The 137528-nt window shown below is 48.8% G+C and overlaps 4 protein-coding genes across 7 annotated transcripts; 1 reads left to right on the top strand and 3 right to left on the bottom strand.

The window, feature by feature from the left end:
• Positions 1 to 13465: 13465 nt before the first annotated feature.
• CA6 (carbonic anhydrase 6) lies at positions 13466 to 29684 on the top strand. Of its 2 annotated transcripts, none has more exons than XM_080921416.1 (8): positions 13466 to 13546; positions 16143 to 16322; positions 19270 to 19418; positions 20414 to 20506; positions 22456 to 22525; positions 23629 to 23786; positions 27108 to 27234; positions 29244 to 29684. In XM_080921416.1, coding segments are annotated over exons 1-8 (849 nt in total). In that variant the 5' UTR covers positions 13466 to 13476; the 3' UTR covers positions 29246 to 29684. The 2 variants fall into 2 exon arrangements, with proteins under 2 accessions (XP_080777542.1, XP_080777541.1); XM_080921415.1 differs by having other exon boundaries at positions 29241 to 29684.
• Positions 29685 to 42375: 12691 nt separating this feature from the next.
• Positions 42376 to 56805, bottom strand: SLC2A7 (solute carrier family 2 member 7; the record flags this gene model as incomplete). Of its 2 annotated transcripts, none has more annotated exons than XM_080921409.1 (12): positions 42376 to 42594; positions 43536 to 43663; positions 44844 to 44919; positions 46537 to 46638; positions 48390 to 48500; positions 50141 to 50331; positions 50536 to 50661; positions 51207 to 51359; positions 51893 to 52017; positions 54086 to 54271; positions 56195 to 56304; positions 56755 to 56805. In XM_080921409.1, the coding sequence occupies 12 exons, from the start codon at positions 56803 to 56805 to the stop codon at positions 42376 to 42378; spliced, it is 1578 nt and encodes a 525-aa protein (XP_080777535.1). The 2 variants fall into 2 exon arrangements, with proteins under 2 accessions (XP_080777535.1, XP_080777536.1); XM_080921410.1 differs by having other exon boundaries at positions 54086 to 54246; positions 56206 to 56304.
• Positions 56806 to 64877: 8072 nt separating this feature from the next.
• SLC2A5 (solute carrier family 2 member 5) lies at positions 64878 to 89575 on the bottom strand (the record flags this gene model as incomplete). The annotated part of the gene is made up of 12 exons (XM_080921289.1): positions 64878 to 65084; positions 65182 to 65309; positions 65745 to 65820; positions 66954 to 67055; positions 67750 to 67860; positions 67998 to 68185; positions 68265 to 68390; positions 71714 to 71866; positions 78900 to 79024; positions 83780 to 83940; positions 84337 to 84435; positions 89546 to 89575. The coding sequence occupies 12 exons, from the start codon at positions 89573 to 89575 to the stop codon at positions 64878 to 64880; spliced, it is 1506 nt and encodes a 501-aa protein (XP_080777415.1).
• Positions 89576 to 102951: 13376 nt separating this feature from the next.
• Positions 102952 to 118900, bottom strand: GPR157 (G protein-coupled receptor 157). Of its 2 annotated transcripts, XR_013975132.1 has the most exons (5): positions 118321 to 118900; positions 108574 to 108787; positions 106281 to 106478; positions 105331 to 105869; positions 102952 to 104498 (listed from the first exon to the last, which is right to left on the bottom strand). XR_013975132.1 is itself a non-coding variant. In XM_080921414.1 (4 exons), exons 1-4 carry the CDS (start codon positions 118701 to 118703, stop codon positions 105675 to 105677), a joined length of 990 nt encoding a protein of 329 aa, XP_080777540.1. In that variant the 5' UTR covers positions 118704 to 118900; the 3' UTR covers positions 102952 to 105674. The 2 variants fall into 2 exon arrangements, 1 of the variants encoding a protein (XP_080777540.1); XM_080921414.1 differs by having other exon boundaries at positions 102952 to 105869.
• Positions 118901 to 137528: the final 18628 nt, after the last annotated feature.

The following is a 137528-nucleotide window of genomic DNA, read 5'->3' as shown; positions in this document are numbered from 1 at the left end:
ATCTTCATGGGGTCAGTTCAAGTTTTCTGGAACGTTCATTACTACAAGTGGCCCCTGTTCTCTGCCGATGCCAAGTTGGGGACACTCTGCTGTACACAGTTTCCAATATCCCCCTCATTACACTGTCCCTTTAAAGAAAGGAAAACATGACCACTTGGTGACCCGGAAGGTCTGCATAGGCGAGTTAGAGAAGTGTTCCTTTGGAGGACATGGTCAACTTAGTTAATTCACACCGGCTGCCCAGTTTCATTTTAGGCTTGAGATGATTTTCAAGCATAGTGCTATGACAGGTCATTCCAAAGATTTGGGACAAACCGCTCTGTTCGCCAAGCTGTTGTGCAGGGTTAGCAAATGCCAACGGGAATCTTCAGGCGAATTAACTTCCTCTCAATGGACTCCTTTATCTGCCCCATCTCTGTGTTCATTTCCATAAGCTGTGCAGTCAGACACACACGCATGAAAGGAACCATTCAAATAACAGAAACAGAGAGATCGAGGTCAGCCTGGGCTACGTAGTGAGACTCTATCAAAAGCCACAAAGAAAACAAGAGTTGGGGTGCGGTTGAATTGGTGGAATGTTTGCTTCCCCTGCAAGGCCTGGCGTTTGGTCCCAGCAGCACAGAAGTCAGGTATAGCGACATAGGCCTATAATTCCAGTATTCAGGAGACAGGCAGAAAAGGGAGGGTTTCAAGGGGGATCCTTGGCTGCATATCTAGTGAAGTTTTCCTGAGGAGGGTCAAAAAGATGTCTGGTCCTCCCCCAGACAGGGCACTGACAAACCAAAGTGTTTCTCAGAAGTCCGATTTTATAAACCAATGAGGCTCTCAGAGCGGGGGTGACCTCACACAGCAACAGCACTGGGTGCTCTCACCCCAGCAGGGAGGAAAATGTCTTCCATAGCTGCACAGATGGAGCTTCCCTTCCGCTCACCCTCCATGAGCTCCTGAGACCATGTGTCCAGGTCAGATAGAGTTATGCACAGCTTCGTGGAAGCGGGGGAGGTTTATAGGTTGGACTCTCAGGCGAAGGTCTAAGACCCCACATCTTCTTCCATGAAGAAATGTCAACAGGTCCAATCTTTCTTCTTCTTCTTCTTCTTTTTTTAGATTTACTTATGTGTATGAACATTTTGCCTTTATGTATGTATTAGACTGTTTGTATGTGTGTATGTGTGTGTGTGTGTGTGTGTGTGTGTGTGTGTGGTGCTTCTGGAGGCCAGAGGTGGTGTTAGATCCCCAGGAACTGGAATTATAGATGATCGTGAGCCACCATGTTGGTTCTGGGAATCAAACCTAGGTTCTCAGCAAGAACAAACAGCAGGTGCTCTTAAGCACCGAGCCTTCTCTCCTGTGCTCCGTCCAGTCTTGACTGTGTCACGTCACGTAGTCACAGAGGATGGCAGCGTTTGTTACTTATGCTGGGACAGCATTCTACGGCAGTGAGTGTGAGACCAGCTCAGAACCCCTCCCCCACCCAAACAATTTTGTAAAAATTGCTTTCTCTCTATACGGGTATCTAACTGGCTGGAATGCAGATTTCTTACATTTCCAAACACCTTTTCCTAGATATTTGCGCACTCCTCAGATAGCCAGTCTGAGGTCACCTGGGGATTACAGAGCCACCAAGGTCAGGCCTCTCTCCTTGGGGCACCCTCATCTGCCCATCCTTCATCCTTCTAGGGACTAGCCTTCTGGTGTCACACCCTGGGTCTTGGATGAAATGGTTATTTCTTTTCTGCACCTGGGCCCTCTGACCACTGGATGTCAGGAGCGTACAAGCTATCCTTGGGACAGAGCCACTGCCCTTAAGGGAGGCGGCTTCATGCCATCTTTCGGTGGCTTTTCTTGTCTTTGCAGAGGTCACTGAGGCGTGCTGGGCCTGTCATTAGCTGTTTTCTTTGGAAGCATGACTTTGAGCAATGATCCCCTTGTGTTCCCCCAGATAGTTCAGGAGAGCGTCTTTATGTGGGAAAAAGGAAAATCTAGGATAAAGGGTTCTTCAGGTACTTCGCAGTGGTTTTCACCAAGCAAGGGAAAAGCGCACAGAGCCTTTGGTCTCAGGTCTTCATTCACCTGGAGAATTAAATAGGTGCTTAGTAGGTTGCTTACCCTGCATCCGTGAAGCCAGGACCTCACTCCGGCACCGCACAATCCAGGCAAGGCGAGCATGTCTGCAATCCCATCACTTGGAGGCCTGAGGGTTAGGAGTTCAAGGTCAGGCTGGGCTCTGTGTAACCTTGTTGCTCACAAATAACTAATTAACCACTCTGGAGAGTAATGGTATTGTTACCATCCCGAGAATAACTTCTGTCCTGCTTTTCCTTTCTATAACAACAGGACTCAGGGCCACAGCTGGATCCAGCAACTGTAAGAGTACCCCTGGCTCCCTCTTTGCCGAGGACAGTTCAGGGAGAACTAGCTGCAAGCTGCGGTTTGTGTGACGATAACATCATTTTTACTTTAGTTTGAGCTGACGCCTCACTGTGCTCTTCATGTTGGTAGCAAAGCCTTGGAGAGCTACTCTCTTGCCTCAGCCACCAAGCAGCTCAGAGGAAGGTCTTGTGTGCCAACACAGTCACCTGGCCTGGCTAGCTTTTTCTTTATTTGACTGGGGCCGGAGAGGTGGCTTAGTACTTAAAGTGACCGATTCTCTTGCCAAGGACCTGAGTTTGATTCCTTAATGTTAGGCAGCTCACCGTGCCTAGAACTCCAGCCTCTTTTGGACTCGAGGGATACTCAGTACCCCCACCATGGTATACATTTACACACACACACACACAGTCTTCTTTTAACGTATGTGTGTGTTTGTCTGTGTAGTGGGGACAACGGATTTGGAAGTGTGAGCCTCCACACCGGGCTCTGCTGGGTTTTGCTTGTTGTATATATTTTTAAGGTTTTATTTATTTATTATACATAACTATATTGTAGTGGTCTTCAGACACACCAGAAGAAGGCATCAGATCCCATTACAGATGGTGGTGAGCCACCATGTGGTTGCTGGGAATTGAACTCAGGACCTCTGGAAGAGCAGCCAGTGAATGCTCTTAACCACTGAGCCATCTCTCCAGCTCTTGTTTAATTTTGCGATTAATATAATTACAACATCCTGCTCTCTGCTCTTCAATTCATGGCCTCTTGTTTTTATTCACTGATTGTTATTTTGTGCATGAATGTGTATGTCTGTGTATGTGTATGTCTGTGTGTGTATGTCTGTGTATGTGTATGTCTGTGTGTGTATGTCTGTGTGTGTGTGTATGTCTGTGTATGTGTATGTCTGTGTGTGTGTATGTCTGTGTGTGTGTATGTCTCTGTGTGTGTATGTCTGTGTATGTGTATGTCTGTCTGTGTGTGTGTATGTCTGTGTATGTGTATGTCTGTGTGTGTGTATGTCTGTGTATGTGTATGTCTGTGTATGTGTATGTCTGTGTGTGTATGTCTGTGTATGTGTATGTCTGTGTATGTGTATGTCTGTCTGTGTGTGTGTATGTCTGTGTATGTGTATGTCTGTGTGTGTGTGTATGTCTGTGTGTGTGTATGTCTGTGTATGTGTATGTCTGTGTGTGTATGTCTGTGTGTGTGTATATGTCTGTGTATGTGTATGTCTCTCTGTGTGTGTGTATATCTGTATGTGTGTATGTCTGTGTGTGTGTATGTCTGTGTATGTGTATGTCTGTCTGTGTGTGTGTATGTCTGTGTATGTGTATGTCTCTGTGTGTGTGTATGTCTGTGTATGTGTATGTCTGTGTATGTGTATGTCTGTGTGTGTGTGTGTATGTCTGTGTATGTGTATGTCTCTGTGTGTGTATGTCTGTGTATGTGTATGTCTCTGTGTGTATGTCTGTGTATGTGTATGTCTCTGTGTGTGTATGTCTGTGTATGTGTATGTCTGTGTGTGTGTATGTCTGTATATGTGTGTGCAGGTATATGCATATATGTATATTTATGAATAGAACCTGTTCAGTCCTCATGTTATTTGTATGTGTGTTTTTAGGGCTGACCGTTTGACAGTGGACGACCCATTGGAGTGCTCCTCCCTAAGGAAGAGCCTCTCCAGCTCCCGGCTTTTCTAGAAGCCTCCACGAAGGTAGAATGCTGGAATCGGAGCACAGGGAGAATGGAGTCAGGAGGCTGAGAATAGACTATGCATGCATTTGGATAAGACCTTTTACCTTAATATTTTAAAAAGAATTTATTCTATGTGCATGTGGTTGTCTGCATGCATGTACATGCATGTATGTGCATAGCATGTGTGCAGTGACTGTGGGGGTCAGGAGAGGGCGTTGGACCCCCTGGAAGCTGAGTTGCAAATGTTTGTGAGCCACCTTGTAGGTGCTGTGAACTGAGCTCAGGTCCTCTGCAAGAGCAGTGGCTGCTCTTAACTGCTGAGAAATTTACTGTGTAGACCAGGCTAGCCCTGAATTCACAGGGATCCTCCTGCCTCTGCTTCAAAAAGTGCTAGGAGTAGGCTGGAGGGATGGCTCAGCTGTTAAGAGCACTGACTGCTCTTCAAGAGGTCCTGAGTTCAATTCCAAGCAACCACATGGTGGCTCATAACTATCTGTAACAGGACCTGATGCCCTCTTCTGGTGTGTCTCAAGACAGCTACAGTATACTTATAATAAATGAATAAAGAATTTTTTAAAAAGTTCTAAGAGTAAAGGCAGGAGTCAGCACATCTGGCTCCCAAGGTCTTAAAAAAACATTTTTGGTCCAGGTCTGGTGAAAAAAAATCTGTAATCCTAGCACTTGGGAGACTGAGGCAGAAGGATCTCAGATTCAAACAAATTTACAATTCAAATCAAACCTACATAGCAAAATCAGCATATATATGAATGTGTATGGATATGTAAATGTATATATATATATATTTGCTTATTTTTTTGTTTTTGAGACAGGGGTTTTCTGTGCAATCCTGGCTGGCCCGGAATTCACTCTGTAGACCGGGCTGGCCTCGAACTCAGAGATCTACCTGCCTCTGCCTCCCAACTGCTGGGATTAAAGGCGTGCACCACACCACTGCCTTTCATTTGTGACAGGATCTCATTATGTATCTGGAGCTGGCCTCACAGGAGACTGCCTGCCTCTGCATCCTGAGTGCTGTGTGCCGTCACACCAGGTCCAATTTTTATATTATTATTGGGATATGGTTTCATGATTCTCTAGGCTGGACATTGGCCTTAAATTTTCTATGTAGTGGAGGGATGACCTTGAACTTCTGAACCTCTAGCCTGTACCTTCTCAGTGATTACAGGCATATGCCACCGTGCACGCTTTGTTTGGCGCAGAAAATTAAAACCAGATTATACACATATTCGGTGGTTGCTCTACCAGCTGAACTACACTTCAGGCCCCTACTACTAGAAGTTGGTGAATCTCTGAGTTGCAGGCCAGCCTGGTCTACAGAGCAAGTTCCAGGCCATCCAGCGCTACAATGAGACCCTGTTTCAAAAACAGTGGCTGGGGGTTGCAGGGGTAAGAGGGAGTTGGGGAGGTGGCTCAGTGGTTAAGAGCACTGCCTGCTCTTCCCAAGGACAGGATCCTGATCCCCAACACCCACAGGGTTGTTCTCAGCTGTAACTCCAGTTCTAGCGGACCCGATCCAGTGCCCTCTTCTGGCCTCCAGGAGTATTGCACACAGAGCTGCACAAACCTATGTGCAGACAGAGCTGTGACACATGGGACATAATACAATTATAAAAGGAAAGCAAAACTCCAAGAAGTCTCTTCAGAAGATTTCCCATATGTCTAGGTGTCTAGAAAGGAGTGATGGCTCTGTCTCACTCCAGGAGGCACTGGGAGGTGACTGGGGGATCAGGCAGCTGGGTCAGGTTTATCTCTTGTGCAGTGTAGTGAATGAAGCAAGAGACTGAGTAATAAACACATTATACTTATATAAAAGAACCAACAGCTCCTAACAGGTCAAGATTGAGAATTAGAAAAGTGCCAGGAGGATTGAACAACCACTCATCTGTCTGTCCATTTGTCCAACCATCCACCCACCCATTCATCCACCCACCCACCCACCCACTTACCCACCCACCCATCCACCCAACCACCCACCCACCCACCCACCCATTCATCCATCCATCCACCCACCCATCCACACACCATCCACCCACCCATCCACACACCATCCACCCACCCATCCATCCATCCATCCATCCATTCACCCACCCACCCATCCATCCATCCATCCATCCACCCACCCACCCATCCATCTACCCACCCACCCATTCATCCATCCATCCATCATCCATGGCTTGTTTTGAATTTTTAAATATCTAAGCTCACTTATAATTACTTGCTAACAGCTTTGGGTTTTTTTTCCCCCCCTTTGATAGATTTGGACATCAACGATATACTGGCTTCATAAAACAGGTTGGTTAGCTTCTCTAGACTAGGTCATATTGGTAAACATGTGGGTTCTGAGGCTCTCTGTGACTGCCTCGGAGAAGCGCTGCTGAGCAAGCCACAGACGATACGTAAAGAACAGGCTGCCCCGGTGTGGCTGTCACGCGGTGGTTTGCCCAGCCCTGTCTAGCCTATGGTTTTGTTTTGTTTGTTTGTTTGTTTGTTTTTCAATCTTTGGAAACACCCGACACTAATCCATCCTGGGTTTGTTTTTTACTTCTGAGAATACATTTTTTTTTATTTTTTTAATTCAATTTTTCTAATATTAAAAAGTTCTGGTCATCTTTGTGTTGAATGTGAGGGAGCATGTGTCACCCAATATGTGTAGAGATCTGAGGACGGGTGAGAGTCTAGTGTGGGAGAGTGTGTTTCTCCTCCTCCATGTGAGTTCTGGGGATTAAACTCAGGACAAATATCTTTATCCACTGATCCATCTTGTCTAAGAAAGCAAGCCAATCAGCCCTCTGCCGTCCACATTCCTGTCCTGAGCTCCTGCTCTGTTTTTCCTTCACGAAGGACTGGAACCTTTAAAACCAGATTAACTCTTCTCTCTCCAAGTTTCTTTTGGTCATGGTGTTTCTCACAGCAACAGAAAGCAAATTTCTTGTTGCCTCGTGACTTTCTCAGGTCTCCAAGGCTGGCCTGGTCCAGTCAGCTGACTGTAGCTCAGTGGCTGCTGGGAGCTTAGGAGAGTCCCTACAGCTGTGTTCTGAGGTTCCCTTTGCTCCTCCACCGCCCCTTCATGCCTGGGAGCTTCAAGTCACTACAGAGCTGTCACTTTGTCCTCTGAAGTCTGGAGCCGAATTCCAGAAAACCCTGATTTAACTTAACCTTTGAACATGTGTAGGTGTACACGTGTATCTATGTATTTAGGATACATGTGGAGGTTGGAGGTCAATTTTGGGTGTCATTTCTCCGGAGCTGTGCATCTTGTTTTGAGATAAGGTCTTTCTCTAATGGCACCCAGGGCTCACTGGTAGACTAGGCTGATTGGTTAGGGAGCCTCAGGATCTGCCTTTCTCTGCTGTGTGCTAAAATTACAGGCCCACAGCACCCGTGCCCAGTTTTTTACATGGGTTCTGGTTTTTACCCTTGCGCAGCAAATACTTTACCAAATGAGCCACCTCTCCCCCCACCCCATAATTTAATCTAATGGTGGTTCCTTCCCTCACTGCGGCAGGCTAAATACTTATCTGGGTCCCCTGGAAACTGATATGTGGTTGGTTTTTGCCATGTGTTAACATCTTTTCACCCAGACAAGTATCTGTGATGGACCAAAATACGATTTCATCTGAGTTCAACTCGGTGAAACCAGTGAGTCCATTGTGTTTCCTTACAGGAGTGAAGGTGACACCCCAAAACAGTCGCAACATTGCAAAGTCCCACTCCAATCGTGGAAGCTGCATCGTGGAATCATCTATCTCTTTAACACCACTTTCTGTACAGCCTAGGTTCTTCCAAGATCACTTTCAGTGAGGGAGAGGGAAAGGAGCTTGAGCCATACCTAAATCCCAGATTAGGGACGTCCTGCCCTCCATCTATTAGTGAGTGTGGGGAACTCCCTCACTGTAAACCTGGGGAGCACTTTTTTTTTTCTAATCTAGTTGCCATGGCACCAAGCAAAGACATTTTCCACCCCAAGGTGGCAGCAGGCTGAGCCCAGAGGGAAAAGCACTAATGTACTAAGGCAAGAGACTTGGTAACAGTGGGTTGGGATCTAGGGTGAGATTACTGGGGTTCTCAGAAAAGTCAGGGTTGTAACCTTAGCAACCTTGATCAGGTCAAGGAGGGAACAGGGGTTGGGGTGAAGGAGGCAAGAGATCTGAGTGATTTGGGGGTGAGGGTACAAGTTTGGATGTAGGTGGCCACCAGAGGCTAAAGAATGCATTGTCTACTTAAGGCCTCCAAGGCAAGTCAAGCAAACACTTAGACTTGACCTCCTGACCTATTAGACAGAGAGTCTGTGTCCCTGTTTCTCACACGTGTCATATGTGATGCCCATGTCAGTGTGTGCATGTGTGCGTGTGTAGATCAGAGGACCACCTCTTGTTATCATCCAAGGAACCTTCCACCTTTTATTTGAGAGTCCCCTACTAACCTAGAACATCACCAAACAAGCTAGACTTCCAGGAATCCATTGTGCCCACTTTGCACCCTTCTCTATACGACTTTACATGGGTCTGGGAGTCATGCCTGCAAGGCAAACACTTTCCAGACTGAGCCATCGCTCCTGCCCGAGTTTGCCTCCTTTTAAGCACCGAGTTTGTGGAGATTTGTTTCAGTGGCACCAAGAAACCAACAGAGACTTCTTTCTTTCTTTTTTTTAACCCCATTATTTATTTATTTTATTTATATGAGTACACACACTGTAGCTGTCTTAAGACACACCAGAAGAGGGCATCAGATCCCATTACAGATGGTTGGGAGCCACCATGTGATTGCTGGGAATTGAACTCAGGATCTCTGGAAGAACAGTCAGTGCTCTTAACTGCTGAGCCATCTTTCCAGCCCCCCAGAGACTTCTTTCTTGCCAGGTTACAATCTCTACAGGTTTCAACTGGATTTGATCAGTCAAGGGCAGGGTGGAGAGACTCAACCTTTTCCTGAAGAAGTAACCTGATAGGGAGATAAATACACTGGGTGGATAGAGCAGGATCCAGGCTCCATCAACAAGCAGCTGGTCCAAAAAGCAGGAGAGGCCAGGGAGCAGCTAGTCCTGGCGGCTGGAACCATGCTGTGTTTGGACCAAGAAGGGTGTGGGTCAGGCAGAGATACTCATAGTTTTAGATATTTGGGTCCTGTATTACTTGTACCTAAATTAATAGTAAAGAAGGTATTTCTAACCAGCTTTTGGGATGGGAGATCTTTTTTTAATGTGGCTTACTGATAACTATAAAGAAGAATTGTGGATGAATGGGTATACACAAGTGTGTGTGTGTGTGTGTGTGTGTGTGTTGTGTGTGTGTGTGTGTGTGTGTGTGTTGTGTGTGTGCTCACGCATTCACGTGTGGTGCATGTGGACGTGTGCTTGTGGCATACACATCTGGAAGCCAGAGGGGGGTGTTTGGTGTCCTCAAGGGAATAAAGCAGAGTGACAGATGGGACATAGGACATCCTCAGGAAGGAAGCCATTCATTGCTGGGGCTGGGTTCTGAGCTCAGTTGGTCGTTCTTACCCAGCATGCGTGAGGCACTGGGCTCCATCTCAGCACTGTGGATGCACACTCATGCTTAGTTAGAATCAGCACTTGGAAGTAGAGACAAGAACATCAGATGTTCAAGGTCATTCTTAGTCACACAGAGAGTTGGAGGCTAGCCTTGGGTACATGAGACTCTATCTTTAAAAAGAAGAAAGAAAATTGTTAATTTTTCCTCTCCAGTGCCAGGTAAATTCCCTCCACTGAGGCAAAGGCAGGTAGATCTCTGAGTTGGAGGCCAGTTTGGTCTTCTATGGCAAATTCTAGGACAGCCAGGGCTGTTCAAGTGTTCCAGGACAGCCAGACCAGGTAAGACGAACCTGTCTCAAACGGAATAAGACACAACATCAAGAGGCAAGCAATCGAGGGGGCTTTGCCTGTGAAAGATAAAGTTCTGTGGTGCTTGATGGGACCAACCGATGCAGAAAGCTTGTGCGGAATGAATGGCTCAGCCTTCCCGATCCCTGGGAGCTCACAGTGCTGTAGGGAAAGGATAATGGCCCCTCTGTGTTGGGCACAGCACATTCTTGTGCAACCGCAGCCACAGCGTTAGTCCTGTGTGAACCTAAGCTCACTGGGCGGTTTTCCAGCTCACCTGTGCTCACCTTCCTTGATCTTGTCTCTGTTCCCTGGGCAGATGGATGATTCCTCCCTGCCCGTGTGGGCTGAGCACACCTGGAGGTGCCTACCTGTTTACTTGGGCTGCTGGTACTTCCTACTCACCTGGGATGACCATGCCTCCCTCTCTCCTATTTCTTTACCTCTTTGGGCCTTTCCATAAAATAGTCAGTCATAAATCCAAGAAGCACAAAGACTCCTTTCTCATTCTTAACCTTCTGCTATGATGAAGATGATAAACGTGTCAGCTCCTCTGACACAGTCAATAAAGTCATGAGTTGTGGGAAACAGGAGGGTAGAACCCACATACGCTCCCGTGAGCTGGGGGTGTGGGAGGATAAGTGCAGAAGAACGTCATCCATGCGGATGTGCACGCGCATGAGCACGCACGTGCACGCGTGCACACACAGACACAGGAATAAGACCCACAAACACAAGAAGCAAGGTATCTCCTCTTCAGAGTAGATGGATGGAAAATTTTAGGGTCAAAGAAGACAATGGATCAGAAATTAGGCAACAAAGTTGACGTTGCTTTATTCTGTGTGAGTGCATCCCTGGGAGTATGCCACCCAGAAGAGGGAGGGGACCTGCATCTAGTAATGTGCCCTTGTTAGCAGGTGGCTGTTGGATTTCAGGAGCTGATCTGATCTACTTCCCTTATTAGTTTAATTGCTCCCTTTGACACAGGTGACAGCAGTGACAACCGGGCATGGGGATGGGCAGCAGAACCTCTGGAGGTGGCAGTGAGGTCTGAAGTTAGAGACCTTAGCCATGCACAGCATGAAGGAGGCTCATGGGACATAGAAGCACACAAGAACCACAAAAATGCTCATCTCAGGGTTGCACAACCGTGTGGAAGATGGGGCTGTGAGGGTCTGGGAGTGGTGAACACTGGAGCCCCCTGCCTCAGAAAAGTTGTTCTCTCTTCTCTGCCTCCTTCCCTTTCTTGTATTTCCAAGGCCCAGCCTACTCTGAGCTCCCTCAGCTCAGCCTCCTCCCCAGACCAACTGCCTTCTGACCCTCCACTATACAGTTTTCCAGCATAGAGTCCCGAGCAAAATCTGCACGCTTTTAACCCCTAACACTCTGGAGGTGGAGGTGGGCAGGTCTCTGAGTTCAGGGCCAACCTGAGGTCAACAGTCAGACCCTGGCTCTGTTTCTGCATTGTTCACTCAGCTTGAACAAGATGCTGCCTTGTCTAGAGTTGGTGGGATATTGCTTTTCTTTTGTTTAGAGTTGATGGTGAGTTTCTCCTGTCATCCAGGTTGATCTCAAACTCAATATATAGCTAGGGATGATGTTTAACTTCTGAGTGCTGGAAATATGGTCATACTTCCACACCAAGTTTATGTGATGGTGAGGACTGAAACCAGGCTTCTGTGCATGCTGGACTATTATTATTTCTGTGTGTGCATGCGTGCATGCCTGTTTGTGTGTGTGCTTGCGCGTCTGTGTGTGTGTGTGTGTGTGTGTGTGTGTGTGTGTGTGCACGTGCACATGGGTTCCGGTGCTGATGTTCAGAGACTGGAAAAGTATCAGATCTGGACTTAGTGGTGGTTGTGATCCGCATGGTGAGGGTGCTGGGAACTGAACTCCGGTCCTTGGCAAGAACAGCATTTCATCTTAACTGCTGAGCCATCTCTCTAGTCCCCTATGCCCACCCACTCCTACGTTTATGACAAGGCTTCATTCTGTAGCTTAGGCTACCTTCAAACTCCTGGAGTCATTTGTCTTAAACCCACTACCCTTTCCTGGCCTCAGTCTCCCAATTCTGATGATATCTATTAAACGCTTCAGCAGATATGGCCCTTACTGAAGGTCCAGGGTCTCAGCAGTCTGGGCAAGACCGTCTTAGCGAGACAGTAGAGTAGGGTTTGAGTTTGGAGAAGCTCCCTGAGCTGAAGAGAAAGTGCTTTATAGTCTCTGCTTCCTCACAAATTGGGGTGACATAGGTCAGTTATCCCCTTGTCATAAAATGAGAAGTTCAAAGATAATGCCAGTCACCATGCATTAGGGCTACTCTGAGCACATAAAGCTACTGCTGAATCTCTGTATGTGTGTGTGTGTGTGTGTGTGTGTGTGTGGAGGAGGCAGGGCACTGTCTCGAGCTCCTATTGAAGACGGGGAAACTGAGGCCCAGAGTGGTTGGCTAACTGGCTCCTCTGCAATTCTTTGAGCTCTTGGGCTTTATGCATTTAGGATTTCAGTGGGACCTTCACTGCGATGGATGTTCCCCGATTAAATGGCTGCAGGGAGCCCTCTGAAATATGAGCAGCTCCCCACCTCTCATACTTGCTACAAACACAGGCGACCATTTTGCTATCCCAGCGAGCAGATCGATTCCTGTCAGAGCAGATCAGCTCTTTGCGTCTGGCCAGCAGGGTAGGTGCCCTCCTGCCTGCCTATGCCTTTGCCTCTCTGAAGGACATGGGATATGCCGGCTTGTCGGGCAGGCATAAATGTCAGTTTCTTCTGCACTGTCCACATAAATGCAGAAAGATCGGGCAACTTATTGATTCAGCCTGGGTGTTCCCAGGTGCACTGCAGCTGTCAGAACAAATCCCCAGGGGGGGGAAATGGGTACCCACACTCCTCTACCTCGGGGGGCCCCCAGGCATGTGTGTGCAGATGTAGCTCAAAAGCCCAGCTCCAAGGTCAAGGACTGGATAAATCAATCTCTGCCCCTAACCAGGTTCCTCCATTTCTTTCTTAGAACTAGGATACACGACTATCTTCCCAGTTGCCAGGGGCTGGGGGTCAACCCTTAAGCCATCAGGGATGTTCTTCTGTCCACTCTGGGACAGGCAGGAAATGCCAACTGGAATCTGGCATGGTTTTCAGACCCTGGTGACTCTACTCAGCAGCCAGGAGAAAGGGCAGAGGAAATAATGTCACTGTCCAGTAAGCCCTGCTTCCGGGTGCTCTGGGCCTCGGGCTCTTCATATCCCTCCAACCTAGTCATCACTCCAGGTCCACAATGGCTGCACTGTGTGGCGGGTGAACTGAGTTTCCAAAGATGTTGAACAACCAGACATGGGCTAATTGGCTATGGTAATGCCTTGGGAGGAGGTGAGGCGCGTGCACAAGGCACCAAGTCAGAAGTGCCATTGTGGGGAGGGTGTTATTGTTCAGAGGGTGCAGCAAGGGCGGATCAGCCAGCTGGACCTGGTAAATTGTTATTTACAGTTTCTGAGCATTTAAAAGAAGTGCAGCCCAGAACCTGTCCTGCATTCAGGGCTACAGCATCTGCCATGAGGGCTCTGGTGAGCGTGTCCCTGTTCTTCCTGGGCATCCAGGCCCTCAATGAGTGGAGCTACTCAGGTAAGCTGACACCTAGCACTTCAGGACAGAGTGACAAAGCAGCCGTCTGCACTGGATGTGGGTCCTCTGTTGGGGTCTGCCTGCTCCTTGTGGGTTCACATGCGTTTTGCTATCTCTGAATGAACAAAGAGACTTAGGATCCCTGATGAGCGAGAAGAGGAGACAGCGTTTCGCTGCCTCGGCCCGGCTTCACTTGGCTTCACGAGAACCCACTTTTGACTGTGAGGTTTTTATTGGCATCAGAATATGTGACAAAAGAGGCTTCTAGAAAGGACAACCCAGACCTTACAGAGACCCCTAGATCACAGACAGCTTCCTCCGCAGGAATGTGCCCGCTCACAAGTCATCCAGGATGCCTTGCCTCCACCAGAGCTCACCAATCTTACCTTTAGATGCCCAGTCAGACTTCTCAAAGGGAACTTGAGAAGCATCTTCCCGTTTGCATCTTCATAGAACTGGGTTGGGGGTGGGAGTGTCTGGGGGAGGCTGGACGCTGCAGGGGACCAGAGGGACACAGGATGGAGTTTGCTCTGCATGGTGCCCCCCTCACACAGGGATACACACTCAGAGCAGACTGTAAGTCCTCGATGAAGGTGACAGTCAGGGACACTGGAGTTCAGAGGGCAGTTCCACAAATTAACCTCTGGGAAGACGGAAGCTCACACTTGCCTGGGAGGATTGTGGCTTTTCAGTGTCTCCCAGCTTCCGGGCGGAGCTTCAGAGGTGACAGAAGACAGAACATTAGGATGGCAAATCCTTCTTTATGGTATCAGAGATTTCCAGGCCGAAGGTCTGGAGAACAGGGTGACGTTTTTAAGTGCCTGCTGGGCTCTCTGGGTTTTCCCCCCTAGTACTAGGATCTACCGCTGAGCTATGTGCCTCTGGCTCCTTCCCGATATCCTTAAGACCCAGACACAAAGCATTTGGATCAAGGAAGGGGCTGTACCAAGGAAAGATTTGCTCGAAACTTGAAGTGTTGAGCAGGGTGAGAAAATAGTAAACTTTTCTGTTGACTGAAAACGGAGAAGCCCTGACCCCTGTTCCTAGACCAAGCCATGTGCTCATTGAAAGCTCATCAATGGCAAAGGGGTGGGCAGAGCTGGGCATGGTGACCCTCACCTTTAACCCCAATACTCAGGAAGCAGAGGCAGGCAGATCTCTTGTGAGTTCAAGGCCAGCCCGGTTTACATCCAGAGTTTAAGGACCGCCAGGGCTACATAGAAAGACCCTGCCTCAAAAACCAAAAGTAAACCTACACAAATAGCTTAATGGCGGTGAGGGCCTCTGTCACCTGCAGTGACTGGCCATTATTTCTCTAGTTTTGGGATTGTTCACCATGTCCTACAGGATAAACTTGACACCCTTTCCTTCTTATCTTCCCCCCTCCATTCTCTCTCTCTCTCTCTCTCTCTTCCCCCCCCCCTCTATTTTTGTTGTTGTTTTTGGAGACAGGGTTCCTCTATGCAGCTGTGCTAGAATGATGCACTCTGTAGACCAGGCTAGCCTCAAACTCAGAGACCAGGTTAGCCTCAAACTCAGAGACCAGCCCGCCTCTGCCTCCCGAGTGATAGGACTGAAGGCTGCACCACCACCACCTCCAGATTGTTCTCTCTCTTACTATGTTGCCCAGGCTGGCCTTGAACCTCATTTATACCTGGTATCACAGGACTGGAATCCTAACACTCGAAAGACAAGAGGATTGCTGTAAGTTCAAGGCCAGCTAGGACTACTTAGTAAGATGTCTCGAAATAATAAACAAACAAACAAAGCTAACTCCTGGGTTCAAAAGAACCTTCTTCCTCTGAAAGGAAGAAAGATCCTCTCACTTCTGCCTCCTGAGAAGCTGGAACTCTAGATGAGTCCAAGTTTTTTGTTTTGTTTTACTTTTTTTTTTTTTTTTTTTTTTTTTTTGTTACTTTTAAAGTAGGTTCTAACCCAGCCAACGATGGCCTTGAACTTGTTTTGTAGCTGAGAATGACCTTGTGCTTGTGATCTTCCTGCCTCTACCTCCCCAGTGCTGGGGCTCCGGGCCCGTGTCACCTTTTAACATGATGCTTCTTTAATGCCCCGTATTCACGGGTTGTTATTTAGATGAGTCTTTGCTTCCCTGTGAACCTAAAGAAGCTAGAGCAAGGAGAAGAAAAATACTGCTTTGAAGGGTTGGGGAAGGGGTTCCAGCTGTCGGGGGAGCTGGGGTGGGGTTGGGACTCAGGTGCAGGGCTTGGAAAGGAACACTATACTCTGAAAATGAGGTCAGGGGTTACTGGTAGGCCCCGGGCTCGCTTCAGGAGCCTTTATCCCGTGACTCCTGCAAGGCAGAGGGCCAACTACTCTGCAGGAGACCCTTCCTTGGTCATGAATCAGCAGCTCTGGATCTTACCACCAGTAGCCGCAAAGGAAGAACACCTTCGCCACACCCAAGCGCTGGGTTTAGTTGAGCGTTTTCCTGACCCGCCTTCTGCAATTCCTGCTTGTGTTTCCAGACAGCTGTCCCATGGGTCTTCCACCCAGACACCGCTGGCCCCAGCCTCAGAGAAGCCTCAGAGAAGGCTCAGCGAAGTAGCTCTGAGTTGGGCCCCACTCTCTCCTGTTGCAGGGGAAGACGGCCTGGAACAAACTCTGTGGCCTGAGAAGTATCCTGACTGCGGCGGGAAAAGGCAGTCGCCCATTGACCTGAAGAGGAGGGATGCGCTCTTCAATAGCTCCTTGAAGGCCCTGCGCATGGTCAACTATGATGAGGAGCTGGAGCTCCCTATGACTAACAACGGACACACAGGTAGGGGGTACCGGTGGGGCTGGCAGGGTGCATAAGAAACGGAGTGCGCATGCGCACAGGAGCAGTACCGGTGGGGCTGGCAGGGTGCATAAAGAAACAGAGTGTGCATGCGCACCAGGAGCTGCTTGCTCAGAGACCCAGTTTTCTGGGGCTGACGTAGGACCTATATAGCCTTGCACATGCTAGGCAAACTCGGGGGAGGACTAGTCAATGTTCCTCCTGTTAAAGACAACCCAGGTTGGCTTCAGTAAAGGATGACCCTGAGCTCCTGACCTCCCCACTTCAAGCTTCCTGAGTGCTGCGATTATGGAGTTTATACTACCGAGAACAGTTTGGGTAGAGCTGGGGATCAAACACAGGGCCCAGTGCATGCTGGTCAAGCACTCTAGCTCAGCCCCGGTGGTGGTCACCTGAGGACAGCAAAGTCTGGCGAGACACTGGTTAGGCTGTCAGTCCTTACAAAGGGAGCAAATGCTTTCAGAAGGTGAATCCATTTTCAGAATCTGGAAACATTCGTGAAGTGGGACTGGGGACAAGAGATTCGGGCCTGTGCTTTTCAACAGCACAGCCACAGACAAAACCAAAATATCCCCCTAAATCAAAAACCAGCCAAACAAACAAAAAGAGCTACGCGACAGCTCCTTTCTAAGCTGCCTGAGTAGGCCTTTTAATGGAACGCCCGGATAGGGACAGCCTGTCTCCTAGAAGCTGCAGTCTGGGAACAGGTCTTCGCCAGGATCTCTTGTTGCTCCTGTGGGGGCAGAACCCACGATTCTCAGCAGATCTCACTCAGCCACTCCTTCCTTTAAGGTCTCTTCCGTTCTTGAGAACGTAGATTTTTGAGGCTCTAAATAGTAACTGTGTGTTCTCCAAAGGGGCTGTTCCCATCTCTAAGTCTGGATTCGTATGCTATGCTCATCCAATCACAGACTCCCAACTCCTTCTACACTTTAGGGAGAAAAAGCATTTCAAATAAGAAAACATACGCATCCACAGTAACTGTGTAAACGCTTAAATGAGAGGGGGAGGGGAAGAGGATGGTAACATGGTAACATGGTCCTCTCCTGGAGATCAAGGGTTAATTTCACGACTAATATTCCCAAGTCCCATGAGGTAGGACATGGGAAGGAACTCCCACCAGTCTCGAAGCTCTGCTTACAAGTCAGCTCAGGGGCCCTGTAGGTTTGGCTGACTTCTTTTCCTCTTTTAATAATCTTTTATGTACATTGGTGTTTTGTCTGCATGTGTATCAGTGTGAGGGTGTCAGAAGCCCCAGAACTGGAGTTACAGACAGTTGTGAGCTGCCGCGTGGGTGCTGGGATTTGAACTCAGGACTTCTGGAAGAGTAGTCAAAGCTCTTAACCACTGAGCCATCTCCCCAGTCCCGTGGATGACTTTTAATAAGAAGACCTTGGGCTGGACAGCACCGACTGCTCTTCCAGAGGTCCTGAGTTCAATTCCCAGCAACCACATGGTGGCTCCCAACCATCTGTAATGGGATCTGATGCCCTCTTCTGGTGTGTCTGAAGACAACTATGGTGTACTCATAGTCCCAAATCAGATCCTTTTAAAAAGTGCTTTGGACTCACTGTTACTGCATGTGTGTGATCTGTGTGTACGGGCGTACATCACGGAGGTCAGAGGGCCGAAGTTAAAATGCCAGGTTTAATAATCAGGTTCTTTTATGTGCCAATCCATCCAGATGATTCCATTGTTGTTGTTGTTGTTGTTTCCTGGAGACATGGTCTCACTTTGTAGCCAAGGCTAGCCCAGAACTCATGATCCTCCTGCCTTAGTATCCTGAGGCTGCAGAGGTATATCAAAGATTCCTTCTCATCCTACACTGGAGACCTAGGCCTTGAGCATGTGTGGCAGACACTCAGCAACGGAGTAGTCTCAGCTCCTAAATTACACATTTTTTTTTTGGTCTGTTTTAAAATAGGGTCTCATGGAGCCAAGGCTAGCCTCCAAATGCAGATGCAGCGGGATTAGCCTGAAATCCTGATCATTCCATCTGTTTCCCAAGTGCTGAGATTACAAGCATGCGCCACCGTGCCCAACGGGAGCCTTCACATCCTCGTCAGTCTCTGGTGTTACTACCCAGTTTTACCCTTGGATAGCCCATTCCAAGAGACAAATGTTTTTAAAGGTCTAAGCCAGTGAGATAAATATCTGCAGTCATTTGACCCAAGTAATGTCCCTATAGGATGTCTGAGGGACATGTGGCAGGAGAGCTCATTTGTTTTTCTCCAGCAGAAGCCTCACATTTCAGGGTTAGGATCTTAGTCAGATTAAGTCCTAAGCTAAGCAAGAGACAGGGTCTCACTTTGCACCCAAGGCTAGCTGTGTAGCTTGTTTTTGTCTTCTGTGGACAAGTTGAGCCACATCATGATGGTGTGTGGTTAGAGATGCAGATGTCGGCTTCTCAGCCCGGCTCTGCCCCTGCCCAAGGCACAGTATGATACCCAGTCTTCCCATCCCCAGGGTCGGCTTCCTTGTCCAATTGCCGGAGCCCAGCACGATGCTGCCTCTGGCCCCAGCTTGCACTTCTGTGGGCTAGCTAAAAGGCTGCAAGGCTAAAAGCCATGAAGCCATGCCTCAAACTAGCAATCCTCCGGCCTCAGCTTCCAAGTGCTGGGACCATAGGTATATACTTTGGTCAGTATTTTTTTTTTTTTTCCTGAGAGTTTCCATCTTATTAGACCAACAAGCTGGATCTGCTGCAGCTCAGTCCTGCCCCTGACCGGTTGGTTCTGGACAGAGAGGTATCCTGACACCCATCTTGGCCTGCTCTGTGCACCACAGGTGCCCCAGAGCCACCTTCCCTCAGGGAAATCGTTCTGGTCCATCAGTAACACCTTGGGCTGCCTCCGGTAGGAGGTGGGAGATGACCAGGGAGCTACTTACAGAAAACCTGAGTCTCCCTGTGCCATGTTCTCTCCCACAGTACAGATCACCCTGCCGCACACCATGGAAATGACAGACTCCGATGGCACCGTGTTCGTCTCTAAGCAGATGCACCTTCACTGGGGCGGTAAGAACTCAGAAGTCAGTGGCTCTGAACACACCATTGATGGGATGAGGACTATGATGGAGGTATGTCACAACCCCAACAGGGTCCCCTTCCTCTCGAGCTCCAGAGTCACCTTTCTTTGTGTCAGTGTCTGCAAGCTTGTGTTATCTGGGTGTCATGTATGTGCACATGCATGTGAGTGTGCATACACATATGTATGCGTACACGTGGAAGCGGGGGGGGGGTTTGATGCTGTCTTCCTTTATCGCACACTCTCTCTCACTCAGTCTGGATCTCATCAACCAGGTAGACCGGCTGGCCGTCGCCAGGGTGCTATTGCCACTGTCTTGGAGATTACAGATATGCAGTACCGTGCCCAGCTTTCCTTTGTGGGTGCTGGGAATTGAACTCAGTCCCTCATGCCTGACAGCAAATGCTTTACTGAGCCCTCTCCCCAGCTCTACCTTTCTTACTAAAATAGCCAATATGATTCTGTGCAGTGGTGATGGTTCAGTCACCCCGTGGTCCCGTGGTCGAATTTATTTTTTGGCTCGTTTGGAAATGACTCTGTGTCATTTGTGGGGGAACCTCAACAGGGTAAATGGAGTCTCTCGTCTGTAAGGCTGCAGGCCCTCCCGTTTCAGCTGAGTTTGTGTGTTAGTATTTTAGGGCACCTCTTTGGCTTGTATCCATCCTTGGGCTGAATTCTGGCTTACTGCTTATTCCAGTGGCTTCCCTGGGTGGGTAGCGATGGGGAGACCATTGCTCACCCTCTCCTTAAACTCCTTAGAGACCCAAGGAGGGCATCGAGGCCTCACATAAACCAGCTTCTGTCATCGGGAGTTTGGGGTTAAGGCAAACCAGAGCTAGAACCTTCCAGAATCCCATTTATTCTCTTTTTATTCTCAGAAAAGTTTCTGGGCTTGGCAGCTGGGACTTGTAGCCTGCGTGGAAGGGGATAGCAGAGGCGTTTGTGTGGTTTAGACTGAGTGTCTCATATCTTCTCCCCTCTCTTTAGATTCCTTAAGTGTTTGAAGTCCAGATGAACCACCCTTGACTTGCTTTTTCTCACTCACAGATTCACGTTGTTCACTTCAATAAGAAATACGAGACCTATGAGAATGCCCAGAACCAAGAAGATGGCTTGGCTGTGCTAGCAGCCTTGGTTAAGGTAGGCTGGAACTACGCATGCGTGTCTGCTCTCAGGCTATGCCCTTAAGTTCAAAAGAGGTATGTGGTACAAATGACACGTCATCATTTTCTCTCTCCATCCCTTCCTGAGCTCATCATTCCTGGGAAAGCTTTCCAGTGGGAGGTTGACTGTTTCTCCAGCCCTTGGACACTCTTGTGTTATGAACCATGGGGCCCTTGAGTAATAAGATGACTTTAAAAGACCAAATCCCAGAAGGCTTGACTAGACACAGGCTGGTCTAACCGGACCAGTGAAACCAGCCAGACGTAATCCTAGTATTCAGGGGGCTGAGGCACAGATTCGAAGGTTCAAAGTCAGCCTGGGCTAGACAGTGAGATCTTGTCTCAAGCAAAACATAGCAAAGCAAGATTAGAACAAACAAACAAAAACGAAAGCAAAATAAAAAACCATGCAACCCTCCTCCCATGGGCCAGAGGCAAACAATTCAAGACATTTATTCATGAAATCAGGTAAAATTTCTGCTAAGCATGAGTTCCAGAGAACATTCCCCCAGGGTTCTTCTGGTCCCTACCCCTACTGTGGTCAGCCAAGAAGTTTCTTCAGGTAGAGGCTGGCCTGGGAAACAGAGCAGACTGGGCGTAGGGTACAAGTTGAAGCCCAGGACCACTGTCAGTAAAATAAAATGTGATCAAGTGGTTGGGTAACACAGAGAACTCACAGACAGAACACAGGTGGGGCACAGTCCAGGGCCAGTGATATCAGCTAATCAGACCTTTACTGGGGAGACACTCAGGGGAGGCGGGGGACAAAGGCTACAGGAACTAAATGGGTGTGGGCTAAACTCACAGAGAGGATCAGTAGAAAGGCATGTCACAGGAACTTGAGGGGTTTGAGCATGACCTCCATCCAGTTCGTTGTGACCTCACAACTACAACTGTCCCTAGAAATTCCAGCCAAACAAGAAAAGTGACATTTAACAGCCAACTGTGGCCAGGCAATGGTGGTACAGGGCTGAAGAGAAAGACCCTGTCTCGAAAAACCAAAAGAAGAGCAAAAGGTATGCTGGTACAGGCCTTTAGTCCCAGCTTAAAGCCAGCCTTGTCTACTTAGAGAGTTCTAAGCTATCCGGGGCAACACAGTAAGACCCTGTCTTAAATATTAATTAATTGGGGATCTGGAGAGATGGCTCAGCAGTTAAGAGCACTGACTGCTCTTACAGAGGTCCTGAGTTCAATTCCCAGCACCCACATGGGACACCTTTAGTCCCAGCACTTAGGAGGCAAAGGAAGGCAGGTCTTTCAAGTTGGAGGTCAGCCTGGTCAACACAGTGAGTTCCGGGACAGCAAGGGCTACACAAAGAAACCCTGAATCAAAAACCAAAACAAACCAAAACAAATTCAAACCTAAACCAACCTAATCATCAGGGAAAACAACAAAATATGCCTTTTACACCGGAAGCAACTTTTTCTTCTTTAAAAAAAAAAAAAACGGAAAAATAAAATAGGGCTGAAGAGATGGCTGGGTGGTTAAATGCCCTTGCTGCTCTTTCTGAGAACAACATCCATTCAATACCTCACAACCTACTGTGACTCTAGTTCCAATGGTCTGGTGCCCTCTTCTGGTTTCCCTGGGCACTGCAGTCAGATGGTATGCATACAGGACACAGGCAAACTCTGATACACATTAAACTAAGTCAGTGAAATCAACATTCACACAACAGAGTGTTCTAGCAACAGAGATATAGGAGCAGCTTCTGCTGAGACATCGTGTCTGTCAGGACCCCTGAGGATGGATGGAGATGGGGGCAGTTGGTAGCCGGGACATTCAGCTTGTCTCTCACTAGGACAGCTGAGCAATGCTACCTCCACGGTTTATTTGTCACTCAGCCTCCCAGCTGGGAGGTCAAATGGCTGGTATGGGGTGGGCCAAGTTTTCCCCTGTGCTGAGTTCTCTGTGCTTCTCCCCAGGTTGACAATTACGAAGAAAACACTTACTTCGGCAGCTTGATTTCTGAGTTGGAAAATGTCAAGTATCCAGGTAAGGGATGCCCACAGAACGAAAGAGGTGTGAGTAGGGAAGCCACAGCCTCCCCCACCCCCTTCAGAGGGAAGCCAGGTCTCTTTGACTGACAGCCTTGTCCTGGCTCTTTCCGCTGTAGGTTTAGGAGGGTAGCGTGCCTCTGAGGAACCACGCACAAGTTTTTGCCCACTGTCCTTTCTCAAGCTCCTAAGCACGGATTTTAAGTTACTAATGTGTACGGGTGTTTGTCATTGTGTTCAGACGCCATCCCGGAGGCCAGAGCTTTTAGGCTCAGTTGTTGAGAGAACTTGCTGCTCTCCCAGAAGACCTAGATTTGATTTCCAGCACCTAGACAGCAGCTCACCACTGTCTGTAACTCCTGTTTCGGGGGTCTGAAGTCAGTTTCTGACCCCTTTGGGAACCAGGCATGCGCGTGGTATACAGACAGACAGACGGACATGCAGACAAAATACACACACACAGATAGAAATAAACTTTAAAACGTATTCTGTGTGGAGAGTAAAGCGATAACTCAGCAGTTATGGGTGTTGCTTCCGAGTTATCAGGTCTAGAGTTCCTAGAGTTCGGACCCCAGCAGCCATCTAACAATCCGAGGGTCCCATAAATGTCTGGGATTTTAGCTCTGATCCCCTGGAACAGGAGTCACAGGCAGCCATAGATCACCTGACGTGGGTGCCAAGAGCCACACAAGAGAGCTTCTGGGAGAGTACTGTACGCTCTTAACCGCCGAAGTCACTTTGTTTGTTTATTTTAAATATTTACTCATACAGGTAAATCTGCACACTGGAAGATAGCATCAGACAATTGGGAACTGCCCCGTGGGTGCAGGGAAAAGTCACTTTAAAGCCCAGGCTGGCCTTGAATTCGGGGACAGGTTTGGGTTTCACTCTCCCAAGTGCTGGGATTACAGTGTGCCACCAGGCCCAGTTCTCTGCTGCTCAACCATCAAGGGGTGAGAAGGTGGGGGTAAATCAGGGGACAATTTTTCAGCCATCTTTGTTCTGAGGTCAGTGGACTTGAACGTTCCTGAGGCAGAGCCCGAGCTGTCCTTGCTAGGGCAGCAGAGTTCCTTTCTCCTCCATCCTGTCTTTTTCTCTTAGGACAAACCACAACTCTGAAAAAGGTGAATATCCGGAACATGTTACCTGCGGACATCATCCACTATTACACCTACCCAGGCTCGCTCACCACTCCCCCCTGCACCCAGAATGTCAAGTGGTTTGTGTTCCGTGATTCCCCCACCCTCTCCAAGGCCCAGGTAACAGCTCCACTCCTCAAAGCCTCCTCTTAACTGCCCAGAAGTCCACAGGACTCCTTGATATAAGCCACACACAGGCTTTGGTACTACCTTGGTCAGGGTTTCCACTGCTGTGACCAAACACTATGACCAAAGAAATGGGCGAGGAAAGGGTTGATTTGGCACATACTTCCATAGCACTGTTTGTCACCAAAGGAAGTCAGGACAGGAATCCAAACAAGGGAGGATCCTGGAGGCTGGAGGCGATGAAGAAGCCATGGAGGGTGCTGCTTACTGGCTTGCTCCTTTTTCTTTTCTTTCTTTTTTAAGACTGTTTTCTTTTTTTCTGGGTTTATTTATTTATTTATTTATTTCATGTATGTGAGTACACTGTCGCTGTCTTCAGACACACCAGAAGAGGGCATCAGATCCCATTACAGATGGTTGTGAGCCACCATGTGGTTGCTGGGATTTGAACTCAGGACCTCTGGAAGAGCAGTCAGTGCTCTTAACCTCTGAGCCATCTCTCTAGCTCCCTGGCTTGCTCCTTGTTGCTTCCCCAGCCTGCTTTCTTAAAGCTCCCGGCATCATCATCATCATCACCCACTGTGGGCTGGGCCCTCCCTCCCCTATCACTAATTAAGAAAATACTATACAGCTGGATCTTATGGAGGCATTTTCTCAGTCGAGGTTCCCTCATTTAAATGGCTCTAGCTTGTGGCAAGTTGATATAAAACTAGCCAAGACTAACATCAACCCCACCTCCCTTGGAACTGGGTGACCTTCAGCCACCGAGGCAGGGATGGCGTTAGAGGCACCAGCTGATCCAAGGACTTTGATCTGATGTGAAAACACTGGAGTCAGAGCCATGGGAAAGGGGAGGCACATGCTCAGAACAGATGTTCTTAAGCAGACCTGCTAACTCCTTGTTGTCTGTCCTGTGTGGCTTACATTCTGGCATCCTAGGCCAAGGACTGCTTCTGCTCTTTGTGGTGTTAAAGCAGGGCTTTATATTCAGTCTTAAACATACACACACACACACACACACACACACACACACACTAGTTTTGTTTGTGTGTGCACCTGAGTGTATGTTTGTGTGCACGGAGTACACATAGGAGCACATGGAAGCCAGAAGAGGTCATCCTTTTTTTCTTTTTTTTTAAAGGTTTATTTATTTTGTATAGTGTTCCGCCTGCACCTGTGCCTGTCGGCCAGAAGAGGGCACCAGATCCCATTACAAATGGTTGTGAGCCACCTGGTGGTTGCTGGGAATTGAGCTGGGGAGTTCTGGAAGAGCAGTCAGTGCTCTTAACCTCTGAACCATCTCTCCAGCCCATCTGATTTCTTAGAATTAGAATTAAACTGCTGTGTGGGTGCTGGGAACCAACTTTCCTCCCTTCCTCCCTTCCCTGCCACCTTCTCTTTCTCCTGATAGGATCTTACTCTGTAACCCAATCATGGCAATCCTCCTGCTTCAGCTTCCGGAGTGTTAAGATTACGCCTTGACTGAAGAGACAGCAGCACACATAACACACATGTGTTGACTTGGCTGTACTGTACCCTGATGATGCTTTAAGGAGCGTCTAATATTTCCTCAGACTGATATTTTCCCCCAGGAAACCAAACATTTTTTTTTTCTCTTAAACTCCATTTCTCTTCTCTAAGAGAATATGGAAAAGGCTTCTATTAGGCAATGACCCTTCCATGAAAATGTTATTCTGTGGGCTGGAAGTGGCCTCACATAAGAGACATAGCACGTGTCAATTATCTCTGGAAGGATACGCCTTAAATCTGCACCTGGAAGGACCTAACGCTGGCGTGATTAGAAAGGGCAAAGCTCAGACTCATTCACCTGCAACCTCAGCAGAGGCTGAGGCAGGAGGTTTGAGAGCTCTCGGCCAGCCTTGGACACAGTAAGGTCTAGGTTGGCCTGGGCTACCAAAGAAGAGAGTTGTTTTTTTTAAAAACAAACAAACAAACAAACAAAAAAACAAACAAGGCTCAGATTATAGCTTGGTTTTTAAGAACACTTGCTTCGAATAACAAGGCCTTAGATTCGATTCCTATCCCTGTGGGGGGGAAAAATCTCAGAACAAGGATTTGTTTGTACAAGGAAAAAGAGAGTGTGAAAGAGATTATCAGAGTCAGAGTTACAAAGACTTCAGACAGGGGAATTACCAGACAAAAATGTAACAATGTGTCTTGTGTATACATACATATACACACATATATGCACATGTTTATATAACTATATATATATCACACATTAATATATATGTATACATATTACATTTCTATTTTTATATACATGTACATATGTGTATATGTGTACATGTATGTATACATGAGTTTCTCCGTGTAGTCCTGGCTGTCCTGGAACTCACTCTATAGACTAGGCTGGCCTCGAACTCACAGCAATTCTTCTGCCTCTGCCTCCTGAACACTGGGATTAAAAGCATTGCCCACCCCCACCCCTCGGGATGAAACTGTGTCAAGCACAATTGTTGACTGAATGACCGGGTTGAACAGCATTACATTACATTTGGTTCAAGAGGGCACTAATGAACTGGAAAACGGAGGTGGGAAGACAGTCTAACCATGGTGGGAAGACGAACTCGGGTGATGTGCAGAGTGCCTAAGAGAGGTGAAAGGTGGAGCAGAAAGTCCTAGCTGACGTTTCATTTAAGGAGGGATTCAGCCCGGTGTGGGGTGCACAGCTTTGGTTGTAGTGCCTGGGAAGCAGAGGCAGGCAGAACTTGGGGAGTTAGAGGTTACCCTGGTCTACATAGTGAGTTCTAGACTAGCCAGGGCTATGTAGTGAGACACTGTCTAATATATATATATATATATATATAATGTGTTATATAATTATTATTATATAACATATAATATATAATAATAATTGTTATCACCATCACCATCATCATATTAGATCAAGAGTTAGCCACAGAGAGAGGGCGGGGACTCAAATCTTGGAGGAAAATGAATGGAGAATCCAGACTTTCTCCTGCAGCAAAAGCACTTCTCAAGGAGGTAGACAGAATATATTTTAGAAAAACAAACTCTGAGCTGACCGAGATATATTTCTGTGACTGATTGCTTTTGTTCCATCAACCAAATACTAATACAGAAAGAGGAGGTGAGACTGTGTGGAGATGCCTGCTGGGAAGGTGGATGGACGGATGGATGGGCCGAGGGATGGACAGAGGGATGGCGAGGTAAAGGCTGGCCGACCGCTCAGAACAGATCGACTTGACGTTTTCTTACACGGCCACTGCTAGATGCTTTCGCATCCTCCAGGACGTCCTGCCTCATAAACTCACTTTGTATTGTCTGCAGGCTGAGAAAATAGAAAACGCTCTTATGGATTACAACAACAAGACCATGGGAAATATTTACCGCAGCACTCAGTCCCTCCACGGCAGGGTAGTGGAAACCAATTCCCCAGACCAGTTCCCGGATGAATGTGAGTGCGTCCGCTCCTAAGTCCTTTGTTAGGCTTGTGGAGCCCGGTGCTCTTCCCGCTTCTGCCTGGTCCCTTACTGATAGAGAGGATTTCAAGGCAGCCGACGTGGGCAGGGCAGGAGAAGACGGGAACACCGGGTTCTCCCATCTCACTGAGAGCCTTAGAGGAGGTACCACGTGGTTTTAGCCTCCCTGGTCTTGAGAGTTGGTGGGAGAAACTGGCAGAGATCATCTCAAAACTCTCATCTGTGTGTAGGCCCGAGTGGGGTGATTTCCCAAGAGTCTGCACCTCCCTTCTTCAGTATCACAAATGACTCTCAGACAGCTTTACAAACCACACCTCTACCCACGCCCATTTAACCCCTCCCACTTTGCTTCCGGGTTCATTTATTATTTCCTCTTGTGCTGTTTCCCAATACATTTTTAACGGAAGAGTGACAGTGGATGTGACCAGTGCCTGCCATGCCCTGCTCACAGCACCGGCTGTGGCGAGTCCCATTCCTACAGTGACGTCTGTCACGTGACTCACGCAGCCGCAGGCTGAACCAGGAGGGTGTGTGTTTTACTATTCTTGCAATACTATTTGGAGTTTTGTATCTCAAAAGCTCTTTCCATGGAAAGTTCTGCAGCTCACCCTCAGACAGGGATGGATGCTCCCTGGTGTGTCAGTACTAGCGCACAGGTTAGAGGACTTTGGATGTGACATCACTAGTACATGCATAAGACTCCCATTTGCTTCTCTCAGCAGCACGCACATGCACACACACACATATGCACATATGGGGAGGAACTATGGCTGACCGTTCTATATTCTCTGTTTCCTAGGGTACTTCCAAGTTTGATCTTTTAAAACCAAACTTTCCTTTAAAATGTGTGTGTGTATATGTGTGTGTGTGTGTGTGTGGTTTATGCACACATGGGATGTGGTTTTGGAGACCTCAGGGTCAACACTAAATGTCTTCTTCACTTGCTCGTCATATTCATTCATTCATTCATTCATTCATTCATTCATTGTGATAGGATCTTACTATGTAGCTCAGTCTGGACTAGAACTTGCTGTGTGGACCAGGCTGGCCTCAGACTCACAGAGATCCATGTGCCTCTGTCTCCCGAGTGCTGGGACAAAGCGTATGTCACCACCATGCCTCGTTCTCCAATTTCTTTGTTTTGTTTTGAGACTCTGTTTCTCTCGGAAGCTGGAACTCACTGGTCTGGCTAGGCTGCCTGTCTCCATCCCACTAGGGCCAGGGTGACAGCGGCATGCCACCGTGCCCCGTGTTTCTGTGAGTCCTGAGTGTCTGGTCTCTCAGACACGAACGTTTGTAAGACAGTCACTTCATTTAGGAGAGCTGGGGAATCCTGGGGTGACTGGCTAAAGAATGGCTGAAGTCCCAAGTGGATGTGTGTTGTTTGACCTGGGCACAGCCATGCCAGAGTCCCAAAGCCTTCCTGGGGTCTGAGTGTGAATGTTGGCAGTGTGTGCAAGGGTGTGCGTGTATGAACACTTGTGTATGCGGAAGCTTCTTCCTCCCAGCCTGACTGTGCTCCTGACTGAGAAGTCCTCCCACTGAGACTAGCTAGCTCCTCCTCCTCTGCTGTGCCTACTAAGTGCGCACTCTATCAGAGTGAGCACTTAGTAGGCACAGAGATACCTGACCCCGGTATTCCTGTATGTGTGTCTTTGTCCCCTTGTTGCTGCGGTCAGGTTTCCAGAATCAAGCCATGTAGGACACACACTTTGTCAGCTCAGCCATCTCTGGAAATCTGTAATTACTTCCTTCCACCCTTCCTCTCTCTCTTTGTCTCTGTCTGTCTGTGCGTCTCTCTGTCTCTCTCTCTGTCTCTGTCTCTCACACATGACAGTGCTTCTCCATGTACCTCTGGCTGTCCCAGAACTCCTCTGTAGCTCAAGCTGGCCTTAAATTCAGAGGCCCGCCTGCCCACTGGGATCAGGGTCATGGGTCTCTGCGCCCATCCTAATTCTTCTTTTTATTCAATGTCTTGTAGCAGAAAAGTACCACTTTCACACAAGTCACTCCCACAAGTGGATTCCGCCCGGTTTGAAATGGAAGAAATCGAAGAGAAAAAACCACAGTTACCTGAGCTGGAAATGAGACGTTGGCCCTGGGGGCTCACCCTGCACCTTTTCTAAGGAATCTGGAATGTGGGTCTCCTTGCTGCCTGCAGAGTCTCTGATTAGCCCAGCGGGAGGAAGTGCAGCCAGAAGAGAAGGGATGTGGGTGAGAGCGAACAGACTTGGACAGACGGACATGCAAAGGAATCAAGCCTTCCATAATTCTCTGTCAATCATTCACCTAAATTGGGGTCTGTGGATGCAGCTCATGGTAGAGAACATATCATGACCTTGGGTTTGATTCCCAGCACCGGGGGAAAAAAAAAGAAAAAAAAATCATTCACTTTGATCTACCTTATAAATCAGCCCGAACTTCCCTTTAGCATCTAAATGTAATAAAGTGATTTTGGAAATTTTCATTTTTAAATCCTGTGTTACTATTCCTTTGTACCATTTTATTTTATTTTTAATTGAGATTTATTTATTTACTTTAAAAATATTTATTTATTTATTTTATGTGAGTACACTGTAGCTGTCTTCAGACACACCAGAAGAGGGCATCAGATCCCATTACAGATGGTTGTGAGCCACCATGTGGTTGCTGGGATTTGAACTCAGGACCTCTGGAAGAGCAGTCAGTGCTTAACTACTGAGCCATCTCTCCAGCTCAAACCATTTATTTGGGTATGGACAGGTGTGCATGCATGTACATATCACACCATGTGTGTAGAGGTCAGAGGGCACCTTATGGGAGTCAGTTTTCTTTCTACCATGTGAGCACACACACACACACACACACACTATGGAAAAATGCTGAATTCTGTGCACCCGTAATGGTCTCAGATTATTAAATTATTAAATTAAATGCTAGTAAGGGATCTGGGGAGAAGGAGGTGTTGTAACTTTAGATTTTCTCCTCCCTAACTTTAATAATGCTTCTTAAATGCTTTGGCTTTTCTTCTAGCCCACCACCCACCAGAGGTAGTGGGAAAGAAAGGTGATTAGGATACAGGAGGAAGTGGACCTGTTTAGAAATGGCTGTTTGGAGCAAATCCCATCTGCGTTGTCAGGAAACCTGCAGTTCAGTTCCCAGGTCAGCAGCGGCAGCTCCATCCACTCGCAAACACTTCACGGATGCACCAGCAGCCCAGCTCAGTGGAGGTGGGACAGCAGCAGCTGTGGACCACTTAGCAGAGACAAGCCTGGCCTCAATGGCTCCTTAGTTGAGGAGGTGACTCCATAACCCCTTGGCTTGTGTCCTTGACATTAAAGCCAGAACCATGTGGCCACAATTGCCAAGTCCTGCTGCTTGCTGGGGTGGACCATGGGCCCCTCGTTCAAATACGTTTTCACCACTTTTCTGTTTTCAGTGGTTTCCTTCACTGCTTAAGTTTGGCTGTCCTGGAACTCACTCTATAGACAAGGCCTGGAATATTCTAGTACCCACTTTGAGTGGCTAACAGTTCTCTGTAGCTCCAGTTACAGAAGACCTCGTGCCCTCTGTGGCCCCTGAAGGCGTCTGTGTGCATGTGGAGCACACACACACATACACACCTAGGCATAATCATGTACTCAAAATAAAATAAAATAAATCTGAACAAATCACCTTTTGAATAAGGCCATATTCACAGGTTCTGGGTGGACCTGGTTTTTGGTGTATGGTTGACAATCTGCAGTTGGTGAGGGCATTTTTTTCTGGGAGCAACTCCATCTGGTGAGTTCCAAAGGCATACTTTGAGAAACTCTGTGAAAGAAGAAACTCAGGTTATGGTTGCCACTAACGGAAGGAAGACCCATAGGGTCATAATATTATATAATGATATGATAGGGTAAAATATGATTAAGTTATATGTAACTATATAATGCATGGCTATTGATATTGATTATAAACAATTAGCAATTTTCTTAAACATTAAAGTACATTATATAACATACCATAATCTTACCTCATGGTATATGGGATGGATCAGGGTGACCAGTTTTAGAAAAAAGAGTACTATTCACATCAGTTAACATGAGACAAGTTGGTATTGATTTCAGAAAATGCAGGCCATAATATGTCCCAAAGACGGAAGCACCACATGTGGTGGTGCACGCCTGTGCTCCCAGGACAGATGTGCGCATACCTGCCCTCTCAGTGTTCAGGAGGCAGAAGCAGGGTGGGTCCTGAGTAAGAGACCATCCAGGGCTACACAGAGAGGCCTGTCTCAAAACAAGATACCAATGGTTGGAGCATAGCTCTATAACAGAACACTTAACATGTCCAGAGATCTCAGATCAATCCCCAGAACTGATAAGAATAAAAATCTTGGGGACTGGAGAGATGGCTCAGTGGTTAAGAGCACCGACTGCTCTTCCAGAGGTCCTGAGTTCAAGCCCCACCAACCACATGGTGGTTCACAATAATCTGTAATGGGATCTGGTGCCCTCTTCTGGTGTGTCTGAAGACAGCAACAGTGTACTCATATACTTAATAAATAAACAAATAAATAAATCTTTAAAAATATATAAAAACCCAGGCAATGTAGTGCATGACTGTGCTTCCAGTAATCACCAGTGAATACAGTATTGTAGATTGCCCGGTAGAGGCAAGCGAACCAGATGTTGGAAGCCACCCTTAGCTACATATTGAGTTCCAAGCTAGTTTGAGCCTGGTGAGCACCGCTGTGCTTGCCAGTTTTAAGTTGTAAGTCAACTTGACTCAAGCTCGAGTCATGGAGGAGGTGGGGGCCTCAGTTGAGAAAATGTTTCCATAAGATCAGCTATTGTTAAGCTTGTAGAACATTTCTTAATTGGTGATTGACAGAGGAGGGCCCAGCCCATTGTGGGTGGGGCTACCCCTGGGGCTGTTTGTCCTGGGTTCTATAACAAAAGCAGGCTGAGCAAGCGATGGGGAGCAAGGCAGTCAGCAGCATCCCTCCATGACCTCTGCATCAGTTCCTGCCCTTCTGGCATTCCTGCTCTCACCACTTCTGAGGATGAGCTGTTATAAATGGAAGTGTGAATGGAACAGACCCTTTCCTCCCAATTTGCTCTTGGCCATAGTGTTTCAGGCCGCCTGCTTCATAAGGGCGCTGGGAAGATGGTTCAGTCAGGAAGGTGTTGGTTACACAGCATGAGGAGCTCTCTGTCCCCAACACCTACATAAAAAGGAAAAGCCAAGCTGAATGGCCCAGTCTGTAATGATAGTTCTGGGGAGGCAGGGACAGGAGGCTCCATGGGGTTCAGCATCCAGCTGAGAGAGTGGAGCAGCCTCAGAAAGTTAAATGCAGAGTGCCTGAGGCAAGCATCCAGCACAGACCTCTGACTCTACACTTATGTGCACATGGGCACACAAGGTTAAGCCCCCCTCGGGTCTCGGAAGGCTCCACCTTGAGGGTGGAGAGATCGCTCAGCAGATAAGAGTGCTGGCCACTCCTCCAGAGGACCAGGGTTTGGTTCCCAGCATCCACATGGCAGCTCTTGGCATCTTAACTCCACCTTCAGGGGACATAGCTCCCTCTTCTGGCCTCTGCTGTCATTGCAAGCACATGGTGCACATAAAGCCGTATAGGCAAACAAACAAACAAAAACACTCATAAACAAACAAAAGGACCCCACCTCACTCACCCACAGAATGGAATGGAAAGTCAAGGAGGAGACTTTTCACACCTTCAGACAAATGTAGGAGGGACTGATGTCACCACACCTTTCTGAGACAGTGGAACCAGCTCTGCCCAGGACCAATGAGCTCAGGGGATTTACCAGGCTCCTCTCCCTTCCTCCAGTGAAGAGATGCGTACACAGATACGTGCACAGATGTGCACACTCACAGATGTACACACACACAGAGATGCGCATTGCCTCTATACCAGCTTTTCTGTGGGTGATGGAAATCCACATTTAAGGTCTCACTGCTGTGTAACACTTTACCAGTCTCCCCAGCCCCACAATGCAGTCCTCTACCCCGTGTATGTGGTGTGTGTGTGTGTACATACATGAAGTGTGTGTACACATGCATGTGGAGAGGCCAGAGGACTCCTAGGGTGTCCTTCCTTGGGAGCTGTCTCTATTTTATCTTATGTGCATGTGCCTGTGTGTGCACTACATGAGAGTAGACGCCCTGGAAAGAGGGCATCAGACCTCCTGCAGCTAGAATTATAGCTCTTTGTGATCTGACACACGGAAGATGGGAACCTCAAACCCAGGTCCCTCTGCAAGAGTAGTAAGTGACACTCACCACTGAGCCGTCTCTTCAGGCCATGACCTTGGTTTTTGAGACAAGGTTTCTCACTGATCTGAGACTCGATGGTTAGGTTGTGCTGGCCAGCCAGGGAGTGCCAGGGGCACACCTAGTTCTGCATTTCCAGTGCTGGAGTCTAAGTGTGCTTCCATACTTGGCTTTTCATGTGGTGCTAGGGCTCCAAGTTAACCCTTCAAGCTTGAGCGAGCATTTTACCAGCTGAGCCAGCCCTCCTGCCCTCGCGATGCTTATAGTTGAGTATTAATGGGGAAAACCTAATGTTTGTCAAGAGACTGATATAAAATAATGATGGTTTATCGATCACAGCAGTGAAGGGTGGGAGAATGGAATCAGACACATTAACAGGGTTCAAAGCTCACAAACGATGTTTAACCACAGACCCATGTAGCAAAAAAACAAACAAAAAAAAAACAAAACAAAAAACAAACAAACAAACAAAAAAACAAAACAAAACCAAAAAAAACCCCAGCATAGTATTATTTCTAAAACCTTCAACAGTACGGTATGATCTATACATAATTTTAAGACGGCGAAATACATAACAAGATAATAAAAGGAATACCCAAGGCAGAACAGTGGTTATATCCATTAACGGGAGGGGTGGTTGGAGAAAACGCAGGATTCTCGTAATGACCTATGGCTGAGAACAGCTGAGGGAGTGCAGCGGAGGGCATTCATTACCCTCATTGCTGTTTATTTCCTTGGAATACGGACTTAATCATGTCATTTTCCCACTGAAATCCCTCCAGCGGTTTTCTATTACATGGAATTAATTCCAAAGCCTCAATCGTGGGCTGTGTCCTTTGGCCTCTGGTTAGTTCTAGACTGTCAACTTTTACTGAGTCCCTTTAGATCACTGAACTGTGGGCCATGATGTTCCAATCTCAGGGCCTTGGAATACGTGTGAGTGTGTGTGTGTGTGTGAGTGTGAGTGTGAGTGTGTATGAGCATGTGTGAGTGTATATGAGTGTGTTAGTGTGTGTGAGTGTGAATGTGTGAGAGTGTTAGTGTGTGAGTGTTAATGTGTGTGTGTGAGTGTGTGAGTATGACTATGTATGAGAGTATATGTGTGAGAGTGTTAGTGTGTCTGAATGTGTGTGAGTGAATGTGTATGCTAGTGTGTATGAATGTATGACTGTGTGTGAGTGTGTATGAATGTGAGTGAGTATGAGAGTGTGTTAATGTGTATGTATGAGAGTGTGTGAGAGTGTGTTTGTGTGAGAATATGTGTGAGTGTGTGTGTGTGTGTGAGAATGTGTGTGTGTGTGAGAGTGTGTATGTGTGAGAATATGTGGGAGTGTGTGTGTGAGAGAATATGTGTGTGTATGAGTGTGTGTGAATACAGGTGTGTGCGTTCGTGTGTGAGTGCATGAGGGCCTGTGCCATAGCTCGTGCAGGGGTCAGAGGGCAGTCTCAGGCATTGACCCCACCTTCCACCTTGTTTGAGACAGGCTCTCTTGTCATTGCTAGCTGGCCTGTGAGCTTCTGCCGAATTCTCCTGCCTCCACCTCACCCAGCACAGCACTGGGCTTAGAGACACACAGCTGTGCGGGGCTTTGAGTAGGGTCTGGAGATTTGAACTCAACCCCTCAGTTTGCATTCTTTTATGGTACATCCACTGAGCCATTGCCCCAGCCTGAAAAATATTCCTTCCCAAGGTGCCTGTCAGCCACAGCCAAATAAAAACAGTCAGGAAATCTAACTACCCCCAGACACAAACATGGCTCACTCCAGCAACACCTCGGTGGGCAACTTCATCTTAAGAGGCAGAAGCGGGGAGACGTTGGTAGGGAAGAATGTGAACGGTCCAGACTAGGCTGCCCCGGCTGCCACCCCGCCTGCCCCTGCTGCTTGGACGTCTAGCTTCTGTCCTTCGGAGGAGCTGGGCCTGGGCAGCCGCTGAGGCCCTTGAGGCTCATTAGGGCCAGTGAAGTAACCAGAAGGGTCCCCTCCAGGGACATAGTACTTGAGAGCACAGAGTTCTATGTTCAGAAGTTTTAAGAACATTTGCTTTAAGTCTGTATTACTTTTTTCTTAATTTAAAGACAGAGTCTCACACTATAACTCTAGTTGGCCTGGAGCTCACGATGTAGACCTGGTTGGCCTTGAACTCACAGAGATCCGCATGCCTCTGCTTCTTGAGTGTTGGGATTTAAGGAATACGCCACTCTGCCCACGAGGCACACATGCTGTGACACACAAGTAGAGGGCAACGGACAACGTCTGGAGTCAGCCAAGAAACAGAATCCAGGCACTGTACTTGGTGGTGAGTGTGTTTACCGGCTAAGCCATCTCTCCATCCTTAGGAAACTTTCAGTACATTTTGGCCAATAAGGCTAGCCTGGGGTCTGAAGTGGCCGCCTTCTGTTTTATTTCTTTGGGAATCAGGACAGGCTTGATACTCTGTGTATGTGTATGTACATATAAAGAGATCTAGAACATTCTACGAAAGCCCTTAAATCACAGAGCCTTCCTCCTGCTTGACTTGGGTGATAATGTCCCTTTTGCAAGTAGCACTAATTCTATACTAATAAGAAAACAAGTAATAAACTCAAATTAAAAAAAAAAAACAGCTAGAACTTTTCAATATTTAAAATGTCTGGGTTGCTGAGATGGCGCAGTGGGGAGGGCTAAACCTGGTGGCCTAAATTCAGTCCCCAGCACCCACATGGTAGGGGGCAAGAACCTTACTCCGAAAAAGCTGTCCTCCGACCTCTACACTCGTGTCCGGTGGCCTGAGACCCACACTGTCTGGCACACACCAAAAGACAGGTTAAACTTTTAAAGATGGAGAGATGACACAGCAACTTCATCAATAATGCTTTTGTTATTTCTAGGCAAACTGACTGCGGCCATAACTGTGTCATTACGGCTGATTTTCTGAGTCCAGCTTTCCCCATTACAGACTAGAAATTGTTTCACAACAACCCAAACACCAGCCGGGAGGTGGGGGGGGGGTGGGGGGCGGTGTGGGGAGGAAATCTTCCGCTGATAATTTGAGGGTAAACACTCTTTAAGCCAAATTTCTGAGGTCAACCTTTGTTTTCTGAAAAAATGTCCTGGAGGGGGGGTCACCTGGGAGTCAGGTTCTTTAGTGTCAGAGAACCAGTTTCAGTCAGAGAGGAGGAAGAAGTCATCAGGCGGACTCCTCCAGGAGGAAGCGTGGACCGGATCCAGGAGGCCCGAGGGCAGCCCTGAGGTTTCAGTGTTCAGAGCCAGCCGCTGGAAGCTCAGGGCGAGCCTTAGAACCCTTGAGAAACTGGCCGTCCTTCGGAAACAGCGAGGCCTCACCAGGGCACGGCCCGTGCGTGTTCCCGTCACTCCACTCGTGCCAGAATGTTCTGAAAAGGGAAAAACAAGAAAATTGAAGGTGCTGCCTGGGGTTGGGGGGTGGGGGTGGGGGCAGCAGGGCCGGCGGCCTTTGCGGAGAGTGTGCTGCCCTCTCGTGGCCACCGTGAGGAGTGCCTGGTGTGTGCGCGCAGGACTTTTGAGACCTAGGGAGCCCCCCCCCCCCCCCCCCCCGCTGAGCCATCTCTCCAGGCCTCAGCTCATGGACCAGTGTGACCCCATCATGAATGTGGGTTCACATGTTAACCCAAATTAGAATTTCTCTCAGGCATACCTCCCTCCATGAAGGTCTATCCATCTTTGTCACAGACTGAGACAGGATTCAGACCCCAGGAGGAACAAGATGGCCCACAAGCATTCATAAGTAACAACTGACCCTCCTCTCTTCCTCCACGGGGTTCAAACTCATGCAGCAATCGCCTCTTCCCTTTCCCTAGGTAAAGAAAAATTTAGCTCAATGGCACCCTCTGGTTTCTGACAGGAGCAATCACAACAGTATTTGGGGAGCCACTGGACAGCCAAATACAGGCAGATAAATATTAGAAATAACGATAAATTAAGACATTAAATAAGATACTATTTGGGCTGGAAAGGTGGCTCAGTGGTTAAGAGCACTGACACTGACTGCTTTTCCAGAGGTCCTGAGTTCAAATCCCAGCAACCGCTCACAACCATCTGTAATGGGATCTGGTGTCCTCTTCTGGTGTGTCTGAAGACAGCTACAGTGTACTTATGTATAATAAATAAATAAAATTTTAATAAGATACTATTTAGACATAAAAACGTTTTTATTTCAAAAGATAAGGCATGAAAAATCGTGATGTCTGTTGCTTAAAATTCTTCAGTAAATCCTCGGTGTGGATCTCTCACTGAGAACAGCATCTCTCTCTCTCTCTCTCTCTCTCTCACACACACACACACACACACACACACACACACAAACCTGTGCACATGGAGACCTTAGGTCAACACTGGATGTTTTCCTCAGCCTCTCTCCACCTTAATCTTTGAGACAGGGTCTCTCACTGAACCTTGAGGTCACCAATTAGGCCAAGCTTCCTGGCCAGTGAGTCCCAGGAATCCTTGTGTCTGCCTCCTCAGCAGATTTCAGATGTCCTACCAGTTCTGGCTTCTGTTTATTGTCTGCGTGTATGCGTGCATGTGTGGGTGAGCATGGACTGCAGCATGACTGTGGAGGTCAAAGGTTAACTTTTGGGAATCACTTCTCTTACTGAGGAGATGGTGGGGGTGCGTGCGTGTGGAGTGGGGTGGCCTGAAGGAAGGCTGTCAGGCTTGGTAGCTTTACCCACTGAGCCACATTTCCAGCCTGTGCCTTTTTTGTTTTTGTTCTTTTTGTTTTTTTTTTTTTTTTTTTTTTTTTTTTTTTTTTTTTTTAATGTAAGTACTGGGGCCAGAACTCAGCTTTTCATGCCAAACACTTTATTGGCTGAGCTGTGATCCCCAGACCCCTGAAAGTGGGCTTTGTTAAGGGGAAGTTTGTGAGAAGGACCATGTCCCTCAAAAGGGAACAAGACAAGGGTCTGGGACTCCCATCTACCCTGTTGTTTCCATGTGGACATTCCCCGTTGAGGCTGATGGAAGGGCCACGGCCTCCCGTATGCAGAGTCCCGAATCAGCCCACAGTCACCAGTGCACAGGGGTAACATCCACAGTGCCCACAAGAAGGATTCCAGGCAAACATCAAAGAATGAGGTTGACTGTGAAGACATCGTTGATCAACAGGTCCCTGATGTCATCATCACTAGGCAACAGTGGGGGATAATGTCCCAGAGATTTCTAGAGAAGGGAAGGGTGCAAAGTGAGGGTCTAAGATCTGCCGGGACAAGACAGTGCCGAGGCCCCATCGTCTTGTGTTCTTGCTGAGGCCATTTCAGGTTTAAAGACCCCAGTGATTACCTGGTTGGAATTAGAATCATCTGGGAGAAAGGCCTCTGAAAGCGCATCCTCAGGAGACCATCTAGACTGGTTGACTGAGGTGGGAAGACACCCTGACTGTCCCACTAATGGCACAGGACAGCCATCATTCAGTTTTCTGACTACGCTTGCTGCATGACTAGCTGCCCTGGGTCTTGCCATTGTCACTCCCCCAATAGTGTGGACTGTACCCTCAAACTGAGATCAAACAAACACACAGAACCCCTCTCCCTGAAGTCGCTTTTGTTAGGATGCTTTATCAAAGCCCAGGAAAGGACACTCAGATAAGCAGTTTGGGTACCACCGCAAAGAGCATCTTATCACGTGCAATGATCCTAAGGTGCGGGAACACACTGAAGACTCCCTAGGCAGCAGACTGGCTTTGGGAGTAGCCAGTCACCAGCTCTTCAGTGAGATCCTTCCTGGGGGACACTGGTCTCACAGAGTCCCAGGGGTTAGCATGCATCCTGAGCAGATGTGATTAGACCCCAGACCTTCCTAACAGTGCAGCCGGCCAGCCCTGAAGCCCAGCCTCTCACCCTTCTTGACCCCAGGATATCTGCAGGCCTTAGGGTGGCGTGGGTATTGGTCCCCTGATCTGTCTCCTTACCTATAGTCACATCTCTGTAGCCAGAGTCTGAGTCTCCAAGCAAAGTGCAAAGATCTGAGTTTCACTTCCAAAGGAGACTCAAGAGTCTCAACGGCAACCCAGCATAGCCCCCAATTTCAGGACAGCTTACTGGTGTAGCCACGTGAGAGGGTGCAGCTGTCAGAACGTGAAACCCTTCCTGGCCCGAGAAGGAAGTCCCTAGAGGGACACCTGCTAGAAGTACTTACAAGACATCGAGCTAAGTACTTTGACCTCAGAGATGGTGGGAGGAACTGAGGAGGCGCTTGTCTCCCCCCACCTTAATGTGGGGTCTAGGAACCAAACTCAGATTGTCAGGCTTGTGTGACAAGTGCCATTAGCAGCTGAGCTATATTGTGGCTTCAGTAATGTCACCACAAGGTCCCCTGGGAACTACAGACCGTTTTTTTTTTCTTGTCAGCACAGAACTTTATATAATTGAAATAGTATAGTACTTAGATTTGTTTTATTTTAATTTCTTAAAAAGAATGATTTATTTTATGTATATGATTGCATTGTAGCTGTCCTCAGACACACCAGAAGAGGGCACTGGATCCCATTACAGATGGTTGTGAGCCACCATGTGGGTGCTGGGATTTGAACTCTGGACATCTGGAAGAGCAGTCAGTGTTCTTAACCACTGAGCCACCTCTCCAGCCCTTTTTTTGCCATTTATAAATCTCAAAATCCAGTTGATTATGTATGTGTGGGCTTGCCTTGTTCTTAAGGGGGACATCAGCCGACTCACCACGGGAAGAGCATCCCCTCAGATTAATGGTTTTCGTGAAATTGCCTGTGCTTCTGTGTGTGTGTGTGTGTGTGTGTGTGTGTGTGTGTGTGTGTGTGCATGTGTATGAGTATATGTGTAAGTGTATGTGTGTTTATGTGTGGTGTGTGTATTTGTGTGTGTATGTGTGTATGTGTGTGTGTTGTCAGTGTTGGGGGAAGGATGCTGGCTATAGGTCTTGCTCCATTGTCAAGCTGTGATCTATAGAACACAGTTGGAAACACTGGCTGGGAAAGTCACATGACCTCCCAGCACAGATGGGAGAGAGGGACCCACCCCCATAGGGAGGGTAGTGACATCTGTAATCTTGATTTTAGATCTTTTCTTTTGTTAACCAAAACACTGACTAGAATTCAGATTCCCACATCAACTGTGTACTTTTTAAACTTTTTAAACGTGTGTGTGTGTGTGTGTGTGTGTGTGTGTGTTTCATGTGAGGGCAAGGACGTGTACATTTATGCTTGTACACGTGTGGAAGCCAGAAGCCAGAGATGACCTTAGATGTTGCTTTCCCTCAGACCCAACCCACTGCGACCTTGGGCTAGGCTGACTAGCCAGTGAGGTTCTGGAATCCTACGGTCTCTGCTCCCCCTGTGCTGAGATTACAAGCATGTTCCACACCTGGCCCTTTTTGGAGGTAATCAGCATCAGACTTGGTTCCCCTGCTGGAATGGCAGGCACGTAGCTGATGGAGCCATCCCTTATCCCTTATAGCCACCATTGAATATTATGGTTTGGATGTGTGTCCCGAAAGTTTCATATGTGCAAAGCTTGGTCTTCATCCTGTGGGAATGACTGCTGGTGAAGGACCCTCGAGGCTTTGGCCAGCCTTACCCCACCCGCCTCAGGTCAAGGCGAGGCCAAGTTCCATTCTCCACACACCAGTTCTCAGGAGGAGCAGGAACATTCTTGAAAAACCACAGAATGTACTGACTGGTAGTCACCTTACCCCCTGGTCCCAGACAGAGTTTGAATTCATGTCATAATTTGCCTGTGCTTGTTAGCCAATAGATTCAATGGTCAATATGCTTATTAATAAGTTTAAACTGTAATCTTGCTGACATAATATGTGCCCCTAAAAAGTATAAAAACCGCTTGTTACAGCCATTTGGGTCTATTGCCTTCTAGTCACTTGCCAGGAGGGGCTGATTGAGGGTCAACCCGATGCGCTAGCAAATAAATCTCTTTTTCCTTTCTTTCTTTTTTTTAATAAATATTTTATGTATGTGAGTACACTGCAGCTGTCCTCAGACACACCAGAAGAAGACATCAGATCCCATTATAGATGGTTGTGAGCCATGTGGTTGGTGGGATTTGAACTCAGGACCTCTGGAAGAGCTGTCAGTGCTCTTAACTGCTGAGCCATCTCTCCAGTCCCCAAAACAAACCTCTTGCATTTACATGGAACTCTGTTCTCTTGTGTCACTTGGGGGGGGAATCTCCTGGTAGTTAAGACTCACTTTGAGTCTTATACTGGGAAGTGGCAGACCCTCTCCCCAATAGGTGGAGTTTAGTAGGAGGTCTTTAGATTAGTTCAGAGCACTATTACATTTGCCAGAGGTCTAAAATCATGGGGTCCACCCAATCTTGGGCTGGAACCCAAGGAACAGAAGCCCAAATAATCTTTCATTTTTGTTTGTTTGTTTGTTCGTTTATTTATTTTGAGACAAGGTTTCCCTGTGTGGCCCCAGCTGTCCTGGAACTCACTCTGCAGAACAGGCTAGCCTTGAACTCAGAGATCTGCTTGCCTCTTTTTTTGTTTTTAATCAGTTAATTGCCCTAATTATTTTGTTATAGTAACATGAAGCAAAGACCCTGAACTTGTAAAGCTTCAGCCTTGAAAAAAAAAAAAAAAAGAATCTATACCTCAGGTAAGTTTGGGAATGAATATAGAGTCAGAGAAGCAGCTCCTGTCAATCAAAGCTCATATAAGTCCTCATTACCCCAGTCAGCCCTCTCATGGTCAGCCTTGAAGCCAACCACCCTGCCAAGTAAATCCAGGCTGTGTTTTCCCAAGTCTTCCAGTTGCTATGGGAGCACCAAAGTATCAGAGCTGTTACCCTCCCTGAAGGCCTGGTCCCCAGAGCCCTTCTCAGAGAAGGAACTATGTATGGGTCCTTAGAGCCATCAAAAGGGTGTTTCCTTGGTAGGCAGAGAAGGTGTGTGAGGCTTGGCCGAGGTTACTTCTTTCTCTTCTAGAAGCTCCACTCCATTTCTCTTGGCAAAAATACGGTTTATTTCTACGAACGTCCTGCCCTTGGTCTCAGGGATTACCACGTAGATGTAAGCAGCCGTGAGGAGACAGACGCCAGCAAAGACGAGAAAGCTGTAGGCTCCGATGGCCACCTAGAGAGGGGACAGGCAGAGGGGGACCCTTCGGACAATGCACTTGGTGCCTTTGTGAGTCGCAGGGACTTTTAAAAACTATTTATTTATTTTATATATGTGAGCACACTGTTACTCTTTTCAGACACACCAGAAATGCTCTATCTGCATGTACACCTGAATTACAGAAGAGGGCATCAGATCCCATTACAGATGGTTGTGAGCCACCATGTGGTTGCTGGGATTTGAACTCAGGACCTCTGGAAGAGCAGTCAGTGCTCTTAACCACCGAGCCAGCTCTCCGGCTCCAGGGACTTTCTTCATGGCCAAATTTATTCTACCCCCCGGGGGGGGGGACATCAGGAAAACTGTGCTCCTCCCTAACCTCCAAAGGAATCTTTAGCGCTTGGCTCTCGGGTCCTTCCTGAACTGAAAGCCTGGAGTCTGGCGGACTCCGGAGAGGGTGGCAGCAGGGTTGCTTCTCTTGTGTGCTGTCCCTTCTGTGGTATGTAAAACCATGCCAGGAGTTTGGTAAAGCAGAGCATGTTGAGACTTGGTGTAAGACTAAGGACAATCATCCGGGCCAGGACAAGCCACTCCCCCTTTCCCCTCCCCCTACCCCGCCCCTGGGCTAGATGCAGTCCCCAGCCTGCAGCCCCGTTCTCCCCTCATCTTTGACTCCTAGTGGTGCCTGGATGTCCAAGAGTCTGAGAACCCCATGACCCCGACCTCCACGCAGGCCCAGGGAACCCCTAACCAGCTCTGGCTTTTCCCACATCTTAGACTGTCCGAGCACTGAGCTGCGCTTACGCTTAAGTGCTACCCTACCTACAGCCTAGCACCTGCCCCTGCCTCAGCGTGGTGTAAACGCAGTCAAACTCCCTGCTTTCTGCCTCCCTAAGAGTCCCTGTGTCAGAGTGATTGCCGGCCAACAGCCAAGGATGGCGTGAAGGTCCACTCACCTGAATGGACGGAAACGTCAAGCCCACAATGAAGTTGGTGAGCCAGTGTACAGCCCCGTCCACTGTGAATGCGGCTGTCCGAGAGGATTGCAAGACAATCTCTGTCCTCACCACTGAGGGGACAGGACCTGGGGGGAAGGAAGATTCAAAGGGTCCTGAAGGCTGCTAGGCCCTGACATGACCTCACTTTGAAAACCTCACACCGTTAGAGCACCTCATCTCCCTGTGTGGGCCACCCCTGCCGGGACTGGGGACTAAGACACAAAACAAAAACCGTTTTTACCCCCAAACTATGACAGAGGTTAGGAAAGCCAGGGGTGGCTGCCAGTGCTGTCTCCCAACTGGATGCTACGGAAGGTTTGTAGAAACCCAGCAGATGCTTCTCGGGATCCTCGCACTGTAACCCTCTCCGGCCTTGCTCTCTGTCCACCTAGTTCTGAAATTCTTGCTTGTCAGGAGTCGCCGTGCCCTGTGAACACCTGGCTTGGACATTGCTGCCCCCTATAGTGTGTACAGAGATGAAAATGACACTCCTTCTTTTCCCTGATTCCAAATCTTTCTCTGCTGCCTCATGGTTGTTTCCAGAGAGGGTCTTGTCTCAAACATCTATAGCTATGTTTCTTCCTGATTGCTACCTCCATGGGGGGGGGGGGAAAGTATCTTTTAGGGGCCAGTAAGATGGCTCAGTGGGTAAAGGTGTTTGCTGCCAAGCCTGAGGAACTGAGTCTCCCCAAGACCCACACAATGGGAGAAGAGAACTATCTCCCACAAGTTGTCTCTGACCTCCACATATGCACTGTAAAGTATGCAAGCATCCAGGCATGTAAATGAATAAATAAAATGTAAAAAAAATAACTTTATGTTTTAGACAAGGGCTTATCTCAAGCTGGTTTTCAATTCACCTACTAGCAGAGGAGTGGGTAGCCCAGGCTAGCCCAGAGTGGATAGCCCAGGCTAGCCCGGAACTCATTATGTATGCATGAATGAGACTGATAATACATTTAAAAAGATCGAGTGGGTCCAGAGCTGGGCAGGGTAATACATAATTGTAATCCTTGCACTTGGGGACTGAGGCAGGAGGATTGTGAGCTTGAAGGTAGCCTAGCAAGTAAGATTTTTATATGGTGAGATTGTGACTCCAAAACTCTCAGATGAAAAAAAGAATGCTGGAAGCCAGAAGGCGAGCTGTTTGAGGTAGTTGTGTGGGGGAGATGAATGGGCAGCCACGCACTCAACAATTTATTGAGCACCTTACTCGTGCCGAGCTCTAGAGCCTGGGAGAGGTGGAGGAGCGCAGCAAAAACTTACTGGGCCCTATGGAATGTCCCACGATGTAGGCGAAGACACAGATGATGCCAAGGTAAGACAGCTCAGGGACCTTGCTCTGTGGAAGAAGCAGCCCTGTGCGTCAGAGGGCGTGGCCTGGGACCTCCCGGGGGGCCTCAAGACAAGAGCCTCATGGAGAGCTGAAGCCACTCCGTAATTTCACTATCCTGCTGCAAGCATTCTGAGTCCCACAGAGGCCACGAGGGCTCTGAGCCAGGAGAAGAGGCAGGTGGGAATAAGGATGTAAGGATGAGGCAGAGGCTCTCTCACAAAAGCTGCCGCAACCATACCTGAGAGTTGCGGAGTTAAACAGAGACCTGCTTATCACTCAGGTTTGGTTCAGGCTGCTCCGAATTCCCAGATATGACTGCATTTTAATTTTATGTCACCTTCTCTGGGTGTGGATAATATTGTTTTTATCCCACAAATGTGGACCCCAGCCCACAGATTCCTGAACACAGACCTCAGTCTCTCATGGACAGGACAACAATTGTCACACACTGAGGTGACTTGGTGGGGCTTTCAACTTATTTGACAATTGTCTGCTGAGAGTCCTTCTAGTGGGTGGTTTGACTATGCTTGATCCGCGGGAAGTGGCACATTAGGGAGTGTGGCCTTGTTGGAGGAAGTGTGTCAGTGTGTAGGCGGGCTTTGAGTCTTCCTGGGCTCCAGCTCTGCCCAGTGCAGGAGAGACCCTGCAGAAGACAGTCTCCTACTGGGTGCCTTTAGATCAAGATGTAGAACCTTCAGCTCCTTCTTCAGCACCATGTCTACCTGCATGCCGCCATGCTTCCTGCCGTGATGATGATGGACTGAACCTCTGAAACTGTAGGCCAGCCCCAATTAAATGTTTTCCTTTAGAAGAGTTGTTTGGGTCATGGTGTCTTTTCACAGTAGTAAAACCCTAATACAATGCCCTAGGAGCAAGGGAACCGCTGACTACCTCCTAACCCATGAGGTTTTGCTCCTAACAGCCAACACAATGGCAGATAAAGGACCCAGGTTAACAGACTTAATTATACTGAATGGCAAAGGAGACACTGATGGCAGGGTGGGGAACCCTGAGGGAACTCTGAAGGGTCACCAGGGCTTCTGACAGAAGGACAAGATCTCTTCTCTTTCTTTTCCTTCTTGTATCTCCTCCCGGATTACGTAATGAGTTCCTGGTCAGCTGGGGATACATGGTCCCCACGGATTTTACAGCACCTGTTGTAACTGTTTCCTGCCTAGGTTCAGTCAGACCTGGATTTGGATCGGGCTGATGAACACTGGGACTTAGCTCTCTCAACATCTGGCATGATTCCAAGAGGGGATCTGGGCCCAGCTGTCCCTGTTACAGAGGATTGCCTCAAGTCTGAGTTTATAAATCAGAGTCCAGGGGGCCAGAGCGAAGGTGGGCACTTGAAAGCATATGCTCTTCTTATAGAGGACCCGAGTTCAATTCCCAGCATCTGCATCAAGTCGATCACAGCTTGCTCAGGGGTACACTGAGATTCATGCCTTCATGTGTGGGCACAGGGGAGCAGAATTACTCACGAGCTTCACCCTGGGAATGGGTTTTCTGGAGCAGTTGTCCATGATTGGCCACTAGAGAAGACTGAGACCCACCCATGCAGTCTGGAGCTCAGACCCTCATGCCGGCCTCCCACCCACAGGGCAGGGTCTGAGCACAGACCTGAAGGAGGAGTGCCACCGTCAGCACCAGGCAGGCAGAGCTGCAGATGCCATAGCCAGACAGCAGGAGGATCCGCCGCCCCAGACGCTCTATGATGAAGGCCTGCAGAGGGGTGGATGGTGATGAGTCTCTCGTACTAAGGATTGACCTCGGAGCTCCACCCTCTCTTGCTTGGCTCTCCTTAGGTGCCCCTCCCTCACCGCACTACGTCAGGTGGCCTATTTGGTGTAAGTTACACCTTTGGATTTTGCTGTCCTTGTCATTTACAGACCCTTGGATATGTACTCCCTGCAGCCCCCTTTCCCTGTAGTAACCACATTAAATTCTTTTATGTATATGTGCGCACCCGCTTGACTTAATGTACACTATGTGCATGCAGTACCGTGGGAGGACAGTAGGGGGAGCTGGGTATCCTGGATCTAGAGCTACAGTGGGTTGTGAACTTCCCAGTGTGGGTGCTGACAACCAAACTCAGGTCCTGCGCAAGAGCACTGAGCACTCTTAACTGCTAATCCCTCTCTCTGCCCTGAGAACTGTGTTTTCTAGTCTCTGCATGCAATGCTTCAGCACCTTTGGGCCTTTCTCATCTCACTCGGAAGGACTGCTCTTCTTGCAGGTAACGAGTGCCCAGAGGAGGCCAACAAACCCTATTGTCTGAGAGTGCATTTCCTATCCTCAAGGAGAGAAAAAGAGAAAGGACCCTACCATCAACGTGTAAGCTGGTGGACCCTTTGTCCCTCCCCTCTAGCCTTCTGGGTAAGACCTATCCATCATCCTAAACACAGACTAACATCACCAGCCCTTCCTCCCCACCCCCTGCTGGGAGAAATCCCAGACAGAAAAGTAGTTCTGTCTGTCCCTAGAGACAGAGTCTGAGAGGGCCACTGTGCTCTAGTGAGGGCAGGCATAAGATAAGGCAAGGCCTGTGATTGGGCAGTGAAAAAGAAAGGCAGGCGTAGAGTTTCTGAGAGGAGGGAGAGATAGGAGAGAAGATGGAGGAGGAGAAGAATGACCCAGCTCCATGTGGCTTTACATAGCCACAGGTAGCTATGAATATCTTATAAGGAATGGACCAGTACAGGACAATTTGTCTTATCTAGATGGTCGGTTTATGTTAATATCCATCCGCTCTGAGTTTATTATGTGGACGTTTTGTAGGGTGAGAAATTTACTGATATAAGTTTGATTGATAAATTACAAGCCTCTAGAGTTTTAATTTTGCCGGTTACAGAGATTTGTGAAAGCTAACCGAGAGACGGGCAGTCGTTGCATGGGGTTGGAGTGGCCATAACCCTCATAGGAACAGCCGTTGATGGGGCTCGCCATGGAGTAGCCGGTGCTAGCGTGGCACGGTGTTCCTCTTATTCTTTTTAATATTTACCTCTACATCCCCCACCCAAAATCCCCTCCACGTGTGCCCAGCTGCTTGGGTTTTAGTTAATTCCAGATGTGGTCAAATAGACAATGAATGGATTACATCACAGCTGGGTTTGCAGTGCTTGCTTGTTTCTGAGTCTCACATTGTCCGGGCAGATCAGGAAGTCACTATATCATCAACGATGACTTTGAACTTCTGATCCTCCTGCCTTTGCCTCCGAAGTGCTGAGATTGTAAGTGTGACCCATCATGTATAGTTCGATACCACTACTGGGGACCGAACCCAGGAACTTGTGCATGCTAGGCAAGCACTCTACCCAATGAACTGTGTCCCAGACCTTGACCAAGGTTACTACGGTGCCTCCTAGACTAGGGTCACACACACTCTCTGGCCTGAGGGGCTTCTGTCTTCCAGTCAGTGGGCTGTTCAGGGACTCTGACATAACCCACACGACCCCCCACCCCTAATAACTCACCGAGATGAGAGTCATCACCAAGTTGATGACACCAGAGCCCAGGGTCACATACTGGGACTGAGTGGGGTCCACACCAGCGGAAGTGTAGATGATATCTGCGTAGTAGTTGACCTACAGCACAAACAGGGTTGTGAGCAGAGGCCCTGACACATGTCACTGGATTCCCTTTCTCACTGTGAGCAATGGACAGTCTTGGGAGCCTGGGTTGGGGACCCTGGATAGGATGGAGTTAGTAGGGAGTGGTAAAGTTAGACACGTGGTAGATCTGACTCTGCCCTGGTATCTTTGAGTTTTGGCTTCTGTGCTTATAAAATGGGAGCCAGGTGACAGTGCCACTAGGTAGCTTTCCCTGCATAACTTTACTATTCTGCACACACAGGCTCTTGATTGTGGCCAGCTCTGGCCCAGTCCCAGGATAGTCACAGAAAGCTGCATAAACTGGTCCCCATTGGGTGGCTCCCAAGATCACTTTGCACTTGAAGACATATGTCACCTCTTCCTGTTTCTTCACCTAGACATCAACAGGGTCACCTGTCCTCTCTCTAATGGTTCCAGAATGGGCATTTGAGATTTTCTTTTTCTTAAAGATTTATTTATTATATATAAGAACAGTGTTGCTGTCTTCAGACACACCAGAAGAAAGCATTAGATTTCATTACAGATGGTTGTGAGTCACCATGTGGTTGCTGGGATTTGAACTCAGGACCTCTGGAAGAGAGAAGTCAAGTGCTCTTAACTGCTGAGCCATCTCTCCAGCCCCTGATTTGAGATTTTCTGTTTGCCCTTCCACAGATAGATCAAAACAGCTACCAGAGAACATGACATTTTTCATGGCAAATGAGTCTACTAGGGCCTCCTGACCCAGAATGAATCAAGCAATGGCCCTTCTCTGGAGCCTGTGATTGGGACCAGTGGTCAGGAACTTCTCTGACGGTCTCATATGGGAGGGCAAAAAAACCTACAGGTGCTAGATTTTTCTTTTGGAGATTAAGAAGCACCCCCCCCCCCAGCATATAGCAAGAGAAGAGCAAAGGGTAGAGAGAAATGGTACCAATGGAGTCCAGAAATGTTGTAGATGGTTGTGAGATCATTTGAATGTTGGGAAAGGAACCTGGATCCCAGGCAGGAGTAACAGTGGTCATAACTGATGAGCTATGTCCACCCGTCCTTCCATCCATCTATCCATTTTTCCATCCATCCATCTTTTTCTTCCTTTCTCTCTCCCCCTCTCTTCCTCCCTCCCTTCTCCCTCTCTCTCTGACTCTCTGTCTCTCTCTGTCCCTCTGTCTCTCTCTGTCTCTCTGTCTGTCTCTCTGTCTCTGTCTCTCCCTTTATCACTAATGAGCCTCCTACATTTATTTATTTACTCATCTTTCTTATTTTTATTGCATGGATTTATTCTGTGACATTCTGTGGCACTTGAGTGGAAGTCTGAAGAGGTAGATCTCTCATTCCTGGCACGGGTCCCAGGGATCAAACTGAGGTTGTCAGGCTTGGCCTAAGCTTGCCTTCATACTGAACCATCCTGCCGACCAAGGTCCCATTTGTTGCAAAGGGAACAACCAGAGTGATAAAATGCACCACCCTCCCAGAAATCTCCTCCCAGCACCAGATTGGCGGCTCGTCCCTCCTGGAGGTCAGACTGAGCCTTACAGGAGTCAAAATGCAGGATGCTACTCCTGAGCCTTCTACGAATTCATCCAAAAAGACCCAAGGGGCCCAAAAATCTGGGGCGAGGTGGCACCGCGCACCGCGTTGATCCCGGACAGCTGTTGGCCCGCCATCAATACAACGATAGAGATCAGCTGCCAGCGCAGGGGCCGGAAGGTGAAGAGGTTGAGCACGGACAGGCGACCCTCGGCTTGCTCGGTGCGCTCCTCTGTGCGCATTTCTTCCATTTCAGCCTCCACATTGTAGTTGTGACCTCGCAGCCTCCTTAGAGCTGCAGAGCAGACAGGCGGTACACCACACTCGCCCTCTGCCCTACTGCACCTCAGCCAGGCCCAGAGCCTCGCCCCAGTCGCCTCTGATCCCCCTGCACCAGCTCTCAATCTCTGTCCGCTGTGACCCTGATCAGGACCGTACCTGCCCTTTCCACGCCCCATTGCGCACTGGCAGCCTGGGTGAGCAGCCTGAGTCCCAGTACCTCGTCTTGTGGTCTCCTCGTCTCCTTTCTCAATCAGGGTGTAGCGGGGACTCTCAGGGAAGAAGGGCAGAGAGAGGAGCTGAATCAGTGCGGGGACCCCTGTGAGAGCCAGGAGGATTGGCCAGCCTGGACGGAACACAAAAGGCGGCTCGAGACTCGAATCTGCTGCAGGGAACCTACAGATGCACAGGTGCTTCCCCTCCGGCTCCCCCCGCCCCCGTGCCCAATAGATGATAAGCCAGGGTGGTGGCCACCTAGTCCTTGCCAAGATGTTGCTGCCCACAAAGAACATCCGTATTAAAAATATAGGAAGGGACCTGGTGGGTAACGAGACTTGCATGAAGACCTCAGCTGACTAGCAAGTTTCTACCTAAAAAGCTGTGTTTGTGCAAACCCGGGACCCCGCCCAGGGTGGGCGGGTTGGGGAAGCAGATCCAGGGAGCTCATTGGCTGGCTAGCCTAGCTTAGCTTATTTCCAGGTATTCTCCCATTTCCAGGAGTTAGTAACCCTCCCTTGGCACGGTTCTCTATATAAGCTGACCTAAAGGTCACCAAAACACCTTCCTGTTTGGATTACGGGTAACTTTTGGTTCAGCAGAGCCAGGGGCTGCACCATGCATGCCCACAGTTTATTAGCTCTCCACGCCTCAAGCCCACACGTTGCTGATTACCGGTGGCATTGCCCAGGATGACCTGCAGGCTGAAGATCTGAGCCAAGAGGACTCCGATGATGACGAATACCTCCGTCATTGTCCCTAATGTGCCTCTGAGGTTCTGGGGGGCCAGTTCTCCCAGGTACATGGGCAGAGCACTGTAGGCGATGCCTAGTTCAGAGGAAACAAGAAAACCAGACATTTTTGGTTATACGGGTTTTTCTACTTTCTCCCTCCTGGTCTCAGGACTCTCTCCTCTTCCCTGTCATTACGTGGACCAGCTCAGGGTCATGGTCACTCTGGACCCTTCCAGATACCACGCCTATGCTGTCCCTCATATCTACAATAAACCTCCTGCACCTAGGAGCAGGCATGTCCTCCTATTTATTTATTTATAGTCCTGGCTGGCCTGAGCTCACTATATGGACTTAGACTTGAATCTACAGCAATTCATTTGCCTTTGCCTTCTGAGTGCGGGGACTACAGCACGGTGGAAGACTTCATTACGTAAGGGGGGGGAGCTAGTATGGGGTCTTCGAGGGCCTAGGACTGGAAACTGGAGGAAATCTAGGGAGGACAAAGGCAGATAGCCGGACACCCCGTGTCCGGTGTCGGCTCCTGGTGCTGGGCACCCAGTGTCTCAGAGCTGTCCTTTGCCAGTGCACACCAGAACACCCTGGGTCTTCAGTGGCCGCCCTAGGTACCTGCGCAGACTCCCACCATCACTCGAGACAAGATGATCAGCTCAAAAGCCCGGGCCACTTTGCTGACTCCCATCAGGATGGCAGAGGTTATAGCGAAGACATTGTTGATCAACAGTGTTCCCTTTCTGCAAGACAGCAGGTCCCGGAGGGCAGGGGCGCCCAATAGATGCGTTGCCACCCCAAACCCGGTATTCCAGGCTGTTCCCTACAGAGGAGCTAGACCATTCCTGAGAAGAACTGGAAGATAGACGTGCCCTGGAGTATCCCCATTTATGTATGTGTCGCAATCCCTGCCCCCAGTGTGAGGAAGGGTGACTGGGTCTCCTCGTGTTGGACTAGGGCTCTTATAATATGCAACACTCTCTCCATGTTATTCAAAAGAAGGCCCACAGTGAGCAAGAACGGGAAAAGCTGTGGGGAAATTGGAAGTGTGTTAATGTTCTAGCAAGGAAGCTGTGGGGCTGGCAGGCGTGGGGGAGGGGAGGTGTGTTTCAAACACTGCAGCCGTTTCACAAGTGGGAGCTTCCTGTGACTGGTGGGGAGTCAAGCCCTGGGTGATAGACCAGACCTGATGTTTGTCAGGGATGCTGACCAGATGGGGTGCAGAATGGGGCTACAACCCCTGTGACCCACAAGGCTGAAACCCAATGGTCTGTGGAGGGCAGGGCTGAGAAGCATCACTGAGCTTGTTTTGGTTTTTTGAAAGAGGGTCTCTGTATCCTAGGCTGACTTTAGATTTGCTCTGTAGTCAGTTCTCCTGTTCCCAGAGGGCTAGGAATGGCTGCGTTCTACACTCAACCTGGGGGTTGCTAAATGCTCGCCTCCCCCTCCCTGTCAGTTGCAGAATGCCCAGCCCCTGACTGTTACGGGTAAAGCAGGGGAGAGGGGCCTTATTAAAAAAATCCTCTGCTAGTCAACACCCCAGGATGTGCCAAGATCCACAGATGTGCACTCTGGAGTTTTCTGGTCACTTTTCTCTCCCTAGGGCTGCCACAGCCTCAGAGTGAGCCCTGAAGACCCGGAAGGATAAATAGCACACAGCAGTCCTACATTCCTATATCTGACTCTCTCCGGTCCCTAAGAAGCCTGCTGGCCTCACAGAGGCTCAGGCTGTTGGGCCTCCACTGGGCGGGCTGCCTGTGCCTTACCCCTGGTCTTCATTTGTAATACAAGACGAGGGAAAATTGTCTTTGAGAGGCCGAGAGAGGTGGTGCACACCTTTAATCCTAGCACTTGGGAGGCAGAGGTAGATGGATCTCTGTGAGTGACAGGTCATCCTGATCCACACAGCGAGACAATATCTCAAAATCCACCAATCAATCAATCAATCAATCAATCAATAAAAGGTCTACAGAAGAAGGATGTGGGTCTTTAGCACAGTCCAGTCAATGTTTACAGGTGATATCTGTATATACCCTGACCTGCAGCAAAATTAGAATCTATCAAATTCTTTCTACACTTAAGTGCACAATACACAAGAGGGGACAAGTGCGTTGCTCGCCAAGTGTTTTGCAAGGAGAGGCTTCTGGGTCCAGCTTTCATAAATAGACATTTTCCAACTGGTAATATTTTTTTAAATGCACGACAAGGAGCCTGGCTGCTGTTTTTGGAGTTATTTGTCCCGAGGGGTTCTTTACTGCCCATCCTTACACAGCCTAACTTAGCCTGACGACTTGGTGGCAGAGCAAGCCTGCTCATGCCGAATGCAGCTGTGCCCCACCCAGTGACTTTAACTCCCCATTCACCTTCCTGGGGACCTTGAACTGCACAAACCTCCTTATCTTTAACCGTGCCTCTGCAGTGTGGAGCTCTGAGTACTCAAGCAAAGTGCACAGAACTGGGCTTCACCTCCCCTGCAGATACGAGACCAAGGCACGTGTAGTGACTCGGCCCATCTCCTAGCCTCAGTACTGCTGAGCCAATACGTAGGGTGCTGTTGGATCCCAAAGCCACGTGACCCCAGAACAAACCCCTCGAATGGCATTTCTGAATACCTGCCGCAGTGCTTACAAGACACTGAGCTAAGCACCAGCAGAAGCTGTTCCTACAGTAGCTGTCAGGGAATGAGATTCCAAAGGGTCTGTGGCAACTTGGAAGGTCGCATTTAGATCTGATATTCGGGGTGGTTTCAGACATAGAGAGACCCTGTGGCTGAGATGAATCTCGAGTTTGGGAATGCCATCTTCCTTTTACCTGCCCCACTTGTTGACCATCAAGCCAACCATCAGCGACCCCAACAGCCCTCCCAGAGGGAACATGGAGACCGTGCAAGACCACAGGAGCAGCAGGGTATTCTCATCCATGAACGTTCCGTGTCGCTCAAAGTACGTGTCATTGTAAAACGACTTCAAGACCTGAAAGACAGGACCCCATCCGCTGCTCAAGATACTGTATAACTCACAGAGACGGCGATGTACGTTCTCAGCTGTCCCCTTGTCATCTTTCGGAGCTGACACCTCCTTGCCAATACCCACAGGACACAATTGAACCTACTGGTTTCTGTTGGTACCTGAGGAGCAAAATAATATTCCAAGGAGAAGAGATGGAAAGGCAGCCTGAAGAAAAGTTGTTTAACAATTCACTTTCATGGTCTGGAGAGATGGCTCAGTGGTCAAGAGCACTGACTGCTCTTCCAGGGTTCCTGAGTTCAAATCCCAGCAACCACATGGTGGCTCACAACCATCTATAATAAGATCTTATTCTGCCAGAGGAAATGCAGGAAAGATTCACACTTGCCGTGTGACATTGGGCTGTGGAATGCTGGGCGGTGGGTCAACCTTCATAGGCTTATTTTCTCAGCGGTTATAGAAAGCACCTATGTCTGTAATAAAATACCTGAAGTCTCTGGTCACACTCCATCACTGAGAAAAGTCACGGCAAGAACTCAGCAGGGACCTGGAGGCAGGAATGAAGCAGAGACCTTGGAGGGACGCTGCTCACTGACTTGCTCCTCATGGCCTGCTTTGCCTGCTTTTGTGTACAACTCAGGACTGCCTGCCCTAGATGGTACCACCCAAGGTGACATGGGTTCATCTCAACCATCAATCAAAAAAAAAAAAAAAAAAAAAAAAAAAAAAAAAAAAAAGAAAGAAAGAAAGAAAGAAAAAAGAAAAAATACACCACGGTCCTACCTGTAGGCTAGTCTAGTGGGAATATTTTCTCAATTTAGGCTCTCTCCAAAACCACTCTAATGTGTGTCAAGTCGACATAAAACTGGCTGCGTGTTAATTATAATAGTGACATAGCACATTGCCTGTGTCATACTTAGAAGAAATTACTCAGGGCTGCACATTCAGTTCAGACGACTCAGTGCCCGCCCTCTATGCATGAAGCCCTGGGTTCCATCCCCAGCTCTAAATACGATTCATAGGTGCACACCTGTAACCTCAGTACTTGGGGAGTGGTAGAGGTGGTGGGGGAGATCAGAAATTCAAGGTGAGCTTCAGCTATATATAAAATGTGAGGCCAGACTCTGCCTTTACAAAGTGCAGTGGGGAGGGGGCCGGAGAGATGGCTCAGCAGTTAAGGGCATTTAATGCTCATGCAGCGACTAGAGTTCAGTCCCCAGTATCCATATCAGATGGCTCACAATCATGCCTGGTGTGATATTTTTAAAAAATCATCTGGGGGCTGGAGAGATGGCTCAGTGGTCAAGAGCACTGGTTGCTCTTCCAGAGGACCTGTTCAAATTCCAGCAACCACATGGTGGTTCACAACCATCTGTAATGGGGTCTGAAGCCCTCTTCTGGTGTGCCTGAAGTACAGCTACAGTGTACTTATATGTAATAAATAAATAAATCTTTTTAAAAAATCATCTTGGCTGCGGATGCTGTTCTGTGGTAGAACGCTTTCTTGGCGTGCATGAGGCACTGGGTTTGCTTTTCAGTATTGCAAGATGTACCACCAGGAAAAGCTTCATAAGATCGAAGATGCTCCATTAGCGATAATGAGTAATGAATATATGTGTCGATAATACACACGTGTGTCCAGACTGCTGCTGCACACCTGTCTCCTCTGGAGCTCGCCCTAGCCAACCTTCTTCTAAGCTGTTTCTCCTTGCCCCAAACACGATCCCTAGATGTTAACAGAGCTCATTCTTGATATATCTGTCATCCACAAATGGCCCTCCCAGGAGAGCAAGGCAAGGTGCCCTCCATACTGATGTCCCCAGAAAAGATGATATTGCTGCAGGAAATGGCTCTAGCTACCCCTGGTCCTCAGACGTATGTATCTAGGGGATTCCTAGAAGATGGAAGCTTCCAGAAGCAGGATAGCAGCTGACTTCTACCCGTTGAGACCCACCTTGTGCCCACCTTGTGAGGTGTGTTGATCACGGCGATGTTGTATCCATACTGGAAGGCTGAGCCAAAGGCTGCACTTAGGGTAGTCAGGACCAGTGTGGGCTGGAGGTGCTGAACCAGAGAGTTCCAAGGTCAGAGACTCTGTAGGGTTGGCTCCTGTGACTTCAAGGATTGGGGTGGGATAAGAGTGGCCAAACCTCCACTTCCTCCTTAGGTGGAGAGGGAGATCTCTCTGGGAACAGGCTATAATCCTGGAAGGAGGAGGGGGCTATCTGGGAAGGGGTCCCAAGCAGGCATCGTCTTGTTTCTAGGTTCACATTTTTCCTGCCTTTGACCTTGAAGGTGGAGGGACAGATAGGGTTGTGAAGTGGTGCTATCTGGTTTCCCCAGGCTTCACAGGAGCATGCTTATGTCTGAGCCATGGGACTTGGGGGGTGGCAGTCCCTCTGCAACCATCTGGATAGGTGCTCCCCCAAGCCTTCCTGGATAGATTGATTCCAGGGCCCTCATCTGCATACAAAAGTCTCCAGCTCGGTGGCAGTTTCCAAAGTTGTCACTTACCGCCTCCATGTGTGGTGAGGGCAGAGGTGTCCTTGTCTCCTTGCCCTCCATCCTCATTCAGGTAGGAGCACAGGTGTGCTGTGCCTGTCTGATGCTACCGGGCCCCGCTCTGCGGCTGCCCTGCTGGGTCTGCTGGTTGCCTGAAGCTGGCCTCCCATATGATCCTCTTGCCCTCTGGACCTTGATGTCTTTCTTCACAAGACCATTCATTCTCCTTGGCAGCTGATAAGATATATGTTGGTGCTTTGCCAGTGGCATCCATGAGCAGGGTGGGTACCTCTTTGTACCCTACAATTCCTAACCAGCAGCCTCCCTGTTGCCACAAGGAGGGGAGAGGGCACTAGTTGGTCCCCTGAAGTGGGTTCTGAAAAACAAGGCAAGCCCTTGGGCTTTTCCTCCAGATGTGCCTCCTTTGTGCCTTGGTTAGTTGTCTATGTGGGAAAAGCACTTCAGTTGTTTTCTAGGGCAACTTCGCTGGTCATGGGGACAAATAATGACCTAACACCTATGATCTCAGCACTCGGGGCTTGGGGACAAGAGGACCATGGGTTTGGAATTAGTTCAGGAAACACAGTAAGACCTCATTAAAAAAATAACCAAAAACCAAACCAAGGGTTGAGGAGGGGGCTCTGTGGCAATTAGCTACTTAATGAGAAGGCTCAAAATTCCATTCTTGTAAGACAGGACAAAAAGGGAACCTTGATAAATGTATATTTATAATTAATTTATTATAATGATTGCATTATTGTTGCTGTGTATGTGTGTGGGGCATGCACATGTCACAGTGCTCATCTGGAGGTCAGAGGTCAGCTTGCAGGAGTCAGTTCCTTCCTTTTACGACGTGAGTTACTGGGATTGAACTCTGATCATCAGGACTGGTAGCAACCATCATTACCAGCTGAGCCATCTCATGGGCCTTCTGTGTTTTGTTACCTCTCTGTGTGCATAGGTTACTTTCCTGTTGCTATGCTACACCAGAGGCAACATAAAGATGAGAGTTTATTTTGGCTGATGGTTCCAGAGAGGTTGAGTCCATCAGTGCCGGGAGGCAGCGAGGGTCAGGCAGCTGGAGCAGGAAGTCTAGGGCTCAGATATTTAACAGCAAGCGCAGAGCAGAAGGAGCTACTAGAAGAAGGGTTAGGATATATAATGTCCCAGGCCGCTCATGTGACAGCTGCTCACATGACAACAGCCGCACCACCTGGGTCTTCCCAAACTGCTTCACCAACTGGGAATCAAGTGTTCAAATACCAGATCCATGGGCCTTTCTCATTTAAAGCACCATGGTGTGTGTGTGTGTGTGTGTGTGTGTGTGTGTGTGTGTGTAGTGTGTGACTGTAGACATGCATGAGGAGGTCACAGGACAACTTCAGGCATCTGTTATCGGCTTCTATTGTTATCTTGTTTGAAACAGGGTCCATTGCTGTTTAATGCTGCATGTGCTAGGTTGGGGGCAGCTAGCATCTGGGAATTCTGTCTCCATCTCCTGACTTTACACATGATCGGTGGTATTCAGACCTGTGTTGCCATGTCCAGCTTTCACATGGGTTATAAGAAGTCAAACTCAGGCCCTCATTCTGCTGTGGTAAACATTTCAGCCAATTAACCCTGTCCTTAGCCCGTGAACTTATTATTTCTAATTATACATTTAAGTATTAGGAAAAATGACTAGAGGTAATTAGTAGATAATTATAATTGTCGTGACACCCCAAAACCTGTGTGTTTGGGCCCGTTTGGTAGAAACCTTCAGAAGTCAGGCTTCTCAGGAAGCTTTGAGATGTTGCGGTGTGCTCTTGAAGAGGATTGTGGGATACCCATGTCTTCCTTCCCCTTCACTTCCTGGCTATGAGGTGAATGACCTTTATCTGCTCTGTGTTCCCAACATGACGGGATGACTCAAGACACAAAAGCAAAAGCACAGGGACGGCTCCCAGACAGACGTAAGTACAGTCCTGCATTAATGGTGATGATGGGGCGGCAGACGGCTCAGAATAAGAGTGTGTGCTGCAGTGTCTGATGGCCTGAGCTCCATCCTAGGAACCCATGCGATGGAGGAGAGGACGAATTCCCTTTGTCGGAAGAAGATACAGATGACACAAGTGTTTAATAAGTCAATAAAATATTGAATAACAGAATGATAATTGTGTCAGGATTATTTGCTAGGAAAGGAAGGAAGGAAGGGGGAGAGAAAAGTAAGGAGGAGAGGGAAAAAAGGAAAAGAGGGGAAGAAAGAAAAGGGAAGAAAGCAAGAAAGGAGAAGGAAGGAAGAAAGGAGGAGAGGGAAGGAAGGAGGAGAGGGAAGGAAGGAGGAGAGGGAAGGAAGGAGGAGAGGGAAGGAAGGAGGAGAGGGAAGGAAGGAGGAGAGGGAAGGAAGGAGGAGAGGGAAGGAAGGAGGAGAGGGAAGGAAGGAGGAGAGGGAAGGAAGGAGGAGAGGGAAGGAAGGAGGAGAGGGAAGGAAGGAGGAGAGGGAAGGAAGGAGGAGAGGGAAGGAAGGAGGAGAGGGAAGGAAGGAGGAGAGGGAAGGAAGGAGGAGAGGGAAGAAGAGTGAGAGGGAGGGGAGGGGGAGGGAGAGAGGGAGGGAGGAAAGAAGGGAGGGAACAGAAGGAGGGAGTTGGTTCTGCAAACCTGCTCAAGAGCCCACTGCTAGGAAGGTTGTCTTAGTCATTGCTCTATTACAGGAAAGAGATACCATGACCAAGGCAGCTCATATAAAAGACACTTAATTAGGGCTGACTTACATTTTCAGAGCTTTAGTCCATTATCATCCTGGCAGGACTCATGGCTGTGCTCTGGAGCAGTAGCTAAGACCTACAGTCTGATCTGTAGGCAGAGAGAAACGTTGGGCCTGGCTCTGGTTCTTAAAACTTCAAAGCCCACTCCCAGTGACACACTTCCTCTGACAAGGCCGCATTTCCTGTTCCTTCTAATCTTTTCAAACAGACCTGGTGACTGATCATTCAAATATTTGGGTCTGTGAGGCCATTCTTATTCAAACTACCACAGACGTCATAGGCCTAGGGGGAAACCTATTGTTTTGCTCAAAGGTCATATTGTCAAACAGCCCTCTAAATGAGAGAGAGAGAGGAGAGAGAGAGAGAGAGAGAGAGAGAGAGAGAGAGAGAGAGAGAGAGAGAGAGAGATCATGCTAATTTATTAGTGCTGCTTTCTATCTTGGTTGAACCTTTTCTTGCAGTGAGCAGAGAGGTCAAGGCAGAGACTCATATTATTGGGGCTTTATATTATTGGGGTTCAGGGATCACCACACAGACCACTCAGACACTCAGATATGATGAAAGTTTATTGAATGCCTAATTTAGACTGATCCGTTCGGGTCATGAGGAGGATTTGGGAGCCAGACTGTGATGCTGGTTTGTTCTTAGGGCAGATTTTTTGTTTTGTTTTGTTTTGTTTTTATAATAGGAAAACCAAGTGCAGAAGGCAAGGGGGAAGACATTTTGGCTGACTAGACAAAGTGTCATCAGCTGACCTTTAAGCTGATTGGTCCTCGGTAAGTGAGTGAGGTAGAGGTTAGGGGTTTTCCAGAGTATTGGGATAACAGAACACGAGTCATAAAACCATAGCATTGTGACCTTTTTGGAGAAGTTTTAGTGTCAGCTACAAATAATGACTTCGAAAACCTTAACTTAATTTCACCCTTTGTGCAAAATGGAGACTGAATACAAAATGGCTACAGTTATGTTAAAAAAGAGCAGCCTTAACGATTAGTCGGGGCTGGAGAGATGGCTCAGTGGTTAGAGCACTGACTGCTCTGCCAGAGGTCCTGAGTTCAAATCCCAGCAACCACATGGTGGCTCACAACCATCTGTAATGGGATCCAATGCTCTCCTCTATACGTTAAAAAAACCAACATAATTGGTCAAATAATTTATATAATCACATGACTGAGAATAGCATGAATGCTCCATCTTAAAAGAGACACCACTATCATCACCCCCAAAGTTCAGGGAACATCATGGAAAGAGGGCAGGAGGCATGTAGGAGCTGGAGAATGGTGGTGATGGTAAGTGCTATGCATATGTGAACGAGTGCTATGTCTGTGTGAGTGTGTGTGAGAGTGTGTGTGTGTGAGTGTGTGTGAGTGTGTGGGTACTGTATGTGTCTGTGTGTGTGCTGTGACCGCTGTGAGCATGAGTGTGTGAGTTCTGTGTGTGTGAGTGCTGTGAGTGTGTGTGTGTATGTATGTGTGTGGCTGCTGTGTGTGAATTCTGTGTGTGAGAGTGCTGTGAGTGTGTGTGTGTGAGTGTGTGGCTGCTGTGAGTGTATTAATTCTGTGTGTGAGTGTGTGAGTACTGAGTGTGTACTGTATTTGTGTGTGTAAGTGCTGTGACTGTTGTGAGCATGTGAGTGTGAGTGCTGTATGTGTGTAAGTTCTGTGTGTGTGAGTGCTGTATGTGTGTGTGAGTGCTATAAGTGTGAGTTCTGTGAGTGTTATAAGTGTGTGAGTTCTGTGAGTATGTGTGAGTGCTATAAGTGTGTGAGTTCTGTGAGTGTTATAAGTGTGTGAGTTCTGTGAGTGTGAGTACTGTATTTGTGTGTCTGAGTGTTCTGATTGCTGTGAGCATGTGAGAAGAACCTTTGCACAGTCCTGTCCTTTCTGTCTCTGCTCTCACAGCTTAAAACCTCCCCCCTGAGACTCACCTGCCCTGACACATTTCCATCTGGATTCAGCAAAGTGTCATTTCTAGGGGGGAGATTGGTTTTGGATTTTGGAGGTGGGTTCTTAAGTGTCCCAGGCTAGTCTGGAATCCACTATGAAGCCAAGGATGACCTTGAACCTCTAATCTCCTTCCTTCACTTTCCAAATCCTAGGATTACAGGGATGTGTGACCCCGCCTGGCTTAGCCTTTGGAACATCCCGACTTTAAACCTCGGGAATCGGTATCTGTCGTTAACTCTGACCACACAGGTGTGATGCTGATGAGAACGCACTCAGACTGAAGGGCAGGGAGAGAGAACTGTTCAGATCATTCCTGTCTCTGGAGTCATCCTTAGCCTATATACCTACCTTCTGCCCTGCCCCCACCGAACTGTGCCCCTTGGGGTCACTGGCCACCAAATCCAATGAGCCTCTTCCTCTGGGTTTTTCTTCGCGATTCCTGTGCAACCCCCAATTTCTGTAAACACCGAGGTTCTCTCACATAAATGAAGTCTGAACCCAGTTTCAAGAAAGCTCTGGGGGCCTATGTTCCTCCAGGGCTCCCCCAACTCTTTTGTGAGACAGTGTGATTCTCTAGACTGTGTGTCTCTGCTCTGCTAGCCTATGGACCACCCACCACACTCAGCCCCTTCCTGTGGCCTCAGTGTTTCTCCACATCGCTTCCTGTCCCCTTTCTGGCTTTCTCATTTCCCTTCTCTTTCTTTGAGCCCTGTGTTTACCAGCTGGGTTTCTCCATTCTCCAGTCCCTCCCAGACCTGTTAGGGACTCAGTGTCCTAACACCAGGCTTACTGTGATTGTTTTCCAGGGCTGGAGATTGAACAGAGGGCCTTGTATCTGCTGGGCTCTGCCACTGAGCTACACACTCAGCCTCCAGGACTACCACAATAACCAAGTTCAGACGCAGTGTGCTTCTCAAGACTTAGAGGGTCACCGAGTATGGTAGAGCACCCATTTAATCCCAACACCCAGGAGGCCGAGGCAGGCAGATCTGAGTTCAATGTCATCCTGGTCTACAAAGCAAGTTCCAGGCCAGCCAGGAATTTCTAAGGAGACCCTGTATCTGCCCTGCCCCAAAGACTTATAGGCTCTCTTATAGCCCTGCAACTTCCTGTGTTTCCTTCCAGACCGAAATATATCAGGTTCCCCTGAGCAGAATGCCCTACTACTGAATCTCACTAACTGGAGAACCCTTCACATTTTCTACGTCTTCATCACCCTACTCCCATGCCACATACCTCTTGCTATATACCTCACTCGCACAAGCAAAACTCTAGACGTTTCTATGCATAACTATCCGTGTGAGTCTTAAGTTGGATGTGAGTTCATGCCAAGGTTTCCAACTCTAATCGATTGCCACACGGTGTATTCCAGGATCCATACCATCGGCACTCTCCCACAGTCTGCCGTCCATCCATACCATCGGCACTCTCCCACAGTCTGCCGTCCATCCATACCATCCGCACTCTCCCACAGTCTGCCGTCCATCCATACCATCGGCACTCTCCCACGGTCTGCCGTCCATCCATACCATCGGCACTCTCCCACAGTCTGCCGTCCATCCAAACCATCGGCACTCTCCCACAGTCTGCCGTCCATCCATACCATCGGCACTCTCCCACAGTCTGCCGTCCATCCATACCATCGGCACTCTCCCACGGTCCGCCGTCCACTCACCCGTGTCCTTTCCCCTGTGTTTCACTCGTGTGTTTACATGAGTGCTTATCCCCAAGCATGTCAACACAGCAGAGTACCAAACACGCTCATCAAAGAGCTAGACGCTACGAGGAAGTCATTTGGACCCTGCAGCAGCCACATGGGACATGATCTGTTTGTGACACTTTTAGTTGAGGTTCAGAAAAGCTAAGTGACATGGCATTTTACATAGTTAATGGCAGAGCCAAGATTTGAACTAGGGAGTAGATTTGTGTAGTGTGTAGCTTTTGCTACCCCTCCTTAATGCTCTGGGAATGGGCTGCCTTACCAGTCCCCGCCCAGAGAATATTGGATTCATGGATGAAACACACACGCACACGCGCAAACACACACACACACACACACACACACACACACACACGTTCAGTTTCAATCTGCCTTTTCGACTCAACTCTTGGGCGCCTCCGATCTATCCTGGCTAGCGTGCCCAGTACTCCCGGCTCAGGGTTCTATCTTCTGTCAACTTCAGTTGCTCAACACCCCAGCTTCCCGCCTGGAAAAGTAGCCTGTGGCCACTCTGCCCGAACTCTCTCGCGTGGATGATGGGCTCCTGAGCTCGGTGAGAACTCCTTTCCACTCTCAGGTCTGGACTCAGAAGTCCTGCCTACTCTACCCAGCTCATTGGCTGCTAGCATCTTTATTGACGGATCAAGAACCAATTGGGAAGCAGGAACTTAGCATCAGAACCACCCCCTTACAGATTTGGTGCTCGCCTGGTTGCAGGTGTTCCTGTTCCTGTGAGCTGAATCCACAGTGGTCCCACAGTCCCTAGCTCCTGATTCTGACAGCGCCCCTCCTCAGAGGGTCAGTCCTTTAGTGTTCTCTGTCCCTCAAGTGGCAAGCCAAGGATGGCTCAATCACAGCGTGAGCTTCCGGTGCGTCAGACTGCTCTTGCCAGTTGCAAGACTCCCTGTCAGAAGAGTCTTTATTCTATATCTGTACCAACCTCTCCAGACTTCCAGAGCTTTCCCTGTTATCCTGACAGCTGCCGTTCTAACCACAGAAGATACTACATCCCGTAGCCCACTTAGGACTTCAATTCTTTCTCTATACTTTTGTAATCTCTCTTCCATTTCCCTTCCTGTGGCTTCCTCTTCAGGCCCCCTCCGTCTTCAACATGCAACTGCAGACATGCAGCGTCTCCCCCGACTTTACCCACAACACATTACAGCTTTGCAGCTCTCTCTCAGCTTTTCCTTCAGCAGGGAGTCTCTGTGTGTCTCTCCATGCAGATCCTGCTCTGGCAGCAGGGTCACCCCTACAGCCTTCCTCTGCTCGCAGACAACGGGTATGTCTTGGTGGGATGTGATCAAATCTGTTTTATTGGCTATACGGAATATTATCATTTGCAGTTAATAATTCATGTTCAGTGTGTCTTCCAGAATGGTCTGTTCCCCAGCTTTGTGACAAGGCTGGGTCAGTGAAGAAGATGGCATCAATCCCGGGCAGATGTCAGTGAGTCTCTACAGGCCCATGGGAGCCTATGATAGTCACATCTGGTCTTGCAGGAAGTGTTTTTGTTAGAAAAGCAATGTTACAAAACCCTCAACAGAGTCAACCCAGCAAAGGTGAGGGATGGCTTTACATGCGACCAAGAGCCCGCGACTGGCCTCTATGGTGGAGGCTGGTGATGGGGCTCCTTTCCAGTGTCACAGACACTACGGATCCAGGACCAACGTCTAGACAGGAGGTCCATGCAGACTGGCCATACTGGCTTGCAGCCTGGCTCTGCTACTGCACCGACGCAGCAGCAGGGAGGTCATTAAGCTCCTCCTCCTTCTCCGGATATACATCTGATACCTTATTCTTCTTGGCAAAAATCTGGTTGATCTCAACGAAGGTCCTGCCCTTGGTCTCTGGGACGATCAGGAAGATGTAGATGGTGGTGAGGAGACATATGGTCGCAAAGATGATGAAGCTGTAGGGACCAAGGCCCACCTGTGGGGAGAGGGACCGGCGTGTTAGGATGTGCTGCAGGGTTCTGGCTTGGTGGCTTGGGGATGTGGGTGATGCTGGGGCCTCGGGTCCCACTCACTTGAATGAATGGGAAGATGAGCCCCACGGTGAAGTTAGAGAGCCAGTGGACACTGCCTCCGATCATGTAGGCGGCTGGCCGGGAGGACTGCAGGAAGATCTCAGTGATCAACAGGGCAGGGATGGGACCTGAGAGAGGGAGGGAGGACAGAGGGATGAGGGAGAGGCGTGAGAGGGAAGGGGTGCGGAGAAGAAGATGACGGGAAGACATGTAGGTTAGGGAGAGACTCTTTCCCGGATGGCACAGTGGCACACAGGGGTCCTTTAACCCATGGATGTTTTGGCACTCTAGCTACCTGGCCACGGGGTAGTGAGCATCTGCAAGACACAGATTTTTCGAGATGGCCCAGTGAGGGTGTATGTGCCGTTCATAAGGATGCCAGTCAAACGTGGCAGCACTGCCAACCCATAGTGCTAATCACAGCCCCTCCCATCCTGTGCTAAAAGGAGCAAGGCAGATGCCACTTGGGGTCACACCCACCCTCCCTGGGGATTCTCAGAGAGTATCATGAAGGATCAGGATGTGGGTCACCGAAACCATGAAACTAGCCAAGGGATACATACTGGGCCCCAGGGCATGTCCTATGACGTAGACAATGACACAGACAATGCTGACATAGGGCATCCAGGAGATGGTGCTCTGTAGGGGTGGAGAAACAGATAGTTAGTATGTAGCAATGCAAAGGCAGGAGAAACAGATAGTTAGTATGTAGCAATGCAAAGGCAGGAGAAACAGATAGTTAGTAATGTAGCAATGCAAAGGCAGGAGAAACAGATAGTTAGTATGTAGCAATGCAAAGGCAGGAGAAACAGATAGTATGTAGCAATGCAAAGGGGCTGGGGGGGGGGGCTCAGGGGAAGGAGCCAGCCACGACTCTGCTGCACAACTTGATGAGATCTTAGAAGTCACCTGAGGAGGAGCTGGATTCGCTGGGGGGAAGGACACCTAGTCCCTTGACATCTGACAATGACTATGCTTGCTAGAACAGACTCAGGCTGGTGCCTAGTCCCTTCACTATGGTGAAAACCTAGGCCGGGAACAGCATGTGTGTCGCTTCTGAGTGGGGTCACCAGCTCAGCTGGCATCTGCTGTGTTAATCTTTTCCTGAAAATACCTCTGGCGTATTTTCAAAGGGGTGGAACTTTTGCTGGACCTTGTAGATAAAGCTGCTAACATGCTTTGAGATCATGGACAGCCATGCACTTAACCTGCCCTCCTACTGTGTACACAGCCTGTATAAATATATTCTCTTACTAAGGCAGCAATGGAACCAACCTGATTTCCTATGTAGTCAGCTCTTAACACCTAATTTAAATGTGTAGCTTTATTCTTCCACTTGTACATGCATGCATGTGTGCGTGCATGCATGTTCCTGTGTGTGTGTGTGTGTGTGTTCCCTTGTAAAACTGTTAAAAATTTTTCTGTAAAAATAGTTTGAGGCCAGCATGGTCTACATAGTGAGTTCCAGGACAGCCAGGACTATATAGAAAAATAAGCTCCCCTTATTCTGTTTCTGCCTTACAGTATTTACTATGCCGTCTAATAAATACAATAAATACAGAACAAAGCCCTTCGCTAGAGACAGGCATCAGAAACATACAACACAGGCCACAAACTGCAGACAGGTGGGAGACACAGGTGAGAGAAAGACCCCAACTCGGCCTCACTCTGGGTTTAAAGAACCCCGGGGGGGGTCTCTCCCCCCATCTCTTGATGTGATACCACCTTTGCTAAGGTTCCTTTAAATGGGTCATTAGCACAGCGTTCCTTACCTGCAGCGCCAGTGCCACCGTCAGCACGCAGCAGGCTGTGAGGCATGTGAAGAAGCCGATGAGGAGAAGAAATCGCCGTCCCCAAAGCTCTACCACAAAGATCTGGAGGTGTGGGAAACAAGACTGTGAGCTTCGAGACCCAGCGCCCTATGTTCTCCTGGGACAGGGCACCCCCAGCAGAGGCTGCCCTCACAGGAATAACCTTCACTGTCCCTCAACCAAGTTTTGATGGGTCAGGAGGAATATGTGCCCAGCCACTGGTGTGTAAATGATTTTACATGCACAGAAGCATGTGTCAGTAGGTGGCCAGTTTGGAGGTCCAGCTGTGTTACTAGGCCCCAGATGTTCACTCTTAAATGAGAGTTCACATTAAGAACCTCAGTCCTGTGGTTCAAAGCTTCTGGTCTCCTGCAAAGAGGAAGCCGGGCACTGGAGTAAAAGTTGAGAGATTCTGTCTACATGGAGGCCTGGCTGGCTCCTCTGCCCAGGGGCCAAGTCTCACTCAGGAGTCTAAGCAGTGCATCGTAAGCCATTGTGCTCTGCAGGGCCTTCTGCCATGCTCGGCAGCCCCAGATAGAAGAGGTGAGGGCACACTGTGAAAGCTCTGTGTTCGGGGTCCATGGCTGCCCCCCACAGAGTCAGGGATATGCTTACAGCAAAGGCTGGGGGTGTCGGAGCCCAGGGGGCATGCTGCAATCCGAAGGCCCAGCTCCATTCAAGGCTGGGAGCTTTTATACTCCTCAGATAGCACTCCACCCTTGGTGGCTTAAGGGACCATCGCCTCACGGCCACTCACCGTGACAATGGTCATGAACACATTGACCGCCCCTGTCCCAGCCGTCACATACTGGACGTCGCTGCTCTTCACACCTGCGCTGAGGTAGATCTGGTCGGCGTAGTAGTAGATCTGGGGGAGAGCCAAGGGGTTTGGCAGAGGGCCTAGAGCGTAGGGATGCCCAGTGGCCCCCTACACCCCAACCCCTCAGAGATACAGAACCTGGTCGCGCACTGCCTTCTGCGCCCAAGCCCACGCGATGCCCGTACCGCGTTCACTCCTGACAGCTGCTGGCCAGCCATAAGGACGATCATGGAGATGAGCTGCCAGCGGAGGGACTGCATACTGAACAACTTCCACACGGAGATGAAGCCCGCGGCCTTCTCAGCCTCATCCTCCTTCCGGATTTCCTCCATCTCCAGGTTCACGTCATTCCAGCCTCGAAGGGTCTGTAGAGCTGAGGGAGAGACGAACAGAGGGCGTGAGCTCGAGAGCCCGGGAACCCGGGGTCGGGAGGGAACCACCACGACCCTCACCTTTCTCAGCAGCCACTTCATTTTTCTTCTGGATCAGCAGGTAGCGGGGGCTCTCGGGAAAGAAGGGCAGGATGAGGAGCTGCAGGCCTGCGGGGACTCCAGTCAGACCCAGGAGGATTGGCCAACCTGCAAGCAAGGGTCTGCTGTCACACAGGCATGGAAGAAGTGGCTTTTCCCTCCACCCTCGGAACTGTGCCAGGCACTCTGAACCATCACCCTGAGAGAGGGCGAGGGCTCTTTGGGGACTAAGTCTAACTTTTTTAGTGGAGGTCTGGTGGCTATTTACACAGTGGCTGAGGCACGACTGACCACAGCGCACCGAGGAGCTGGGCAAACAGAAACGTCACGTAATGCCAAATGTGGGGGGCAAGTGGGAAGTCTCTGTGTGTCATCATACAGACCCACGCTGTCCTTTAGAGACCAGCTGGCTAAAGTGTACTGAGACCGACCCTGCCATCCCACAGAGTGGACACAGGAGCCATCCAGTGATCCTAGGTCATAACCGAATGCCGAGGAAAACGTCGATGGCCTGGATAGATCTGCCCAGAGTTACATGGAGCGTAAAGTCTCAATGTCTGGTGATTGTCCTTACATCAAGTTCAAATCCACCCTACCATCTCCAAAGGGGATGAGCCTGGACCCAAAGAAAGGAGACAACGGGGGTTTAGTTTAGGTCAGCACTGTGATTGCCTTCAGGGAAGACTGGGGTGCCACCGAGAAGCTCACGGCGGTCTTGGGATATGGTACAGCTCTCTCTTGACCTGGGGAGCAGTCTCACGGCATTCTGTTTGTCTTTCTTCTTTTTTAACAAGAGATTTATTGACTTATATATTTTATGTATATGAGTACACTGTTCCTGTCTTCAGACACATCAGAAGAGGGCATCAGATCCCATGACAGATGGTGGTGAGCCACCATGTGGTTGCTGGGAATTGAACTCGGGACAGAGTTGACAGAATTGAAGTAGTCAGTGATCTAACCACTGGGACACCTATCCAGCCCTTCTTTGTCTTTCTTTACTGGGAATTCTATGCATGTTTTGTTCACAATAGAAACAGCTTTATAACAGGTTGGTCGGATGGCTCAGTGGTTAAGAGCTCTTGCTGCTCTTGCATCGGATCTGGATTCGGTTTCTAGCGCCTAGACAGTGGCTCACAGCCACCTGTGAGGGGACCTCATGGCCTCTTCTGGCCTCCACAGGCACCAGGCATGCACATGGTGCACAGACAGACAGACAGACAGACATGTAGGCAAAATATCCATTTGCATAAAAATGTAGAATAAATGGCTACCAAGACAAGCAAGCAGTTCTGTGCCCTTGGGTCTCTGGCTCTCTCACCTTTTCTTCTGAGCTCCACGCCAGTGATGTCATAGTCATGTGTGTGTTAGCCACCACCCTGCCAGTCACAAAGTAGCTCACGCCCTCCTTGTAGCACCCTTAGGGGGTGGGAACCCCAGGTTACACACGCAGAGCAGAGCCTGGGCCCCTTGCCGAGAGCTCAGTTACTGGGGAGCAGAGCTGCATGCACACAGGCCAAATCTGGGTGCTTGGGATTACATGGCTGACCCTGCTCATCCAATTTAGGGAGTTTATAATCACCTGACAGCTGGATAACCAATCGTGCGTTGCCTTCTGATATATGTGTGTGTAGAAGAGGGAGGAAGAGAAAACGAGAGGGCTTGTGACATCACAATCACTTTCCTCTCTGTACTGTGTGGGTTCTCGGGTCATCTGATTTAGCAACAAGTGCCTTTACATACTGAACCATCCTGTTTTCTTGTTCTTCTTTTCTTCTTCCCCTCCTCCTCCTCTTAAATAGAATGTAACTCAGGCTGGCCTCAGACCCACTGTGTGTCTCCGGCTGACTTTAATTCCCCAGTCTCTTTCCTTCACCTTCTGAGCCCTAGGATTACAGCCATTCACCACTTTGTCTAACTTCCCTGGTCTTTCCTAGTTGATTCTATAAAAGAGAAACAGGCCATGAATACCCCCATTAAGCTCATGAATACCTTAAGACACATGTGAACCTCTGAACCTTCACCCCATCTCATAATCCATTACTCCTGGTCAAGAAGTTGGCTGATTCTACCTAGAATATGGATGCCATCCAACATCAAGTTCGGCTCCTGGCTGAACCGCCACTTTCTAGGCTGGAGCCATGTCCTCCCACCTCCTTCTGTCCCTTGATTAGAATTGGCCCCAGATCATTATGTACCTACCTCCTCCTGCCCAAGCGCTGTGGTCTCGCCTCCCATGTGAGCCATATTCACCAGCCCCTGGGCCCCTCCTCCTAGTCCCCTACACTGCAACTCTCCTCAGCAAGACACCAGGCATCGCCAGACACTAGCCTAGACTCAACTTCTCAGCCTTGACCACTAGGCAGCCCTCTTCCTGCGCCACCTGCTGGCTAGCCCTGTTTGAGCAGAGCAGTTGTCCTAAGCCAGGGGTCACACTGAGGGGTCTAGAGCGGGCCTTGCATGGCAGGAAGTCACAGACACAGATGGAGAGCTAACACGCCACCCTTCTGCAGTTCCCTAAAAGCACGAGGATTTCCACATTCTTGTTTCCTCTGCCCGGGCCTAGAATGTTTTCTTCTGGACAGTGCAGTGCAGCGGAGGGTCTGTCATCTGGGGCTCCCTGAGACTCAGCGATAGTCCATTCATTTTAGGTCCCAGCTCCTAAGGATGACGTGGCACCTCGATGGAGGAGCCCTGGACAGGTGGGGGAATGACAGGATGGCAGGGGAACATGGCAAAGCGACACAGGCTCAGGCTGCAGGGTCTGAATTCTAACAGGACTTTGCACATGTTTCCAGTCTGCCAAGTCTCGGGTTCTATATCTGTAAAATGGGTGTGTTTAAAGTACACGGTCTCATGAGACTGATGGGAGGAACGGATGAACATTACAGAAGACACGGCTCCGAGGCCACGGCAGGCATGAGCGTTAAGACCGGTCTCCCTCTCAGAAGCTTAAGGCTCAGAAGGAAAGACAGGAAGGAAGGAAAAAACGAGAAGAGATGGGGTAGGGCTGGGTCCAGTAGACAGCGTGCTTGCCTAGCTTTTGCACAGATCTCTGGGTGTGGTCTTGCCCATTTGTAATCTCAGGACTTGTTGGGTGGAGGCAAGAGGACCGGGAGTTCAAGGTCACTCTGACTACCAAGTGAGCTTGAGGCCAGCCTGGTTTACATTTTGTCTCAAAAATGAAAAGAAGTGTCTGAAGACTCGAGACAGACGTGTGCCTTCTGAGAGTGTGGACTGTCACTTAGCAGTTCGAGGGAAATAGGCCCTTCCTGTTCAGTTGAGACACCTTACTGTCTTCTACAAGGAACTTGTCACTGTGAACTTGCTTAGCTAAGACCTGCACTGTGAGCTCTGGAACAGCCTGTGGACAATGGTAATGGCCGTAGGGGCTTTGGGGAGACGGGGTTGGGGCTGAGGCCTCTTCTCACCTTCCTCGCTTGCCAAGAGACTCCGGAGGCCAAGCAGCTGGGCCACCAGGATGCCGACCGTGATGAAGAGCTGGGGAACCACACCAAGAGCCCCTCGCAGGTTTTTAGGGGCTAGCTCCCCTAAGTACATAGGGACCACATTGGAAGATATACCTGGAAAGAGAGTAGAGTCAAGAACCGGGAAGGCTGGTGAGCTGGCTCAGAGTCTTCCAGAGGACCCAAGGTGGCTCATGGCAACTATAGTGAGCTCTGGCGCCCTCTTGTGGCGTGCAGGCATACATGCTGGCTGGACACTATGCATAATAAATAAATCTTTAAAACACACACACACACACACACACACACACACACACAAAGCCAGGAAAATATCTGGTAGAAACCGACTGTGCCTAAATGTACCTTGCCAGGTGTGCTATCTAGTCCGGCTCCTCTTAAAACGGGGACAATTCAGTTGGTACGTGCTTACTGTGTAGTTAAGAGGACCTGAGTTCAATTCCCAGAACCCATATAAAGCTGGATGTGAGAGTCGGTGCTGGCAATCCCCATGCAGGGGCTCTGGGAGCCAGGCAGATCCCTGGAGCTTGAAGGCCAGCCAGCCTGGCCTGATCAATGAACTCCAGGTTCAGTGAGAGACTCTGTCTCAAAAATACGGAGAGCTCCTAAGAAAACAACCCCCAGAGGCAGACCTCTGGCCTCCACATATATGTGCACATCTGTATACCTTGTCCCCCACACGCTCTCCCATAACACAGTGAATGAGTGAATGGATAGATGGATGGATGAATGAATGAATGACTAAAAGATTGGCCCTTGCAAGCACCTCTTCTAATTCTTAACCCCTTAAACATCAAGGAAAGAAATCACACAGGTGAAGCTCCTGACAGTATTCCCTTCTTGACTACGTTCCCTGGGGGTGCAGCCCAGCCAGACCCTACACCCTTGCTCCTGACCGGCCCAGGGTGCAGAGGGAAGAGGGTACACACATTCCTCTCCTTTGCCTCCGGGAGAAAGTATCAGTCTAGGAAAGGTACAACAGCAGCCCTGCACACTGGCTCACTTTCTGGGGACAGCACATGACAATAAACCCCTGCCTTAAGGGACTAACGCACAAAGCAGGCAGAGGGTTAGATCCAGGCCAAACTGGGATAGGAAGGGATGCCACGCCTTGGGAAATCTTAGATCAGAAGAAAAGCTTAAAATGTAAAACAAAACAAAACAAAAATAAAAACACCAAAACAAATTTCAGTATATATTGTTGGAAATCTGCATTTCTGGGATTCATGTATGCCGAGGCTACTTTGAATATGTAATATTTTTGAAAGGTTTATTATTACTTTTAGTAATGTGATTTGGCGTGTGTGTTTTGTGGGTGTTTACAGACATATCAGATCCCCTGGGAGCTGGTGGCTGTGAACCGCCCGTCCTGGATACTTGGAGATGACCTGAGCCATCTCTCTGTCCCCTACTATGTAATCTTGTAAGATTTCCCATCAAGTCAAAATATGACCCTTTTAGGAATAGATGAATCTGGGGGCTGGTGGGATGGCTCAGTGGGTAAAGGCACCAGCTGCCAACCCTCATAATCTGAGTTCAATCTGCAGGATACACATGGTGGAAAGAAAGAGGAACATGCCCGTTTCCCCCCAGGAAATAAACAACTAAATATTAAAAAAAAAAACAAAAAACAAAAAACGGAGGAAAAAATGCAAGAGCCAGAGAGGTGGCTCAGCAGTTAAGTGAAATGGCTGCCCTTGCGGAGGTCCTGAGTTCGGTTCCTAGTGCTCTCTCATTAGGAGGCTTACAACCAACATAACCCCAGTTCCGTTGGATCCGATCTCTGCTGACCTCCGCAGACACCTGTACTAAGAACACATACTTCCCCCACCCCCCCAGCTCAATAATAAAATAAATATAAAACCGTATGGGTGGGGTGCAGAGAGATGAGTAGTGTGTGTGTCTAGTGTGCACAAGGCTTGGGGTTCCAACCCCAGTACAAAAGAAAGAAGGTAAGGAAGCTTGTGACTTAGCCTAACGCTGTGGTGTGCACCTCTGACTTCAGCACTGGACAGCAGACATGGTGACTGCAAGCTCGACACCAGAATGGCCTACATACATGTTACAGGCCAGCCAGGACTATATAGCAAACCCTGTCACAACTAAGAGAGAGAGACAGAGAGACAGAGAGACAGAGAGACAGAGAGACAGAGAGACAGAGAGACAGAGAGAGAGAGCCAGGCAAGGTGGTCCACAGGTAAAGACTCTTGATGCAAATCACAACAACCTGACTTTCATCCCATGGACCCACACGGTGGGAGGAGAGAGCTGACTCCTGTCAGTTACCCCTGACCTCCGAAGCGGGGAGTGGCATGTGTGTGCCCCTCACACAAACACACTCAATAAATAAACGTAAAAAATAATGGCAAAATGGGAACAAGAACAAAAGCCTGGTAGGCATGTCTGGACTAAGTACGTTTACATGTCCAAAAGCAATTTCTACTTTGTATATTTTTGGGGAGGAGAGGTCTGGTTATGTAGCCCATTCTAACCTCAAACTTGAGGTCCGCCTGTCTTTGGCTCCCAGGGCTAAAATTACAGGGATGTCAGATGGCTAGCTCTACTGGGATGGACTCTGCAGATCAAGGTGGGAAGACCCTGGAGTTGGATTGGAGCAGGACAGGGCGGGGCATGGAGGGGTGTGGATGGGCAGGGAGTGGAGGAGTGTGGAGGGGCGGGGCGTGGAGGGGTGTGGAGGGGCGGGGCATGGAGGGTTGTGGAGGGGCGGGGAGTGGAGAGGTGTGGAGGGGAGGGGCATAAAGGGGTGTGGAGGGGCGGGGAGTGGAGAGGTGTGGAGGGGAGGGGCATAAAGGGTTGTGGAGGGGCGGGGCATGGAGGGGTGTGGGGCGGGTGCAGGGGTTGCTGGAGGTGGGGTAGGAAAACAGTTGTAAGGTCTGAGTTCCTTCTGGCCAGGGAAAGCCTTCAACCTTCTTGCCAAGGAGTTGATCAACAACAAACCCATGGACTGTGAGCCTCCAGAAAGCAAAGCTCAGCTACCTTTGCTCCCCAGTCACGGCTGGGCTGTTCATTTCGTTCTCCCGTGAGCCATGTGGCTGGTGCCTGCGGTCTAAGGAGCGTTCCGGAAGCTGCTTGTCATCTACCTCCACGGCTAACTGAACACGGGCAGCTCTGAAAATCCAGCTAGGCAGCCATTCCTCCGGTTGCAGTCTCACCCCAGTAGCTACTGGGCTCCTCCCTCCCGTGGGCCGTCCAGCGGTGCTGATAATGAATGAAGCCACTGGACGCTACCATGTGCGATGGCCATGTGTGATGCACACGTGCCACCATGCCCTTCCTGGGAAACACCCTGGAGGAGGTCACTCAGATGTTTCTCAGTCCCGAGGCTGGTGGGTGGTTTTGTAATTTTGTGGTCTGTTTATACTTATTTCCTGTGTAACTGTAATTTAATCTTTTGTATCATGAAAACAACAACCAAACGTCTGCTGTTAGGACAGACATTAAGGTGATTTGTAAAGATGTGGAATAATGTCGCCCTTCTTATGAAACTTTTGGTAAAAGTCTTTTTCCCCCCCTGAGGCAGCGTCTTAGGAAAAACACCCTGGTCTTGAACTTAGCATACCTGGTGTTTGTATTGTTTTGCTTTCTGGCTGATTATCTTTCATGAAAACTGTGTGTGTGTGTGTGTGCGCGCGCGCGCACGCGCACGCGCGCGTGCGCTCACGCCAGGGCACAGGAATATCACACTCCCAAATAAATATGCAAATGGAAGAAAATGAGACCAACATTGACTAAGAAGTCTGCTTTTTCTGACCCAACAAAGGTCTAGGCCAGGAGTGCTAATGCACACCTGTAATTCTAGCATTTGAGCAGCCGAGGCAGGAGGATTGTTAAAAGTTTGAGATCAGTGTGAGCTGCAGAATGAGACCTTGCCTCAAAAGCAAATATAAACAAATAAAAACAAAGCAATCAAGGTCTTGCTACATATAAACATGATGTCAGGCTAGCCTCAAACTGGTAATCCTCCTGCCTCAGCATGGCAAGTGTTAGAGCCCCTGTAGCCACAGGTTAGGATTTATTTCTCTGTGTGTGCTGTGAATGGAGCCACTTGTTGAGCAAGTGTCCTGCCACTAAGCTATGGTCCCCACTCTCTTTACCTTTGTTTTGCTTTGACACAGGGCTCTCCAACAGAGAGCGCTTTCTGTAGTCCAAGCTGACCTTGAACTTCCAATCTTGCCTTTGCTTATCAAGTAACTGATATCATAGGCGTATGCCACCAGGGCCAGCGTCTGTCAGGATTTTAAAGTTACATTTATTCTCTCTTCTCTTCTCTCCACTCCTCTCTCTCTCTTTCTTTCTCCTGTGTGTGTGTGTGTGTGTGTGTGTGTGTGTGTGTGTGCATGTGCACGCATGCATGCACTTTTGGGGAGCTGTGCTTCTATTATGTGGACTCCTGGGAGAGAACTCAGGTTGTCAGGCTTAGTGGCAAGTATTGGCATTTTGTCTAGGCTCCACCCTACAGTGACCTGGCCATAGCCAGATGTGCCTGATTCACTATAAAGGGGCTGCTTGTCCCCTCCTCATTCTCTCGTTTTCTTGCTCCTGCTCCCTTACCCTCTTCCCACTTCCCCTCCCTCCTCCTCTCTTTCCACATGGCTATTGCTGGTCTTTCCTCCTCCTCCTCCTCCTCCTCTTCCTCCTCCTCCTCTTCCTCCTTCTCTCTCTTCTTTTCTCTGTCTCTACTATTCTTTCAACTCCCCTCTCCATGAATAAACTCTATACTATACTATACTGTACTATTCTATACTGTGCTATAGTATACTATCTATATCTATTCTATACTTTACTGTACTATTCTATACTATACTATTCTGTACTATACCATACTATACTATCTAGGGTAAACTATACTATGCTATGCTTTACTGTACTATTCTATACTGTACTATACTATTTTATACTGTACAATACTATATTATTCTATACTATACTATTCTATACTATACTATACTATTTCATACTATACTATACTATTTCATACTATACTGTTCTATACTATATTATACTATACTATTCTATACTGTATTATACTATACTATTGTATACTGTGCTATACTATTGTATACTGTGCTATACTATTCTATATTGTACTATACTATTTTATACTGTACTATAAACTATTCTATACTATACTAAACTATTTTATACTGTACTATACACTATTCTATACTATACTATTCTATACTATATTATACTATACTATTCTATACTGTGCTATACTATTCTATACTGTACTATACTATACTGTGATATACTATTCTATACTGTGATATACTATTCTATTCTTTACTGTACTATACTATTTCATACTATACTATACACTATTCCATACTATACCATTCTATACTGTACTATGCTATTCTATACTATATTATACTATTTTATGCTATGACATAGTATACTATACTCAGCACAGGCCTGCAGAGGCACCTCCTTCTCCCACACCATAACACGCCTCCACTAAACATATTCCTGGTTTCCTCTTTCTTTTTATAAAACACTACAGCAAGTACTTTTACTTGATGAGCCATCTTACCAGCCCAAATTGTGGAATTTTAGCTGTGATTAATTGGTGAGTGTTTTTTATTATTATTGTTATTGTTATTATTATTAGAAACCTATCCTGAATGCTCATGATCAATGGAAAAGAGACTGTATCAGCTCCCAGCTGAACATTTCTGGGAGTTTTCTATTTTTTGAAAAGCTTTTGCAGGGAAAAACAAAGGCAGAGACAAGCCAGATGAAGACACGGTCGATGACTGCCCAGGCGTTGTCAGGGATGGGGTGGGGAACGTGACTCAGTACTGAGTGGAGTCTGCCCAAGAGCTATAGGTTTCCCCTGATATGGTTACTCCCCCCCACACACACTCCCACCCTGCAGATCTTCACTTTGACTGACCTGAGCTAACTATTGTAGGTCAGGCTGGCCTCGGACTCAGAAATCTCTCTCTATCTCCTGAGTGCTGGACCAAAGGTGTGCACCACCTCTGGTAACACCAGCTTCCAGACTTCTCTGCCTGCTAGTGAACTCCAGGAATTGGCTGACATCCAGCCAAGTCATCCCTCCACTCCTGCCCCACATGTGGAAGGATAGAGGGTCACTCTGACATCAACTAGAAGGAGATGCCGGAGGACATTTAGGAGGTGCCCGCCTTGCTTCTGAAGGGCCCTGAGAACCGCCAAGGACCAGAACTGCACCTGACTCGGCACTGGGAGAGGCTGTCTGTTGGGAAGCTACACATGGAGCTTTGAAAGTGTCTCTTTTCCTAACCAAGTTCTAAACTAATGCAGCACTTCCCTGCAGCCTACGATAAGAAAGCTGCAGGTGAGGTTTACAAACCAGCTTCTCAATCTTTTTAAGACCACAAATCACAGTTTAAAAATACAGAAATTAGGCTTCCAGAGGACCTGGGTTCAATTCTCAGCAATTCCCACACGGCAGCTCCCAACTGCCATAAATGCAGTTCCAGAGGATCTGATGCCCTCACACAGACATGCAGGCAGGCAAAATACCAAGGCACATTAAAAAAAAAAAAAAAAGAAGAAGAAGAAGAAGAAAAAAGAAAAAAGAAAAAAAGAAAGTAACTTTAAAAGGAAAAACCACAACAACCCAGAAATCTATTGTTCAACTTGGTTCTCTTATACATGCAGACAAACAACTGAAGTAGAATTTCACAAGACTGTTTTGTTCTCATGATGTAGGACAGTCTATCAAACGAAGGCGCTGCTCACTCAACAACACTACCCTCCGATGGGCCATTATCTTAGTCACTGCTGAGATACTGAGAAGAAAGACCAGGCTGGGAGAATCCTTCTAAACTCAGGGTTTGTGGTTTACCCATACAGAGAACAGCTTCTCTGGGCTAGGAATTGTGGCACAGAGATAAAATGACTGTCTAGCTCTCACGGGGTCCTGCGTTCAATCCCAGCCTTTTGGGAAAACAAAGCAAAAGACATCTTCCCCTTCGGGAAGCATCTTTGTGAAGGTCTGCCTGCTGCCCACCCACGAGGACGAGGAACAAACTCAGGCACCATGTAGGGTGAGCTTCAGTCTCTGCTTCTGAGACTCCACACTGCCCCAGATCCTGGGGAGCCACCGGGAAGGGTTCCTTACCTGCACATATTCCAACCAGAAGTCTGGAAGCAATAATTAGCTCAAATGAACGGGCAATTTTGCTGCACCCCATCAAGATGGCCGGCAGGATGGAGAAGATGTTGTTGAACAGTAAGGCGCCTTTTCTGTGGAGGGTGAAAGTCGAGTTAGTGTAAGGGTCCTTTCATTCATCCATTTCATTGTTCATTTGGCAGTGATTCATTCAGTCAACAAACACTCCTTAATGGCTGCTCTCTTACAGCCGTGAGCTTCGCTGGGCCCTGGAACTGACAGAGGTCAGGTGCATATCGTGCTGTGGGGGCAAAGGTCAAAGGGCACTGGTGACGGGGACAGAGGAACATGGACTGAGATACAAGGCCTGAGCTTGTCCCTTGCTGTAGTCCTAGCACTCAGAAGACTGAGGTATGTGGGTTGCTGGACCCGGCGGCTCAGGCCTAACCTAGCAGCACAAGGTAGAGACTGTCTCAAAAATAGACTTGGCGTGCGGCTTGGGGGTAGAATGGTTGCCTAGCGCCGGTCAAGGCCTGGATCCAGTTCCAGTACAACAATCAAAAACAAGCAACAACAACAAGAAAAAAATGTAAGAACATAGACTGTCAAGACCACTCTCTGCTCTTGCAGAGGACCTGGGTTCAAGTCCCAATATCCACATGGCAGCTTGCAACCATCTATAACTCCGGGAGCTGGGGATGGGGGGGACTGATGCCCTCTTCTGGTCTCCCGGGCCTCAGACACACATGCAGGCAAAACGCCCATAGACATAAAATAAAACGGAGGATTAAAAGATAAAAGTTAAAAAACCCAGAACAAACAAATAAAAATGAGTCTAGATGCAGGTTTTGTACCCTTCATAAAGAGTAATTCAATCAGGTAATAGGCAAAAATGGAAAACTAGAAGATTCTAGAAGTATAAACTCTAGATGGCTTAGAGATGAGTCTTTAGATATATTGCTAAAGTATAATGCATGAAAGAAAAAACAGATGCTTAAGATGAAGGGAAAAAAGTTAGAAAAGCATAAGAATTAAGACTGCAAAAAGCTGGGGGCTGGAGAGATGGCTCAGCAGTTAAAAGCACTGACTGCTCTTCCAGAGGTTCCGAGTTCAATTCCCAGCAACCACATGGTGGCTCACAACCATCTGTAATGGGATCTGATGCCGTCCTCTGGTGTGTCTGAAGAGCTACAGTGTACTCACATGCATTAAATAAATAAATAAATGCATTATTTATTTTAAAAAATTGCAAAAAGCTAATCTGGACCAAGATCAAAACCAAACAATAGCCTTAAGAAATGCCAAAATATAAACATGTAAAAATAAAAAATTTCACAGAAAGAGGCCAGCAGAGCCAGGCATAGTGGCCCATGTCCTAAACTCATATCATAGGATGCTGAGGCAGGAGGATTACCTTCTAAAACCCTGCCTCAAAGAGAAACAAACCACTCTGGGCAGTGGTGACTCCCAGCACTCAGGAGCCAGAGGCAGACAGATCTCTGTGAATTCGAGGCCAGCCTGGTCTACAGAGTAAGTTGTAAGGCACAGAGAAATCCTGTCTTGGTGAGAAAAAAAGAAAAGCAAAGGGGGTTAAAGAGGTGGCTCAATGATTAACAGCACTGGCTGCTCTTCTGTGGGACCCAGGTTCGATTCTTGGCACCTACATGATGGCTCACAGCTGTCTGCAACTTTGTAGGCAACAGGATTGCACACAGGACATATACATACATGTAGACAAAACTATATATATATATATATATATATATATATATATATATATATATACACACACACATATATATACATTTTGAAAATACTGTTTAAAAAGGCAAAACATAGCAAACCAAAACAAAATGAAACAAACCCAAACCCAAGACTAAACAAAGAAGACAGAACCACCCATCCACAGAGGTTCCAACACAGCTTCAAAACACACAGACACATTCAAACTACCACTGATGCCCAAGGCCTGGGGTTCCACTACCACAGCCTCAGACAAAATAAAATAAACAAGCAAGCAATGCCAACTAACCCCCACCTCCACACACACACATTTAAGACAATTTTGAGTAACATAATCTCACTACGCCATGTATGATGGCCTAAAACCTTAGACCCTGCTGCCTCTGAAGAGCTGGGGTCATTGGGGTGCTCCCTCTGCTCAGTTATAAACCTACTTCCAGAAGCTCTCTCAGTAGTGTTTGGCACATAGAAATCATCCATAAACCGAGTCACTGTTGCTGTTTGTAAAAGATTTCTGCAAATATTTAAGGCATCTGCAAACAAGTGAATCCATGCCGAATGAATTCCAAGTGGTCATCTCAGTGGGCAAGGCTCGGCCCCACCTGGGTAACAGTTCACCAGTGTTGACCTGTGTCCTGCAGATATGACTCATGCTGGGGGCCCACAGAGGAAGCTATGGGTTCACACTAGCCTCACAGGCAATTTCAAGGTCTCAGATCCCCAACCAGAGGCCGTATATACTTAAGGGGAAAAGTGTAAAGGTTTATTTATACATTTAATTTTAAGTGTATGAGTTATTTGGCCTGAATGTATGTTTGTGCACTATGTACATGCGTGTGCCTGTGGAAGTCAGAAGAGGGCATCAGATCCCCTGCAACTGGAGTTACAGATGGTTAAGAGAGGCCATGCAGATGCTGGAAACCAAAACCTGGGTCCTCTGCAAAAGCAACAAGTGCTCTTAACCACGGAGCCATCTCTCCAGCCCCAAGACTCTTTCCAAAGGAACTGAAGTTTTAAAGCAAGGTTCCAGACTCTGGTCTTAATTCAAGATCATGCCTGGGTCTCGATTTGTAGACCAGGCTGGCACTGAACTCAAGAGCCTCTGCATCCACCCACTGAGTCCTGAGATTATGGTATAGCCTACTACATATGGGTAATTAACTCTTCCAAAGGTGAAAAACACTAAAGGGAAAATGTTTTTTTTTTTTTTTTTTAAGATTATTTATTTATTTTATGTGAGTACACTGTAGTTGTTTTCAGACACACCAGAAGAGGGCATCACCAGAAGAGAGGCACACCAGAAGAGCCACCATGTGGTTGCTGGGATTTGAACTCAGGACCTTTGGAAGAGCAGTCAGTGCTCTAACTACTTAGCCAACTCTCCAGCCTGGGAAGTGTTTTTTTGTTTGAGTGAGGCAAAGGACATGGAATCCCGTGTCTTCTCTGGCATATAGTGTTCATTCTAGGGGATGTCGGGATGTCTCCAGCCACCCCTGACATCTAGGTTCCTAAACATTAGTGCGTACCCAGCTTCTTTGAATGACCACAATAGAAAGGAAAATTGGCCATGCTAGGTCTACCCTCATCTTACGATAAGGACTTCGGTTTTAGGTCCTTGTTTAAAAGCTGATAATGGGTATTTATGAGTTTCCGGTAATAAAAAAATTATCTACCCTAAGAGGGCATGTGGACACATAATCTCACCAGTTGGTAAGAAGAAGCAAAAAAAAAAAAAAAAAAAAAAAAAAAAAAAAAAAAAAAAAAAATCACAAGTCTAATATCACACTTGACTACACAGTGAGTGTGAGGCCAGCCTGGGCTATGTGAGACACTGTTTTGGAAACAGGAACAAAGGCTGAGGAGATGGCCCAGCCGGTAAAATATCTAGTGTGCAAATTTGGGGACCTAAGTTCTGATCCCCAGAATACATCTTAAAAGCTAGGCACAGTGGCATGTGTGACTGGAGTCCCAACAAGAGAGGGAGAAGCTTTGTGGATGGCAGGGAAGAGGAGGCGTGAAGCCTGGCAGCCTTCTGACATTGACTAGTCGGCCCAGCCGGCAGCCTCAGGGGGCCACGTTGATGGGATGGTGTGTGCAACCACCTGAGATCATGTTGAGGCCCATTCACTGCTGCAGAGGGCCATGAGCGAATGGCTTGGTGCTCCTTGATAAGGTGGGCCCTGTGAAGTTCCCTAAGATTCAGTAAAAATATGTTGGAAAAAAATGATGAAGAAGGGGGATGAAGAGATGGCCTGGTAGCTAAGAATCTTTGCTGTTCTTTCAGAAGACCAGGGTTCACCTCCCGGTGTTCTCGGTGCAGCTTACAGCGGTCCTGAATCCCAGTCCCAGGGGATCTAGCATCCTCTTCTGACCTAACCAGGTACTAGCCACACGGGCAGTGCACATACATGGGGGCAGAACACTCATACACATAAAAGAAGGAGGAGGAGGAGGAGGAGGAGGAGGAGGAGGAGGAGGAGAAAGAGGAGAAGGAGGAGGAAGAAGAGGAGAAGGAGGAAGAGGAGGAGGAGGAGGAGGAGGAGGAGGAGAAAGAGGAGAAGGAGGAGGAGGAGGAGGAGGAAGAGGAGGAAGAGGAGGAAGAGGAGGAGGAAGAGGAGGAAGAGGAGGAGGAAGAGGAGGAAGAGGAGGAGGAAGAGGAGGAGGAGGAGGAGGAGGAGAAAGAAGAGAAGGAGGAGGAAGAAGAGGAGGAGGAGGAGGAGGAGAAAGAAGAGAAGGAGGAGGAAGAAGAGGAGGAGGAGGAAGAGGAGGAGGAGGAGGAGGAGGAGGAGGAGGAGAAAGAGGAGAAGGAGGAGGAGGAGGAGGAGGAAGAGGAGGAAGAGGAGGAGAAAGAGGAGGAGGAGGAGGAGGAGGAGGAGGAGGAAGAGGAGGAAGAGGAGGAGAAAGAGGAGGAGGAGGAGGAGGAGGAGGAAGAGGAGAAGAAGAAGAAGGAGGAGGAGGAGGAGGAGGAGGAGGAGGAGGAGGAGGAGGAGAAAGTTTTAAAAGAATGAAAAGAGCAATAGAGGAAAGACAGTGTTTACCCCAGCTTCTGTGTGCACACATAAAGAACTGCCCTAACACCAGTAAGTGTAAACACACACACACACACACACACACACACACCAGACGCTGACATACTCTTCTCTTACCTGCCCAGTTTATTCACCAAGTATCCAACCATGAGAGACCCTATAAAGCCTCCAAAGGGGAACATGGACACCGTCAGGGACCACAGCAGCGTCAAGGTGAAGGACTCAATGTTTTCCTCCTTTCTGTCATAGTAGGTGTTATTGTAAAACTGCTGCATGAACTGAGGGACAGAGGACACAGACCGACAGAATCAGTTTGTTTTGCAGAAAGAATTAATAGGTGTTCAGCTGCTGGATGGGACAGCCCTACGAGAGTTGGGGACGGGGCTGCTTGGGTGGTGCATTGTTTGCGTTATGGGAAGAATTCTGGCAGGCCAACCCCCGTGGTGTTTCTCACACCCTGGAATGGCTGTAGCCTGGTGGATGCTGTGGCCACTGCCCTCCAGATGACTCCACACATGGCCAGGCCACAGAAAGGTATGTTGGTGAGAATCTGAGGTCTGAGGACTGAGTCCTGAAGAGACTTCCCTCTCCTTTCTCTTCAGGGGGGTAGGTGTGTTTTCTCCTTAGGGACAATGAGCAATTCCAAGCCCCTCCGACTCACCACAGTGACCTACCTCTGAGGGAGAGTTGACAGCAGCCACGTTGTACCCATATTGGAAGGACGAGCCAAAGGCAGCTATGAGCGTTGCTAGGGCAAGGACTAAAGTCAGCTTCTGTGAGAGACAGGGCGGATGGCAGTGAGGGACCAAGAGAGGTCCTTGCTGTACTTCAGTGTGCACACACTAGTCTATATATCCGAAGACTGACCCGCTGAGGTTAAAGCAGACTCTCAGCCAGGTACCCCCTGTGCGACTGTTCTCCACCTCCTCAGCTCAAACAACCCTCCTGCCTAAACAACCAGGGTACCTGGGACTTCCAGCAAGTGCCTCTGCAGCTGCCTCACTGCAGCTGGCCCTCTGGTGCTTTTCCACATGTTCCTCACCTACCAGGATCCCGTGTGTAGGGCTCTCTGTGGGCTACTTGTGGATAGCTTTTGAAGTGTAGGTTCTCTTGTTCTGTCTTTGCATGGCTTTCAGACATCAGTCCAGGCCAAAAGGTTTGCCTGCTAGGTGCCTTCTCTTATCTAGACAGCTTGGGCCCTTCCTTCTTTACGGACAAAATCAACGGCACAGGTAGGGACCTCTGTCATGTTTGCTCACCATGGTATCACCAGCACTGAGACGGATGCCTGGCTCAGTTGGCAGTGGGATGGATGGGTAGATGGATGAGTGGGTGGATGGGAATTAGGTACCAGACACTGTAGGTTGTCCCGAAGCTGTTAGTATTTTAATGTTAATTCCACTTCCCCAAGAAGGGCTGCCTAGCCACATGACTCCAACCAAGCCTTCCGATTTTTAGTAAAATAAATGAAAACCAGTGACTGGGCGGGTTGAGGGAAGTAGAGAGGGTGGAGAGGTCAGAGGAGGTCAGAGGACGGAGGGGGAAGATCGTGGCAACACGGAGGTTCTCAAGGACCAGCTAGACCCAGGTGATATTAATTGGTGTTAAAAAGCTATGAACATTAAGAATTTTATAGGTCTAATATCTCATACAGAAGGGCAGTTTTTATCTTTGTCTATTTGATGCAATCTTGTTGTGTAGAAGGTTTGTGGATTGAGAGTAGAATATATAAACCTGTATGAAAAGCTATCGGGCTGTAGAGTTGTGTTTGTGGGATTTTGGGGTACAGAAACACCCCAGGATAGAGGCGGAGAACAGGCAGTAGTGAACCGCCAAGGGAAGGGAGTTGCGCGGACAAGTTGGTCTGTGTTAGTGGCTCGGACCAGGCACCAGAGATGTGTACAGCTCCAAACTAAAGTTGGGCCTGAGGAGTGAGACACTGGGGCCGATAGAGAGATAAAGGCTTTTTTATTTTTTAATATTTAATGCAACAGGACACCAACTGGGTCTTGTATAGGCAAATCAAGCTTCCCACCACTTAGGGTGGTGGTGGTGGTGGTAGTGTTGGTGGTGATTGATGGTGGTGGTGGTAATGGTGGCGGTGATGGTGATGGTGGTGGTGGTGGTGGTGGTGGTGGTGGTGTTGGTGGTGATGGTAATGGTGGTGGTGATGGTTTTAAGACAGGTCTTGTTAAGTTGCTCAAGCTGGCCTTGAACATTTAATCCTCCTGCCTCAGCCTCCCTGAGTTCTTGCATTATAGATGTGAGCTACCATGGCTGAATGGTTAGCTTCTTTCCTTCCTTCCTTCCTTCCTTCCTTCCTTTTTTCCTTCTTTCCTTCCTTCCTTCCTTCGTTTTTGAGACAGAGTCTCTCTATATAGATTTAGCTGTCCTGGAACTTGCTATGTAGACCAGGCTTCAAACTCACAGAGATCTGCCCCTGCCTCTCTTCTTCTACCCCTCTGCCCCTCTGCCCCTCTGCCCCTCTGCCTCTGCCGTGAGCCACCACACCTAGCCCATGCTTGACTTCAAGAACAGGTTGTGATGAGTCCTAGGCTTTCAAATCTCTGTCTCCAGCTCCAAAGAAGTGAGCTGGCTAGGCTGGGGCCCTCAACAAAGAGGCCTCTCTTACTTTCTCAGACGTAGGTTCTCCAGTGGTCCCTGACTTCTTAGATAACTGCTTTACAATGGATGCCATTATCCACAAGAAACTGTCAGCATATCAACGCTGTGAGCATCCCTTCACTGCTGACAACTTTTTAAACCTGAGATTTATTGTAACTATGTGTAAGTGTGTGTGTGTGTGTGTGTGTGTGTGTGTGTGTGTGTGTGCATACATGCACATGAATGTCAGTGCCCAGGGAAGCCAGAAGTGTCATATCCCCTGGAACTAGAGTTATAATTGTAAAGTTGCTCAATGCAGGTGTTGGGGGTTGGATTTGGAGCCCCTGGAAGGGAGTCAGCACTCTTGATGCTGAGCCCTTGCTCTAGCCCCTTGCCAGATATTTTATTCTCTGATGGAAAATGTACCTCCTGAGGCCACATCCCACCTGTAGTACAAAAACTTACCATTTTGCCCCCAAGCTGTGTCCTTTCCCCTTTGCTCTCCTGGAACTACAGGACTAAGCACCAACTAGCAATGAAAGAGATGTTTAATTCTCAGTCAAAAACAGAAGTTGGGGGGGGGGAGAAGTTTTACAAATTAACCTGTCATTTTCTGGGGGTGTTTGTTATTAAGTTGCTTGGGGCTGACCTTGAACTCTTTGTAGCCCAGGCTTCAGGTGAATTTGTGTTCCTTGTGCCCCAGCCTTCATATTAGTACGTAGGCTGGCTTTTCTTCCTGGTGTGTATAATGTGGTGTACTAACACATATGTATTTGTGAACTGATTAGCACAGGTTAGCTCATCAACATGTTCCCCACCTCGCACAGAGGTGAACACAGGTGTGATATGATGATTTGGATAAGCTTAGCCCAGGGAGTGCCACGATTAGGAAGTGTGACCTTGTTGGAGTAGGTGTGTCACTGTGGGTGTGGGCTTTAAGACCTAGCTGCCTGGAAGTCAGTCTTCCACTAGCAGTCTTCAGATAAAATGTGGAACTCTCGGCTCTGCCTGCACCATGCCTGCCTTGGATGCTGCCATGCTCCTGCCTAGATGAAACTGGACTGACCCTCTGAACCTGTGAGCCAGCTCCAGTTAAATGTGGTCCTTTAAAGACTTGCCTCGGTCATGGTGTCTGCTCACAGCAGTAAAGCCCTAAGACAACAGGTAAAATGCACTCAGCAAACTTCAAGCACCCATGGCAGGCGTAGCTACAATGAGGATGTTCACAGTAGATGATACTGGACTGACCCTCTGAACCTGTAAGCCGGCCCCAGTTAAATGTGGTCCTCTAAAGACTTGTCTCGGTCATGGTGTCTGCTCACAGCAGTAAAGCCTTAACTAAGACAACAGGTAAAATGCACTCAGCAAACTCCAAGCACCCATGGCAGGCGTAGCTACAATCAGGATGTTCACAGTCCTGCACATGGCTGCACCATTAGCTGCACCACCAGGCCCTGAAGTGCAGGCTTGCTTGTCCCTAGTAACAGAAACCGTTCACTCTGACTGGCATTGACCATGACCCTCTTCCCCTGGCCCCTGGCAACCGCTCTTCTAGTCTGCAGTCCGGTCTGATAATGCAGCTCATGTCCCTCTGTGCCTGACCATCTGCTTCCAAAACCATTGAAGCCACAAAGCCACAGGACTCCCTTCATCTCCTGGGAGCAGTGGACTGTACCTTTACGTGGTTGAATCGTGTGGCACATGAGTGACAGTCTCACCATTCTTTAAAGGAGAAGGAGGCGAATTTGGGGATAGGATGTAGCTCAGTTACAGAGCCCTTGTGGAGCATGGACAAGGCCCTGTCTGGGTTGTTTCCTTCCATGGCGCTCATCTGCAGAGTGGACCCTGTGGGGACTTCTCTGTTCCTTTTATGTCCCATTGGGCAGCAGGCACGGGAACTCTTGTGACCCCTAGCGTCCAAGTCTTTAGCCCCAGATGCCTTCCTATCAAGTACAGGTGATAACACTAGACCTGTCGAACCCTTTCTCAGCCAAAATGACAGTCTCAGTCAGGTAGGCTGGTAGCCACCTGGGTGACGGAGGGAGGAGGATCTCCAAGGGAGAAAATGGCTGGGGGCTGGGGGAGTTTAGTGGTGGAACATGCTTGAGGCTCGGGCTTCAGTCCCCAGCACTGGTGGATTCTGCCCTCTAGTGGTGATGGATTCCTCACCACTCTAGAGCTCCAGAGATACCCCATGCCCAGCGTCAGCAGTGAGGTCATCTGCTCCACAGGTCAAACCAAGCGGCATTACTGGCAAGAGGATTCAGTCCTGGCCAGACTCCTGTTCACTGCCTCCTGTGCTCTGTCTAAGCGTTCCAGCGCCCAGGGGAGGGCGTGGTGGTTATCCGTCCATTTTACAGATAAGTCACCAAAAGGGTTAAGCACCTAGGTGTGATGGCACGCACCTACAACCCTGGTGCTTGGGAGGTGGAGGCAGGAGGGTCAGGAGTTCGAGGCCAGCCTCAGATGCTCAAATTGTCTTGACAACTAAATTATTGAAAGAAAGCATCTTGCCAAGGTCTAAGCCACAGCTAAAATGGGAAGGAGCCGGGACCAATCACAGGCGTTTTCCCCTCCCAAACCCACGCCCACTCTGCATGGTGGCCATGCTTCCAGTCCATGCGTTATGGACCTTGATAAATAATGTTTAGCACAGATGCCTGCTCCTCCCCACCCACTTATGAGCAAACGCCATCGGAAGGATTAAAGTGTAAATTTTAAATGTGTTCATCGATTCATGTTACCTTCTTGGCACTGGAAAAATTTTTTTCTTAATCAAAGAAATTAACACCTAGTCTCCAGTAACACTGTGAGTTTGGAACAGAAAAAAGAATTTTTTTTTTTTTTTTTTTTTTTTTTTTTTTGGAGACAGGGTCTTTAGCGTAGGCTGGCTTTGAATTCCCTTTGTGGCTGAGATTAACCTCAAACTCCTAATGCTCCTCCCTCTACCTCCAAAGTGTCAAGACACAAGTGTGAGCCATACCTGCTTCACCTTGGACTTTATGGACCCTTGGCAAATACTCTGGAAGCTGAACCAGACTCCCTAGCCCCGTTCCGGGTACTTTTCCAACAGCTGTTTCAGAGGCAGGATTCCTAATGGGCATCTGTCTACAAACACCGCCCGGACTCCTCTAAAACCCCACTGTTTGTCGGGCTTCTGAGCAAGCTGCCCTCTTCCCGACAGAGCATCAAGCTGAGGGCAGGCTCTGCAATACCAGGGCGCTGGGGAGTCCCGCAGGAGCTGAGCAGGCGCCCGGCTGCTGCCAGCCACACACTTACCCCTGTCTTCTCTTGATCCTCTTTCTCCATCGTTGCAAGAGCAGCCAGTGGCTCAGCTCCTCACAATGTCAGCTGTGCTGTTCGGGGAGGGAAGATATTTAGGCTGCACTTTGGCCGAGCCAACTCTCAGCCAATTGTGTGTTTATTGCCGGTCTAAATCAGAATAACCCTTTCAGGCACACTGCCCCTTCTTTCACTTCTGCTTTAAAAGTTAAACATCTAGAGTTTGGCCAAGCCAGTGGGGTCCCCTGAAACTGCCAGCTCAGCGAGGTACCCAGGGGAAACAGTTCCCGCTGCTCAAGTCTTAAGAGTGGCTACAGGGTTATTTCTGTCTGGAACACATGGGCACCAACAGCTATTACTGGCCCCGTGACACATTAAATAGTGGCCAACGGATGGGACCGTAAAGGCTTAGCCTAGTGGTGCCTACCATGAGGTTTACAGCCAAGTGTCCCTAGTGGAGAGTCAGTTCTTGCCCAAGCAACCATGCTGAGACTATTATTATTATTACTATTATTATTATTATTAATTATTATTATTGTTGGTGAAGACTGATGATGAATACCTGTGCTCTAGTCCTGAGCTATACCCTGGCCTTTAGTAACACAGTTTGAGGAGAAAACGTTGTCTTTTTAAGGAACCCCAAGTGGCCCCGAGAGACATACTTTTCAGGATTGGGAAAGCAGTAAATACTTCGTACTCTTTCTTTGCAGGGCGGGGTAAGTCACCAGAGGCTGGTCTGGGTCCAGCAATCTGCCCACAGGTTGGCCACCACGGGCTCCTGCGCTCAGCACGTGTTCAGCTGCTACGGGGCTGACCACACCAAGTGGCCAAATCCAGAGCAAAGTCCTACTAGGTCCGCAGAATTTCATCCTCGTGAGCCATGCTCCCTTGATTTATTCGCGGTAGCTCGGGTTCAGTCAGTGGATGTCTTTCTTCCTCTCCTTCACCCTTCAGCCATTTATTAGGAGCCCACTGAGTCCAGAAATGTAGATCCGCTCAGGTGGCAATGGGCAGGCTGTCTCCTTCCAGAAAAATGTCGTTGTTTTTTTTCCTCCTCCAACATGCGTGTCTCCAACTAAGGCATGACAGAGCCAGGGCTTTCAATATGTTCCAAATAGTTTGAAGATGAAGAAGAAGAAAAAAAAAAAAACACTCCAAAAAAAAATGCACGTGAATTGAGGGGTGGTGTCACTTACTTCCGGGGTGGTATGGAGAGGTGGGGTACAGAAAGAAAGAACGACTTTGCAGTCTTGGGAGTGCAGCGACCAGAGACCAGCTTCTTGGCCCCCAACTTTTTCTCTTCTCTCTGCCTGTTTTGCGGTAAAATGAGATCTGAAAGCTGAGGGTTCGATCCCTTCCTCAACTTCGTCAACCGGGAGGATGGGTGCAGGTCTGTGATCAGACCCTGAGAAAAGTATCCAATGGGATCTGGTTCCTGCGCAGTCGCAGTTCAGCGTGACCAACGCTCATCCTCAGTCCCAAGAACACTTGCGGTTGAGCTGAGCTGGGGAGGGATGCGGGCTGGGGGGATCAGGGGCGGGTGCGGGGCAGGGGCAAGGACATAGTTGCATGGGACCCTGTGTCCCCTGGAGGGAGCTGGCAACTGCAGCCTGCCACCCAGAATCATGGACACCTCCAGGCCTCTCTTAGAGGTTATTCTATAGACGTGTCTTCTGTGTCCCCCGAAGAGCCCCAGTTTCAGGACCCAGCCAAGCCACAGCCAACAGACTGGAAGATGGGTGCTGAGCACTCTTAGGGACACAGTACCCTGGGTGCTTCTGGTTTGGAAGTGTGTGGATGTATCTTCGTGGTTTTCTGACAGCCGAGATGGATTTGGCCTTCTGAGCCTTCCCTGGCCGTCCTGCCCTTGCTTCTGTGGCTTCTGGATGAGGAATGAAATCTGCCACTATATCTTAGCTTTAGGATTCATTTTTATGCTTGCGTTGGTTAGTGTTTTAAGACAGGGTCCCATTTTGTAGCCCAGGCTATCCTGGAATCTACTGTATAGTCTAGGCTGGCCTTGAACTCGAGATGGCCCTGCCTTGGCTTCCCACATGTTAGGGTTACAGATCTGAGCCTCCCACTCAATGGGGCGGTTTAAAAGGCCTTTAAGGGGACTGGAGAGATGGCTCAGCAGTTAAGGACCTCTGCTTTTCCAGAGGTCCTGAGTTCAATTCCTGGCAACCACATGGTGGCTCACAACCATCTGTAATGGGATCCAATGCTCTCTTCTGGCATGCAGGTGTGCTCAGACATAAAAATAAATACATAAAATAAAAATAAACAAATCTTTTAAAGAGGGCTTTAATAAGCACCAATGAACCCACGGACACTTTGGTGAGTTACAGAGCCCAGAATGAGGAGGGTGGAAGGAACACATATCAGGTGCAGTTCTTGGGGCTGGACTCTAGGGGGTCTTCTATACCCTTCTTTTTAGGGAAAGTAAAAAGGATATGAGACCCACAGAGCCCACCAAGCATCCTCCAGACCTTTTGCATTAAGTTGCTTCTAAAATATTCTAAGATACCTATTTATGTCATTTTATCTGAATGCTTTGCCCTCATGTATATGTGTACACCACGTGGCAACCAGTGCCCACTTAGATCAGAAGAGGGTGACAGATCCCCTAGAACTAGACTTTATCTGTATGGTTTCCAGCAACCTTGTGAGGTGCTGGGAGCCAAACCCGAGTCCTCTGTAAGAACAAGTGGTCTTAACTGCTGAATCATCTCTCTAGCCCTTAAGTCTCCTCTAAGTGGGGAAATAACTTTGCCAAAAAATTCTGGGATGAAGGTTTGGGGCTCCAATCTCAATTCCAAAAACATTAGTAACAGCACAGAAACTTTGTCAGTACACGGTTCAGAATAAGTGTCTTGCTCAGTGTGTGGTGGCACAGCCTACAGTCCCAGCACTTGGGAGGTAGAGGCAGCTGTCAGTTGATCCAGGTCATACTTCAATAGACAGGCTGGACTATTGGAGACCATATCTAAAACCAAAATATTAGGAAGAAAAGGGGGAGCGTGTAGAGAAGGAACACTGAGTTTGGAAGCTGCCTTTTCTGGGATGTGAGTTTATGTATGATTTTTTTTTTCCTGCTAGTCTGTGTTTTTATTTACTTCCTCTATAGAAGGAAGAAAATGGTTACAAAAATAGCCTTGGTCACTTGGGGCTCAGACTCTTGTCGGGGAAACAGAATGTCCTAGTTTGCTGTGGTAAAGATGACAACCAAAAGCAGCTCAGAAGGAGCGGGTTTGTTTTCCCTTACAACTCCCGATCACAGAACATCCTTGAGAGAAACCGCGGCAGAAACTCAAGCTAGGTGAGGAGCTGAAGGGGAGACCGTGGAGGAGCACTGTTTTCTGGCTTGTCTCTATGGCTTGCTGTTTTGGTACATCCTAGGACCACCTGCCCAGACATTTCAACATACATAATGGATTGGGCCCTGAAGCCATTTTCTCAACTGAGGTCCCTCTCCTCAAGTCGACTGATAAAAAAAATTAAGCAGGGAATGCAGTTTAGTCAAATGAATACACTGAGCAACTCAGGACGATTGGAGGCTCCTGGCGGGCCAGGGGAGTTGAGGTGAAAGCTGAGCAGGAAGGGGGGCGGTGGTGAAGAGGGCTCTGGTCATGGGGAGCTCCAGACAGGGGACCTTGTGTGCTGAAAGCCTGTGCTTTGCAGTGAGGGAGTTACAAAATGAGATTGAAGAGCCTAAAGGAAAGGGGCGGGGAACTGAAAGGAGAAATGGACAGACAGGCAGTGGAAAGAACCTTTTGTTTCTTTCTTTTTGTTTGACTTTTAAGACAGTGTCTCTTTACATAGCCCTAGCTATCCAGAACCTCACTTTATAGATGAGGCTGGCCTTAAATTCATAGGGATCTGACTGCCTCTGCCCCCTGAGTTCAGGAGCTTGCTTTTTTGTTTTTTGTTTTGTTTTGTTTTTGTCTTGAACATAGAGAAGGTATTGAGAATTTGGGACAAGCCAGGTGTCCTGGTTTCCTTTCTATCACTGTGATAAAATATTCTGACCAAAAGCAACTTAGGGAAGAAAGAATTTAGTTTAGTTTTTTGTTTGTTTGTTTGTTTGTTTTTTAAATAGTCTCATGTTACTACTGTCCGTCACTGAGGGAGAATCAAAGGAACTCAGTCAGTAATCAGTCACATCATAGTCACAGTTAAGAGCAGAAAGAAACAAAAACACCCCAAGCTGCTCTTGTGTAGTTTTTACTTATTCTGAGTCATGTGGGATCTCCTGCCTAGGGAATGTGCTGCCCACAGTGGACTGGAACTTCCCATGTCAATCGACAATCAAGACAGTCCCCTAAAGACATATCCACAGGCCCGATCTCAGCATTTCTTCAGCTAAGGCTCTTGTCTTAGATGACTCTAGGTTGTCACAAATTGACAACACACTGGACATGGGTGGTACATTCCAACACCAGGAAAGTTGAGATGAGAAGAATTTGAGTAGCTGCCAGTCTGGACTATACACTGAGACTTTGGCTCCAAGAAAAATATTTGGGAGGGGAACTGGGAGTACATTCAGATAGATGCCCAGTGTGAATAGGCCCTGGGTTCATCTGCTGTGCTGTAAATGGATGGAATGGTACAATAGGTGATTTTTTTGCGGGTGGAGTGTTTTAAATACTAATTTTAATTTATATTGTCTATGAGTGTTTTCCTGCATGTGTGTATGTGTGCCCTGTGTATGCTTGATGCCCAAGAAAGCTAAGAAGAGGACATCAGGCCCCTTAAAACAAAAGTTTCTATAATACTGAGCCATATATATTCCCGGTCTCTTGGTGGTTGTCACATGTAACCCAAACTCCATACAGAGTGAAGGCGACCTGAAACTCCTGATTCTCCGCGTGCTGGGATTGCATATCTCAACTGGTGGAGGAATGGAGCGGTGCGGGGACACTTCCATTTGTTCTGACTCTGCCCTAACTGGGTGTCGTTTTGTGTCTCACACTGATGTAGGTAGCGCTCACAGCCTTTACCACTGGGCAACACTGCCACCCCTTTAGTTTTTAAAGCCAGGAAAACAGTATTCTCCTGGCTTCTGTTGGCATTCAAATTACACAGCGTTCCATTATGGAGCACCGCCCGGCCTCTCTGTAGGTCGTTATCATTCTATGCCAAGGGGCAGCGTGTCAGGTTATTCAGCAATGTGGAAGCGCTGCGGTACTGGAAAGCCCCAATGCCCTCTGGGGTCACTGCGTGAGGCGAGCGTGTTTGCGGGTAAGATCTGTCTGACACCCGTCATTTGTATCCCAGGCTTCGATAAGGAAAGGGTCGTCACAAGGTCCGAGCACGCCAGCTCGCCACGCCGCCGTTTTGCACCTTGTCTTGAGAGGGAGGTTGACACAGGCTGTCTAAAGTCCAGTGCTCACCCAACATTTCTTCTGGCACCTGTGCCCTGTTATTAGCTATACTGCTCGGGGGTGTGTCCCCCGGCTGGGAGAACCCAAGTCCAAAACAATGAGTAATGGATGAGAGGAGGAGGCAAGAGCAAGAGTTTGTGCCTGGTCATCACTTCAGCAGCTGTCCACGCCGCTAGCCAGCGTCTCTGAAGCCGGGAGCCTACCGTCCGCACCCGGGGTGAATGTCTCAGAGGCACGACCAGCTTGCTCTGTGCTTTTCCTTGGCCTTGTCTATCACAGGGTACAGTGGGCAAGCAGGGTGAGTTCCTCAGAATCACGGGCCCACCGCATGAGAGCCGGGTTGTTACAGTTCTCAGCAACTTTTCATGGTTTTCGATGATCAACCGTGGCCTCTTTGGGTTTTTTTTTTTTGTTTGTTTGTTTTTTGTTTTGCTTTTTTAGAATTTTTTTAAAGGATGTATTGTTTTTAGTTTAAAAAATTTATCTTATGTTTATGAGTACACTGTAGCTGTCTTTAGATACACCAGGCATCAGATCCCATAACAGATGGTTGTGAGCCACCATGTGGTTGCTGGGAATTGAACTCAGGTCCCCTGGAAGAGCTGTCAGTGCTCTTAACCGCTGAGCCATCTCTTCAGCCCTTGTTTTTAGTTTTATTTATACGTTTATGCACATATGTCAGTGTGTGTGTAGGTGCCCTTGGAGGCTGGCCAGAGATGTCAGCATCCCTTGGAAATAGAGTTTCAAGTGGCTGTGAGGTGCCCGACATGGTGTCAGGAACTCAGTCCTCTGGAAGGGCAAGAAATACTTGACCCATGGAGCTATCACCCTAGCTGCCCCTCCCCCCAGGACTGCATCACTTTTAAATTTGTGGTTAAAAACATATATAAAAGCTAGATCTTACTTTATTTGTCTTTTAAAAAATTCAAGTACTTGTGTGTGGTATACATGTATGTGTGTGCGCACACACTTGTGGAGGCCAGAAGATAACCTCAGTAACACTGCCTTTGAAATAAAGGATCTCATTGGCCCAGAGCTCACAACTTAGACTAGACTGTAGCTAGTGAGCTCCAGCAGGCCCCTGTCTCTGTCTCCGTGTTTATAGCTGCTCTGCGGATCAAACCCGGGTAATAGTGCTACAAGACAAGTACTTAATGACCGAGTGATCGCTCCAGCCTTTTTACCTTCTTATGGTTATTTTGGGGATTAGAACCCAGGACTGCCTTGGACATGGATAGAGCTGGAACTCATATAACCCTCCTGCCTCAGCTTCTTCCATATTGGGTTACAGGTGTGTATCACCTGGGCCATCTTAAGCACTTTATACAATTTTTTGGGTGTGTAAGGATGTTTTGCCTTCATGTATGTGTGTGTACCATGTGCCTGAAGAGGCAAGAAGAAGGGACTAGATCCCCTGGAACTAAAGCCGTCATATGCTAGGAATTCACTGAACCAGGGTCTTTATAAGAGTAACAGGGCTTTTAACCTCTGAACTATTGCTCCAGCCCCACCTTACCCATTTACCGGGTGTGTTTCAGGGAATGGACGTCACCTATGTGCATAAGGCTGGGGTTTGACCCCAGCATTGCAAAGCAAACAAATCTTTTTGCTATTGGAGGGAGAGCATTTGGGGGAGGGAGAAAAGGGAAGGGGAAAAAGTAATATAATGCTACTTCAATGAAAACATATTTCAGAAGAACATAGTGCTAAATTTAAAAAAAAATCCACACAGAAGACCTCACATGATTCCATTTAAACAGAAACTTTGGGACCTTAGGAGATGGAGGTGACACGGTTTCCATCTCCTCAGGGAAAGAAAGATTCTTTAGAGTGTTGTGAGAGTCTCAAGTGTTATGAGAGTGTGGCGCTGTGCGCTTCAAGGCCACCAGAGGGCAGACCAGGCAATGAACAGTAGTTTGATATCTTCAAATCAGCAGATGGATTGGTGAACAGAGCAGTACGACTCCACCCCTGGCTCCACCCCCGGCTCCACCCCCAGGCTCCACCCCATGGCTGTGCCGTCAACCACTCCGCAGTACAGGAAAGAACCGAGTCCAGACAACCTATCTTCCATTTCCGACCTTCACGGCCCGAGGAGCATCATGGGGGCCACACAGCTTCCCCCTCGCGTCCAAAGCTGCAAGCAACAGCCCCCAGCCTTAGGGCTCCTGGAGGTGGAAGTTCCTCCAGGCGATGAGTCTGTAGGCCATATCGCCCGGGAGCTTGTTGGAAAGGCAATCTTGGGGATGAGCGCAGCGGTACACACCTTTAATCCTTTAGGAGGATCACGAAAATTCGGGTCTTGGCTGGGTGGGCTATAGAGGGAATTCTGGAAAAGCCTGGGTAACTTAGTGAGACCCTGTCCCAGGTTTGAGCTATGATAGCAGATGACTTAGCGTTGCTTGTATGAGCCCACCACATATTTACAGTAGCCCTGGATGTAGACACCCAAGCATACTTCACAATGACCACAAGAATCATCGCAGTCCAAACGGAACCGAAGGTCACTAGCTGACTTGCTGCCCTCCAGTTCAAAGACCGCCGAGACTGGCGCTCAGCACAGGGCACTTGCCTCGCACGTGTGAGACTCTAGGTTCACCCGCCCCCAATACTACAAATACTCCTGTAAGCCCAGACCTAGGCAAGCTGAAGTGAATTCGAGGTTAGCCTTGAGCTGGGGGCAACCGGGTGGGGCTGTGGCTTACGGGATCCAGGTTTGACCCTCCAATATCAGAAATCTCAGCTACGAGATACGTACAAGAGACCTACGGCATCTGCATTCCAGAGACATCCCGTCACCTAAGACCAACACAAGTATCTGGGAAGCACCCTGCTCTGCTTGTCCTGAATGTCACCCGTCAATACTTCCGAATTGGCAGTGGGAGCTGATAATTCCAGCACTAGGAGGCCCAGACAGGAAGATGACAGGAGTTCCAGCCCTCACCCCCCACCCCTGCCCCGAACTAGTCAGAATGAGACCCAAACTCCAAAACTATTTCTCCCAGATGTGTGCCCAGACTCACCCTCAAGACTCTCCTGGATGCTTCCCCAGCAGATCATGCAAGGACTCTCTTGCCTGTCTGTGCTTCCTTCTGGGATGGTGGCCAAGGGGGTGATGAAGGGAAGAGGCAGGGTTGTTCCCCTAGGGCCGGTGAGTGGTTCTCTCTGGTATCTTATCTGCATAAAGGCAGACCTGAACAAGAAACTGCCTTGTGCCTCTACCCTGCACTCTAATGATCCACTCCAAGAAAAACTGCCAGAGGCTGGGATGCAATGGAACACACATGCCTGTAACCCCAGCAACAGGGGCAGGAGGGTACTTGATTCTGGAGCTTGATTAAAGTCCAAACAACACAATGGGGAAAAAAGTCATCTGGGTAATAGTGGTTCCTGCCTGTAATATCTGCTCTGAGGAGGTAGAGGTAGAGGGATCATGAGTTCAGTGCCAACCTTAGCTATGGAGTGAGGCCAGCCTGGGCTACATAAGAGCCTGTCTCAATATCCCTGTCTTAGTTTGCTTTTCTGTTGCTGTGAGAAAACACTGACCAAAAACAACTCGGGGAAGAAAGGGTTAATTTTTTTTTTTTTTTCGTTCCTTCGTCATGTGGGACATCAGAACATGAAGACAGGGACTCAAGGCAGGAGACCGAGGCGCTCATTTACTGATTTGTTTGTCTTTCTTACAATGTCTACAACCCAGGACCACCTGCCTGGGAATGGCACCGCCCACAGTTGAGATGGGCCTTCCCACATTCATCATTAATCAGGAAAACGCTCCACAGACTGGCCTGTGGGCCAGTCTGATGGAGGTCTTTTCTCAACTGAGGTTTCCCCTCCTCAGATGACTGTAGCTTGTTTCAAGCTGGGAAAACAAACAAAACTCAGAAAACAACTCATCAGGACAGTTGCTGTGGTCAGGTATCTGCCAGGGAAGAGTGTGGTTTGTGGGCGTGGGTGAGGGCCAATGGAAAGCTGTTATTAGCCATCTGGCGGCCACACTGGGTGTTTGGGGTCTCAGTGTAGCCTTAAGTCATTTTCAGAATAAGCTTCAAAGCACACACACACACAGACACACACACACACACACACACACACACCAACCATATTCTGGGTTGACATACTTCAGTTAACAAGAACAGTTAGCCAGAAGCAGAGCTACAAAGGCAAAGTACATTCAGAAACTTGTCCGGAACTATCGACTTTGATAGGTTAGGTTTTGTTTTGGCTGACATAGGTTAGGTTTTGTTTCCCCTAACACCAGTCCTGGATACCCTAAATACAATATGTTCACATGCTAGTTCCTGTCTCCAGGGGACACTCTCCCCACAAACATCTCAGTCCTGAAATCTGCCTACATTCCTTCCCCCCTCTATAAAAAAGAAATATACAAGTTGCAACTGATGCTGGCCTAGTGGGTAATTCCACTGGTTGCCTTTTGGATTTAGTAAGTCTATATATTTTGTAACTAATTTTTATATATTTTGTAATTAATCTTTGTCAGTTTGTTCTAGGGAACCATGGAATCTTTGGTGACTATAAACACCGGCACATTGAGCCCAGGCAAGTTCTTGGCTCTGCTATCTGCCAGGAAGAAATGGTGTAGGGAAGACCAGACGGTGGGAGCTCTTTCTCAGGCAGCATGGGTATAAGAAATTGCCAGGGATACTTGCGTACATAGAGCACCAACAGGAGTCATTACGAGGCTGGAGAGACGGCTCAGTGGTTAAGAGCTCTGGCTGTTCTTTTCAGAGGACCCTGGTTCAATTCCTAGTACCCACGTGATGACTCATAGCCATCAGTAACTCCAGTCCCTGATCTGATGCCTTATTCTGGCCAATGAGGGCACCAGACATGCAATGGTGCACAGACATACATGTAGACAACACACCTGTATGTGTAAAAGTAAATTAATTAAATTAAAAATGTTGGGGCTGGGGAGTTGGCTCGGTTAGAGCACTAGCTGCTCTTCCAGGGGACCCAGGTTCAGTTCTGAGCATCTGCCTGGTGGCTCACAACTTCCCGTAACTCAGAAAACACGACCTACAGAGAGAGCACGTGTGATGGCTGTTTCCAGTTGTCAACTTGATCACATCTGGAAAGAACTACACTCCAGAAATGGAGGGCACACCCGTGATCCAGATCTTGACATGGGATGATACCAGGAGACAGAAGCAAGCAGATCTCTGAGTTCAAGGCCAGCCTGGGACAGTTATGGGAAGTTGTAATTATGAGGACCAGAGTTCAAGTCCCAACACCCACTGAAGAAGTGAAGTATGAGAGTGTGTGTCTAGAACCCCTAGGGAGGCAAAGACAGGAGGACCCCTGGGTCTTACAGGATAGCAGTCTGACCAGCAAGCCCCAGGTCCCAGTGAGAGACTCATTCTCAAAAGATGGCACCAGAGGAGTGACACCTGATGTTGTCCTCTGCCTACACACACACATGCACACACACATGCACACATACACACACACACACACACACACACACACACACACACACACACACACACACACACGGAACTGGTGGAAGTGAGAAGCAGGCAAGGGTAGGAGGGTCCTGGCAGAGAACTCGCCTTGAGGGAACAGCCCCAGGGCCCTAGTCAGTCAGCATTTCCTGCTACCACAGTGGTTCTCAGCCTTCCTCACGCTAAGACTCTGTGCACAGTTCCCCATGTGGCAGTGACCTCAAACCATAAGGTTCTTTTTGTTAATACTCGTAACTAATTTTGGCACTGTGCTGAATCAGAACATAAATATCTGTGTTTTCTGATGGCCCGAGACAACCCGTGAAAGGGTCACTCGACTCCCAAAGAAGCCATGTCTCGAAGGTTGAAAACTGCTGTACTGCCAGGTCTGGAAGTCACAGGCTCTGGAGAGAGACAAAATTCCAGCCTCAGCCTCTCCCATTAATAATTATATCGCTAGGCAATATCGCAGACCTCCCAAGCTCCGTTCTGTGTTAGCTAGATAATCATGAGCCCAAGATGACCTCAGAGCATCACACAAAGGCAAGTCCCAGGCGTGGTGGCACAAACCTTTAATCAGCACATACCTTCTGCTGGAGGCCCACATGAGTACAATGGAAGAAGGAAGGCTTCTTCCTCGCCTGCTTTTGCTTAGGTACATCACATCTGTTGGCGCCTACTTCTTCACGATGGAAGAGCAGCTGAAACCTACCCAGCCCTGTGGGACTGAGCAACTACTAGAGTCTTGGACTTCACCTATTTATTTTTGGGTGAGTCCGAACTGCAGACTGTAAGTCATCCCAATAAATTCCCTTAATATCGAGACATAAGTTCTGTGACTATAGAGACTCATGACTAATACGGCAGTATTATTTCCTATATTATATAGGAAATAAATAAATAATTTCTTCCCTGAAAGATGTAGGAAGACCCAGACCGAGAGCAAGCAGTGCAGGTCTCTGGTTTGGGCCCTGGATGGTCTAAGATTACTAAATGTGCATGCATTCATTGTGTGGATGTGAAGTGACCAACTGCTTTGAGGTCTTGCAACTGCAAGTCTCTTAAAATGATGAACTATATGTAACCTCCATTGCTAAGTTAAAGCAAACCTTTTTCCTAAGTTGCTTTTTGTTGGTGGTGGTGGTTTTGTTTTTGGTTTTTTTTTTTTTTTTGGTTTTTTTTGTTTTGTTTTGTTTTTTTGAGACACCATATAGACCTGGCTTGCCTGAAACTCTATGAAGGCTGGTCTTGAACCCTCAGAGATCTGCCTGCCCCTACCACCACGGGGATGAAAGGTATGAGCCATTAAGCTCAGCCTCTAATTGCTTTTTGTCAGGATATTTTATTACAGCAACAGAGATGAAACTAGGCCACAGGTGCATGCTGAGCTGGTCCCTGGAACGGGAGGTCCCAGAAGAAAATGTACAGCTTAGAGCTCTGCTGGGAAATCTGTGGGCACAAGATGTCACCCTGCTGGCTGTCCATTGGGTAAGGGCTGAAAGAGGCCACCGAGCACGGGGACATCGTGGAGCAGTGAGGAGCAGCAAGCTGCTTTTTCTGCAGGGAGAAGGTTAGAGACAGTCAGCTTGGGAGACAGAGAAAGCACCAGGTAAGGGGGGCCTGGCACGCCACATCCAGGGACTGGGTACATGGACCCTACATGACTGTGCAGCCCTGTGATCCCTGCAGTGAGAAGCTGAGGTTCAGATTCATGCTCTAATGAAGCTGGGGTGCTGCAAAAACAGGAGCTGGCGTTCAGAATGAGGTCGGCAGTCAGGCCAGGCAGGAGGGAGGGAGGGAAAGGGAGAGTGGCATGGCTGTCTTGAGGATGGAGGGCCGTGGAGGGTCAGGGAGGGTGGGTCTGGGAGGGTGGGAAACACAGAGTATGAGAACCAACTGCCCGAGGCATAAGCTCTGATGGAAAAGAACTGTGACCCCAGGGTTACAACTGTAACGCTACCAGGGACTTAGGACAGAAGGTAGACAAGGTAGTGGTGGTAGGGGTGGGGGTGGGAGGGTTGCTGCAGCCAATCAAAGCAGGTACCTGCACCTTCTTAAGTATCTGTTGGTGTAGCCTAAACATGTAGCCAGTGACTGTATCCTTAAAAGAAGGTTCACCAGGTCTCGGCCAGCCTGATTGTCCTCACCCCCTTCCACATTAGGGTGGAGTCAGTTTAGCAAACACAGAGGGAAAATTCATTTCCTTTAAAACAGCAAGAGTCTGGGCTTTTACGGAGAGGTAGCATCACACTTCCAGACAATCTCATGCTAGGCCTAATTACAACGCAACCCTGAGTTCGTGAGTTCACAGAAACATTTGAAGAGGAGGCTGGAGAGTTGGCTCACCAGTTGTGAGCACTGGCTGTTCCTGCAAAGGACCCAGGTTGAGTTCCCTTTACCCAGAGCTCACAACTATCTGAAACTCCAATTTCAGGGGATCAGACTCCCTCTGGCCTCTAAGGGCACCACACACACACTAAGGCACACCAACATGTGCAGAACACTCATCCACATAAAATATGGTCTCATTTGTACAGTGAACTTCAGACACATAGTAATTTTTATTTTTATTTTTCAGAGAGATATTGAGAGGGTTTGGGAACGAGAGATTGGGGAGGCCCAAACTAAAATGCTTTTAAAAGCGAGAGACTGGGGGGTGGCATAAACCTGTAATCCCAGGAACAGTAAAACCGGTTAAGTCCTGACTGGACAGCTAGTGAGAACCCTTTGTTTCAAAACTTAAAAAACAAACAAAATGGAAAGGGATGGGGAAAAATCACTAAATTCTAGAGCATAATCACACACATACACACACACACACACACACACACACACACACAAGCAGCGATTAGCAGAACAAGATTCACAAAGTGCTTAAGAAGGGGAATGGGGGATGACAAGGGCTGTAGCACCCATTAAGGCTGAGGTCACAGTTAGGTGACTGAGGGACAGACAAATACTAAGAACACTACCCGGTAGAGGTAGGAACCCACCAGGCTGAGCACAGGAAAGCTGGCGACCTCACAGGCGCTAAGGCCCCCCTCCCCCTGTCCCTGAGGGTTCTTTCTTTCCTCTTCAGTTATGAACCTTTGGCGCTCAGAAGACCCACCTGGTCACTGGCTGAGCCAAGGTTGATGTCTGTGAGATCACAGGTCGGGTCACCACCAGCCACCTGCAATGACGGGGCAGCACAGGGAATGGATGGAAAGAGCCAAGTGTAGACTTTGTAAAGGGTTTTACAGGCAGCAATCCTGGCCAGTGACATCAACCATCAACCAGAAAGCTTGGGTAAGCTCCAGGCTCCAGGACCAGGGCTTTCTGACGCTCCTTTGCAAGCCTTTCCTTGAGCAAGGTCCCCAACAGCCAGGACTCCACGGTGCCCTGTCCGGCTGGGTTTATCCCAACATCATTTCCCCTGTGGTATTTTATAGATTATTTCCTCCTCCACAGGAAACAAATTCCTAGAATTTCCGTTCCATTTTAGAAGCCAGGGAGATTGTTACCGCTGCACACTGAGAGTGTACAAATTGGCTGTAATACCTTCACAGGGCTTCAGGACGCCCTACACGGACTGGCTTTGTGAGCAGACAGACTGCTGCTAAGGAGCATTCTTTGACTCCCAAAAGGGAACCCACTTCTTGTAGATTTTCCTAAACAAATGCTCTAGGAAACCAGAAAAGGAGCATACAGACAGAGCCCTCTGAACGGTTGTTTCTTTCCTGCTAGAGACTGGGATTGACGGCCCGGTGTGGCTCTTTCTTCATCTTGAGCCATTTCACCAGGCTCTGAGCATCCTCTCAGCTTTCTGGGGGTACTGACAGGGCCCAAGGGCGCTGCCTCACCTTGGCTGCAAGGCAGCGGGCACACTTCCCGCACCGAGAGTCAGCACATACTGCTTTCTGCAATGAAGGGTGTGTGGATAGAAGAGTCATTACTGATTGGAAAGACATGCAGGTCTCAGCTACGCCCCTCTCTGGCCAGGCTTGCTAGCCCGAGGCTACCATTCTAGCTTCCTGGGAAGCTGAGGTAGGAAAATCTCAAGTTCAAGACCAGCCTGGTCGACAGAGAGTTCAAGGCCAGTCTAGGCAACTTAGTGAGGTTCTGGAGAGAGAGAGAGAGAGAGAGAGAGAGGAGGAGGGGTGTGGGATACTACTCAGTGGCAGAGCCCCTGACCTAACAGGCACAATACAAAAGAAAACATTTTAACGTAATTATCAGGAGGCTAAAGCAGCTGGATCTCTGTGAGTTAGAGGCCAGTCTGATCCTACACAGCAAGTTTCAGGCCAGCATGTCCACATGGAACCCTGTCTCAAAATATAAAATAAAATAAAATGCAATCATCTCAGAATCCTATTTCTATACCCCTCCCATAACTACAAAACAAAAAAGGCCCTTTAAGTATTTTGGGCGCTAGGACCAACCTGGAAATTACACTGAGCTACAGGGCCAGCCTAAGGCTGAATCTTAAAACACTGACCTTCGGGGTGGATCGGGTCTTCACTAACTCTGATCACCTTTCCTAAGTAAAGTGCAGAGCCAGACCCCCCTTCCCACTCACCCCTGTATGAGTGTGGTGAGAACAGGGCTCTGTGAGAACAGCAGGTGAACTAGTTAGTAATTGTCCATAGGGACTAGAGTTGATCTGCCTTCTGCCCTGGTACTGGGAGGGGACGTGGATGTTAAGTGATCGACTGAGTGACAGGACTCTGGACTCTGGCCTGTGCAGAAATTCAGATGTAATAAACGCCGAGGGGTGATGACCCACGCAGGGACTCCGTCAGGTGCCCATGCGTGTGTGCCTGGGTAGTTTTGATCAATGATGTCTCTTGTGACTTTGGTGGACTTGGGACCTAGTTTAAGAATATTACCCTCTGCTGACCAGCATTGCTAATTATCCCTAGGGTCTCTAGGGATTCTCAGCACCCTGGCAAACCTGGACTCCATACTGTGATGTCTGGGATCCAAGAGGATGTTCAGTCGTCCCTGGGATGGGTCCCTCCGAGTGTAAACAGCGCTGGTGGCCCGGGACACTGAGAACCAGTACCCGGGCAGTTCCTGCATCGTGAATCTCACACAAACAAACCACGGAACCGCGACGTGAGTGTGCAGGCTAAGCACTGCCGGCCTGTGGTTCTGGGAGGTAGAAGAGTCCACACGGAGGGCTATCCCTGCACTCGGCTCTGAGCTTCACTAGGTGAGGCTTCCAGTGTACTTGGTCCCCCAATCCTGAAGCAGGAGCCAGGAAAGGCAGCGAGAACAGCGAGGAAAGCCAACTGCTCAAGCACTGGGCACTTCTGGGGTCCGTCTGGATTCCTGAGATTCTCCCATCTTGGTAGGGGTAGGAGCCCCAGGAGGGCTCCGGGTAGAGGGCCGAGGACAGCAGCAGAGAGAGAAGAGCCTTGTGCGGACCGCCCGGGTGCAGAGTACGAACATGATACAGTTGGCCCCTCCCTGGAAGGTGTTTCCAATGCCCTGTGGGGGATGAGGAAGAGGCGTAAACACAGGGCTGGGGGTGTGTTAGAAACGCTATCATGGGAGTCGGCGGGCTGTAATGAAATGAATCCTTTCCTGCCTCTAAACTGCTGAGCTCAGACCTGTAACCTCAACCAGAGTTCTGAACAGGTCTCAACCGGTCACCTATCCCGGACCTGCATTTAGGCCTTCTGCATCAAGAAGAACCCAGGATCAGTCAACTCTGCCAGGGCTTCTGTAGAACAAGGGGACACCCCGAGTCATGCCTTTGGGACAGGGAAAGGACAGTGAGCTACCCTGCTTCCCATAAGCCCCATCCTGGCTAACACACTGGGACCTAAGATGCATCTGTAGGGAGGGAATCTGGCTAAGCCACCGGACGGGTAGCGGGGCCCACGGGAACAGACGTACATGCAGAACAACCAGCCCCGGGGCCTGCACAGCCGGGGAGCCACAGAGGGTCAGGACGAAGCGCACGGTGCTCCAGACCCGGAGGCAGATGAATATGAGAGGAATGAGGATCAGCTTCTTATCGGCCATGGAGGCGGAGGACCCTCGCTGCAGCTGGCGCCCCTCACAGATGGGCCGGTATTCCGAGAGCGCCTGGTGCTGTGTGGGGAACAGGGAGCAAAAACATGACCGAGCCAGACAGGCCTCTTAACCAGATCACCCGTGCCCGCCCGGTGCCCACGCCCAGCCAGGGAAGGCAAGAGGCTGGCACTGTTGTCTTTTCCATTAGGACACTGAGGAGGATTGGAGCCTTTCGGACCAGGAGGGTTCTTCTCCCCATCGGCCAGCTCCGGGATCGCACGCCCTGCCTGCTCTCACATCCTCAGTGACTCGGAGACGGCATAGACCTCCGTGCGGGATGAACAAACTACTCTCGGGCCCACTGCACATTCATCTCAGTGAGCGCGCCTCATCCTTCCTGTCACCCATGTGACCTGGGGATCATGTTTTAGTCCTTTCTTTCCCAGTCGCACCTCACCTATAGGACAGAATCTGGATACTCTGACCCATCACCAAGGCATGGGCCAGGCATGATCACCAGGTCTGATTCGGCTCAGTCCTGACCTCCGTCCCATTCTCTGCCTTGCTCATTCTTCCAACCAAGTCGCTCTCCTCCGACCCAGGTCTCAGCCGGTCCTTGAACATCTGTTCAGCCCCCCCCCCCATCATCTCCGGGAAGAAAATGATCGATGTCCCCACCTCCCTGGCCACTTCATTCCGCTTTTCTGAAAACTTGCCAAAGTGCAAGAGGACAATTGTCACATGCAGAGACCTGGCCAACATGGGGCCCCTGCCCTGCTCTAGAAAGGTCGAGAGGCACACACCAAGAGGATGAAGCCTGGTAGAGCTGGGGGTGGGGCATCGTTGGCCACGCGTCTGTGTGAGACCCACTGCGTGCGGGACCCACTGCCGGCCTCACCTCCAGCCAGGACTCCGGTGGAGCCAAGCAAGGACAAGTCGCAGGTGAGGATCAGCTAAACGGAGAACCAGGGTCTCAGAAGAAAGATGTTAATGCTGTGCGGGGATGTGGTGTCCCAAGAACACACACAGTACGTACGTACAAGAAGTATCTGTCAGTCAGAAGTGGCTGCTCAGGGTCAGGCAGGATAGTCTTTAATCCCAGCACTGGGGAGGCAGAGGCAGGTGGATTCTGTGAGTTCAAGGCCAGCCAGGGCTACAGTGACACTTTGTAAAAATAAATAAATAAATAAAAAGAAAGAAAGAAAGGAGAATAAAGAAAGGAAGAAAGAAGAACAGATAGACAAATGAACTGTTGGGTCAGAAGAATCTACAGCCATGGGTGTGCCTCGGCGATAGAGTATTTAAGCAAGCGGAGGCCCTGGGTTCGATCTCAAGCACGGAAAGACAAAACAACCCAGTAAGACACATCCTCCTAGAGTTTCTGCCTTGAAAACCCAGGGGGTAAAAAGCTTATTGTTTCATTACTTGAGAGGCAAAGGCAGGGGAAGCAAGAATTTAAGGTTGTCCTCCACTACATAGCTCAACGCCAATCTGAGCTGCGTCAGACTCTGTCTCCAGGGCTACGGGATACAGGACATCTGATGGAGAACTCACTTAGCCCATATGAAGCCCTGGGTTCCAGCCCCAGCACCGTCGAACTAATGCATGCCTGTAATCCTAACAAGGTGGAAGCAGGAGCAGAAATGTAAGGCCATCCTTGACTATGTCACAAGTTCAAGGCCAGCCTGAACTCCATCTCAATAAAACAAGACCCCACGTCCCCCCAAAAGTACATAAATACAGAGAAGGAAATGGGGTTCTCACTGGCTGGAGTCTGAACTCAGCGCACCTCTTTGGTGCGCTGCTTGCTTTAGCTACTGATCGGCTTATCAGTTTTTGGGCTCCCAACTCTCCGAGGACAAGCCTTTTCTGGATATTCATTCTGGATAGCCTTGCAGATTTGTGGTTTCCAGAATTCTGATTGCCAAAGGTAACTAGGTGGCCACCTCTACTTAGTGGCATCTTAGCATCTTAACTCCTTAGTGTAATACTGGCTCTTGCCACACGGGGGCAGTGTAGGACCATGTGGAAATGCAGCTCTGCAGTCCAGCTACAGCCCCTAAGTCACGCCTACACTAGGATCAGCCCAGGCACATATTCCCTCTGGTTTAGGACTAGTTTGGTTCTTCAGAGATACAGCCTGTCCCCTGAGGGCTAGTGCAGTGGCACCTACCGCCCTGTTGATGTGCTTCCTGACCAAAAGGTACAGCAGAGGTAGCAAGACATAAGCCAGCATCTCCCACAGCTTCCCGGTCAGCAGCATCCACAGGACACGGTCCTCAGCCTCCAGGTTGATCCAGCACCAGCCCACGGACACATCCGAGGCATCGTAACCTATCTTCTTTAGAGACACGGCTGCCACTGTGATGACCAAGGGGACACCCCAGCTGAAGAAAAATGAGAAAAGAGAAGTGCCAAGGTTAGCTCATAACACCTTACAGTGTCGGCAAGGATAAAAATGACTGGAGTCCTCTCTGAAGAGGGTAGTGCTCCCCAAACCAGTATCAGTGCTCCTGCAAAACAAGGGAGGGCAGGAAGGGCAGGGAAGCCTGCTCTAATTTAGAATTCCAGAACTTTGGGGCTGGGGATGTGGCTGGGTCAGGAGTGGCCATCCCTAGCCTCACCTAAACTGGGCATGCTGGTAATTACCTGTCTCTCAGCACTTGAAAGATGGAGACAGATAGACCACTGTGAAATCCAGGCTAACCTGGACTACACAGTGATGCTAGCCTGGGCTACAGAGTGGGAGTCTCTCAAAACAACCTGCCAAATGACAGGAGCTCAGTGGTCACTGGCTGCCCTTCCGGGATTCTAAGCACCATATGGTAACTCACAACCATCGGGGGCCAAAGGGATTTACTGCCTACTGGTGCCCTACAATCCCCAGCCCAGACCCTGGGTTCTCCCAAGCTCCCCCAGGCTTCCAGGGGACTAAAGGAAGGTTTACACTTTAACACAAAGACTGGCGTTTGCAGACTGGTACAAACTGGTGAGCAGTGGTTAAGAGCACTGCCTGCTCTTCCAGAGGTCCCGAGTTCAAATCCCAACAACTACATGGTGGCTCACAACCATCCGATTGATGCCCACCATTTGGAGAATACTCCCACAGCAATACAAATGTAATCAGGCCCAAGTCCCAAGTCTTATTCCCCGAATCCCTATCCAGTTTCCTTCCAGAGGGACACCTCTTATGGAGGTTGTTGGGATTCTGTAAACCCCATCCCTCAGTTACCTGGCAACTATAAAAGAGGCTGCTTGCACCCTCCTCTCTCTCTTGCTCTTTTGCTCCCTTGCCCCTCCGTTTCCCCTTCCCTTTCCCCCTCTCCCTCCATGTGCTCATAGCCGGCCTCTACTCCTCTGTTCCTCTCTCTCTCTGCCTCTACCACCCTCTTAACTCTCCCATGACCTGAATAAACTCTATTCTGTACTATACCGTATGGCTGGTCCGTCAGGGGGAAGGGATTCCCAACATGGGCCCCCAGAGGCATCTCCCTTGCCCTCAGGCCTCGCCACATCTCCGTGGGCCATATCCAACCCCCAGTCTCTTCCTCCTTTTCCTAACAGAGGTGACACATGGATTTGACTCTGGTGCAGTGGGTTAGGTCCAAATTATCATCCTGGGCAAGCCGCTTAGCTTCAGCACGCCAGGGCAGCGTTCCCACGGGGTGGGGATGGTGACTACAGTGCCTGAGAGATTCACGTGGCTCACACAAGCCCAGGCAACCCCGTGCATGCTGATGGCCATCAAGGCTGTCATTAGAGCCAAGGCACGGCAGTGTGCGCCTGTAACCCCAGCACTTAGAAGCCAGCCTGGGCTACGTGGCTGTACTGCTGTCATGTCACCATGCTCATCAGAAGAGGGTGTAGATGGTGTGTATAGTGTATGATGCATGTATACATACAGGCATCATACATGCCACTGATGGAAGACTGTTCGTGTCCTTGGGCACATGAGCAATGTCTAGCCCTTCTCCTAAGGTCCCCAACTGAGACAGGATTCTGCCAAGTTCACTATTGAGAACCAGTGAATTTATGGGGTTTCCTTACAGATCATAGGTGAGGGGTTACTCACAGGGGTGTGGGTGTTCCTCCCCCTGAAAGGTTGCATCTATAAAGTCTTTTCTTTAGCCAGTAGGAATGAGGACTTCTTCATGGCCACCTAGACGGATCCCACCCCACCCCCAGTCTTTCTGGGCTTATGCACTCTAAAGGTCAGGTACATGTAAGGCAGAGGTCCATACAAAAGGAGGCGGAAGTTACTGGACACTCAGATGAGAGTCTTGTGACCTCATGAGGGAATGTTAACAGTCAACAGGTCTGGCTGGGATAACCCTCCGTAAACAGGCTGAGAGGGGCAGTCACGACAGCCTATGCTAATGTAGAAGGACAGACTGTGTGTGCCGTGGACACCCATGCCTTTCCTCACAAATCAATAAACATAGTTTAAAAAACACACATGCACATATACACTTACACTTCTATACAAAGTACTCTCTCGGATCACACCCACACAGCCAGTAGACTTTTCAGGGATGAGCCCCGCCCTCCTGGGCCAGCCATGATCAGGAATCGAAAGCGATCTCAGTCACACGAAGCAGCCTCATAACTTTCATTTTTTGTAACGTCCAAGATGAAAGTGAGAGGCAGGCCCCTAACCCCAGCACTGGGGAGACTGAAGCAGGGGGATTGCCGGGAATCTGAAACCAGCCTGGGCTACATACTGAGACCCTGTCTGAAGCAATTGAGAACTCGGAGAGCACAGCCTGTCACTTCCCCAGCAGTGACTAAGGGGCCTCTCTGCTGGATGAAGGCACAGCTTTCTGTGCTGCACAGTTGCTTCCTCGTTCTTTCTACTCCGTTCTTCTCGTCAACTCCACACAGAATGCTCAGCTTCCTGTCTGCCCGTCTCTTCCTCTGTTCACCTTAAGCTTTATGTTGTAAGGGTTTACTTACTTCATGTGTGTTTTGCCTGCATGTATACATGCATATCACAGGGAAGCCAGAAGAGAATGTCAGATCCCCCAGAACTGGAATTCAGGCAGCGGTGAGCCACCATGTGGCTGCTAGGAACCAAACCCAGGTCCTCTGCAAGAGCAGCAGATGCTCTTAGCTGTTGAGCCGACTCTCCACCCCACTTCCACCCCACTGTCCTCTGTATCACTAAATCTCCATCATTTAAATGTTCTCAGACAGAATCTCATGTAGACGCATTTCAGGCTGATGAGACTGGATGGGGCCTGTCTTCTCCAAAGCTCTGATTCTGAAGCAGGAGGGTCTCCTCTCAAAGCCCTAACTTTCAGAGCCCAAGGCTATGACTGCACGCGGAGACAAGGCTGTTTCAGGAGTTAACTCAACTCCAGTGATGTGGCTGCCAGAGCAGGTCCGTGTCCAAGAGCGTTGCGCTTCGTAGGAACAGATTTGACACTGACAAACACAAAGGGCATCCTTATAAGTATCCGGGGAGACGATGCTGTCTACAAGCCAAGAAGAGAGGACCCAAGAGAAACCTCCTCACCCACACCTTGAACATCTATCTAGCTCCAGACCCATGAGGGAAGAACTGTGCAGGCTGTCCGTTGTTGGCACACCATTCTCAACAAGGACTTGAGTTCTGGGGGGAGCACTGCCCCAAGCCCTGGGGAGCACAGCCCCCAAGTCTCAGGGATGAACTAGATGAGAAACCAAAAACTATGACGCTTGGCTTTCCCCCAGTTAAGCCTTTCTGGGACCCCTCTATTCATTATAGTTTTAAATTTCCAGGGACATGAAACAAATTGTGCACAGGAAAGAGGTAAACCACCCTCATACTAGGAATTCCTATGATGGTCACAGGCAGGTGGCTATCCTCAGAATACCAATGTGCAGGATGTCCAATAGAACCAGGCCTCTTGGGCATTCCAGCTCTACCCGTCTGGGGAACTTCTGTTACAGAGTAGCGCACTTTTCTGTAATGGCATCCCTCCCCCCAATTTACAGAACTCACTGCTTTCCAAAAAGCACCTGAAGCCCCTGTCCAGGCCCCAGCCCACCCCAACTGGGGGCCCAGGCTGTAAGCGGGCTTCAGGGATCATTTGTCCGGCCTGCTCCTCCCACAACCAGATCAGTTCCTCCTGATCTCTGGAGGTTGGTAACTCCTGGGTAGAAAACAAATAGGGGGTGGGGGGATTTTTCCTTCACCCCTCTGAGGTAATTTCTCCTTTAAGGACCCAGGGGCTGTAGAAAACCTTAAATGTTACCAGAATTGGGGTCTGGAAAATAGAGGAAACCCTAAGGCAACAATGTTTCAGCTTACAAAAGCTCTGGAGGAGGAGCCAGCGGGAAACCGGGATGAACTGAGGAGAGGCTGCAAAGAGGCGGCTTCCCCAGGACAATGGCCTCCCATTGTCCCTCTCCTGGGGCAGAGCTAGGACGTGGGAGAGGTTCACCGGGTCAGTCTCTAGAAAGGCTGACTTGCGGTCATCCTGTGGCTTCAGCTGTGAGAGGGGGAGGGGTGTCCTGTGCAATGCACAGCACACCTGGTGACACTCTAGTCCCCAGCAGACGGCCCTGAACATCTAGGTCCTGGCCATACTGGCCTGAGGAAAGAAAATCTGCTCTACACGGAAGTATCAAAGGTGGCCTCTGGGGCCCGCCCCTGGTGCCCTTGCTCTGGGTTTCCCACTGCTAAGACCTTGCCTTGTTATCTTGGAAAACAAACAAACAAACAAAAAACAAACGCCAGCTCCAGTTTGGGAGCACAGAAGCCCTGGAGTATTGCTCAAGAGGCTGCTGTTCAGAGGCTGCCCCTGTAGAGATCATAGATGCCTTACTTCAATCCAGTACCTTCCCTAAGCAGATAAACTCGCAACACGCAACAGCCCAAAGTAGGGTGGGGCCACAGGATTGGCTTCCTGCCTTACATCCTCTCCCCGGCTTTCACTTAACGGCTAAACTGAGGCTGCTCCGTTCTACTGGAGACTTCCCCACTCTCAAGTCTAAAGTTAGGAATTTCCTTTTGTGCTCCTATCTCATCCCCTCCCCCCAACCTCCTGCCGCCCGCTGTGAACTAGGGTACTAAAGGATGTTTTGCCTGCAATCCACTTTAACATATACCCACCCTCAAACCTAACAGCTACCATGTGCTTATATGTAATAAATAAATCTTTAAAAGAAAAGAAAATGAGGAGACATTTTTCCTTTTGCAGAGCCTTACCAGCGCTCTCAGAACAGCTCTAAAAGCCCCCCAGTCTATAGACCCCAACAGCAGCAGCTGAACAAGAGTCAGACATGACTCCCGGGAGATGAAGGAGGAAAACCTGACCTTAATTCAAAGCCAGTCTCCTGGGCCACACAGTGAGTTCTAGGCCAGCCTGGGCTACAGGACCAGACCTTGGCTAGAACAAAAACCAAACTGTGCACGAATGTAATCCTTGCACTTGGGAGGTGGAGGCAGAAAGATCAAGAGTTTGACCTCTCACAGGACCACATAGCAAGTCTGAGGCCAGGCTTAGCTGAGAACCTGTCTCAGAAACACAAAACAGATTCTCTCTTCCCATCCGCCCCACTGCACTAGCACAAGTCTTGGAGAAGACACTGGGACACCGGAGGAAAAACCTCCAAATCCAGCTCTGCCTTTGAGCTCGTGGAAATCCCCTTGCTTCAGCCTCCTAAATGCTGGGATTACAGGTCTGTGCTACAATGCTTCGGGGACCCTCCCTTTGTGTTTCTTTTCATTATGTTCAGACTTCCAACCCCCAGCAGAGTTTTTATGGTCAACTTGAGACACAAGACTCTATCACCCAAGGGAGCGCCAGAGGTAGGTGAAAAGAGAAGGCAATGAATGCAGCTGTGGTCACATTCACTCACAGGCTGCCTGAGGCCAGCTCAGTCGGGACCCTTACTTTTGACCCTGGGAGATAACGCCCACACCCCACCCCCATCCACAGACCCTAGATCTGGCTGAATAAGAGTAGGGGTGGGGGTGGCTAGCCAGCTTGTGCTCACTCTAGAGCCCTTGCCATCAGTTGCCATAAAGGGTGAGTTCAAGGCATACACACACACACACACACACACACACACACACACACACACACACACACAAATGCACGTGCAACTCCAGCTCTGGCCACAGGTGGGCGCTATAACCCATGCCCACAGAAGCACAGTCTTACCAATGTACAACAGGAATGATCAAAGCTGAAGCAGGAGCTGGAGAGGTAGCCCGGTTAAGAGCAATGGCTACTACTTCAGAGGACCTGGGTTCAATACCCGGCTCCCACATAATAACTCACAGCCATCTGTAACTCCAGTCCCTGGGGACCCAACATCCTCTAGCCTCCCTGGGCTATCACACGTGTGATACAGGCATACTTGTCGACCAAACACCCATACAGAAAGGAGAGGGGAGGAGGGAGGGGGAAGAGAGGGAGGAAGAGAGAGACAAAGCAATAACCACACAATGCCTGGCAGATGTCACTTTGCCACATCAAGTCTAAAGCGCTTCTGAAACCTGCCAGAGTGCAGAACTTGAAACCCTTTGAGGAAGCGCCAGACACATATCACACGGAGGGACAAATCACCATGCCAAACTCCTCATTACGCCGGCGTTACAAAGCCGGTACTGTGACCCATTCGGTAGTCTCAGAACCCCAGAGCTGGGCAAAGGATTTGCCCTGAGTCTGAAGCTAGCCTGGGCTACATTTGGAATTCCAGGCCAGCCTAGACTACAGACCAAGGCTCTGTCTGAACAAAGTGTGAACAGAAGCTTGGGATACAGCTCCTTTGGAAAAGCACTTGCCTGGGTCTCATCCTGACCCCCAGCCGTGCACAGGTCCCTTAGTGGCCACACACCTGCCATCTCAACACTCCGGAAGTAGAAGCAGGGTCGGACTCAAACAAAAACAAAAGTACATGAACAACAAGACGGCTCAGGGGGTACAGGTGCTTACTGCCCACGCCTGCTGATCGATCCCTGGGACCCACGAAAAGGTGGAAGCAGAGAACTGACTCCACGAAGCTGTCTCCTGAACTCCACTCACGGGTGCCATGACACACATACTCCATAAACGATAATAATGATAAAGTCAGCATTAGGAACTAAGATGGCTGTGGAAAATGAAAGAATGGAAGGGCTAAAAAGACATGAAAACCAGGTTAGTGCATCAACCGGAACTTCACTCAGAGTCATTCCGAGGGTCCTCAGAGAGACAACGGCTTGAGAAAGTCTACCTATCAGGTGACAGTGTCATCATGGAGATTGTAGTTATCTATAGATCTGTGTACTTCTGTTGGAGGGCCACACACATAAGCATGTAGAAAAGAGAAGCATTTGTGTCCATTCAAGAAAAATAACAGAAGGTGATAAGGTGCTAGCTAACATTTGGGAAATATGCAAAGCTAAAAATCAGTTTGTTCAAGTTGATGTTATTGCATCTGGGAAGACTCAGAAAGGGCCCAGACTCTAGAGAGTGTCGGAGCCAGTGTCTGCCCCGAGACCCCATTTCCCAGCTCCGAGGTCTTGGGCCATGTGTCTTCTGTGAGTGGCAGGTGACTGTCCCGTCCACCTCTGGGATTCTGGGTTTCATGCCTGTAATTGGTTTTGGAAATGGGATTTCTCAGGGTGGGGATGTAGCTCTAGCTCCAGACTCCAGCGCTTCCAGAAAACAAGCAGGAAAGGCCTCCCTTTGGTGCCGTGGTTTGCTATACCAGTAAAAGTCGACCCAGAGCACTGGCAACCCGCCAGTCAGATACTGGACATTTTGGATGGGAAAGAAGTGTCCTAACTCACCGTTCTTCTACAGTTGGACGTTGAAATCTGTTCTAACTCTCGCTATATCTGCGCCTCAGCACGTCCTGAGAACGCCGATGCTGTGTGAACTTTGTGTTATCTTCTTAGGCTAGGCTCTGGTCAATAGGATTACAGGAGCCGGAGGTATGAACCAGAGCTTCCTACAGGGATTACCCCAGTTTACAAAGCCAATAAAGCAGGCAGGTCAGCACAGCCTGTTTCATATTCTCATTTGTTTCCTTCGGATTCAATGGGAAAATGGTACTCTGTTATTCTGTCAAACCCCAGTAACTTCTGGGGGGAGGGAGCCAGGCTATAGAGCTGACGCTGACCTTGAACTCCTGATCCCCCTGCTTCTAGCTCCCCTGGGATTCCAGGGATGTGCCATCAGCCCTGGTCTTTCTTAAGAATCCTTCACAGAGATCTCCATTTGTGCTGTTAGTACTTTAAAGTCCTTTGCAAGGCTGTAAAGTTTGAAGAACCCATAAATGGGCTTGGTAGCACAGACACGCCTTTAATCTCAGCAGTCACCGGAGCCCAAGGTGGAGTTCCAGGCCAGCCAAGGCTACACAGGGAGACCTTGTCTAATAAGTAAATACACAGGCACACAGTGAGGATTCAGGTAGGTTGTGTCCAGGAATGAGAATTCTCTCATGGACAGATTCTTCAGCAACAATAATCTAATACTCCAAGACTATACAGTGGGTAGCAACAGCGTGGGAGGATCTGGGTCAAAAATGAACCTGTTGGGCAGGTTCTAGCAAGTCTCTTGAACACAGCCTGCCCTAGGAAGACTTCTCCAAGCACCACAGAGAACCCTCCTAGAGGGCTGCAGACCGAGCAGAGCACGCCCAACTCAGATGGGTTAGGGAATTCATCTTCTGTAGGGTGATGTTTCTTTGCTTAAAAATACCGTCTTCATCAGGTTTCAAAGGGATACAGCGGAAGAGAGGTCTCCTTTTCGAGTGCCAGTGACCACCCGAGTTCACACTTCAACCCTGCCGAGGATGACTTCTGGTGTCTGACACAGTTTGTGTCTAGCGCATGCTGGAGGGGAGAGAAACCCGGGACTCCTTTTACACAGTAACGAGGTGACGTGTACAAAGATTGTTTTTGCTTGGTCAGTGGAGAAGAGGGTTCTTTCTTTTGGGACCCACTGGTCTCCTTCCAACAGCTACAAGAACAGGAGGTCAAGTGATTCTTCCCAGCTTGTTGCCTCTGCGTGTGACACCCAGGTGACCTGTCTCTACCAAAGTGCTGACTACCCTCTCAGCCCTTGGAAAGCATTCAAGTTTTTAATAGAAAAGGACCTATAATTAGGGCAGACTCTGGTGCCTCAAGCTGAGGCAAGAGACTGGAAACAAGACTTAGGATTCCTGCCTTAAACTCTGCACAGGCCGCTGAGAACATCAAACTCTGAAACAACAGGGGACGGGGAGGCTGGCCCCTGGGCACAGCTTTCTTGCTCAGAAGTATAAAAGCAAGGGTGGACCAGCGCAGCACAGGGCTGTGGGTTTCCCTACCCCGGGACTCCAGGTGTCTGAGAGCCTGACCCTGACCAGCCTTCTGCCACCGATCTGAATTCCTGACAATCAACTACACAGAACGGGCCGGTCCTGCTCCTGTAGAGGACCTGAGTTCAATTCCCAGCACCCACATGATGGTTCACAACCCGTCTGTAACTCCAGTTCTGGGGGATCTGATGCTCTCCTCTGACCTATAAGGGCACCAAGTACACATACACGTGATACACATACATGCGTGATACAGATTCACACATAAAATAAAATGAATAAATCCTTTTTTAACAAAAATATAAGAAAAATGCAGGTAATGAGGGCCTGAAGTCTATAAATGTCAGAAAAGGCTTTAAAAAGCAAAGCTCTGTGCGTTTTATAGTTGGGACACTATCGTCTAAGAGTGGCTGCCACCCTCTTTAGAGATGCTCAGATAGGTTTGGCTCCAATTTCTTGGACAAGTAGGGCATCCTTCGATAGTTCGGGGATGCAGTGAGGACATGACTACCAGTAGGATACAGCACCTTGCCACCTAGATAGGGGACACACAAATGCCATAGCACAGCAGGCAAGGCCAGGGGTCCATACGCCTGCGTCTGGGGCCTGGAAGCAAAGCAGTTTCTCCTCTACTACTCACCTGATGAGGTGAAAAGCCCAGATTAGATGGTCCGTGCAGGGCCCGCGCGCAGCTCGCACGATGCTGAGGTATAGGTAGAGGGCGATGGCCACTGTCCAGAAGAAGGAACTGGTGTTGGCGAAAGTAGAGAGCGCGCCCTGAAGGACGCAATCCCACGAAGTGCCCGCAAAGTCCTGCAGCACTCCGTAGAAGTACGAGGCAGCCGAGAGCAGGTCCGCTAGCGACAGGAAGAGTAGCAGGCGCCGCGCCCGGCTACGCAGGTCAGGCCACAGGGCGTGCGTGACCACCAGGAGGCCCGAGCCCAGAGCTGACAGCGCACAAGACAGCAGCACCACCGCGCGCTCCCACGGCAGCAGCTCTGTGGGAGGCGCAGGTGAGGGCATGGCCGGCTGGGGACCAAGGGCAGACGGCCAGGGTGCACAGGCCCAAGGGTGCCGAGAGGTCGTGGCCAAGCCGAGCCCGCGGTCGCTTCTGTCTGGGCATCTAGGCGCCCCGGCTCGCGTCCCCACGGGTCCCGCCTGCGTCCCACCCCCGCCCAGTCTATCAAGTACTCAACTGCGGTCTCAACGCTGCACCCTCCACCCCCTGCCCCTGAGCTCTACAATCCTACCCTGAGTCCTCCAGGTCCCTCCCCTGAGCTCCCTAATCCCCGCCCCTGGGTTCTCCAGCCCCGCCTCCGAGCACTCTAATCCCCGCCCCGGATCTCCTTAGTCCCCGCCCCTGATCTCCTTAGTCCACGCCCTTGCTGTCTCCAAGCTGGGTAGCCCCTTCGTGGCACTCCACGCCCTGCCTCTGCAACCCTTCGCGCTCTCCTTTTGCTCCGCCCCTGCGTCCCTGCGCCCCGCCACTGCGCAGGAACACACCGGGATCTGAAGCTCCAACGCTTGGTTCCTGAGCTCTCCACATCCCGCCCTTGTAGCCCTAGAGCCCCGCCCAGCCCCCATCAAGCTCCTCCCCTGCCCCCACTTGCGCATTGCTCCGCCCAGATGCTCCTTCTGCCCCAAGCTCAAACGCTTCCCTAAATTTCCCCACGTCTCTGCGCTTCTACACTTCCCTCCTACCCGGTACCTCACAGTCCTGTCCCAATCGTTGCCTTCCGCCCCCCAGAGCTAGGAGGTTAGCAAATAGCTAGAACATCCCGTTCTGGGGTGGGGAGGGGAGAATGACATTTTTAGGGCTAATGTTACTTTCCCTTGGTCAGCTTGCTTACAAGTGTGTTGGGGAGGGGAGGGGCGGTTGTTGGAGACATTCTTTCCGATGGTGGCAAAAACAGGTCCAGAGCATGACCTACATTCCTGAAGCCTGGGTACTCGAAGTCTTCACAAGGTCTGTGGTGGTGCTTTGGGGAAGTTTCTAACTTTTGTTACAATGAACGTATTGTTTTTGTGGAGCTGGGAGTGGAACTTACGACCGTACACATCCTAATGAAGTGTTCACCTACACACACACACACACACACACACATTGGTTCCTTCTGCATACCTTATATTAGGTGCTATTTTAAAAATTCATTTTATTATTTTACGTGCATAGATATTGTGTCTGCATGGATATTCCTGTACCATGTGCATGCAGTGCCCACAGAGGCTAGGAAAGGTTATCAGACTTCCCCCCTCCCTCCCCCAATCTTGTGGTAGCTGGAATAGAATCTGACCCTCTGGAAGAGCAGCAAGTGCTCTTAACCGCTGAGCCATCTCTCCAGCGCCAGGTGTGATTTTAACGGATGAAACATTAGTGCCTAATGGAATGGCCTTGAGTAATAGCCCTGTCGGAACAACACTGACAATCTGAATTTGATTCTTAGGGCTCATCTATAGAAAGATTTAAGTTATCATCTAATTTCCACACCTGTGGGTGGCACCCCCCATATGCATAAAATTTAAAAAATGTAATTTTAAATATGTAACATGGAAAGAAAAAAAAATAAGGAAACTAATATTAGTTCCCAGTTTACAGAGTCTTTTTCTTGTCTGAACGTTCTGTATTTTTTAGGGATGGAGATACTTTTGCCAAAGACCTAGTTTTCATTAGCAGCTTGCATATTTGGTGACTCACAACCACTTATGACTCCAGCTGCAGTGCACGCCATGGCCCTGACCTCTGAGGGTACTGCACTTCCATGCACATAAGGCACATAGGCCAGTATGGACACACACACATAATTAACAGCAATAAGAATAATTTTAAAAATGTTTATATTTTTTAATTGTTATAGCATTGGTCCTTTTAGCCCTACAAGCCACTGGGTTTTAGTACATCTGCAAGTTTGTGCAACCATAATAATTATTGATTCTACAGTATTTTCCCTCCCTCAAGTACTTGGGCCGGAAAGATGGGTCAGCAATGAAGAACAGTTGGCTTAAGTTCAGGAGCAGCACCTCCAAGGGCTAATGGTCATCCAGTTCTGTAAGCTCTTCCAGAACCACACACGAGAGGCACTCAGGCGAGTATACCCCGCCCCCCACAGAAAACACAAGTAAGTAAATCTCAGTCTTTTAAAAGGAGAGGCAGAAAGGGAGTGGATCCAGATAGAAGGGGAGGTTGGCAGAACAGGGAGGAGGAGAGGGAGGGAAAACTGTAGTTGGGATGTAGTGTGTGAAGAAAATCTGTTTTCAACATAAAGGGGGAATGAAGAATTTCATACTAAATATTCGGAAAGCCAAGAAATGTTTCTATGCTAATGTTGAAGACCCAAAATGGTCATTTAAAACTTATGAAATTGCAGTGTGAAATCCAAGTACTGTATAAATATATCCAGCTGTATAAATATATTTTTTTAAAAGTGTTCCTTAGTTGTTACCCCCAGATTCTACCCCTAACCTGGCAACCACTAATTTTTTTTCTTTTTTTTTTTTTTAACCACTAATTTTCTTAATGTGTCTATGGATGTGTTTTCTGCATACTTCTTATGAATGGGGTTATATAGTGCACAGGCTTTCTTTCACTTGGCGTATTTTCAAGATTCCCTCGCTGTAAAGTACCTGTATTCCGTTTCTTCCCGTGAGCAACCTTATCCTATTGTGTGAATCCCCTCATCAACAACGGAAACACCTTCTGGCTATAATGAGTAATGCTGCTGTAAAAACTCAGGTAGAAATGCTATGTGGACTTGTTTTCAGTTCTCTGGGGCGGGAGCCTGGGGGTGGAATTGCTGGGTCAAATGTCCGTCTCTGTGAGGAATGTTTGGCCTCTGTCTGAAGTGTCTGCGTGGTCTTCATCAGTAGGGGGGATGTTTTTGATTTCTCTATACACACACACATTTTGGGGGGCGGACAGATGGCTTCTTATGCAGCTCTGGCTGGCCTTGAAGACAACATGACCTTGAGTTTCTAGTCCTTTTCCCAGGTGCTAGGATTACACATTTGCATCTTTCTTAAAAAAAAAAAAACAACAACAACAACATCAAAAAAACCCAAACTTTTATTTATTTATTTATTTAGCTACCATGCTGGCTAATTTTACTTTAGCCTGACACAGGCTAGAGTCATGGGAGAGAAGGGAGTCCCCAAAGACAAAAATCCCTCCATAAGACTGGGCAGTAGGGTTGGAGAGATGGCTCAGTGGTTAAGAGCATTGACTGTTCTTCCAGAGGTCCCATGTTCAAATTCCAGCAACCACATGGTGGCTCACAACCACCTGTAATGAGATCTGATGCCCTCTTCTGGTGTGTCTGAAGATAGCTACAATGTACTCATACTTACATAAATAAATAAATCTTAAGGAAAAAAAAAAGAAGCTGTCTTAAAAAAAAAAAAAAAAAAAAAAAAAAAAAAGACTGGGCTGTAGGTGAGCCTGTAAGGCATTTTCTTAATTAGTGATTGATTGATAGGAGAATTGTGGGTAGAGCCCTCCTTGACTGGTGTTTCTGGATTCTATAACAAAGCTGGCTGAGCAAACCATGGGGAGCAAGCCAGTAAGCAACACCCTTCCATTGGCCTCTGCATCAGCTGCTGTCTCCAGGTTCCTGCCCTGCCTGAGTTCCTGTCCTGACTTCCTTCAGTGATGGATTACTTACCTGGAAGTATAAACTGAAATAGATCCTTTCCTCTCCAAGTTGCTTTGGTCACAATGTTTTGTTACAGAAGAAGCAACCCTAACTAGGACAGAAATTAGTACCAGGGTAGTAGGCACTGCTGTGACACACCAGACCCTGCTTTGGAGAGGACGGTGGAAGGACTTTGGAACCTCGAGCTAGAAAAGCCATTGAGTGTTGAGAGCTCAGTGAGATGTCCTGTAGTTTTGGAAAATAAGAATGTTGGGCACATGTTGAGAAGATGGACGCCTGGCTTGTGAGGGAAGCAGACTCTGCAGGCCGTTTGTGTAAAGGATCTGTGGTTCTGGTCAGCTGGGGCTGAAGAGTCAGCATGATTAAACAGGGAAGCAGAAACGCTGAACTGAAACCTTCGCTTTACTGGGACAATTGACACTGGTCAGCTGGAGCTAAGAAGTCTGTGGTAATTAAGAAGAGATCAGTATCACCGAGATGAAATTTTCCAGGAGGTGTTTCCTCAGGTCAACACGTAGAAACTGTTCTAGAGGTGGCCTAGGTTGTAACTTGAGCTGGCAACCAAGCTTGGGGGTGTAAGAATCATGAAGGTTGTACTGGTTTTGTGGGCATGAAAGGGGGAGGCTCGGCACTGTGAGAAGCCACTGGTAAAGGTGCAGCCCACTTATAGCAGGAGACCCAGTCAGTGTTCTGGGACCACCAAGAACAGCAGCAGCAGTGGAGGGGAGGGGGCTGGAGCCTAGGGGACAAGCTGTTGTTCCAGAGGGCAGGCCTGGAGAAGTGACCCAGCTTTTTGGAGGAGCCTGGAAAATGAGTGACTCTCAGATAATACACATTGAGTTCGTGACATTTTTGGGAGTTTGTTTTTGGTTCCTTTAGATTTTGAGTATGTCTTGTTTGTTTCTTTTGGACTAAGAAAGCATTTAACTTTTTTTTTTTTTTTTTAAACAGGAGCCCATAATTGAAAAACTTTGGATTTTTAGAGACTGAGACTAAAATTGAACCTTTTTTTTGGGGGGCGGGAGGTGAGGAGCTTTTTAAGACAGGGTTTTTCTGTGTAGCTCTTGCTGTTCTGTAACTCACTCTATAAACCAGGCTGCCATCAAACTCAGAGATTCTCCTACCTCTGCTTCCCAAGTGCTAGGATTAAAGGCATGTACCACACTGCCCACTCCCAAGACTCAACTTTTGTTTTGTTTTGAGACAGGGTTTCTCTCTAGCTTTGAATGTCTTGGAACTCAATCTGTAGAACAGGCTGACCTGAAACTCATAGAGATCTGCTTCCTACCTGTTTCTGCTTCCCAAGTGCTGGAATTTAAGGCTTGCACCACTACTGCCCAGTCTGAGACCGAATTTTGAAAACTGTTTAAATTTGGTAAAAATTGTGAGATTTTTATATTTGTGTTTTATGTTTGTGATATTATCAACCTGGGATCTTAGGGATTACTCAAAAACAGAAAAAGTTATATCTTAGTAAATAGAGTGTTCATGTGTCAAGTTAACAAGGGGTCAACTGTGCTGGCTAATTTTGTGTCAGTTTGACACAGGCTAGAGCCATCTGAGAGAGGGAAACCCTAACTGATAAAGTACCTCTGTAAGATAGGACTGTAGGCCCGTTAATGAGCCCCTTGTGGGTGGGGCCATCTCTGGTCAAGTGGTCCTGGGTTCTATCAGAAAGTAGGCTGAGCAAGTCATGAGGAGCAAGCCAGTAAGAAGCACCCCTCCATGGCCTCTGCATCAGTTTCTGCCTCCAGGTTCCTGCCCTGTTTGAGTTCCTGCCCTGACTTCCCTATTTCTATTGCAGTGATGAAATCCTAACTTGACAGTTACCTTTTTGTGTGTGAGAGTGGGGGTACATGTGGCAAGGCTGTGATGGTTTGTATATGCTCTGCCCAGGGAATGGCACTATCAGAAGTCCTGTTGGAGTAGGTGTGGCTTTGTTGGAGTAGGTGTGTCACTGTGGGTGTGGGCTTTAAGACCCTCATCCTAGCTGCCTGGAGGTCAGGATTCTGTTAGTCACCTTCAGATGAAGAGGTAGAACTCTCAGCTCCTCCTGCACCATGCCTGCCTAAATGCTGCCATGTCCCTGCCTTGATGATAATGGACTGAAACTCGGAACCTGTGAGCCAGCCCCAATTAAATGTTGTCCTTATAAGACTTGTCTTGGTCATGGTGTCTGTTCACAGCAGTAAAACCCTAACTAAGACAGATACTTTAACTAATTTCCTTGTTAGGGTCTCTCCCTGGAGTTGGGTTGGCTGCCAATACATCTGATATTTCTGTCTCTGCCCCCTTTGTGAACCCTATACTGTACACACACACACACACACACACACACACACACACACACACGCAAATGCACACTTATTGACATCAAACTCTCAATCCTTTTGCCTCAGCTTTCCACCTGCTAGAACCACAGATGAATGTGCCACAACACCCAGCTTTTATATAGATTCTATTTTTAAACGTGAAACCATTTCTTTCCTTTGCTATATCGGAGACTGAACCTAGAGGCCTGTGCATGCTGGGTAAGTGCTGTCCCACAAGGCCATACTCACAGTCACATTCTATTTGTCATTCAACACTATCTCATGAGACTTGCCAACATTCTTACAGCGTGGTTTTCCACTTTCATCACTGTGTGGTATTCCAGTGCATAAACAATTTACAGTGATATTTAGTTGGCTCAGGAGGTTGAGTTGTTTCCAAGTTTTAGTTACTTCTAAGAATGACTGTGTATTGTTTTACAATGGAAAAAAAAGTCACTAAAAACAATTTCTAGTCATGTCAGCAAACCTATTTATGGAACTTGCTCTGCAGAGAGCCCAAGAACAGCTGCTGTCCTTCCCAGTCACTTGAATTGTTCAGAAGTCCCCTGACCTCCCCCTGAGGTCCCTTGTCACAGTTGAAACCTAGCTAAGAGTTATCATTACGTTCCCCTAGAGTGTTTTTTTTTTTTTTTCTAGTGTGAACAGTTTTGCCACCAGCCCTGTGTCTGGGCACTTGGGAGGGCAGGAGCCTAGAACATGTTTATGTCAGACCATGGTCATTTAATCCTTAGGGTATGTTGGGGTGCAGTGGGTGTGTGTGCCAAGGGAGACAGGAGAAGTCTGACAACCTAAGATGTCTGTGTTTTTCCTGTTGTTTGTTTCCCTTGTTTGAGATAGTCTCCTACATAGCCCAGGCTGGTCTTGAGCTCCAAGCTTTCTGTTCAGCCTCATCAGCGCTGGGGTCACAGGTGTGCCCAGCTTGTCAGGTTAATACTAGCTGCACCTTTCCGCAGCTAAGCACCCGGACTTTCACCTTGAGGAAGCAGCTGGCTGTTTGCAGTTTTTACCAGGCAGTTGCTTGGTTGTCTCTGGAAATAGCAGGCCAACAACTCTCTTAGGGAAAATTCCCAAGATGTGTGTTTGATGTGGCTTTAATTTGCTGAGATTTAAGCTTGAAGCCAGATCTCCACCTTGGAGGCTCACTGATGCTTATATCAGGAAAGGAGGCTGGTTCTCAGCTTTCTGGGTGATGCTAAGCCAAGAGATCAGGGAGCTAAGGACCCAGGCTCTGGAGGTTCTGCTTCTCCTAGGCAGGGGCTGAACAAGGATGGCAAACAAGACCAGCAAGGGGAACCAGAAGCTTGCGATTCCCTCTGAAGCTCCAGTCCTCTGGCACCCTGCCCTATGTTGGGGAACTCACTCTGGTTGCTCTGTGAGTTCCCACCCTCTTGCCACAGCACTCAGAACAGTTGACCCTGAAGTGTTTTTACTAGAGGCTGTGCTGAGCCAGCTGACTGCTTTCAGGACTGTTCTACAGCCACAGTCCTCAGGGCCATGGCCAGTGTCCGGCCAGCTCGTCCCCAACTTGTGTATCCCAGTTGTCTGGCTTGAGAGCTGGAGACCTAGACCTAGAAAAGCCCTTTCATTCAGGAGGCTTGCTGGCCCAGAAGGGGGTCAGCTCCCCTTGTACCTTCTTACAAGTCTCACCCCAAGAAGATTAATAAATAGTCTCTTCCTCTGGTGCAGCGGGCTGTGTGTGTGCTCTTGCAGGTCAGGTGTGTCTGTATACAAAGTTGACCTCTCAGGACCTCCATATTGGAGATCCCTGAGTGTTTTTCTGAGGTTGATTTTGACATAAGTAACAGGCCACGTATGCTGTTCCTGAAACTGGAGCAGAGAGGGACTTTCCTTGTGCTCCTGGGAGAAGCTACCATGACCACCTGTCCCACTTCCCCATTTAAAGGTGAGCAGGACAAAGGCCCTGCCCTGATCGGGAAGAGGAAGCAGGACCTTCAGAACCTAGCGAGTCTCTTCCCCCGTTCTCTCCCCAGGCTCCGGTATCTTCAGATGAGACTGTGACCCAGCCAAACCTGGCCACTACATTTCTGGAATTAGGGGCCCTGGTCTTCAAGGAACAGCCAGCCAGTGGCTGATAGATCAGGGTGTTTACTCCCTACCCCGCTATTCTTCTCTCTACCCTTAAATTAAGGCTGTTGCTCCTTGCTGAATACCTGCCCACTTCCCTGTACATAGACCCTGGTCCTGCTAGGCCTACCCATAGAGATAGCTCTGGGTGTAGCCACAACCTCAATGTTCCTCAGTGTGTGGGGGTAGGAGGGCTGGCTAAATTCTCTTTTTGCAGGTAAAATCACCTTAAGACATAGTAGCAGAGGGAGGTTTAGGGGTATAGAGGAAGATTCCAGGTCTAGCCCTGTTCCTCTGTCCTGCCCATGTTTGTGGGCAAGATTTTAGAGAGTCGTCCTGCCCCACCAAGCCAAACCTGCAACCCTCTGATTCTTTAGTCAGACATGAACGTGGGAGGCTGTGTTCCCGAGGTAAAGCTGAGAAGACTTTCAAGGGTCTCATTTCTGAGTATAAGGAAAAAGATGCACGAAGAGAGAAGGTTCCAGACTTCTGGGATTACAGATGTGCGGTCACGCCCAACTCAAGAGAGCAGGTTTCCCAGGAGGCAATTGTGCTTTGTCAGGTCAGAACCGGTTAGATTTCTGGCAGAATAGCCAAGGTGGGCGGGTCTAGAGCCCTGCAGAGGGGAGGCTCTCTCTCCTCAGCTAGAACACTGGCAGTGAATGGGAAGCATCAAGGGGCTGGAGCTATGGCTCAGTGGTTAAGAGCACTTGCTCTTGCTGGGGACCCGAGTTCGGTTCCCAGCACACACAAGGCGATTCACATCTGTAACTCCATCCAGTGCTGGGAGTTTGTGACTTTTCTTCTGACCTTTATGGGTATAAAATATACCGGTGGTATATATTCATACATGTAAAGTACTTGTGCACATAAAATGGATAAATCTATAAATAGAAATTAAAGCAGATGTATAATCTGGTATTTGGCATTATTTTATATTATTATTATTACCATTATTATTATTATTATTATTATTATTATTATTTTTAGATAGGGTCTCATCTGTCCCAAGCAGTAACAGGTCAAAATGACCTTGATCCTCCTGCCTCCACTTCCCAAGCACTGGAATCACGTGTGTGCACCATCACCCCCACCCAGATTTTATTTTAACAGTTCTTAAGCACATAAGGCAGGAGCATCCTGTGCAGAGGCGGGCAGGCAGTGTTGTGCAATGGTCACCACCTTCTATTTACAGGTTTTTTCTTTACTCCCAACAGAAGCTTAAGCTTTAAGCAATAGCCCTCCCCTCCCCTCCCCCGCCCTTTGTCTCTTCCCCTGATCCACTTTCTGTCTCTGTAACATCTGCCTCTTGGCATCTGGCTCATTTCATTGCACCATGCCTGCCAGGTTCACCCCTGCTGTGGCATATGCCATAATTGTCATAATCTTGCGGCCAAACAATAATGTATGACAAGATCATGCTTTTGTGTGGGAATGTATGTTTGTTTGTTTCTGAAAGATTTATTTATTTTAGTTATATGAGTACACTGTTGCCATCTTCAGACACACCAGAAGAGGGCGTCAGATCCCATTACAGATGGTTGTGAGCCACCATGTGGTTGCCGGGAATTGAACTCAGGACCTCTGGAAGAGCAGTCAGTGCTCTTAACCACTGAGCCATCTCTCTAGCCCTCGTTTGGTTTAACAGCCTGAGGCTAAACTGTGTAGCCCAGGCTATTCCTGCATCCTCCTCCTGGGCAGCTGGAAGTCTGGGATGTGCTACTATGAAGTGACACTACATTCTCTCCATCCTTTCACACACCTGATAGACACTCAGGCTGTTTTCTTGGCCTGGCAAACAATACTGCTGTGAGTAAGTGCCCCGCCCCCACTGTTTCTGGAGGCAGGATCTCTTGTAGCCCAGGCTGGCTTTCAACTCCTGTTCCTCTTGCCTCTCCCTCCCACACACTGGAATGCTGGGATTCCAAGTCACTACGCCCAGCCTAGCTCTTTAATATGAGTTGGGGAAAAAGAGCATCCAGTTCCTGAAGCTCTTCAGAATATTCCAGAGAACGTGAGGAGTGTGTGCCTTATAAAAGAAGACACCAACATGGGCTAAACTAGGTCCATTTTCCCCAGATGCTGGTTCATAGCACACAGCACGTTCAGCAGGATCTTCTTCCCGGCATGTTTGGCTTGTAGAACCTGTTCCGTGGGTTTCTGGGCATCGCCTGTGCAAGTGACTGGGGCAGGAACCTAGCTGGTCTAAATTAGTAGGCCCTGTACCAATACTTATGGGACAAACGGGCAATGTGCTATGTGAGAAGCCTGATAGTGGGGAAATCCGGCTGGTCTGGCTGCTATTGTCAGGGCCTGACACCCCCCCCTCCGGCCAGCAATCCGGAGGACGGTCATTGTTTTCTCCAAGGCTCACACCACGGAGCACTTCTGTCTTTGTCAGCACATTTTCCCTTTTTCTTTTAGCAACACTTACACTTGTGTTAGCCACAGATACCCCAGGCTGGGTGCAATGGTCCACGTTGTAGTCCCAGACCCTGGAGAGGCTGAGCCGGGAAGAAAGCTTGACTCAGGGGTGGAGTTGCGGTTGGCCCACACAATTCAGGGAGTAGAAGTTTTATATTATGTTTCAAATTCTCAAAATGTCACCAATGTTCATATAAAAATGTATAATTATAGATAATTAGTGTATAATAAATACATTAAGTTTATCTTTTTGAAACAGTCTGTGTAGCCCTGGCTGTCCTAAAATTTCCTATGTAAAACAGGCTGGCCTCAAATTCACAGAGATCTGCCTGCCTCTGCCTCCCGAGTGTCAGGGTTACAGTCTCATGTAGTCCGGGCTGGTCTGAAACTCACTGTGGCGTGGAGGATGGCCCAGAATTCCTGATCCTCTTGTTCTCCCATTGCCAAGTGGGACCATGTCTGACTCATCCTGATTTTGTTAGACAGGCTGCATTCCGTCACTTAGTGTGCCAATGAGGAACACACAGGCTGCCCCACACCAGAGTTAACTTCCTCCTGTGTTTGAATACTCATGTTTGCTACAGTTGGTTACTGATGTTATCTATGTGTTTTCCCTTTTGTTCTAGGGACTGAACCAGAGCCTTTCCCTGGTTAAATAAGAATCCACCACCCAGTTAGTTGCACCTTTAAAAAATATTTAATTTATATGAATACATCGTTGCTGTCGTCAACACACCAGAAGAGGGCATCAAATTCCATTACAGATGGTTGTGAGCCACCATGTGGTTGCTGGGAATTGACCTCAGGACCTCTGGAAGAGCAGTCAGAGCTCTTAACCACTGAGCCATCTCTCCAGCCCAAAAGGTGGCTGGAGATACAGCTGTGGGTGCTGAGAACCGAACTCATGTTTTTGATGGTGAGCCTAGCTTTTAACGGCTGAGCCATCGCTCCAGCACCAGCTGTGCCTTTTAACCTTTTTGTTTTACAGTTGATCTTAGCCAAAAGGCCAAGGCATTACAATATACTTCTTTTTTTCCCCATTTATCTATGATATTTGGTGTTTTATTTTCCTTCTGTTTAGCTGCTGAGACAGGGGCTCACTCTGCCTTTCAAGTGCTGGGATTAAAGGCATGCGATGCCATTGTGAGTTTATTGATAATTCATCTCTCTCTCTCTCTCTCTCTCTCTCTCTCTCTCTGTGTGTGTGTGTGTGTGTGTGTGTGTGTGTGTGAGCACATAGATCTCGGAGAACATGTTTTTGGGGGGAGGATTTGTTTTGTCCGTCCACCACGTGGATCCTGGGCATCAAACATCAGAAAAGTTCCTTTACCCACAGCACCAGGCTGCTTAGTACACTTCACATTTTGAAATAGGGTCTCACTAAATAGCTTGGGCTGGCCCTAAATGCAGTCCTGTGGTTTCAGCCTCCCACAGGAGTGCAGTATCATCACACCCGGCTTCCTCTGCCCTTGAACACTTGTTTCGAGGGGCCAGAGGCTTTGCTAGACCAGAAGAAGGGGTGTGAGGTAAAACCCAGGTTAAGAGCTGGCTCTGGCCAGGTGTGGTGACAAGGTCTTTGATCTTATAACTCTGGGGGGAGGGATCAGGAGTGCCAGCTCCGCCAACCCTACTGAGAGCCCATTTCAAAAACTGGGGCGGGGGCGGGGGGGAGAATATGAATGTTATTCTGGAGTTTGGTTTGGTTGTGGGTACCTCCCAGTCTTCAGGAGGCTGAGGCAGGAGGGTAATGGTATTGAGGCCAGCATGGGTTACATAGTGAGAACTTGTAACAACAACGACAAAAAGGAACAGGAGGAGGACAGAGAGGAGGAGGGAAAGAGGAGGAAGGGGAAGAAGCACCTGGATCGAAGAAGTATGTGGATCTCTATGAGTTCAAGGTCAGCCTGGTTTATACCGAGTTCTAGGCCAGCTAAGGGTTCATAGTGAGACCTTGTCTCAGAGAGGGGGAGGGGAAGAGAGAGGGAGGGGAGAAGAGACAAAAAGAAAAGAAAAAGGAGAGCTTGCTGTGAGAGGCTGGTTTCTCTTCCCTCCACCTAGCCCTAGGATGCAGCACAGTGCTAGTAACCAGCTAGACTCCAGTTCGCTTCTGTGCCGGCAATGACCTCTGCGGGCCGCCAGGTGGCGACGCTTTCCCATGTCAGAAGACATCAATTACCCTGCCGGACCAAAGGTTTGGGGGGGGGGGAGCTTCCTTCCTCGCTCCTTAGCCCTGGGGAGAGCTGGGATCCTGGACTATTTCTTTTTCGTTTTGAAAAAGTGTCTGTTGTGGATATTTCAAGAATGCACACAGCATATAAGTTCCAGGGAGCCAAGAGCCTGACTGTGGAGCACTCCAACCCATCCTCCAGAGTCCTCAAGTTCATCAGGCTCCTCCCACCCTAAGCCTGGCCGTGCCTCCCAGACCTCCATGAATGAGACCCGGTAGGATCCCAAAGTCTGTTTTCAAGCAGACACTGCGCATGTCTGACCAGTGAAGACTTCCTCTGGCTCTGCCTCTTAGGATTAAGGAGCAACAGACATGCAATCTCCAGGTTCTCTCCCGGTGGCATCTGAAAGTCAGGATGAATTCCAGCAGCCTCACACCCTTCTGAAACTACCACTGTCCTGTGTCACATGCTCACTAAGAGCATGGGAGACGGAGTCAAGCCCTGGATTGGTATCTGTGCCTCAGACCACAAGCATACCGTGGCCCTATTCCAACCGGATTATGAAGTATCCAGAAAGAGCCCGTGTACACTGGGCTGCTGTCTAATTCAGTTGCTGAGATGCTGGCTCCTGTCTCACAAGGTGACTGTTGGAGACACAGTTTTTCAGGAGGTGATTAGATTAAAATGAGGTCATTGGGGCAGGCCCCCCATTTAACTGATGTCCTGTCTGGGTTTTGCCTTTCAAAAAAAAAAAGATTAATTTATTTAAAGAACATTTCTTTTTTAAACGAGTACATTTTAAAAGTTTTTAAATGGGGCTAAAGAGATGGTTCAGCAGTTTTGAGCACTGACTGCTCTTCCAGAGGTCTTGAGCTCAATTCCCAGCAACCACATGGTGGCTCACACCATCTGTAATGGGATCTGATGCCTTCTTCTGGTGTGTCTGAAGACAGCTATAGTGCACTTATAAATAAAGTAAATCTTAATCTCTCCAGCCCTTAAGCTTTTTAACGATGTATGCACATTGGTGTTTTGCCCACATATGTCGGTGTGAGGGTGTCAGGTCCCCTGGAACTGGACTTACAGACAGGAGTGAGTTGCTGTGTGAATGCTGAGAATTGAACCCCGGTCCTCAGGAAGAATAGTCCATGCCTTTAACCCCTGAGTCATTGCTCAGCACTGAAGAATCTTCTTCTTGTCTGTTTGAGACAGGGCTCACCTTGTAGCTCTGACTGGCCTGGAACTCCCTGTATAGTAGACCAGGCTGGCCTCAAACTCAGATCGGAGGACAGGACATTCCTTAAGGGTCCCAGTGTACAAATGTGCTGATACTCACTTTTGCTTTTAATAAATGTTTTATTTTGGAAAAATTTTAGCAGACAGAATAAGAACAGTACAGAACTTCCACCCCTGTCCCACACTGAGCATCTCCTGGTGTGACCTTCGTACACCAGCAGTACAAAGGCATTAATTAACACAACTCAGGCCCTGGACATACCCCAACTAAATAAACCAACATTATCAAGTTACCTCTCTGTTATTTCTTTTAAACTTTGTAATGATTACTTTATGATTTATATGCCTAGGTGTTTGCATGTGTGTCTGTGCACCACATTCTTGCAAAGCGCATAGAGGCCAGCAGAGGGCGTCAGACCCCATGGAACTGGAGTTACAGACGGCTGAGCTACCAAGTAGGTGCTGAGTAGTAAACCCAGGTCATCTGGAAAAAGAAGTAACCACTGAGCCACCCATCCCGCCCCACTTTTATTTTTGAGGTAGGATCTTGTGTAACCCCAGTCAACTTTGAACTGATCCTCCTGCCTCCACCCCTCAAGTGTTAGAATTACAGGTATGAGCCACCCTACTGAGCTGCCATAACTGAATTCTTATTATCTAGACATTTATGGTTTTTCTTTCTTATTTAGACAAGGTCTCACTATGTAGCTTTGGCAGATTTGATGCTGTCTATACAGTTTAGGTGGGCCTTGAACTTGGAGAGATCCAGCTGTTTCTGCCCCCAGAGGCTTCGATTAAATGTTAGTGGTGCTGTCCCCAACGATCCAGGCATGTTTACAGGTGAATTCTCTCAAAAGGACAGTGTTTCCTCAAGAGCAGTGGGTGCTCTTCAAGAGGACTTGGGTTCAATTCCCAGCATGAACTGACCTCACAAACTGTAACTCCCGTTCCAGCGCTACACCCATAAACATAAAAATAAATTACGTATATTTAATATATATAGCATATATATTAAAAATGACTTCTCTTGAATTCAAGCTAATACACACGAGAAGCCAGAGCTGTGGCTCCTTTAATTTACAAGCCCGGGGCCAGTTAGTTGTGGGGAGGTGGAGAGAAAGGGGGAGGGTCAGGCATTCTTGACTTCTGCAGGAAAACTGAAAAAATGTAAGGCCTGTGCCTGCAGCCTCTCTCGTGCACACGGCAATCCTCCTGCAGGACTGTGAGCCCTCCGTCAGTGCCTAGCATTCCTGACATTGCAGCTTTCCCACTCAGCCCACGCCTGCTTCCCCAGTGGAACTGACGGATAGTGTGGCTGAGTGGGCACAGGGCACAGTCCATCCACCAGGCCCCAGTACAAAGGGGCCCTCTCTAGAGGCGGCCCTCCATGCAAAGGTCTATTTAGGGAGAGAGCCATTCCTACGGGAAGGGGCTTGCCTAAGGGCTGCACAGCTCGCCCTGCATTAGGAGAAAGGGAGGGGTTCGGGTGTGATGACATCTGCCTGCCACCACTTGGGAGGCTGAGACAGGAGGATTGCTTTAAGTGTGAGGCCGGCCTGGTCTGGATGACAAGCCGAAGGCTAACCCTGTCTCATTGAGACCCTGTCTCTAGAGAGCCATCGGGACGGTTCATCAAGTAAAGGTGCTTGTCACACATCACACAAGCCTGAGCAGTCTGCAGATGTGGTCTAGAACCCACATAAAGGTGAAAGGAGAAAACTTACTTCATATAGCTGACCTCTGACCTCTGACGTCTGCACGTGAGTCATAGCACTTGGAACAACCCCCCCCCCCCATACATAAGAAATAAAATAACTGGGGAAAAAAAAAAACGGAGAAAGAAGAGAGAGGCCTCTATCTTTAGCCTAAAGTTATATCTCAAATGGCAGAGGTAACCCCATCAAGTCCATCAGCATCCTGGGCCTGGCTTTGACTGAAAAGGAAAACTTGTACCAATTTTGTTTTGTTTTGAAGGCTTCACACTGTAGCCCAGGCTGGCCTCAAACTCATTATGAGCTCTGGCTACCAAACTAGTTATCCTTTTGAATGCTGGGCTTTCGGGCCTAAGCCATCCAGGTTTTCTGAGATGCATTAGAAATCTGTCCCATGAGAGAAAACATCGTGGGATCAATGGCAGGGCAGATCTGAGCCCTGTACCCATCTCTGGGGACAGCAGCTAGAGACGTCAGCACTCCGCCAGCGCCATGAACTGTGTCCTCAGCTACCTTTTGGTTTGAACCTGTGTGTCCGTCTGTAGGAAGCAGATCCCAGCAGACCCTTGGTGGCATACACTTGCCTCCCCAACAGGCCAAATGCAGAAGGCCTTTACCCAGAGGAAGCCCTCGTCCTGGGCTTACCCAGACCATACAGCTGAGTCCCTGCCTGAGGCAGACTTGCAAGGAGCAGGTAAAAGGGGGGCTGGATACTCAGGTGAGGGTCACAAGACCCTCCCGAGCCCTCCATGAGGAAGTAAAAACAGTCATCAAGCCCAGCTGGGGCAGTCCTTTTGCAAGGGGGCACAGCTGAATGCCCCAAGATGGCTGATGCCTGAGAGAGTGAACACACAACATACACTCTCCATACATGTGTGATCATTATCCCTACATGCAAGCTTCTCTCAGCCAGCAGTGGCTCACACCCCAGTCCCTGTGCCTCCCCCTGACTCAGAACCTCTAAACGTGCTCCTCCTGGGGTGCTAGAGCCAGCCTCCCCCCAGCAACCCTTACCCACCAGTCTGGTAGAGCAGCTCCCGAAGTCCTGGCGCCCGTCGGAGATCTGGGCATCGCTGACCTCTTCCTTCTCGGCCTAACAAGGTGCAGCATTTCTAGGGCAGTATACTTGCTGATTGCTTCCTTAGCTAATACTCACAACAACCAGCTAAGACACTGCCAAAGAATTACGCACAGCTGGCCGGCCCAGGCTGAGGCGCCTCCGGTTACAGGAGGATGGAGAGTCTGTGGGAGAAAAACGTGAGGCAGACCATACCGAGGGCACTGCAGACTCCTCCGGCACTTGGAAGTCAGTCTGCTAACACAGGAGGGGAGGAGCAGGGTACATTAGTGCCTCCCCATCCCAGCACCCACAAAGAGCACACTAGTCAGGGTTCAGCTGGAGAGACAGCACCACCAGGAGGGCTGAGTCAGGAGGTTCCTTTGAGTTCAGGAGTTCAAGACCAGTCTGGGCTATATGGTGAGACTAAAGTTAAAAACAGGAGGCCGAAGACATGGCTCCGGGGTTAAGAGCACTTGCTGCTCTTGCAGAGGATCCAAGTTCAGTTCTGAGCACCTACCTACCTGGGGACTCACAACTGCCTGTAACTCCAGTTACAGGGACCCGGATACCCTCTTCTGGCCTCCGGGGACACCAGGCACACACATCCGGCAAAACACTTATACGCGTTAAAAACAAGCAAATCTTTGAAAATGAAAATACGTCAGTTGGATGGGACAGCGGACCACGGGCAAAGGCACTTGCTACCAACTAAGGCAGTCTGAGTTAGAATCCACATGGCAGGAGAGAACCGACTCCTGCAAGCTGTTCTCTGACCTCTACACACACACATGCACCCCCACCCCAGTAAGCAAACAAAGAGGGGTAAAACTCAATGACCTTCGGAGACAGGAAAGGACTGTGAGACAGGCCCTTTCTTCTTCAGGGAAATCATGTATGGTCCCTCAACTGGTTGGATGGAGCCCACCTACTGTCAGAGGGTAGAGGAGACTTTACCTCAGGGCAGTGACTCAGGAGGCTGGAGTCCTCCACACCAACACCCAGGCCAGTATTTGGGTGGATGCCTCTGGGCTCCAGCCTCCAGTTACACAGAAAACTGACCACTACCTGCTGGCTGCCTTACTATGCGGTGACTAGGCTGGGGCGGTCTACTTGTTCAGTTGATGGAGCCCATGCTTGTCAGGTGCCCGACCTTGGACCCCAGCACTATAAACAAAAAGGATCTAGATCCAGATGAATGCGACTCTCGCCCACAGCAGAGAAGCCACTTTTTGTGGTAGACACAGCTAACAGAGACTCATAAGTCGTCTGTGTACAGAGAACAAGATTGTGGGGTGTCCAACCCTAAATGCGATATCATCTATCATACACCAGGCTCGGCGGATCATCTAGGAAGGGGGTGGGGCCAGAAGAAGGTAGCAAATGTCTTCAGGGAAACAGAATCTGCCACATGCGACAGGGCCGTTTGCACACATGAACTTAGTGGCTATGACTTTATCAAGTGGGACCGCACAAGGTCAAGTCAGCCAAAAACCCGGCTTGGACTGACAGGGAGCTCACATAGTCCCACCCCTAGCTGAGGAGCGCTTGGCAATTGGTGGATGCTGGCGGCGGGGCGGGGTCAGGCTCTTCAGGGAAACCGGAAGGGTTGCCTTCCGGGGATGATTCTACACCCCTGGGTATATAGACAGAACTAAATAGTCTCAGAGGGCTTGAATAGATAGATAGCGCAGGAAGATGGGAGGGGATTGTGAGAGAGGTCCTTAGCAGCGTAGGCCCAGCGTGCTTGACTGGCTTGCGGTGGCTCTGCCTTCCCCAGCCCCATTTTGTACCTCTGCATTTGGTCACTATCCCCTGAGTTGTCCCGGGTTCTCCTTTATGCTGACTCTCTTGCTACCCCCCAATTAGGGAGGATGTGGGGTCATCTCCACCTCTCCAACAGCACTTGACTTAACACTGTTGGGCACGGCCGATGACAGCCCAGGAATCTAGTAGAAGCAAGAGAAGTCTGAGGCTGAGGCCAGCCTAGCCTTTATACCAGGACGTTGTCTTTGGAAAGGGGGTGGGGGTGCACAGCATCAGAATCTCAGCAGCCCTGGTATCTGCATGATAAATAGAAAAAAACCGATTCCCAGAAGCAGACCTCTGATCTACACACATGACTCCGCTCACACATGCACACAACATGAATGAATGAATGAATGAATGAATGAAGTTTTTAGAAAG

Source organism: Micromys minutus (assembly GCF_963924665.1).
Source record: "Micromys minutus genome assembly, chromosome: 9".
Taxonomy (NCBI): domain Eukaryota; kingdom Metazoa; phylum Chordata; class Mammalia; order Rodentia; family Muridae; genus Micromys; species Micromys minutus.
The sequence above is the reverse complement of the archived record's forward strand: the minus strand, read 5'-3'. Positions and strand labels throughout refer to the sequence as shown.

What these genes read in the sequence shown, in the direction of transcription:
- CA6 (XM_080921415.1), top strand. Translation starts at nt 13,477, where the DNA reads ATGAGGGCTCTGGTGAGCGTGTCCCTGTTCTTCCTGGGCATCCAGGCC. An exon ending in GACTAACAACGGACACACAG is followed by an intron (nt 16,323 to 19,269) that starts GTAGGGGGTACC and finishes TCTCTCCCACAG; the next exon opens with TACAGATCACCCTGCCGCAC. An exon ending in CCACCCTCTCCAAGGCCCAG is followed by an intron (nt 23,787 to 27,107) that starts GTAACAGCTCCA and finishes TATTGTCTGCAG; the next exon opens with GCTGAGAAAATAGAAAACGC.
- GPR157 (XM_080921414.1), bottom strand. Translation starts at nt 118,703, where the DNA reads ATGCCCTCACCTGCGCCTCCCACAGAGCTGCTGCCGTGGGAGCGCGCG. An exon ending in TGGGCTTTTCACCTCATCAG is followed by an intron (nt 108,788 to 118,320) that starts GTGAGTAGTAGA and finishes ATTTTTCTTCAG; the next exon opens with CTGGGGTGTCCCCTTGGTCA. An exon ending in GGAAGCACATCAACAGGGCG is followed by an intron (nt 106,479 to 108,573) that starts GTAGGTGCCACT and finishes TTCCCCACACAG; the next exon opens with CACCAGGCGCTCTCGGAATA.